Genomic DNA, 144,179 nt, shown 5'->3' on the forward strand with positions numbered 1-144,179 from the left:
TCAGGTCGGACTGTGGCCCCGCCCACCAACTCCAGTTATACACCACAGCACAGGGGAAGTGCCCTGCAGGTCCGCACCACTCCAGGGACTATCCAAAAATGACCAAACAGAAGAATTCCCCTCAAAAGAATCTCCAGGAAATATCAACAGCTAATGAACTGATCAAAAAGGATTTAAATACTATAACAGAAAGTGAATTTAGAATAATAGTCATAAAATTAATCGCTGGGCTGGAAAACAGTATAGAGGACAGCAGAGAATCTCTTGCTACAGAGATCAAGGGACTAAAGAACAGTCATGAGGAGCTGAAAAACGCTTTAAACGAAATGCAAAACAAAATGGAAGCGACGACAGCTCGGATTGAAGAGGCAGAGGAGAGAATAGGTAAACTAGAAGATAAAGTTATGGAAAAAGAGGAAGCTGAGAAAAAGAGATAAAAAAATCCAGGAGTATGAGGGGAAAATTAGAGAACTAAGCGATACACTAAAAAGAAATAATATACGCATAATTGGTATCCCAGAGGAGGAAGAGAGAGGGAAAGGTGCTGAAGTGGTACTTGAAGAAATAATAGCTGAGAACTTCCCTGAACTGGGGAAGGAAAAAAGGCACTGAAATCCAAGAGGCACAGAGAACTCCCTTCAGATGTCACTTGAATCGATCTTCTGCACGACATATCATAGTGAAACTGGCAAAATACAAGGATAAAGAGAAAATTCTGAAAGCAGCAAGGGATAAATGTGCCCTCACATATAAAGGGAGACCTATAAGACTCGTGACTGATCTCTCTTTTGAAACTTGGCAGGCCAGAAAGGATTGGCACGAGATCTTCAATGTATTGAAAAGAAAAAAATATGCAGCTGAGAATCCTTTATCCAGCAAGTCTGTCATTTAGAATAGAAGGAGAGATAAAGGTCTTCCCAAACAACAACAACAACAACAACAACAACAACAAAAAACTGAAGGAATTTGTCACCACTAAACAAGCCCTACAAGAGATCCTAAGGGGGATCCTGTGAGACAGAGTACCAGAGATATCACTACAAGCATGAAACCTACAGACATCACAATGACTCTAAATCCATATCTTTGTATAATAACACTGAATGTCAGTGGATTAAATGCGCCAACCAAAAGACATAGGGTATCAGAATGGATAAAAAAACAAGACCCATCTATTTGCTGTCTACAAGATACTCATTGTAGATCTGAGGACACCTTTAGATTGAGAGTGAGGGGATGGAGAACTATTTATCATGCTACTGGAAGCCAAAAGAAAGCTGGAGTAGCCATACTTATATCAGACAAACTAGACTTTAAATTAAAGGCTGTAACAAGAGACGAAGAAGGGAATTGTATAATAATTACAGGGTCTATCCATCAGGAAGAGCTAACAGGTATAAATGTCTATGCACTGAATACGGGAGCCCCCAAATATACAAAACAATTACTCATAAACATAAGCAACCTTATTGATAAGAATGTGGTAATTGCCGGACACTTTAACACTCCGCTTACAGAAATGGATAGATCATCTAGACACACGGTCAATAAAGAAACAAGGGCCCTGAATGATACATTGGATCAGATGGACTTGACAGATATACTTAGAACTCTGCATCCCAAAGCAACAGAATATACTTTCTTCTCGAGTGCACATGGAACATTCTCCAAGATAGATCATATACTGGGTCACAAAACAGCCCTTCATAAGTATACAAGAATTGAAATTATACCATGCATACTTTCAGACCACAGTGCTATGAAGCTTGAAATCAACCACAGGAAAAAGTCTGGAAAACCTCCAAAAGCATGGAGGTTAAAGAACACCCTACTAACGAATGAGTGGGTCAACCAGGCAATTAGAGAAGAAATTAAAAAATATATGGAATCAAACGAAAATGAAAATACAACAATCCAAACGCTTTGGGATGCAGCGAAGGCAGTCTTGAGAGGAAAATACGTTGCAATCCAGGCCTATCTCAAGAAACAAGAAAAATCCCAAATACAAAATCTAACAGCACACCTAAAGGGAATAGAAGCAGAACAGCAAAGGCAGCCTAAACCCAGCAGAAGAAGAGAAATAATAAAGATCAGAACAGAAATAAACAATATAGAATCTAAAAAAACTGTAGAGCAGATCAACGAAAGCAAGAGTTGGTTTTTTGAAAAAATAAACAAAATTGACAAACCTCTAGCCAGGCTTCTCAAAAAGAAAAGGGAGATGACCCAAATAGATAAAATCATGAAGGAAAATTGAATCATTACAACCAATCCCTCAGAGATACAAGCAATTATCAGGGAATACTATGAAAAATTATATGCCAACAAACTGGACAACCTGGAAGAAATGGACAAATTCCTAAACACACACACTCTTCCAAAACTCAATCAGGAGGAAATAGAAAGCTTGAACAGACCCAGAACCAGTGAAGAAATTGAATCGGTTATCAAAAATCTCCCAACAAAAAAAAGTCCAGGACCAGATGGCTTCCCAGGGGAGTTCTACCAGACGTTTAAAGCAGAGATAATACCTATCCTTCTCAAGCTATTCCAAGAAATAGAAAGGGAAGGAAAACTTCCAGACTCATTCTATGAAGCCAGTATTCCTTTGATTCCTAAACCAGACAGAGACCCACTAATGAAAAGAACTACAGGCCAATATCCCTGATGAATATGGATGCAAAAATTCTCAATAAGATACTAGCAAATCGAATTCAACGGCATATAAAAAGAATTATTCACCATGATCAAATGGGATTAATTCCTGGGATGCAGGGCTGGTTCAACATTCGCAAATCAATCAACGTGATACATCACATTAACAAAAAAAAAAAAAAGAGAAGAACCATATGATCCTGTCAATCGATGCAGAAAAGGCCTTTGACAAAATCCAGCACCCTTTCTTAATAAAAACCCTTGAGAAAGTCGGGATAGAAGGAACATACTTAAACATCATAAAAGCCATTTATGAAAAGCCCACAGCTAACATCATCCTCAATGGGGAAAAACTGAGAGCTTTTTCCCTGAGATCAGGAACACGACAGGGATGCCCACTCTCACCGCTGTTGTTTAACATACTGTTGGAAGTTTAGCATCAGCAATCGGACAACAAAAGGTTATCAAAAGCATCAAAATTGGCAAAGATGAAGTCCAGCTTTCACTTTTTGCAGATGACATGATACTATACATGGAAAATCCGATAGACTCCACCAGAAGTCTGCTAGAACTTATACATGAATTCAGCAAAGTTGCAGGATACAAAATCAATGTACAGAAATCAGTTGCATTCTTACACACTAATAATGAAGCAACAGAAAGACAAATAAAGAAACTGATACCATTCACAATTGCACCAGGACGCATAAAATACCTAGGAATAAATCTAACAAAAGATGTACAAGATCTGTACGCTGAAAACTATAGAAAGCTTATGAAGGAAATTGAAGAAGATATAAAGAAATGGAAAGACATTCCCTGCTCATGGATTGGAAGAATAAATATTGTCAAAATGTCAATACTACCCAAAGCTATCTACACATTCAATGCAATCCCAATCAAAATTGCACCAGCATTCTTCTCGAAACTAGGACAAACAATTCTAAAATTCATATGGAACCACAAAAGGCCCTGAATAGCCAAAGTAATATTGAAAAAGAAGACCAAAGCAGGAGGCATCACAATCCCAGACTTTAGCCTCTACTACAAAGCTGTCATCATCAAGACAGCATGATATTGGCACAAAAACAGACACATAGACCAATGGAATTGAATAGAAACCCCAGAACTAGACCCACAAACGTATGGCCAACTAATCTTTGACAAAGCAGGTAAGAACATCCAATGGAAAAAAGACAGTCTCTTTAACAAATGGTTTTGGGAGAACTGGACAGCAACATGCAGAAGGTTGAAACTAGACCACTTTCTCACACCATTTACAAAAATAAACTCAAAATGGATAAAGGACCTGAATGTGAGACAGGAAACCATCAAAACCCTAGAGGAGGAAGCAGAAAAAGACCACTCTGACTTCATCCACAGCAATCTCTTACTTGACACATCCCCAAGGGCAAGGGAATTAAAGCAAAAATGAATTACTGGGACCTTATGAAGATAAAAAGCTTCTGCACAGCAAAGGAAACAACCAACAAAACTAAAAGGCAACCAATGGAATGGGAAAAGATATTTGCAAATTACATATCGGACAAAGGGCTAGTATCCAAAATCTATAAAGAGATCACCAACTCCACACCTGAAAAACAAATAATCCAGTGAAGAAATGGGCAGAAAACATGAATAGACACTTCTCTAAAGAAGACATCCGGATGGCCAACAGGCACATGAAAAGATGCTCAATGTCGCTCCTCATCAGGGAAATATAAATCAAAACCACAGTCAGATATCACCTCATGGCAGTCAGAGTGGCCAAAATGAACAAATCAGGAGACTCTAGATGCTGGAGAGGATGTGGAGAAACGGGAACCCTCTTGCACTGTTGGTGGGAATGCAAATTGGTGCAGCCGCTCTGGAGAACAGTGTGGAGGTTCCTGAGAAAATTAAAAATAGACCTACCCTATGACCCAGCAATAGCCCTGCAAGGAATTTACCCAAGGGATACAGGAGTACTGATGCATAGGGGCACTTGTACCCCAATGTTTATAGCAGCACTCTCAACAATAGCCAAATTATGGAAAGAGCCTAAATGTCCATCAACTGATGAATGGATAAAGAGATTGTGGTTTATATACACAATGGAATACTACGTGGCAATGAGAAAGAATGAAATATGGCCTTTTGTAGCAACGTGGATTGAACTGGAGAGTGTTCTGCTAAGTGAAATAAGCCATACAGAGAAAGACAGATACCATATGGTTTCACTCTTATGTGGATCCTGAGAAACTTAACAGAAACCCATGGGGGAAGGGAAGGAAAAAAAAAGAGAGGTTAGATTGGGAGAAAGCCGAAGCATAAGAGACTCTTAAAATCTGAGAACAGACTGAGGGTTGATGGGGGGTGGGAGGGAGGGGAGGGTGGGTGATGAGTATTGAGGAGGGCACCTTTTGGGATGAGCACTGGGTGTTGTATGGGAACCAATTTGACAATAAATTTCATATATTGAAAAAAATAACAATAAGAAAAAGTCAAAAAAAAGAAAGAGTTTGGCAGGTTTTTTTTTTCCATTTGTATTTTTTTGGAACAGTTTCAAGAGAATAGGTGGTAACTCTTCCTTAAATGTTTGGTAGAATTCCCTTGGAAAGCCATCTGGCCCTGGACTCTTGTTTTTGGGAGGTTTTTGATTACTAATTCGATTTCCTTACTGCTTTTGGGTCTGTTCAAATTTTCTATTTCTTCCTGTTTCAGTTTTGGTAGTGTACATGTTTCTAGGAATTTGTTCATTTCTTCCAGATTCCCCGTTTTATTGGCGTATAATTGCTCATAGGATTCTCTTATTATTGTTTTTATTTCTGTTGTGTTGGTTGTGATCTCTCCTCTTTCGTTCTTGATTTTACTTATTTAGATCCTTTCCTTTTTCTTCTTGATCAAACTGGCTAGTGGTGTATCAATTTTGTTAATTCGTTCAAAGTGCCAGCTTCTGGTTTCATTGATCTCTTCTGTTTCTTTGTTTGTTTGTTTCGATAGCATTGATTTCTGTTCTAATCTTTATTATTTCCTGTCTTCTGCTGGTTTGGGGTTTTATTTGCTGTTCTTTTTCCAGCTCCTTAAGGCGTAAGGTTAGGTTGTGTATCTCAGATCTTTCTTCCTTCTTTAGGAAGGCCTGAATTGCTATATACTCTCCTCTTATGTCCGCCTTTGCTGCATCCCAGAGGTTTTGGGCTGTGGTGTTATCATTTTCATTAGCTTCCATGTACTTTTTAATTTCCTCTTTAACATTTTGGTTATCCTATTTGTTCTTTAGTAGGATGTTTTTAATCTCCAAATCTTTGTTACCTTTCCAAATTTTCTCACATGGGTGATTTCCACATTCATAGCATTGTGGTCTGAAAATATGCACAGTATGATCTCGATCTTTTTGTTCTTACTTAGGGCTGGTTTGTGTCCCCGTGTATGGTCTATTCTGGAGAACGTTCCATGTGCACTAGAGAAGAATGTATATTCTGTTACTTTAGGACGAAATGTTCTGAATATATCTGTTCAGTCCATCTGGTCCAATGTGGATATATATATATATATATATATATATATATATATATTCATCTTTTCTCCCCTCAGAAAGCCTCCCCCTTAAAATTTCTTGTAGGGCTGGTTTAGTGGTCACAAACTCCCTTAATTTTTTTTTTTTTTTTGGTCTGGAAAACTTTTTATCTCTCATTTTTTGAATGACAGCCTTTCTGTATAAAGAATTCTTGGCTGCATATTTTTCTGATTCAACTCATTGAATATATCCTGCCACTCCTTTCTGGCCTGCCAAGTTTCTGTGGATAGGTCTGCTGCAAACCTGATCTGTCTTCCCTTGAAAGTTAAGGACTTTTTTCCCCTTGCTGCTTTCATGATTCTCTCCTTGCCTGAGTATTTTGTGCATTGACTATGATATGCCTTGTTGATGGTCATTTTTTGTTGACTCTAATGGGGTTCCTCTGTGCTTCCTGGATTTGATGTCTGTCTTTCCCTAGATTAGGAAAGTTTTTTGCTATGATTTGTTCACATAACCCTTCTACCCCTCTTTCTCCCTCTTCCTCTTCTGGGACCCCTATGATTCTGATGGTGTTTCTTTTTCAATCAGTCACTGATTTCTCTCATTCTCCAATCTTGCTCTTTGTCTTAGTCCCCCTCTTTTTTCTGCTTCGTTATTCTCTATAAGTTTGTCCTCTATTTCACTGATTCTCTGTTCTGCCTTGTCTGTCCTTGCCACTGCTGCATCAATCCGTGATTTCAGCTCAGTTATAGCATTTCTAATTTCATTCTTGCTATTTTTTACTTCTTTTATCTCTGCAGAAAGTGATTCTAATCTATTTTTGACTCCACCTTCTCTTCTTATTATCGTGGTCCTAAATTCTGGTTCAGACATCTTGCTTGTATCTCTGTTGTTTAAATCCCTGTCTGTAGTTTCTTCATGTTCTTTCTTTTGGGGTGAATTACTTTGTTTTCTCATTTTGAAGGGAGAAAAGGAATTAATGAGGTAAATAAATTGAAATAAAAAAAATAAAATTAAATAAATATTAAAATTAAAAACACACACACAAAAATTGAATAGATATTGCTAGATCCTAGGTGTGTTTTGGTCTGGGTTTTGTAAGTGGTTTCACAGATAAGAGAAACAAAAAGAAAAAAGGGGGGGAGGAAATAAAAGGAGGTCATTTAAGAATTTGAAAAAATGAATACACTATAGTAGAATAAAATGTAATTATGTGTGTAAAATAGAATTTGAAAAAAATATGCACAAAAGTAGAGAATACAGTAGAAAAAATTAAATAAAAATATTTTCAATAAAAATTTAAAAGAAATATGATTTTTTTCTTTTTCTGTATTTAAGAAAATGAAAAGAAAAAGAAAAAGATAAAAAAGAACAAAAGAAAAGAAATAAAGAAATTGTTTGAAAATTTGAAAAAGTGAATACACTGTAGTAGACTACAATAAAATGATGGGAGTAACATAGAATTTGAAAAAAATTACATACAGGCAAAAATATAGTAATAAAATTAAATAAAATATTTTTAAAAGACATTGAATGTACAAATGAGGTTGTTCTCTTTCTTCATTCAAGAAAAAGAATGGAAATGAAAATGAGAAAAAAAGAAAAAAACTAAGAATAAAGGAAATTGTTTGAAAATTTGAAAAGGTGAGTACTCTGAAGTAAAGTGCACTAAAATAAAATGATGGAAGTAAAGTAGAATTTGAAAAAAAAATACACAAAAGTAAAAAATGTAGTAACAAAATTAAATACAGATATTTCTAGTAAAAATTGAAAATGAAAATGAGTTTTTTTCTCTTTCTGTATTCAAGAAAAGAAATTGTAGAAGAAAACAAGGAAAAAGAGAAAAAAATGGAAAAAAGGGGAAAAAATTGAATAGATGAACCTGCTAACAGATTGAAGTAGGACTGAAATTACATCGTTTCCCCTAGAGGTCAGTCCATGTATCTCTTTATAGTCCATAAATTAAGCTGGTGGTGAGGCTTGTGTTCCTGAAGAGCAAAGTTGGCCCATTTGGGTGGTGCTCAGTGTAACAGCTCCACTCTCCACTAGATAGCGCTGCTCGCCTACTGGGGTGGATTGTTGAGATGCATGTAGTTGTGCATGTGCATGTGCATGCACAGGAGCAGTGAAAATGGCGCCACCCAGCTACCCAGCCTGTTTTCCTGGATAAGCATTCACGCACTGGTCCTCCTACTTCAGCTCTCATCCACTCCCGGCTTTTTCACACTCTGTGACCAGGCCCCAGGCAGTACCTCTCTCCCAAGTTTTGTCTCAGATGTGGCTGTTTTCCCCAGCCCCTTACTTCTGAAGGACTGCGGCTTTGACCTGCTCCGCCCCTCCACATGCAGGACGGTATGACCAAGCAATGGCCGAATGAGCAATGGCCGAATGTCGGCTACACCCAGGAAGGCCAGATGGACCCTGCTGTTGCTGGTGCCCGAGACTGCAGCCGGGTGCCAGCCCGCCCCCCAAAAAGATTGTGAGACAGTGTAGCCTCAGCATTTCAGGGACCATGGAAAATTGCAACACACTTCTGGCACCAGGCTTCACCCTCAACAACATTTCCCCAGCATCAGTGAATGTGGCTGCCTTCTGGGGTCTGCTGCGACCAGGTGTATTCAACTGTCTCTACCAAATGTCCTTCCAGCAGTGGAACTGCTTTTCCCCATGTGGTCTGAGAATCTCCTGGGCCCCACTCTGTTTCTGGGGATTAATTTTTCCCTTCAGAGCACCACCAGGTATTGAGCTGCGGTGTTGCAGCCTTTGCGTTCCTCTGGTTTACAGTCTTAATGGAATTTAAACCCTCTCCTTTCTCCTTTCTCCCTTTTTAGTTTAGTCCCTGTGGCTGTTTCCAATTTTCCACTTTCTCTCCAGCTGTTTTTGGGGAGGGGTGCTTTTCCCATATGCTCCCCCCTCCCCAGTCTCTGTCCTCTCTCCTCCCACAAAAGGGGTTCCCGAACTTTCACGGCTTCTTGCTCCACAAGTTCAGCTCTTCATGTCAAGTGCCTGCTGAATTCTGTGGTTCACGTTGTGCAGATTGTTGTGTTAATCTTCCAATCAGTTTTCTAGGTGTGTAGGATGGTTTAGTGTTGGTCTGGCTGTATTTCATGGACGTGAGACACACCAAAAGCTTCCATGCTGTTCTGCCATCTTGGCTCCTCCTGAAAACTTTTTCAACCCATTCATTCTTTGGTAGGGTGTTCTTTAACCTCCATGCTTTTGATGGTTTTCCAGATTTTTCCTGTGATTGATTTCAAGTTCCATAGCATTGTTGTCTGAAAGTATGTATGGTATGATCTCAATTCTTGTATACTTATGAATGGCTGTTTGTGACCCAGTATGTGATCTATCTTGGAGAATGTTCCATGTGCACTCGAGAAGAAAGTATATTCTGTTGCTTTGGGATGCAGAGTTCTAAATAGATCTGTCAAGGCCATCTGATCCAATGTATCATTCAGGGCCCTAGTTTCATTATTGATCCTGTGTCTAGATGATCTATCCATTGTTGTAAGTGGAGTATTAAAGTCCCCTGTGATTACCACATTCTTATCAATAAGGTTACTTGTTTGTGATTAATTGTTTTATATATTTGGGGGCTTTCATATTCGGTGCATAGACATTTATAATTGTTAGCTCTTCCTGATGGATAGACCCTGTGATTATTATATAATGCCCTTCTTCATCTCTTGTTACAGCCTTTAATTTAAAGTCTAGTTTGTGTGATATAAGTATGGCTACTCCAGCTTTCTTTTGATTTCCAGTAGCATGATAAATAGTTCTGCATCCCCTCACTCTCAATTTGAAGGTGTTCTCAGGTCTAAAATGGGTCTCTTGTAGATAGCAAATAGATGGGTCTTGTTTTTTTTTTATCCATTCTGATTCCCTATGTCTTTTGGTTGGAGCATTTAGTCCATTTACATTCATTGTTATTATCGAAAGATATGTGTATAGAGTCATTTTGATGTCTGTAGGTTTCATGCTTGTAGTGATGTCTCTGGTACTTTGTGATCCTTGCAGCATTTCACTCACAGAATCCGCCTTAGGATCTCTTGTAGGGCTGGTTTAGTGGTGATGAATTCCTTCAGTTTCTGTTTGTTTGGGAAAACCTTTATCTCTCTTTATATTCTGAATGACAGACTTGCTGGATAAAGGTTTCTTGGCTGCATATATTTTCTGTTCATCACATTGAAGATTTCCTTCCATTCCTTTCTGGCCTGCCAAGTTTCAGTAGATACATCTGCCACTACTCTTATGTGTGTACCTTTGTAAGTTAGAACATGTTTATCTCCAGCTTCTTTCAGGATTTTCTCTTTATCCTTGTATTTTGGCAGTTTCAGTATGATATGTCATGCAGAAGATCGATTCAAGTTACATCTGAAGTGAGTTCTCTGTGCCTCTTGGATTTCAATGCCTTTTTCCTTCCCCAGATCAGGGTAGTTCTCAGCTATGACTTGTTCAAGCACACCTTCAGCACATTTCTCTCTCTCTTCTTATGAAATTCCTATGATATGGATGTTGTTCCATTTGATTGCATCACTTAGTTCTCTAATTCTCCCCTCATACTCCTGGATTTTTTTATCTCTCTTTTTCTCAGCTTCCTCTTTTTCCATAATTTTATCTTCTAATTCACCTATTCTCACCTCTGCCTTTTCAATCTGTGCTGTGGCCACTTCCATTTTATTTTGCACCTCATTTACAGCATTTTTTAACTCCTCATGACTATTTCTTAGTCCCTTGATCTCTGTATCAATAGATTCTCTGCTGTCCTCTATGCTTTCTTTCAAGTCCAGCGATTAATTTTATGACTATTATTCTAAATTCTTGTTCTGTTATATTGCTTAAATCATTTTTGATCAATTCGTTAGCTGTCACTACTTCCTGGAGTTTCTTTTGAGGAGAATTCTTCTGTTTCCTCATCTTAGGTAGTCCCTGTGGTGGCTCCAAACTGCAGGGCACTTCTCCTGTGCTGTCCGAAGTAACTTGTGTTGGTGTGCGCGGCTGCATTGAGACCCGATTTCTGTCCCCAGCTCACCACTGGGACACAGTCAGACTGGTGTGTATTTTATGCTCCCCTCTCCCAGGGACAGGACTCACTGTTAAGTGGTGTGGCCCCTGTCTGGGCTGCTTGCGTACTTATAGGCTTGAGGTGCTGCTTCAATGTGATCTGGCCAAGGGCATATTAGCGGGGGTGGATCCTCAAGGTGCACAGGGGCAGGAGGGGCAAGCTTAGCTACATTTTTCATTGGTGGTCACCTGCGGGAGGGGCCCTGCTGCACCAGAAAGGAGGCAGGCTCCTCGGAGGGATGGGTCCACAGAAGCACAGTGTTGGGCGTTTGCATGGTGCCATCAATTTCAGTGACGGGAACTGGTTTATTTGAAATTATGGCTGGGGGATGAGAGAGGGAAATGGTGCTTGCCAGTGCCTTTTCCCCCGCTGAGCTGAGCTCTGTCTTCCTGGGCTCAACAACTATCCCTCCTGGGGTCCTCTCACCCTTCCTGCTCTCTGAGAGCAGAGATATTGACTTTTAACATTTCAGATATTAAGTGCTGCTGGCTGTCAGAATTCATGGAATCCAGCCCCTCCGCTTTTGCAAGCTAGACTTCAGGGGCTCTGCCTTGCTGGGCGTGCTGCCCCTCCACTGCCCTGGCTCACTTCCACCAGTCCGTGTAGCATGCACCATCTCTCCGCCCTTCCTACCCTCTTCTGTGGGACTCTTGTCTAAGCTTGGCCCCAAGAGTCCGTTCTACTAGTCTTCTGGCAGTTTTCTTGGTTATTTAGGCAGATGTGGGTGGAATCTAAGTAATCAGCAGGAAGAGGTGAGCCCACTTCCTCCCACGCTGTCATCTTCTCCAGCTCCTCCAAGTTGTCATTGTTTTTCTTCCACAATCTTTTTATAGGCTTTCTCCTCTCAGCTAATTAGATTTCCTTCTCTAAAATATCCTTATATTTTTTCTGAGAGTAAACTTAGCACTCTCCTCTGGAGTGTGTGGTGAACTTAACACTGGTTCAACATTATCAGAGGGGTAAAAGGTCTCCTTTTAGCTGAGCCCTTAAGGGGGATATGTCCTCTGGGAAACTGCAAAGCAAGAAGAAAGTGGGTGAGGAGGGCAATTTTGTCCCCATTATATTTGAGGTATGCATGTTTTCAGCTACAGTTTTGTTGTTACATGAACAACAGTAATTTAAGAATTCAGACTTTTCTGATTATGTATTGTTTGACTTCCCTCTTTTCCTCAGACCACCTCTACCCTTAACTCTCCTCACTTTCTCCATACTTCTCTTTAGTTTCACCCTATTCTACCCCACATTCTTCTCAGCCCCAGCTTTCCAAACCTTCTGTTGTTGTTGTTGTTGTTTTACTAGGAGCAGTGAGGGTGGAGCCCTCTTACTGTGGCTTTTCCTCCCCTCTCTCTAGTCCTCAAACTGGGCTTCACCATAGTAGTTTGTCAGCTGGTTTTCAAAAAAAAGGAAGGAGAAGCAGAAGGATGAAGAGGAGGGGAAGAGGAAAAAGGAAGAATAGCATCTTGTGGGCCCTGATACACTAAGTATCTGCATATCTTTGAGCTATTGTTCTTTAGGTTCCATGCCTAATTTAACTCTTATACTCCTCAACTGTGTCTTTGGGTATAGAGGAAAGCATAGACTGTTACTTCAAGCAGGCCATCTCCCTAAGACTTAGGATGGGATGGAAGGAGCCGAAGATATTGCAAGTTGCTATTCAGTTTATGCTTTAAGCCAGCTTATACAAAAGAGAGCCTGTGGTTCTTCCTAGAAGGAGAGAGAAACTGATAACTACTTTTAGTTCTTTTAGTTCTTCATACATCCTCCTACACACCCTTTTTTATGACTTCTACAATGCCAGCCACATGATGATTATTGATGTGTCAAGAGGCAAATAATATAAAGGAAAAACTGTGCCTTTGCCCTTACCTATGGTCATGGGGTACACAGTTCCCTGTGAGCCACATTTGAGTCGTAATTTGAGACAGAAGCCAAGTCTATAAGACTAAAGGGAAATATGGACTAACGTGCTGTGTTTAATTAACTAAATTTTCCTTCACTGGAGCTTCTTGCAAATATGAATGTTATCATTTCTCCCCCTAACAGCATGGTTCTTGATATAGTGCAGTTCTTAACACATGACAGGGAAGAATATTGTGTTTATTTTCCAAGTTTCAATAATTTATTTATGTTTTGCAAAATTTGAATTTGCCATCTGAGGTTTTAGTTTTCCCCACAAATAAAGTTGAGGCAGTATTACTAAAAAGCAAAAAAATAAACAAAAAAAAAAACCCTAGGGTTTAAAATAAATTAAAGACTGTTAATAAGAATGTAAACGTTTAACTATCTGAAGATGGATATTGCTTCTTGAAAAGCTTTTACAGATTGGACAAGGGACTCATTATTACCTTGAAGTACACCTAGCCTACACAAGGAATTGTATTGGCTACTCTTTAAAATTTATTTCAGTTATATGCTGATTTTCATCTGCACATGACAAAAATGGTTTAATTCTTGCTATAGACAGTTCATTGTCCTTTCATGCACTTGAATCTAATAGAATATTTTCTAGTATTGTTGAAAATAGCATTTGTTGGAGTGATGGGAATCCTATGTTGTGTAGAACTCCCAAAATTTTATACACTGAGATTCTAAGTCTCCACGGGATAAAGTGATTCATTTTTAAAGAATGTGTGGAGAGTTGTACACTTGTTTATATGGATCCACGCCAATATATCTTACCTTGATAGCTAGGCAGATGGTGGAAAAACATGATATAGTAAGACAGGGAATTCTTTATAACCCCTTCTGCAAGGATATTCTTTCATTCAATAGGGATATGATTTCATTCAACAAATTCATATGCATGTTAACTTAATCTCTTTCCCTTAAATTTTATCATATGTAAAATGGGGGTAGTAACAATACCTACCCATAGGTTATTAGAAGGATTCAATAACTTTATGTGTGTATATAAAATATATAACATATGTACATAATATGTATATACACATATATGAATATAATTCAGTGACTTTAAGTGTATATAAAATATGTAATATGCTTATATATATATCAGATATATGTATATATAATAGAGAAAAAGAGGGAGAGAGAGAGATATGCTTAGAACAGAATTTGGCACATAGTTAACGCTCAATAACTGTTATTGTGAATAATAATACCGGATACCCAGGTTACAGAAATGATAATGCCTAGTGCCTAAACTCAGGGACTTTATAATGTAGTGGGGGGAGGCAATTCTGTCAACAAATATGGTAGAAAGAGCACAGAGGAAGCAATGGTCAGTTTGGTCAGAGGAAGCAATGGTCAATTTACATGAAGGAATTAAGGAGGGGAGGTGGATAGAGATCTTAGGCCATTTCAAATAAAGAAAGCAAGATTAGCCAAAGTATAGAGGATGGAAGAAGCCTGTCATTCTCAGGTATTTGTAATACAGGTAAGCAGCAAAAGCTCTGCTGCTTGAGAAGTAGTTAGAGTCCAGATCACAGCAGGTCAAAGATGATTCCCATCATCTTTGGGATGCTGGGAATCCCAAAGGTGTGCTGCCTTAGAGGCTGAGGTGCCTGGTGATGCCATTCAAGTAGTAAGCTGGTGAAATACAGCAGGAAGAACAGAGAGTTTGGGACAGAGTAATAGAAGATTATTAGAAGGCATTCAGGTAGAAATATTAAGCCAGTGTGCATATATGTGTTTGGAAGTACTGGGCTCTGAATCTCAAATTCCTTATTTGAAAAAAAAGGGGGTGGTCTTGGAGAGTATCATAGTATTTACTTTCCAGGGTTGTTATATAGCCTGGATAACAGGTTGTCATCTAGCCCAGTGACTTCCCCATATTAGGTACTGAATACACAGCAGCTATTATTATTTATTCTGCCCCTCTGCTCTATCTCTACCCCTGCTTTGTTTTTTCTCTTCTCTTTCCTCTTTTTTAAAATAATTGTGGTAGAGGGCACCTGGGTGGCTCAGTCTGTGAAGCATATGGTTTTGGTCATGATCTCATGGTTCATGAGTTTGAGCCTTGGATCAGGCTCTGTGCTGACAACTCAGAGCCTGTAGCCTGCTTCAGATTCTGAGTCTCCCTCTCCCTCTGCCCCTTGTTGGGTCACACTCTGTCTCTCTCTCTGTGTGCCTCAAAAATAAATAAACATTTAAAAAAATTTTTTTTAAGAATTGTGTTAGAGAAGAGGCACTGAAAAGAGCTTGTGGTTGCTTGTGACTTCCTGACCTCATTTTAAAGTGAGCTAGAGAGAGACTTCCAGGCAAGGGCAAAGAAATCCTGGAAATGTGGCTGTTACCCTATGGATTCAGCTCTACAGGAATCTTTACTGATGCGCGGCTGACAGGCAGTCCCAGGGGGTTGAGAACTCCATTCTTACAGGTCTGGTATCTGGGAGATTAAAAGCTTTCTGTATTCACAATTCCCTCAACTCTTTCTTTCCCACCCACTCTCAGTTCCTTTGTTGATCTCTTAGAAAATTCCACCAGCTCCATTCTCCTTTGCTCTTAGTCTCCTCCCTTAGAAGATACTGTGACCTCATGGAAGCCGAAGACAAAGGACGGGTGTGTGACTGCTGATTGGGAAGAAAAAAGTTCTGATACTAGAGACTGGGTAACAGTGTGATGCCATTTTCACCGCTCCCAAGCATGTGCATACGCACCTACAAGCGCCACAAAGATCCACCCCAGTAAGCTAAGCAGCGCCATCTAGTGGTGAACAGAGCTGGTAACCAACCCCTGCCCAACTGAGCCAACCTCACTCTTCAAGAACACAAGTCTCACCACCTGCTTAGTTTATGGACTATAAAATGTTTCATAGTTTGATTTATAGGGGAAAATGAAGTAATTCCAGTTGTATTTAAGTCTGTTAGCCGGTCCATCTATTCAATTTTCTTTCTTCTTTCTCCTTTTTGTTTCTTTTCTTTTTCTTGAATACAGAAAGAGAAAAAATAATTTTTTATTTTCAATTTTTATTAAAATATTTTCTTTAATTATTTTCTACTATATATTTTACTTTTGTGTAAATTTTTCAAATTCTATTTACATCTATTTTTACTAGTCTAATTCAGTGTATTCATTTCTTCAAATTTTCAAATGATTTCCTTGTCTTCCCCCTTTTCCATTGTTTTTCTCTAATCTGTCAAGGTACTTTCAACACAGAGACCAAATCACCTAGGATCTAGCATCATTTATTCAATTGTTATGTGTGTGTGTGTGTGTGTTTGTTTTCAATTTGTTAATTTTAATATTTTTTTAATTTTAATTTTTTTAATTTTAATATTTTATACCTCATTGATTCCTTTTATTACTTCAAAATGACAAAATGAGGGAATTAACCCCAAAAGAAAGATCATGAAGAAACGACAGCCAGAGACTTAACCAACACAGATACAAGCAAGATGTCTGAACCAGAATTTAAAATCACGATAAAAAGAATACTAGCTGGAGTTGAAAATAGATTAGAATTCCTTTCTACAGAGATAAAAGTAGTAGAAGCTAGTCAGGATGAAATAAAATGCTAAAAATGAGCTGCAATCTTGAATGGAGGCCATGGTGGCAAGGAAGGTCGAGGCAGAACAGAGAATCAGCGATATAGAGGACAAACATGGAGAATAATGAAGCAGAAAAAAAGAGGGAGATTAAGGCAAAAGAGCATGATTTAAGAATTAGAGAAATCAGTGACTCATTAAAAAGAAACCCCATCAGAATCATAGGGGTCCTAGAAGAGGAAGAGAGAGAAATAGGGGTAGAAGGGTTATGTGAGCAAATCATAGTGGAAAACTTTCCTAACCTGGGGAAAGACACAGACATCAAAATTCAGGAAGCACAGATGACTCCCATAAGATTCAACAAAAACTGACCATAAACAAGGCATATCATAGTCAAATGCACAAAATACTCAGGCAAGGAGAGAATCATGAAAGCAGCAAGGGGAAAAAAGTCCTTAACTTACAAGGGAAGACAGATCAGGTTTGCAGCAGACCTATCCACAGAAACTTGGCAGGCCAGAAAGGAGTGACAGGATATATTCAATGAGTTGAATCAGAAAAATATGCAGCCAAGAATTCTTTATCAATCAAGGCTGTCATTCAAAATATAACAAGAGATAAAAAGTTTCCCAGACAAAAAAAAAAAAAAAAAAAAAAAGGGAGTTTGTGACCACTAAACCAGCCCTGCAGGAAATTTTAAGGGGGACTCTCAGAGTGGAGAAAAGATTTAAAAAATGAATAAAAAAAAAACAAAGACCAAAGTCTAGAAAGGACCAGACATCACCACCAGAAACTCCAACTCTACAAGCAACATAGTGGCAATAAATTCATATCTTTCGGTACTCACTCTAAATGCCAATGGATTAAATGCTCTGATCAAAAGACATAGGGTAACATAATGGATAAGAAAACAAGATCCATCTATATGCTGTTTACAGGAGACCCACGTTAGACCTAAAGACACCTTCAGATTGAAAGTAAGGGAATGGAGAAACATCTATCATGCTAATGGTCAACAAAAGAAAGCCGGAGTAGCCATAGTTATATCAGACAATCGAGACTTTAAAATAAAGACTATATCAAGAGATAAAGAAGGGAATTATATAATATTAGGGGTCTATCCACCAAGAAGACCTAAGAATTGAAAATATTTATGCACCAAATGTGTAGGAACTTAAATACATAAATCAATTAATCACAAACATAAAGAAACTCATTGATAGTAATACCATAATAGTAGGGGACTTCAATACCCCACTCACAACAATGGACAAATCATCTAATCAAAACAGTCAAAAAGGAAACAATGGCTTTGAATGACACACTGGACCAGATGGACTTCACAGACATATGCAGAACATTTCATCCTAAAGCAGCAGAATATACATTCTTCTCCAGTGCACATGGAACGTTCTCCAGAATAGACCATACACTGGGACACAAATCAGCCCTAAGTAAGAACAAAAAGATCGAGGTCATACTGTGCATATTTTCAGACCACAATGCTATGAATGTGGAAATCACCCATGTGAGAAAATTTGGAAAGGTAACAAAGATTTGGAGATTAAAAACATCCTACTAAAGAACAAATAGGATAACCAAAATGTTAAAGAGGAAATTAAAAAGTACATGGAAGCCAATGAAAATGATAACACCACAGCCCAAAACCTCTGGGATGCAGCAAAGGCGGACATAAGAGGAGAGTATATAGCAATTCAGGCCTTCCTAAAGAAGGAAGAAAGATCTGAGATACACAACCTAACCTTATGCCTTAAGGAGCTGGAAAAAGAACAGCAAATAAAACCCCAAACCAGCAGAAGACAGGAAATAATAAAGATTAGAACAGAAATCAATGCTATCGAAACAAACAAACAAAAAAACAGTAGAAGAGATCAATGAAACCAGAAGCTGGCACTTTGAACGAATTAACAAAATTGATACACCACTAGCCAGTTTGATCAAGAAGAAAAAGAAAAGGATCCAAATAAGTAAAATCAAGAACGAAAGAGGAGAGATCACAACCAACACAACAGAAATAAAAACAATAATAAGAGAATCCTATGAGCAATTATATGCCAATAAAATGGGCAATCTGGAAGAAATGAACAAATTCCTAGAAACATATACACTACCAAAACTGAAACAGGAAGAAATAGAAAATTTGAACAGACCCAAAAGCAGTAAGGAAATCGAATTAGTAATCAAAAACCTCCCAAAAAACAAGAGTCCAGGGCCAGATGGCTTTCCAAGGGAATTCTACCAAACATTTAAGGAAGAGTTACCACCTATTCTCTTGAAACTGTTCCAAAAAAATAGAAATGGAAGAAAAACTGCCAAACTCTTTCTATGAAGCCAGCATTACCTTGATTCCAAAACCAGACAGAGAACCCACTAAAAAGGAGAACTATAGACCAATTTCCCTGATGAACATGGATGAAAAATCCTCAACAAGATATTAGCAACCAGCTCCAACAATACATTAAAAAATTATTCACCTCGACCAAGTGTGATTTATACCTGGGATGCAGGGCTAGTTCAATATCCACAAAAGAATTAACGAGATTCATCACATCAATAAAATAAAGGGCAAGAACCATATGATCCTCTCAATAGATGCAGAGAAAGCATTTGACAAAATACAGCATCCTTTCTTGATAAAAACTCTCAAGTAAGTAGGGATGGAAGGATCATACCTCGAGATCATAAAAGCCATATATGAATGGCCCAATGCTAATATCCTCAATGGGGAAAAACTGAGAGCTTTACCCCTAAGGTCAGGAACAAGACAGTGATGTCCACTCTCACCACTGTTATTCAACATAGTATTGGGAGTCTTAGCCCTGCAATCAGACAACACAAAGAAATAAAAGTCATCCAAATCAGTCAGGAGGAGGTCAAACTTTCACTCTTTGCGGATGCCATGATACTTTATATGGAAAACCCAAAAGATTCCACCAAAAAACTGCTAGAACTGATTCATGAATTCAGCAAAGTTGCAGGATGTGAAATCAATGCACAGAAATCGCTTGCATTCCTATACACCGACAATGAAGCGACAGAAAGAGAAATAAAAAAATCTATCCCATTTAGAGTTGAACCAAAAACCAGAAAATACCTAGGAATAAATCTAACCAAAGAGGTGAAAAATCTATACACTGAAAACTATAGAAAGCTTATGAAAGAAATTGTAGAAGACATGCAAAAAAATGGAAAAAGGTTCCATGCTCCTGGATAGGAAGAACAAATATTGTTAAAATGTCAATACTACCCAATGCAATCTACATATTTAATGCAATCCCTATCAAAATAACACCAGCATTTTTCACAGAGCTAGAAAAAATGATCCTAAAATTTGTATGGAACCAGAAAAGACCCCAAATAGCCAAAGCAATTTTGAAAAAGAAAACCAAAGCAGGAGGCATCACAATCCTGGACTTAAAGCTACACTACAAAGCTGTAATCCTCAAGACAGTATAGAACTGGCACAAGAACAGATACTCAGATCAATGGAACAAAATAGAGAACCCAGAAATGGACCCACAAACGTATGGCCAACTAAACTTTGACAAAGCTGGAAAGAATATCTAATGGAATGAAGACAGTCTGTTCAGCAAGTGGTGCTGGGAAAACTGGACAGTGACGTGCAGAACAATGAACCTGGACCACTTTCTTACACCATACACAAAAATAAACTCAAAATGCATGAAAGACCTAAATGTAAGACAGGAAGCCATCAAAATCCTCCAGGGAAAGCAGGCAGAAACCTCTTTGATCTTGGCTGCAGCAACTTCTTACTCAAGACGTCTCCAGAGGCAAGGGAAACAAAAGCAAGAATGAAATACTGAGACCTCATCAAAATAAAAAGCTGCTGCACAGCAAAGGAAACAATCAGCAAAACTGAAAGGCAACCAACAGAATGGATGAAGATATTAGCAAAGGACATATCAGATAAAGGGTTTGTTTCCAAAATCTCTAAAGAACTTATTAAACTCAGCACCCAAAAACCAAATAACCCAGTGAAGAAATGGGCAAAAGACATGAGTAGACACTTCTCCAAAGAAGACATCCCAATGGCCAACCAACACATGAAAAAATGCTCCACATCACTCATCATCAGGGAAATACAAATCAAAACCACAATGAGATACCACCTGACACCTGTCAGAATGGCTAACATGAACAACTCAGGCAACAACAGATGTTGGCGAGGATGTGGAGAAAGCGGATCTCTTTTGCATTGTTGGCGGGAATGCAAGCTGGTGCAGCCACTCTGGAAAACAGTATGGAGGTTCTTCAAGAAAATAAAAATAGAACTACCCTAGGACCCAGCAATTGCATTTCAAAGGGATACAGGTATGCTGTTTTGAAGGGGCACATGTACCCCAATGTTTATAGCATCACTGTTAACAATAGCTAATGTATGGAAAGAGCCCAAATGTCCATCGATGGATGGATGGATAAAGAACATGGATAAAGAGGATATAGACATATATATGTATATACACAGAATGGAGTATTACTCGGCAATCAAAAAGAATCAAATCCTGTTATTTGCAACTATGTGAATGGAACTAGAGAGTATTATGCTAAACGAAATTAGTCACAGAAAGACAAATATCATATGATTTCACTCATATTAGGACTTTAAGAGACAAAACAGATGAACACAAGGGAAGGGAAGCAAATTTAGTATAAAAACAGGGAGGGGGACAAAACATAAGAGACTCTTAAATATGGAGAACAGAGGGTTCATGGAAGGGTTGTGGGAGGGGCAATGGGCTAAATGGGTAAGCAGCATTAAGGAATATACTCCTGAAATCACTTTTGCACTTTTTGATAACTAATTAGGATGTAAATTTAAAAAATAAAATTAAAAACAAAAAGAACATACTGTGACCTCGCTCTCTTGGCTGGTGTCATACTGTTACCATGGAGAGCAAGGAGGTTAAGTAATGCTTCCAGTTGCTAGCTTTCTTGCTCTTCCCTTACCCCATTCCTCTCTTCTTAGGGAGCCCCCCAACGCCCCCCCCCCCCGCATCCCTTTCATCCTTCTATGGTGAGTTAATTTAACCAGAATGTGTAGATGATCAAGCAGTGTGATTGTAAGCCTCTTCCTGGGAAGGATAAAGAACTGTAATTGGAGTTATATCTGCTGCTGCTGGAGACTGAGAGGAGGCTCCCAAGGGCGAGGTCAGAGCTCCCTGCCCAGAGCCCTACCACACCCCCTCCCTTCTCCCTTCCTGTTCTCAGCCTCACACTTCTCCACCTCCTCTCTTTGTGGCTGCCTGTCCCATTTTAGGAACTCCACCTTTACCAAAGTTACACCTCTTTGGGTCTAGCCAGGCCAGAAACAGAGTCACCCCATCCATTAAAGTTACCCAGTGAACAATTGAGGTTCTGATCCACATGAGCACGAGGTCCCCAATGGGACAACTAGATGCCTTTAAGAAACCTTGCCCCACAGGGGAGCATGGGTGGCTCCGTGGGATAAGCATCTGACTCTTGATCTAGGCTCAGGTCATGATCTCATGGTTCATGAGTTCAGCCTGCACTGGGCTCTGCACTGATGGTGCAGAGCCTGCTTGAAATTCTGTCTCTCCTTCCCTCTGCCCCTCACCTGCTTGTGTGCTCTTCTCTCTCTCTCTCTCTCTCTCTCTCTCTCTCAAAATAAATAAACTTAAAAAAATGGAAGAAACTGCCCCCAGAGAACCAGCACCAGTAGGTGCCATTTTTTGCTGAAGCCTCTCCCCTGAGCTGAGGGTCTGGTGGTGTGCCTACATGTTTCTATGTTTCCACCAAATGTAGGCATGTTCTCCCTGCCCTGGCGTTTTTGTTTTTGTTTTTTTGGTGGGCACTGGGGTGTGCGTTGTCAACTTGCAGCAGTAAAGGGATCACTTTGTAGTATCGTATCGTGGGTTCCTTACCTTAGTCATTTTATTTTATTTATTTTTATATGAAATTTATTGTCAAATTGGCTTACATACAACACCCAGTGCTCATCCCAAAAGGTTCCCTTCTCAATACCCATCACCCACGCTCTCCTCCCTCCCACCCCCATCAACCCTCAGTTTGTTCTTAGTGGTGGGTTCCTTTCTGTCTTGAAGGATTCCTTCTCAACCTCAACGTTTTTTTCAAGTGGTATTTCAAGTAGTATTTTGAGATTTGGCTTGGGTTTTTTAGCTCCTACCCCAGTCCTCTTTTTAAGGGTGTATGGAGCTCAGAGATGGGTGGAAAGTGGGCTTGGCCAGAACTGAATTAGCAGAGGTGAAGGGAAACAGGAACCCCAGCCCTGGCCACTTACACCTTATTTTTAGCCAAGGAAAAGAGCTGCATTGGAAGCAGGGGGATGATACTTTTTAGGAAGTCTACTTTGCTAATCCACCATCCACCAGAGTTTGGGGTTTGATGCCTGAGAGCTTTGTTTACCTTTTTCCAAGAGTAGCACAGCTGAATTGATTCCCTTTGCTCTGGCCCTCCTCCTCATTTTCCAGCCAGGAGGAAAAGAGGAGTTGGGGGGTAGAGAAAGAGAATGCAAGAGCTAGTTGCTTAGTGCGCTGACAGGGGCAGGTGTGAGAGAAACAGCTGTTTAGCAATCAGCTCAGGAGTATGAGCCTCCCAGAGGACAGCATGAGCTTCAGATACTTCAGGAGTCACCAGCTAGAGACATGGGTGGTAAGTGATTCCTGGATTAGAACCCACTCACTCCTATCTCCTGGATCTCGATTCTATCCCCCACTCCCATTTCTCTTTAGGTTTTAGCAGTGGACAGGCAGGTGGTTGAGGAATGAAAGGTATGAACACTATATGGAATCAAATTAAACTCAAAGAAAAAATGACTTTGCTAAGGGTTGAGCAAAGAGGGGCTAGGAAAGGGAGAAGGACTTTGGGGGAGACTCGAGGGAGAAATGAGGGGGGAACATGGATGGATAGATATGTCTAATTTAGTCTGCCCAGGCTTGGCGTTCTCATTTCTCCTTAAGGAGAGGTTTGTCTTTGACTTAACCCTACACAGCCAAAGTTGCAGCCAGAAAGAACAGGGTTCAAAAGGCCAACGTTCCCAAGTAACCCCCTAAGCAGTAGCAGGTACCTAGAGATGCTTCAAAAGGGAAAGAAGACCAGGCAGAAGGTTAGGTTTCCAGCCCAAGCTAGTGGGCTCACTGAGCTGTGGGGCCCTGGAGGCCGCCTCTGGGTAGGAGATGCTTTGGGCATGTCGGCCCTTTAAGGAGGGGCTGGGCTTGGTTAGAGGAGGAACCTAGGTCCTAACCAGGCTCTTTAAGACATGGCCAAGGGAGTTGGCTTATCCGTGTAGGTAGAAGATTGGGCTAAATTGCTGAGGTTGCTGTAGTGAATTAACTTGTAATGGTGATTTGGAAGAATTGTCTTTTTGTGGGCTTTTTCTTTAATTCTAAGAATTTGAGGAAATATAAATAGAAAAATATGTAAAATTCACTCTTTGGAAAAAATAAATCCAAACAAATGGTAAGGGAATGATCACTTATTTCCTTTGGCATTGTCTTTATTGTAAAGAGAAAACATTTATTAAGCACCTGTATGATGTCACTCAGTGTGATAATAATCGTACAAAGAGAATAATCTCAAAGTTTGAATTAGATACTGATACAGACTGTGATGGTGTAGATTAACAGACAGATCTGATTTGAAACCCAAAGCAGATTTACTTACTGATTTACTTAGATGCATGAGCCTTGGGCTTTGCTTTTATCCTCTAGAGAATGTGGATTGATTATCTTATCTCAAAAGATATTTGAGTAGATTAAATACCATAGTGTATGTGACAGAGGCTGCATATGTATCTTAGTTTTACTTCATTTTCCTGTTCAGTTTGAGACTCTTTCTCTGCAGCACTACTGATATAATTAGTGTTTTGCTGTTTTGTAAAATTCCTTGCAGATGGGGTGAAAGGAGACCTCAGAAGAATGAATTAGCTTGCCCTATGGCTGAGGCTAGAATAATGGTTTTATTTGCTTGTGATTTAACATTGTTCCCACTGGACTTTAGCACCCCTGAGAGAAAGGGCTTCTGGCCTTTCACCCTTGTTCTTTGGGCAACTTAACCAGGATGATATAACCAACAGGACATTTGGACAACAGGAACTAGTGACTCACAAATGACCTCATCCCATTCTTCAGAATTTGTGAGGGGATCCCTTGTATATGAAGGTTGTTAATCTTTGGTGACTGTTGGGGACACAGAGAATGGGCTGGGAACAGTGTCTTCAGGTTATCTTTGAGGACACAGAGCAGAAAACAGGAAGGATAGAAATATAAATTCAAAAGTAAAAGTGACATGTACATCCTCAAGACCAAGCTGGTTAATGGCTCTACTTCCAGAGCTCTGGGGAGTAGTAGGTCCCTCTTGTTTAGGCTTTCAGGATACATTGGAAAGAAAATTGGGGAAAAAACATTCTTCTCTCCAGATTGTGTGTCTGAAGGTTAGAAAAATCTACCATTTATCCTTTGTCATTATTTCAGGGGTATCATTATTATTTGACACATTTATATATTCACCCTTGCCTTGAGTCAGTTGTAGTTTATTACTTCACTTAAATTGATGAGTAATGAGAAAGTTGCCTTTAGCTATATAATTCATTTAGCAACTGTGTATTGGCATACTATGTATCAGGAACTTAAACAATTGTTAAAAAGTCATTTTCTATTCCTTATTAAATGTCTTAAGTCTTAACTGTCTTCAGTGTCTTTTTCTTTGCCTGCCTCTCCCATCCATTTTAGTCCTTGACCCTCGCATCAAGCCTTCCTTATATCCTCAGCTATTCCTTAGACCTTGTACATTACTGTCTGTTCTGCTCAGTTGATACTTACCATAAATGAACTTAGAATGTACTTACATTCATTACTTTTTCCTTAAAACAATAGTTATATTATTCCTTCAGTTATTAACCCCAAATCAAATGCCATTTATATGAAACTTTCCCTGATCCTTGCATATAGAAATAAATTCTTTTGAGTTTCCATAGCATTTTGACCTGCATTATCTGAAATCTACACTATTGTCTTCCCTGTATTATGGTCACTTGTGTACATGTCTAAGCCCCTGCCCCCTTTTCAGACAGAAAAAGGACATGTACTATTATTGTATCTTCAAAGTACTGACCCAATTACCTTTCCCATGTAAACATTTGGTACATATTTTATAGATGATCTTCTAAGATTTAGATCCAAAAAGTCATGTTTTTGTTAGTGAAGGAAATCTTGATTGGGATTTTTGACCTAGATGATCATATAGTAGAATTGCCTTCTTAATACTAAGTAGAGTGTGAATGAGTAACTATCATATTGGGCTCACTAGTTTATGCAAAGAAAGTGTGAGAATTTGTTTGATTTACTTTCTGATGCTCATATAATAATCTTTTCAATTTGGATTTTTATACCTGAAGTTGGGTTTCGGATGCATGTATTATTCCCAACTCACCTTTGTCATCTAGCCTTAGCTTCCTCACCTCTAAAATAATATGGTAACTTGTGATTATAAATAGTGTAAGTAAAACATTGGACCCCCTATCTGACTTCTAATACATATTTCATAATTGGAGAGTGTCATCATTTTTGTTATTTTAAGTAATTTATTTTATTTAAGTGCTGCTTGTGTGTTTGGAGAAGAAGAAGGTAGAGTAGTGGGATAAGACTCTGGTTTTAAATGTCTGTAACATGCTAGATGCTTTATATAATAAACTAAAAGAGCTTAAATTGTACTTTGACCAAGTATGTAAGGTGGGCAAACTAAACTCTAAGATTATTAAACATTTTAAATTAGGAAGATATAACTTAACTCTATAGCCAAATCCAGGTATTTGATACCGATCCAGGTATGAAATCATTAGCATTTTGACTATTTTGTTGTGACCTTAAACATCATTTCTAAAATAGAATTTGTCACTACTTCTAGACTCTTTTCCCATCTCTCATTCCAAACTTCTCCTTTTCATCTCCCTGGTTGCACAACTTACCATCATCATAACTTTAACAGGGTTATTTAAACTCTGCACTTGACTCTTGTCATTCATGAATTGAGGTTACTAATACAAACTACCTCATAAGGTTGCAGTAGGGAATAAATATGTTATTTTTATACAGCACTTAGAATAAGTGACAGTGTGGTAAACAGTGGGGGAAATATGGTTGTTGTGGTTCCCATACTCCATTCTCAAAATGCTGGCATCAACTTTTCCCTTTTCTTCAGTTTGCTTATCTACTTAGTTGCCAAGGACTGTTATTTTTTTCCCCTTTGTATATAGCATCAGTTCCTTTCTTTTTATTCTAACTGCCATCACATTAATTTAGTCCAGAGGTACAAACAACTAGCCTACAGAGTAAAAACAGCTCACACAAGTTTTGCTTGCCCTAAATAGGTAAAAATTTCATTTTAAAATGTATTTAAATTGGTAATGCATTCTACATTGCTCAAAAATAAAAAAACACAAAAGGATATACAGTATTGAGTCTCCCTCTTAGTCCTGTCCCCTTGGCACTCATTTTACCTCCCTGGAGGCAACTCTAAATTTATCCATTTATTAGAAATCCTTCCACAAACATTTTATGCATATCAGAAAAGAGTAAATCTATATATTTTTTCTTCCCCTTACCTTTTATACACAGTTATGAAGACACTCTGCATATTGTTTTGTTTACTTGAAAATATACTTTGGAGATTTTCCATGTCTGGTGTAAAGAAATCCTTTTGTGTGACTGCATAGTTTTTCACTATAGTTGACGCTTGAACAACACAGATTTAAACTGTGGGTCCACTTATACATGGATCTTTTTGGATAAATACAGTACAGTACTATAAATGTATTTTCTTTTCCTTATGATTTTCTTAATACCATTTTTTTGTAGCTTTATTGTACGACTACAGTATATAATATATATAACATACAAAATATGTGTTAATCAACTGTCAAAAGTTATATATGGATTTTTGTCTATGCAGAGGTCAGTGCCCCTAACTTCCTTATCATTCAAGGGTAAACTGTATATGGATGAGCCATAATTTATTAAGTAGTCTTCTACTGAGTGGGATTTAATATATTCCCCAACTTTTGAAGTATTGTTTGTAAGAGCAATAATAAAAAAAAAAAACCTGTAAGTATGTGTATTAGTCTGCTAAGGGTACAGTAACAAGATACTATAGATTAAGTGGCTTAAACAAAAGGAACTTATTTTCTCACAATTTTGGAGACAATCAGGTTGCCAGCATGACCATGTTTTTTTTTTTTTTCTGGCTTGCAGAAGGCTGTCTATGCTTTGTATGCTCATATAACCTCTTCTTTGTGCTCCTGGAGAAAAAAAGTGAGTTTTCTGGTGTCTCTTCTTATAAGGACACTAATCCCACTGGATGAAGGCCTTACCCTTATAACATCATTTAACCTAATTAATTCCATAAAGGCCCTATCTTCAAATACAGTCACATTTCAGGTTAGGGCTTCCACATATGCATTTGGGAGTACAATTCAGTCTAGAGTATGTCAGTTTTCCAAGACCCATACTTTAAAAAATGAATGATTGCCAATATTTCAAAATCATATTTTAATTAAAACTGAGAATTCCAGCTTCTGTTGAATAATCGTAAGATACTGGACCAGTATTTCTTTTTGTCAACAATTACATGGAGTTGTTTTTCCTTCCCTCCCCATCTGGCCTAGTTGACCTTAACCTGCCTGGACCCTGTAGCTATTGAGTTTGTGACACCTATGTAAGCTCTTACCATGAAATAAATAGAATAATCCAGTAGCTTCTAGTTCTACCTTGATTCTTTCTGACTTCTACGTTCTGTAGACCGCTTCCAGGACAACTTCCTTAAAACACACTTCTTAAATTATGCCATTGTCCTTCACTTTGCAATCATTTCCTGGGTGGCTACAAAGTTCTAGGCATGATGCTAGAAATTGGGGTTAGAATGGTGAATAATTAGGATGGAACGCTGGCCTTCGTACAGTGTGTAGTCTACTTACTCTTCCTCTCACTGGGTTTCCTTTCTGTCTCTTCTGGACTGATTCTAGATCCTCAAGGCCCACCTCACCACAGGTCATTTCTTAGGAATTTTTTCTGACTTTTAGCTATCTCCTCTTCTAATTAGTGCTCATAGCCTCAAATCATAATCCAGCACTGCAGCATCTATTATCTTGTGATGTTTTGTTGTTATTGTTTTATTCTTAATTTTACCACCCACACAGACCTGGAATCTGAAATCTCTCTTTTTTATTTTCCAAAATAAGAACAGCATGCTCTATATAAAAGGAGCACCCATTGATCAGGTTTAGCTAATTTTTTCTCTCATGCTAGTGTAGACTCCATGCTGTAAGATCTCCCAACTTTTTCAGAAAAGCAAGAAATGGAATTTAAAAAAAATCTGCTTTTGATTTTAACTTTTAACATCATTGTGATAATAAGCCAACATCTACTGTGAGCTGCCAATTTTCTCTATCTGACATAGACTACAAATTCCCTGAGGGTAGAAAACAGGTAACGACCAGGTGGAAATCTGCCGTTATCTGCTTTTCCCTCTCATACATACACACAGTGTCTACTACAGTGTTGGATATTTAGTAAGTTCTCTGTAAAGACTTGATTATTATCAGTAAGTTCCTCTTTAAGTTGATTATAATCTCCAATAATAATATAACATTTCTGCTTTCTCTAAATTCCTAACATGTGCCTTTACAAACAATTATCAGGACAGCCTTCTTTTCTACTTCCTTTTTTCCCAAATGTAACCATGCAAATTCCTTGACCTAGCTCCATTTTTGTATTTTAAAAAGTGATTCTTTATTTTTCTAGAGAATCTTTATTTTATTTATTTATTTTTTGCATTTCTCTTCCATTTTACTTCCCTTGAATACAAATTCACAAACAAGGTGCAGTATTCTCAGAAAGATCTTCACAATGCTGAGGATGTATTTAACTTTTATTTATTTGGGACTGATTATCCTAGTTATTTTTTTTTCTGTGCTGCCAATAATCTTGTTGTTTAATGTTAAATTAGAATGGGAGTGTATGATATGAATCTATTTTTTCTTGTTTTTTTTTAAAACTAATTCTGATAAATATACACTATATAGTTATTTAGTTTTTTGTAGTTATATTCTAGAATCAATATGTAGCCTTAATAATAATAATAATAGAATCAATATGTAGCCTTGAAAAACAATAATCAATATGTAGCCTTGATGATTATTGGTTCCTTTATTAAGCTTACCTCTTGGGGGTCCTACAAATTGAGATGGCCCAAGACTCTTCTAGAATGCCTTGAGTTGGTACTTCTGAGCCCAGGCAGTGAGTGAAAATGCCATTGAACAGATAAAGTCTCTACCCTTAGGTGCCTGTTTTTCTAACCATGGACAAGGACCACTGTATTATTGTTTTGGTTGCTGCAGTGGCACCATGTTTAATTTGCTAGAAGAGACTGTTACATGAAATAATGGTATCGTTAAGTGAATTGCATGAGATTTTACATGTTATAGAGAAATGAGCTTATACTACTGTGGCTCTTTGTCCTTTTCCTAAACTGATGCCTCAGTGCCATGCTGAAGCTCCGTATTCTTACAGGTTTTGTCTGATGATTAACATCATGATTAAGGGTAATCCTTTGGGGCGCCTGGGTGGCGCAGTCGGTTAAGCGTCCGACTTCAGCCAGGTCACGATCTCGCGGTCCGTGAGTTCGAGCCCCGCGTCAGGCTCTGGGCTGATGGCTCGGAGCCTGGAGCCTGTTTCTGATTCTGTGTCTCCCTCTCTCTCTGCCCCTCCCCCGTTCATGCTCTGTCTCTCTCTGTCCCAAAAATAAATAAAAAACGTTGAAAAAAAAATTAAAAAAAAAAAAGGGTAATCCTTTAATACTCTTTGCAAATTTCCAATAGTAGACCTCACTGCTAATTTAACATCTGCTAACACCTCACTGCTAACACCTCAAATCACCTCCATTATCATGATATTCAAATCATCAAACTATTCCAAAGTAAAGGATAGTAGAAAGTACTTTAAGCAGTTAAAAAAAAAAGCTTTGGTATCAGACATCATCACTGGGTTCAAATCCCAGTAATTTACCAGCTTTGTGACCTTGGGGTTAATCTCCCTAGGCCTCTATTTCATCATGTGTATAATGGAATCAACAATAGTACCTACTTCACAGAAATTGTGAAGATTAAATATGTCCTATTAGAAATGCCATAAGAATGAAATAATATGATATTTGGGATTTGCCTAAAAATACCCATTGAGGTGGGGAGAGTGTGTTGGGGGTACAGATGAAACAAAAATTTCTATGAGCTGAAAATTATTGAAGCTGGTAATAGGCACATGGGGGATCATCTTTACTTTTGTATGCATTTGAAATGATACATAATAAACAAAAAGTTTTTTTTTAATGCTGTGGGAATGATACTCAAGTTTACCTAATAGTTTGTGGAGAACTTGTTTTTCTTGACTTCAATTTCACAGATTAAGAAGAAATTTGGAAAGATATTATACACCTTCTTTCCATGTCCCTATCATAGAATCATATGTCATACAATGTTATAACTGGAAAAAAAACTGAAAAGGGCTAAGTAGTTTACTCAAAATGACACTGCTAGATAACAGTGGAGCCTGGACTAGAACCCAGGTTTTCTAGCTCCTAGTTAAAAGATTTTCCCATTTTTTGACACTGTCTTATTTAATTATAGCACTTTTGTTGCGTATAAAAGTAGTTATTATTTAAAAAAAAAATTACCTTGGGGCGCCTGAGTGGCTCAGGCGGTTGAACATTCAGCTTTGGCTCAGGTCATGATCTCACAGTTTGTGGGTTTGAGCCCCACATCGGACCCTGTGCTGACAGCTCAGAACCTGGAGCTGATTCAGATTCTGCATTTCCCTTTCTCTCTGCCCCTCCCCTGTTCGTGCTCTCTCTCTTTCTCTGTCTCAAAAATAAACAAACATTAAAAAAAATTTAAAAATGAACTTATACCTTGTGGTGGGGGTACCAGACAAGGGGACTAGTTCTAATACTCAGAGGCTATATTCATATAATATACTTTCAAAGTCATAGTGAGCTACTTCCTGAGATGCCACATGTGAGGGTTCTTTGAGTTTGGGTTTTCCAATGGATCCCGTGGTGATAGGTGTGACCTTGTTTGGGGGACCTGAAGATCTTGCAATCTCCTTCTATTTTTTTAAATGTGTTTTTTTTTTTATTTTGAGAGAAAAAGAGAGCACAAGTGGGGGAGGGGCAGAGAGAAAGAATACCAAGTGGGTTTGGAGCCCAGTCTGGGGCTTGATTTCATGAATGCTGAGATCATGACCTGAGCCTAAATTAAGAGTGGGATGCTTAACCGACTGAGCCACCCCACAATCTCATTCTATCAGATACTTTTTCTTCAGCAGCCATTTACTCTCCATTATGTGATCTGCTTCAAGCACAAGCAGGGGGATTCCACTGACTCTCAGGTCAAAGAGTGTTATAGCTTCATTATAGCTCTAGACTGCTATGGTTCAAATCTCAGTTCTGCCATTTACTAGCTTGGTGATTTGGGGATAAGCTACTTTATTTCTCTGTGTTTCAGTTTCCTCATTTTAAAAATGAAGAAATAATGCGCCCAGTCAGAATTATGAAGATTAAGTGAATTAATACAAGTATTTTTTTTCTCTTAACAGAACAGTACTTGGTACATAGTAAGTACTCAGTGAATGTTGACAATTATTGTTCTTTTATCACCATTCTGTTTTAAATGTCATGCTGCAAAGTAGCCTGAAGGTTTTCCCAGAGGCCTATCCCAAAAGTACTTTCTATTCCCCTGCAAGATATGCAATTAAACTGTCTGAAAATATATGTGTATTCTAGGTGTTCTTTAATTATCTTTTTCTAATATTAAAGACACAGGTAATACTTTTAAAAAACTACTTATTATCTCAAAACTGTAAAATACTGATTTTCATTTTTCAATAGTTCCAGCATTTCTTATAGTTCAGAGGCTGAAGGTGAATGGCTTCTCCTCAAGATCTTCCAAAATTATTGGTTTGTTGTCCTTAAACTTGTTCTTCTTTTAGAAGTTTTTGTTTTGTTTGTTTTGTTCTGTTTTGTTTTGTTTTATAAAGGTGCTTACCAGATTTAGGATATTGGAAAGCAGTGAGGAACACTGCAATTTGAGTGAGAGGATAAGAATTCTAGCTCTGATTCCATTTCTTCTAAGCTATGTGACTTTGGGCCTCCAAATTCATTATCTGTTAAATGGGAATGATATATGAAATCTATTTCCTTACTGTAAAATCTATGTAGATTCACATGAGGAATTATTATTTGTGTTGTCCAAATTCTCTATCTTGTTGTTAAGATACTAGGTACCTTATTAAGTCTGTTTTAGGGCCTACAGTGCTTTGCTTGATTTTGAAGTTGTAGGCCCCAGTGACTATTCCTTGGTTTCCATCTTAAAGGTTTGACTGCTCTCTTTATCCCTAGATTTTTTTTCCCTCTCAGGACTGACCCAAGAATAAGATGTGGTCTATTAGCCAGCCACCAACTCCTGTACCTTAAAGGAATGTTCACTTTCATAAAACAAACAGATCACTATGGAAAATGCTACTTTGGTAAAAAAAAACAAACAAACATGGAAACATGACAAAAGTAATATAATCATATCCAGTTTCTATGGTCATAGTCCCTGGAATATGGTTTGTGATGTTCTGCATATATGAGATATTGATATGCTGTGGATGAGGCTCAATCCTCCCTATCTCCTCTTCTATTTCCTCTTCCAGTACTCCCTTCCTTAGGAGAAGGACCAAAAATTCCAGCTTCCAGACACAAATGCTTGAAGAGCCCAATCCAGGCAGAAAAATGGTTATTGTTTCAATTAGGTAATTTGCATTTCTGAAGCCCTCCTCCTGTTGTAAATGACATCTCAATGGCCCCAGACACTGTAAACCCCCTTGGGTATTTCCTCTCCACTTTCTTCCCAGCTTCTGTGCAGCTGTCCAGTCCCAGACAAGGAGCAGCAACTCCAGCTCTAGAGACAAGCAAAAGGCTTAAGAAGTCCTTTTTTTTTTTTTTTTTTTTTTTAGGAAAAACTGAACTTTCTTTAAGACCATTCTGTAGGCCCAAATTTCATTCAGTTTTAAATTTTGGCTGGCTAATTATTAAAACTTTTTTTGTTTGTTTGTTTGTTTAAAAAAAGCTTTCTGTTAGCTTTCTCTCTGTGCACTCCCACCAACATTTAGGATGTTATCCAGAGTTACCTAATGGCTATTCAAATTTTGCTGTTCTTTGAGAGGATACTAACAAGAAATGGCAGAGACATTCCTAATTGCCAGCTATCCCTTTTATGTCGTTTGACTAACATATTGGCATTAGGGATGGGGCAAGAAGTATTATCTAGACTCCTTGATTATTGCTGTTAAATAATATTGATATTATTTAACATTATAATATAATTGCTGTTAAATAACTTTTCTTATTTCCATGACCATTCATTGGGCATTAATCAGTACATTCTATGGAGGAGATATTCTGCTAAAAGATACAAGAGACAGTAGGCAATAGATACTAGTTAATTATTGAAGGGCTCAGTTGATGGTGAGGGAAACAGACAGACAATGCCTCTTTGTGCCAGGAACTGTTGTAAATACTTGAGCACATATTAACTTGATAAATATTTATTACAACTCTATAAACTGGTACTATTATTATTCTCATTTAACAGATGAGGAAACAGACACAGGGAGGTGGAAAAAACTTGTCCAAGGTCTTATTGTTGAGAAATTAAAAAGCCAGGATGTGACTCTAGGCACTCACTCTAGAGCCCACACCTCTTTACCATACTTAGGTAGCAATGTACAATATGGACTAGAAGGAAAAGTGACTAGGAGATGATGAAGGACTACATTTAAGAGATATTTCTGCTGTAAAATTTATTTCAACTGATAACCAGTTGGCTGGAGATAGGGAGAGAGAACTCAAAGGTGACTGATTCTTGGGTTTCTATACTGAGACTGGCTTGATGATGGTGCTGAAAATTGAGATTGTAAACACAAAATGAGGAGAGGTTTGTGAGCACATTGAGTATGAAAGACTTGTTTGATGCCTAAAGAGATAACCTTCTGCGCTAAAGCTAAGGATTCTGGCCTTCAACAATAATAATGGTGGTGATGATAATAATAGCTAATTATAAGAACTTTTATATGAAAAAAAGTTATAAATGAATTTCCATGTACTAATTCATGGGATCCTCATAGTAACCCTATTAAATCAGAACCACCACCACCACCACCACCCCACTCCTGGAAGGTAAAGAAATTTAGGCTCATAGGGACTAAATAGCTTGTCAAAGTCACTCTTCTTCCTCAGCCCTGCTGTCTTATGAGCCACAGGAATTGAAGAAGACCAATAGGAGATGACTCTTATAAGTTGGTCTAGCTAAAAATAATGAGGTCTAGTCAAAGGATATGTGAATGGAAAGGAAGAACCAAATTCACTCCACTCTCTCCTACAAATGTTTCTGGCAGCAACCAAGCAAACTCTCCTGGCTTCACGGTGCCCAACTGTGACTATATACAGTCATCTGACCTAACATTCTTTTTCTACCATTGTATTTCCTTTTCTCCCCCTCTTCCTTGAAATCAGAAAAGGCTGCCCTCTCTGGAAACTCACACTTATAGCTAATTACATCTCAAACATCTCTTACACATAACATCTCTAATTTTCTTTCATTCTTTCCCACTCTTGTCCAATTCTTGTACTTGAGAAAACACACTTCCTCATTCTCCTTTTCTGTCACTCATCAAAAACCTTCATAAATGTGTTGAACACCTACTATGTGCCAGGTACCATTCTAAGATCTTGAAATACATCACTAAGAAAAATATCAAAGATGAAAATCTCTGCCTGCAAAGAGCTTACAGTCTAAAGGAAATCATATTTTTTCTGTGTCTGACTTATGTGTTTACTCTTTGCACTTCTTCCTCCATTAACAGCGACTTCACCCCCCCTCCCAAGAGGCTTCATAGAAGCCTTAAGACTCTGCAGAAAATAGTTTGAAATATTTTAATTCTAGATAGAAAAGTTGGACCTTCCAAAAAAAAAAGTCCTTGATAAAGATTATGGGATGCAATTCCTGGGCATCTATCAGGTCAGTGATCTCTGCTACACTTGCTGACTCTATGTCTGGTTGATCCAGATCCCAACCTGATAACAATGTGCCTAGCATAACTTCTGATACATAGTAATTATGCAATAAATATTTAGTAAATTATTGATGTATATGTGAACAGTTCTACCCATATACTTGGATGAAAAGAAAAAAGAAAAGAAGGGAAGAGAAGGGAAAAGAAAATCTGTGTGTTTTGAGATAAAATTGAGGCTATTTTAATGTGTCAAAATTATCCAAACTCTTTGATAGTGGCACAAAAGTTTTCCTCATAATCTCAATAGAAGATTCTTTGTGTGTTACTTCCATCAAATTAGGAATGGTTTCCTCAATTCCTGACATTCAATAAATAAAGGATTATTTTTAGGTTATTTTTGCTTTTTTTGTGTGGCTATAATATAATTTTGTATCTTTGTTCATTGTATATTTCTTGTATTTTAACTGCATTAGGTATTAAATGGCTATTGTGAATTGACCTGTAACATGAACATTTTTATGGGTAAATATATTTGATATCAAAAACAATTAACTGATTTACGGACTACCTTTTGAAATACAATCAGGTCATAAATGAGGACACTAATTGTAATTGATTTGGAGACACTTAGCATGATCTAAAATCTGATCAATTAAGTTAAAAGCAAGCTATGGATTTATCTTCTTTGCCCTATGTTCTCCTCTTTAGTGAGATTAGACTGTAGATCGATCAAAGGAAATCTGGTTGAAGAAGTACTGGTAGATGCTTCTGGTGGGAATGATTGTGATTGTGTAGGGCAGCATAATGAGGCCACCAAGTCTTTCCTTTTTATAGAAAGACAAATGAACAAGGAAATAGAAGACTACTTATACTAACCTTACCTAGCTTGTGTGTTTAAGAGAGATAGACAGAAAAAAACTTATTTAGAGAGATTTCGTGCTAATGTGTTAACAAGCTCATTAGGATAAATATCCATACAAGTGTATGGAACTCCTTAGAAGGAGAACTAGACCAGGAAGGGGGAAATTATGTCACTATGCCAATATCCTCCTTATGGATAGGGCTGGTTGGAGATATTGGATTCTCATGTATATAGGATTTTGGGGGGCGGGGGGCAGCCAATTCCATTTTGATGAGTAGAATATACAAATTAGAATGTTGTCCAAACACTGACTTCTCAATATCTAGTAAGTCTGAAAAGTAATGTTCATAGAATACAAACAGGTATAACCAAGGGTAAATGGCATACGGTATGCATGTAGAGGATTAGATATTATTCTAAAATTGTTTCCCTTGTCTTTTTTTTTCCAGATATGGATCAACTCATAAACAACTTGGGGGTCCAACTTAATTCAGAAAGTGGCTCAATGCATGTCCTCAAACAGGTCAGTTATCAGGAAAATGAGATGCTAATAATATTGAACCATAATAGCGCTGAGTACCTGGCAATCATTATAGAGCTAATGCTCATTTTTTTCCTACATGTTTTTTGTAGCGTGTTGAGGACTGAAAAGGGGTGAAGGAAGGGATATTTCTAGGAAGTACCTGAAAGCTTGGGTTTCATGTCTGAATAAAGAATAGATCTGACCTAAGAGAAATATAGCCCCTGGGATCAAGACTATAGGGGCAAGTTAGACACTTGGTAGACAACACCAACCATTTACCTAACACTGTTCCATATTTCAGGCACTCTGAAGATTAAATAAATTGTCTTAATCTTCATAATAACTCTGTTGGATAGTGTATTAGTTAGGGTTCTCCAAAGAAACAAAACTAACAGAATATGTATGTCTCAATCTCTCCCTAGATGATAGATAGATAAATAGACAAATAGAGATATAGATTAGAGGTATAAGTTAAAATACATATCTATATACAACTTATATCTAGCTAGCTCGCTAGCTATTTAGAGAGAGAGAGAGAGATTTTAATGAATTGGTTCACATGACTGTAGAATTCCAATGAGTTCAAAATTTAATAGGGGGTAGGTTGATAGGTTGGAAAGCCAGGGAAGAGTTGCAGTTCCAATGACAGTCTGCTGGTAGAGTTCTTTCCTGCTTGAAGGGGCTTAATCTTTGTCTATTAAGGCCTTCAAGTGATTGAATGAGGCCAACCCATATTATGGAGGTGGGTTGCTTAACTCAAAGTCGAGTGATCTAAATGTTAATTTCACCCAAAGAATATCTTCACAAAAACATTCAGAATAATATATGATCAAATATATGATCACCGTGATCCAGCTAAATTGACACATAATTAACCATCATGGATAGGTTTTATCAATATTCCCATTTTACAGATAAGAAAATTGTGACCTTGGGCACTCCAAGGACAAGGATTGTTTTTCAACAGACAAGCATTCTGTTAGAATCGGAAGTCCCATTTTGCTCAGGGTTAAGTTGTAAAGTCACCCCATGAGTGAAACACAAATACAGTCAGAATTAACCTTGAAAAATCCCTTACATTGTCTCTAAAGTTGAGTGAGTATACAGTTTTGTATATCCAATAACTATCTGTTTCTTTATTTAAGTCACCAGATTAAGTATCTGGCTTACATTTAAGAGTCATATTTTACAAAAAAAAAGTTTTCTTTCATTTTTTAATTTATTATTATTTTTTTAATATGAAATTTATTGTCAAATTGGTTTCTGTACAACACCCAGTGCTCATCCCAACAGGTGCCCTCCTCAATGCCCATCACCCACTTTTTCCTCCCGCCCACCCCCCATCAACCCTCAGTGCATTCTAAGTTTTTAAGAGTCCCTTATGGTTTGGATACCTCCCCCTTTTTTTCCCCGTCCCCTCCCCTATGGTCTTCTGTTAAGTTTCTCAGGATCCACATAAGAGTGAAAACATATGATATCTGTCTTTCTCTGTATGACTTATTTCACTTATTTCACTTATAACACTCTCCAGTTCCATCCACGTTGCTACAAAAGGCCATATTTCATTCTTTCTCATTGCCAAGTAGTATTCCATTGTGTATATAAACCACAACTTCTTTATCCATTCATCAGTTGATGGACATTTAGGCTCTTTCCATAATGTGGCTATTGTTAAAAGTGCTGCTATAAACATTGGGTACAAGTGCCCCTATGCATCAGCACTCCTGTATCCCTTGGATAAATTCCTAGCAGTGCTATTCCTGGGTCATAGGGTAGTTCTATTTTTAATTTTTTGAAGAACCTCCACACTGTTTTCCAGCATGGCCGCACCAGTTTGCATTCCCACCAACAGTGCAAGAAGTTTCCCTTTTGTCCACATCCTCTCCTGCATCTAGAGTCTCCTGATTTGCTCATTTTAGCCACTCTGACCTGTGTGAGGTGGTATCTCAGTATAGTTTTGATTTGTATTTCCTTGATGAGGAGTGACGTTGAGCATCTTTTCATGTGCTTGTTGGCCATCTGGATGTCTTCTTTAGAAAACTGTTAGTAATGTCTTCTGCCCATTTCTTCACTGGATTATTTGTTTTTCGGGTGTGGAGTTTGGTGAGCTCTTTATAGATTTTAGATACTAGCCCTTGGTCCGATATGTCATTTGCAAATATCTTTTTCCATTCCTTCGGTTGCCTTTTAGTTATGTTGATTGTTTCCTTTGCAGTGCAAAAGCTTTTTATCTTCATGAGGTCCCAATAGTTTATTTTTGCTTTTAATTCCCTTTCCTTTGGAAATGTTTCAAGTAAGAAATTGCTGCGGCTGAGGGAAGAGAAGTTTTTTTCTGCTTTCTCCGCTAGGGTTTTGATGGTTTCCTGTCTCACATTCAGGTTCTTTATCCATTTTGAGTTTATTTTTGTGAATGGTGTAAGAAAGTGGTCTAGTTTCATCCTTCTGCATGTTGCTGTCCAGTTCTCCCAGCACCATTTGTTAAAGACACTGTCTTTTTTCCATTGGATATTCTTTCCTGCTTTGTCAAAGATGAGTTGGCCATACTTTTGTGGGTCTAATTCTGATGTCAATACTACCCAAAGCAATCTACACATTCAATGCAATCCCAATCAAAATTGCACCAGCATTCTTCTCAAAGCTAGAACAAGCAATCCTAAAATTTGTATGGAACCACAAAAGACCCCGAATAGCCAAAGTAATATTGGAGAAGAGGAACAAAGTGGGAGGCATCACAATCCCAGACTTTAGCCTGTACTACAAAGCTGTGATCATCAAGACAGCATGGTGTTGGCACAAAAACAGACACATAGAAGAATGGAATAGAATAGAGACTCCAGAATTGGACCCACAAAAAAAAGTTTTTAAACCATTAAATGGTTTTGCCTTTGGTGTACAATTGAATTTAAGTTACATGTGCATATGTGTGATACTCCTTTGTACTGTGTTAATACCAAACTTAATTTAAAATTTTGTTTACCTTTTAGCTGTTGCCATTTAGGGACTATTAGCACATCAACACTTGCTAATTGTTGGCAAAACATCTGCTGGTTGCTGGTGCTAAGTCATAATTAATACTAAAAGGAAGCTGAGTGTAAGTGTTAGATAAAAATCTATTGGGCATGTAATAAAAAGTATCCTCAGTGAAATGTTGTCAGGTATGCATAGCTATTTTATTATGAAATCTCAGCACACCTCAGTACAATTCCAAAAATATTTTCCATACATTGTTAAAGTATACTAATTTTCCAGAATTTGAAGGAACCTTGAAATTTGTTCAATGTATATAATATTCTGGATAGTAGATGATCTGAGAACTTTTTGTTTCTTGCCATTTCCAAGATATCTTGTTTTTAGTAAAGCTATGGTGCTTGTGGTTACATGACCACAGAACACTGGCCATATCCCAGGGAAAAAAGGGTCAGAACTTCTGTTCTATAAACTACAATGTTGGCAACATTTAGGTGGGCAGACACCTACTGGTTTGGCTCATTATATGATTTGTTTATGTCATGAGAGAGGATTAGTGGGTGGCTGTCTAGCTCAGTACATACATGCTGCTCTCCCTTCTTTGAATTCCTACATACCATACCATATAATGAATATATTTGGTTGTCACTATCCTTTGTTTATAGTTTCTGATTATTTCCTAGAAGTAGGATTTCTTGGACAAAGTATATGAGCAACTTTAGGGTTCATATTGTATCATACATGTCTCCATCATCCAATTTAATATTTATTAACATTTCACATGTATTCTCACATAATTGCATGCTCTCTCTCTTTCACTCACTCTCTCTCCATCCCTCTAACTCCCCGCGTCTTTCTCTCATTTCTTCCCTTTCAAAGTAATTTGCATCAAGAAACTTCGCCCATAAATAATTTAGCATGCATCACCTAAAATGACATTATCCTACATAACTACATCAACAATATTATACCCAAGTAATTAACAATATTTTAATAATATTATTTAATTGGGTCATATATTTCTAAAAGATCCTCAGTGACACCTTTTTCATACCTTTCTGCCTGGAATGTTCTTCAGTTAGCCTGTCTAATTAACCAAATTCCACACTTTTCTTAGGGCCCAAATTTCATTTCCATCTCTTCCATAAAGCTTTTACTGATAATTAATCTTACTAATCTCTAGTGCACTGGAATTCCTGGCATGCTAAATTATCTGTACCAGTTACTCATGTGGCTCTGTTCTCACCTAATTATCAACTGATTATATATCTTATTTTTATAGTGATATTTTTGTTTTCCAAAATTCAATTATGTATGTACCACTTATACAATTTCTGCCATATCCTTATTATGGATATTATTTACATACCTTTAGAAGATTAGTACAGCGACAAATAAATAAATACCTATACTGGTTCTGTCCTAAGCAATCTGGAGAATTCGGGTTTGATGTGGAGTATTGGTTTCCCAGGGTTGCTGCAAAAAATTGCCACCAGTTGGGTGGCTTAAAATAACATAAATGTATTTTCTCACAGTTCTAGAATCCAGAAGTCAAAAATTGTGTTATCACTAGGATCCTTTCCAAGGCTTTAGGGGATAATCTGTTTCTTGCCTCTTCCATCTTCTGGTGGATTCAGGTGTTCCTTGGCTTGCAGACTCAGCACTCCAGTGTCTACCTACATCTTCACATTGCTTTCTCCTGTGTGTCTCTCTGTGTGTCTTTGCTCTGTGTACCTATTTAAAGACAATTGTCATTGAATTTAGAGCTCACTCAAATAATCCGGGATAATCTCTTTTAAGATCCTTAGTTTAACTATATCTGCAAAGACTCTTTCCAAATAAGGTAATATTCATGGGTTCTAGGGATTAGGATGTAGACATATATTTGGGGGCAACATCATTCAGCCCACTACAGTGTATTATACATTTACATATATTTCTAATATATAGTAAGTAATGCAGTACACCAAACAATTGTAGAACTTTGAGAAAGAAAAAGTATTTCACCAAATTGTATTTTTAATTTTTTTTTAAATCTATTTACCTAAATTCAAGTTAGTTAACATACAGTGTAGTATTGGTTTCAGGAGTAGAATATAGTGATTCACCACTTACATATAACACCCAGTGCTCATCCCAACAAGTGCCCTACGTAATGCACAGCACGCATTTAGCCCAACCTCCCACCCATCTCCCCTCCAGCAACCCTCAGTTTGTTCTCTGTGTTTAAGAGTCTCTTATGGGTTGCCCCCTCTCTCTTTTTATCTTATTTTTCCTTCCATTCTTCTGTGTTCATCTGTTGTGTTTCTTAAATTCCACATGTGATAGCAAGCATATGATATTTGCCTCTCTCGAACTTATTTCATTTATCATAATATACTCTATTTCAATCCACGTTGTTGCAAATGGAAAGATTTCATTCCTTTTGATCACTGAGTAATATTCCATGATATATATATATATATATATATATATATATATATATATATATATCACCTCTTCTTTCTCCATTCATCAGTTGAGGCATGTTGGGGTACTTTCCATAATTTTGCTATTGTTGATAGTGCTGCTCTAAACATTGGGGTGCATGTACTCCTCTGAATCAGCATTTTTGTATCCTTTGGATAAATACATAGTAGTGCAATTGCTGGATTGAAGAATAGTACTTTTTTTTTTTTTTGAGGAACCTCCATACTGTTTTCCAGAGTGACTGAACCATTTCGCATTCCCACGAACAGTGCAAAAGGGTTCCCCTTTCTCTGTATCCTCACCAACATCTGTTGTTTCCTGAGTTGTTCATTTTAGCCATTCTGATAAGTGTGAAGTGGTATCTAATTGGGGTTTTGATTTGTATTTCTCTGATTATGAATGATGTTGAGCATCTTTTCATGTGTCTGCTAGCCATCTGGATGCCTTCTTTGAAAAGTGTCTGTTCATATCTATTCTGCCCATTGCTTCTCTGGATTATTTGCTATTTCGGTGTGAGTTTGATAAGTTCTTCATAGATTTTGGATACTGACCCTTTATTTTATATGTTATTTACAAATATCTCCTCCCATTCTATCAGTTGCCTTTTAGTTTTACTGATTGTTTCCTTCGCTGTGCAGTAGCCTTTTATCTTGATGAGGTCCCAATCATTAATTTTTGCTTTTATTTACCTTGCCTCTGGAGACATGTCTAGTAAGAAGCTGCTGCTGCCGAGATCAGAGAGGTTGCTGGCTGTGTTCTCCTATAGGATTTTAGTGGTTTCCTATCTCAAATTTAGGTCTTGCATCCATTTTGAATTTATTTTTGTGTATTGTGTAAGAAAGTGGTCCAGGTTTATTCTTCTGCATGTAGCTGTCCAGTTTTCCCATCACCATTTGCTGGAGATACTGTCTTTTACCCATGGGATACTCTTTCTTGTTTGTTGAAGATTAGACATTTGTGGGTCTATTTCTGAGTTTTCTATTCTGTTCCATTGATCTATGTGTCTGTTTTTGTGCTAGTACCATACTGTCTTGATGATTACAGCTTTGTGATACAGTTTCAAGTCCAGAATAGTGATGCCTCCAGCTTTGGTTTTCTTTTTCAACATTCAGGGTCTTTACTGATTCCATATAAGTTTGAGACTTGTTTGTTCTAGCTCTGTGAAGAACGTTGGTGTTATTTTGATAGGGATGGCATTGAATGTGTAGATTGCTTTGTGTAGTATTGACATTTTAACAATATTTGTTCTTCAAATCCATGTGTATGGAATGTTTTTCCATTGCTTTGTGTCTTCTTCAATTTCTTTCATAAGCTTCCTATAGTTTTCAGCATACTGATGTTTTACCTCTTTGGTTTGGTTTATTCCTAAGTATCTTATGGTTTTCGGTGCAATTGTAAATGGGATCAATTTTCTATAGTTTCATGCCAGGTAATAATTTTTCCATATTTTCAAGCTAGGTACTAATCAAATACCTAATGGATTAATATAGCCACACATATACATACATACATACATACATACATACAAGCAACATAAATATGTACATATCTAACCTTATTTTGCTTGGATGCAGCTACTCTGCTTGGTACTTTCTCTCAGTCCCTTAGGACTGCCTAGTTCATTAGTTTATACAAAATGAATAATTCTATTGTCTCATAGTGCTACATTTCCAGGTACTATTGAGATGGTGATGATGTAAAATTTGAAATCCCTCTAGGTTTAGGTTAGGTCTAACTGTTAATAATACCCAACTCCAACCACTTCTCCTTCCTCTAATACATATACACCTGAAATCCTTATTGGAGAAGGATTAAGGTTTCAGAAAGTTAAACTGACTCTTTGACTTAAACAGTGAATATGCACATATATTTCTGTATTTACATACTTGTGTACCCAGGCATGAAAATAATAAGTTTAAACATAGATTAAAGCTAGAAGGGACCTGTGTACATGAGCAGCTTTCCTCTTTCTGTTTAGGAGCCTGGGTTTTATCTTAACTACCATAAAAATACTCTTTCCTCTCTTTTCCATCTGTTGTGCTGTCTGGAGTATTTTATTTCATTTTATTTCTAGTCTTGCTTTCCCACTTTTAAGCTCTAAATCAGAGCTATTTTATTTATTTTTTATATTTAAATGTGTGAATTTGTGACAGTAAATTACACCTCAAGAAAACTGTTTCAAAATAGAAAAAGTATCATGCATCTACCCAGCATTTTTACTCCTAGGTATTCTGTTTTTGTTTTTTTTTTCACACAAAATGTCCATCGACTGATGGATGAATAAAGAACAAGTGGTAAATATATGTACACTGAAATATTACTCAGCCATAAAAAGAATGAAATCTTGCCATTTGCAATAATGTGGCTGGAGCTAGAGAGTATTATGCTAAGCGAAATGAGTCAGTCAGAGAAAGACACCATATGATTTCACTCATACGTGGAATGTAAGAAACAAAACAAATGATCATAGGGGGAAAAAAGAGAGGCAAACCAAGAAACAGACTCTTAATTACAAACCGATGGTTACCAGAGATGGGGGGGTGGTGGGTTAAATAGGTGATGGGGATTAAGGAGTGTACTTGTTGTGAGTGCACTGGGTATTGTATGGAAGTGTTGAATCACTAAATTCTATACCTGAAACTAATATTACACTGTATGTTAAAAAACTGGAATTTAATAAAAGCTTGGAATTTTTTATATTAAAAATAAATAACTTAGTAAATCAGAGCTGTTTGAAACATTTGATTCCCCTGACCCTCGACCTCCCAGGGCATTTCTACCTATCTTCATCAAATTCTAAAGAGTATAAATATTTGGAAATTAATTTTTTTCTGGATTTCTTTCTAGAATTGAGGGTGCCTTTATCCATCATCTTTGATGATATATCAATAAATAACTCTTTTTTTGTCAACTCAAATTGACTTCAAATCTGATTAAGATTATTCTGGACCTTTGAGAAGGACTGTGGAAATTAAACTTCTCTTTAAATTAACCCCATAAATGTCTGTGTTTTTTTTTCATACTCAACTTTCTTCATAGACTCAGAAATTTGAGAAAGCTGCAGTCTGAAATTTTAAAGTAGCAAATGGGTACAGTAGCTATTCTCTTTCTTTGAAAAATGATAGTGACTGATGACAGAACACTTAAAAACTGAAGCCATCACACAGTGTTGAATATGAAAAGAGGCTATTTAAAAAGAAAAATCTGATGGCACAGTTTTAAATTAATCCTCAGATGCACTATTAAAACTGTGATAATTATATTCATTTTTGTGGAATGGGGAGCCATCTTGAGACATGTCAGTGAGAATTTTTAAAAATCACCAAAACTCTAGGGCTGAAACTTCAGTTACTCCTTACACTATGTCTCTTTAGAAACTTTATGCTATGTCATACCAAGTATGGTATGGTATGTACAAGAAGAAGGTATGGCAATAGTGTTTGTTTTTTGTTTGTTTAACCATAGGTGTAGTTATATTAAAAATATAGAAGAAATTAGACTATATATTGGAATTATTATTAAAAGTGTTTGGCCATATAGAAAAGAGCATTCTCAGTCCACACAGAAATTATTCAATGTAGGAGTTTAGTCAATTGAGTGTCTGACTCTTGATTTCACCTCAGGTCGTGATCTTAGGGTTCATGGGTTCCAGCCCCATGTTGGGCTCTGTGCTGTCAGTACAGATTCTCTCTTTCCTTCTCTCACTCACATACGCTCTCTCTCCCTTTCAAAATATATAAATAAACTTAAAAAAAGAAATTATTCACTATAGAAATGTGTGGATATGAGATGCTTGTCCTATTATGCCTTCACATTACAAAGCAAGAAAAAGTAAGTTCAACCTTTAGACCTACTTTTGAGCATAGTTTTTCTTGAGGAAGCTTGCTTACAGAATAAAGCAATCACAAACTAGAAAATCCTTGCTACAGACTGGATTCACTTAGGCATGCCAGGTGCACTTGAAAATGATATATACAGAAGGAAATACATAATGATATGCTGTGAGGAAGTTACTGTTAAAACAGGAAAACCCAAACACCTGGACTTCCAACATTACATTTAGTCTTATAATGATGGCAGAGAGGGGTAATGATTGGAGTTTTATTGTGGAAATGATTTTTATTAAGAACTGAAGGTCACAGGGCAGGCTTAGCCTACAGAAGCACAACTCATGATGGGTGTTAAAAAAGGCCTTGCAATATCTTATCTCATCAGGACAAGAATAGTCTCTATGATATGAAAGCAACCTGAGTGTCCATTCATAAATGAAAGGGTGAGAAGATGTGGTACAGGGCCCCGCCCCACGCCTCCCACCATGGCGCCCCTCACGTCTCCACAGGGGGAAGTTACTTCCTGACTCTGAGCTCTCCCCCGGCTCGGGCAGCCAAGTGCAGTGATCATTCTCGATCCCAAAAGTGTCTCTACACCCCTTGGGGAGTGCGAAGAGTGCAGCGTCCTTGGAAGCCAGCTTTGAGCAAGGCACCTGACCTTCCAGGACCTCAGGAGGCACCTCAGAGAAACCCTGCCTCACCATCTGCTCATGTCTCAGACATCTGTCTACATGGAATCTACAGACCTTCTTTCAGAAGAGGAATCGTAGGAGAACTATTGACTGTCTTCAAGCACTATCATGGCTGGATTTGTGTTTTAGGATAATCTCCTTGGCTCCTGTGTGGGGTAGATTCAGAAGATCCCATCGAAGCAGTACCACAAGACTGGCAGTGTTCAAGTAGCCCAGAGGCCACACCACCATGAGTCCTGCCCCTGGGAGAGGGGAAGATAAGGTACACACCAGTCTGACTGTGGCCTCAGCAGTGGGCTGGGGGCAGACATCAGGTCTGACTGCAACCCGCCCACCAAAACAAGTTACTCCAGACAGCACAGAGGAAGAGCTGTGCAGTTCTCTGCACTCCAGGGACTATCCAAAATGACAAAATGGAGGAATTCTTTCAAAAGAAACTCCAGGAAGTAGCGAATTGATCAAAAACGAACTGATCAAAAACGATTTAAGCAATAGAGCAGAAAATGAATTGAAAATAATAGTCATAAAATTAATCGCTGGGCTTGAGAAAAGTATAGAGGACAGCAGAGAATCTATTACTACAGAGATCAAGGGACTAAGAAACAGTCAGGAGGAGCTAAAAAATGCTATAAATGAACTGCAAAATAAAATGGAGATGACCACATCTCGGATTGAAGAGGCAGAGGAGAGAATACGTGAATTAGAAGGTAAAATTATGGGAAAAGAAGAAGCTGAGAAAGAGGGAGATAAAAAAAATTCAGGAGTATGAGGGGAGACTTAGAGAACTAAGTGACCTAATTAAGCGAAATAATGTACGCATAATTGGCATTCCAGGGGAGGAAGACAGAGGGAAAGGTGCTGAAGGTGTACTTGAAGAAATCATAGCTGAGAACTTCCCTGAACTGGGGAAGGAAAAAGGCACTGGAATCAAAGAGGCACAGAGAACTCCCTTTAGATGTAACATGAATTGATCTTCTGTATGACATATCATAGTGAAACTGGCAAATACAAGGATAAAGAGAGAATTCTGAAAGCAGCTAGGGATAAACATGTTCTAACATATAAAGGGAGACCAATGAGACTCATGACAGATCTGTCTACTGAAACTTGGCAGGCCAGAAAGGAATGGCAGGAGATCTTCAATGTGATGAACAGAAAAAAAATGCAGCTGAAAATCCTTTATACAGCAAGTCTGTCATTTACAATAGAAGGAGAGGTAAAGGTCTTCCCAAACAAACACTGAAGGAATTCATCACCACTAAACCAGCCCTACAAGAGATCCTAAGGGGGAATCCTGTGAGACAAAGTAACAGAGACATCACTGCAAGCATGAAACCTACGGACATCACAATGACTCTAAACCCATATCTTTCAATAATAACACTGAATTAAATGGACTAAATGCTCCAACCAAAAGACCAAAAGACATAGGGTATCAGAATGGATAAAAAAAACAAGACCCATCTATTTGCTGTCTACAAGAGACTCATTTTAGACCTGAGGACACCTTCAGATTGAAAGTGAGGGGATGGAGAACTATCTATCATGCTACTGGAAGTTGAAAGAAAGTGGAGTACCCATACGTATATCAGACAAACTAGACTAAATTAAAGGCTGTAACAAGAGATGAAGAAGGGCATTATATAATCATTACAGGGTATATCCATCAGGAAGAGCTAAAAATTATAAATGTCTATGTGCTGAATATGGGAGGCCCCAAATATATAAAACAATTACTCACAAACATAAGCAACCTTATTGATAAGAATGTGGTAATTGCAGGGGACTTTAATACTCACAACATTGGATAGATCATCTAGACACAAGATCAATAAAGAAACAAGGGCCCTGAATGGTACACTGGATCAGATGGACTTGATAGATATATTTAGAACTCTGCATCCCAAAGCAACAGAAAATACGTTCTTCTCGAGTGTACATGGAACATTCTCCAAGATAGATCATGTACTGGGTCACAAAACAGCCCTTCATAAATATACAAGATTGAGATCATACCATGCATACTTTCAGACCACAAAATGATGAAGCTTGAAATCAACCACAAGAAAAAGTTTTGAAAACCTCCACAAGCATGGAGGTTAAAGAACACCCTACTAAAGAATGAATGGGTCAACCAGGCAATTAGAGAAGAAATTTAAAAAATATATGGAAACAAATGAAAATGAAAATACAACAATCCAAAGGCTTTCGGATGCAGCGAAGGCAGTCCTGAGAGGAAAACACATTGTAATCCAAGTCTATCTCAAAAAACAAGAAAAATCCCAAATACAAAATCTAACGGCACACCTAAAGGAAATAGAAGCAGAAGAGCAAAGACACCCCAAATCCAGCAAAAGAAGAGAAATAATAAAGATCAGAATAGAAATAAACAATATAGAATCTAAAAAAAAACTGTAGAGCAGATCAACGAAAGCAAGAGTTGGTTTTTTTGAAAAAATAAACAAAATTGACAAACCTCTAGCCAGGCTTCTCAAAAAGAAAAGGGAGAGGACCCAAATAGATAAAATCATGAAAATGGAATTATTACAGCCAATCCCTCAGAGATACAAACAATTATCAGGGAATACTATGAAAAATTATATGCCAACAAACTGGACAACCTGGAAGAAATGGACAAATTCTTAAACACCCACATTCTTCCAAAACTCAAACAGGAAGAAATAGAAAGCTTGAACAGAACCATAACCAGTGAAGAATTGAATCACTTATCAAAAATTTCCCACCAAGTAAGAGTCCAGGACCAGATGGCTTCCCAGGAGAGTTCTACCAGACGTTTAAAGCAGAGATAATACCTATCCTTCTCAAGCTATTCCAAAAAATAGAAAGGAAAGGAAAACTTCCAGACTCATTCTATGAGGCCAGGATTACTTTGATTCCTAAACCAGACAGACACCCGGTAAAAAAAGAGAACTACAGGCCAATATCCCTGATGAATACGGATGCAAAAATTCTCAATAAGATACTAGCAAATCGAATTCAACAGCATATAAAAAGAATTATTCACCATGATCAAGTGGGATTCATTCCTGGGATGCAGGGCTGGTTCAACATTCACAAATCAATCAATGTGGTACATCACATTAATAAAAGAAAAGATAAGAACCATATGATCCTATCAATTGATTCAGAAAAAGCAATTGCAAAATTCAGCATCCTTTCTTAATAAAAACCCTTGAGAAATTCGTGATAGAAGGAACATAGTTAAACATCATCAAAGCCATTTATGAGAAGACCACAGATAATATCATCCTCAATGGGGAAAAGCCGAGAGCTTTCCCCCTGAGATCAGGAACACGACAGGGATGTACACTCTCACCGCTGTTGTTTACATAGTGTTGGAATTCCTAGCATCAGCAATCAGACAACAAAAGGATATCAAAGGCATCAAAATTGGCAAAGATGAAGTCAAGCTTCCCCTTTTTGCAGATGACATGATATTATACATGGAAAATCCGATAGATTCCACCAAAAGTCTGCTAGAACTGATACATGAATTCATCAAAGTCTCAGGATACAAAATCAATGTACAGAAATCAGTTGCATTCTTATACACTAATAATGAAGCAACAGAAAGACAAATAAAGAAACTGATCCCATTCACAATTGCACCAAGAAGCATAAAATACCTAGGAATGAACCTGACCAAAGATGTAAAAGATCTGTATGCTGAAAACTATAGAAAGCTGATGAAGGAAATTGAAGAAAATATAAAGAAATGGAAAAATATTCCGTGCTCATGGATTGGAAGAATAAATATTGTCAAAATGTCAACACTACCCAAAGCTATCTACACATTCAATGCAATCCCAATCAAAATTGCACCAGCATTCTTCTCGAAGTTAGAACAAGCAAACCTAAAATTTGTATGGAACCAAAAAAGGTCCCGAATAGCCAAAGCAATTTTTAAGAAGACCAAAGCAAGAGGCATCACAATCCCAGACTTTAGCCTCTACTACAAAGCTGTAATCATCAAGACAGCATGGTATTGGCACAAAAACAGACACATAGACCAATGGAATAGAATAGAAACCCCAGAACTAGACCCACATAATTATGGCCAGGTAATCTTTGACAAAGCAGGAAGGAATATCCAATGGGAAAAAGACCGTCTCTTTAACAAATGGTGCTGGGAGAACTGGACAGCAACATGCAGAAGGATGAAACTAGACCACTTACTTACACCATTCACAAAAACAAACTCAAAATGGATAAAGGACCTGAATGTGAGACAGGAAACCATCAAAACCCTAGAGGAGAAAGCAGGGAAAAACTTCTCTTCCTTCAGCTGCAGCAATTTCTTATTTGACACATCCCCAAAGGGAAGGGAATTAAAAGCAAAAATGAACTGTTGGGACCTCATGAAGATAAAAAGATTCCGCACTGCAAAAGAAACAATCAACAAAACTAAAAGGTAACCAACAGAATGGGAAAAGATATTTACAAATGACATATTGGACAAAGGGCTAGTATACAAAATCTATAAAGAGCTCATCAAACTCCACACCCGAAAAACAAATAACCCAGTGAAGAAATGGGCAGAAAACATGAATAGACACTTCTCTAAAGAAGACATCCAGATGGCCAGCAGGCACACGAAAAGATGGTCAGCGTCCCTCCTCATCAGGGAAATACAAGTGAAAACCACACTCAGATATCACCTCATGCCAGTCAGAGTGGCTAAAATGAACATGTCAGGAGACTATAGATACTGGAGAGGATGTGTAGAAACAGGAACCCTCTTGCACTGTTGGTGGGAATGCAAACTGGTGCAGCCACTCTGGAAAACAGTGTGGAGGTTCCTCAAAAAATTAAAAATAGAGCTACCCTATGACCCAGTAGTAGCACTGCTAGGAATTTACCCAAAGGATACAGCCGTGCTGATGCATAGGGGCACTTGTACCCCAATGTTTATAGGAGCACTCTCAACAATAGCTACAGTATGGAAAGAGCCTAAATGTCCATCAACTGATGAATGGATAAAGAAATTTTGGTTTATATACACAATGGAATTTTACTTGGCAATGAGAAATATGGCCTTTTGTAGCAACATGGATGCAACTGGAGAGTGTTATGCTAAGTGAAAAAAGTCATACAGAGAAGAGCAGATTCCATATGTTTTCACTCCTATGTGGATCCTGAGAAACTTAACAGAAGACCATGGGGGAGGGGAAGCAAAAAAATGGTTAGATAGGCAGGGAGCTAAAACGTAAGAGACTCCTAAAAACTGAGAACAAACTGAGGGTTTATGGGGGGTGGGAGGGAGGGGTGGGTGGGTGATGGGTATTGAGGGCACCTGTTGGCATGAACACTTGGTTTTGTATGGAAACCAATTTGATAATAAATTTCATAATAAAAAAATAAAAAATAATAAAAAATATGAAGATGTGGTACACACACACAGACACACACACACAGAGGAATATTATGCATCCACAAAAAAAGGATGAAGTCTTGCCATTTGCAACAACATGGATGAACCTAGAGGGTGTGGTGCCAAGTGTAATAACTCAGAGTGAGAAAAACAAATATTGTATTTCACTCATATGTGGAATCAAAAATAAACCGAATAAAAAAATGAATAAAAAGCAGAATCAGACCTGTAAATACAGAGAGCAAACTGATGGATTCCAGAGGTGAGTGGGGTAAGGGATGGGCAAAATTGATGAAGGGGAGTGGGAGATACAGGCTTCTAATTATGAAATAAGTAATTCATAGGAATAAAAGGCACAAGATAAGGAATATAGTCAATGATATTGGGATAGTGTTGTATGGTGACAGGTCATAGGTATACTTGTGAGCATAGCACAAACTTGTTGAATCACTATGTTGTACACTTGAAACTAATGTAACATTGTATGGCGACTATGCTCAAAAACCTTTAAAAAAAGAATAGTCTATATGTTCTTTAGTTTCTTTACTCTTATTGGTCAGTTTCCATTTTGGATTTTCCTGAATAATGTATTTTTCAATAAAATGAATAACTGTGGATTGAGTAACAGCTATCCTACTGTTCCTTAGAGATTCCTGGGGTTCTGCCTTTTAATCTGGGAAGAGAGATTGTCAGGTTAAGTGACAAGTGGGAAATGTAGATAAAAATAGCTCAAGTAGATTTGAAAGTTTCAGAGAATAAGGAAGTTTTAAATTCAATACAGTCATTCTTTACAATTTCCATCCCTTATCTCCCCCCACCCCACCCCAGTAAGATTCTACTGCCCTCCTTATCTGGATGAAATGAATCCACCTATGAGGGATAGATCACATTACACAAGTATGTGGAACAATAAATACAGAAAACAAACTGATAGTTGCCAGAGGAGAGGAGTGGGAAAATGGGCAAAATGGATGAAAGGGAGTGGGAGATACAGGCTTTTCATCATGGGATTAAAATGTATAGCATAGGGAATGTTGTCAATGTTATTATAATAGTGTCTTAGTGACAGATGGTAGCTACACTTGCACTGAGCATAAGATAATTTGTAGAAATGTTTAATCATTATGTTATACACCTGAAACTAATGTAATATTGTGGGTCGACTATACTGAAATAAAAATAGATTTAAAAGTATGTTAAATGATGGGGGAAATCACAGAAGTTAGAACTTACAGGAGTAGTTGGAAACAATACTTGGACCACAGACAAGGCCTCAGTTGGGGTCTGGGCTTATAAATCAGGAAACCAAGAGTATCATAGCACAGTAGAGGGAAAACACAGATGGGAGGCTGGGTAGATTCTGTAGATAAAGTACGGATATCTCTTGATGCCTACACTCACTCCCAGCATGCTCTGGGGGTTTTTTGAATAAAGTCAAACTCAGAGAACACTTCCTGTACTTAGCCCTCTATTTTCTGAGTTCAGACCTTTATTAACTCTCACCTAAATTTTTAAAAATCATGACGGTGATGTTTTATCAAACCCCTTTTTAAAGATATGTGCTTTTATTTTTATTTATTTCTTTATTAATTTTTAACATACAGCGTTTTATTAGTTTTAGTACAATATACAATATAGTGATTCAACAATTCCTTACCAACACCCTGTGCTCATCATGACAAGTGCATTCCTTAATTCCCATCACCTATTTAACCCATCCCCCACACCATCCCTTCTTGTAACCATAAGTTTGTTCTCTATAATTAAGAGTCTGTTTCTTGATTTGTCTCGTTCTCTTTTTTTTTCTCTTTGTTTGTTGTGTTTCTTTAGTTCCACATATCAGTGAAATCATGTGGTATTTGTCTTTCTCTGACTGACTTATTTCACTTAGCATTAAACTTTCTAGCTCCTTCCATATTGATACAAATAAGAATATTTCATTCATTCTTTTTTATGGCTGAATTATATATATATATATATATATATATATATATATATATATATATATATGACACCTCTTCTTTATCCATTCATCCGTCAATGGATATTTGGGCTGCTTCCACAATTTGGCTATTGTAAATAATATTGCTATATTCATCAGGATGCATGCATCCCTTTAAATTAATGTCTTTGTATTCCTTGGGTAAATACCCAGTATTGTGATTGCTAGATTATAGGGTAGTTCTATTTTTAATTTTTTTAGTAACCTCCATAATGTTTTCCACAGTGGCTGCATCAGTTTGCATTCTTTTCAACAGTGCACAAGTGTTCCTTTTTTGTCACATCTTCACTGACAACTGTTGTTTCTTGTGTTGTTGATTTTAGCCATTCTGACAGGTGTGAGGTGATATCTCATTACAGTTTTAATTTCCATTTCCCTGATGGTAAGTGATGTTGAGCATATTTGCATGTGTCTGTTGGCCGTCTGGATGTCTTCTTTGGAGAAATGTCTGTTCATGCATTCTGCCCAGTTTTCATTTGGATTATTTGTTCTTTGGGTGTTGAGTTTTTATAAATTATTTCTAGATTTTGGATATTAACTCTTTATCGGATATGTCATCTGCAAATACGTTCTTCCATTCCATAGTTTGCCTTTTAGTTTGGTTGAATATTTTCCTTCCTGTTCAGAAGCTTTTTATTTTGATTTAGTTCTAAAGGCTTATTTTTCTTTTGCTTCCCTTTTCTCAGGAAATATATCTAGAAAGAAGATTCTATGGCCTATGTCAAAGAAGTTACTGCCTGTGTTCTTCTATAGGATTTTTATGGTTTAAGGTCTCACATGTATGTCTTTAATCCAGTTTATATTAATTCCTTGTATGGTATAAGAAAGTGGTCCACTTTCATTCTTTTGCATGCTGCTGTCCAGTTTTCCCAACACCCCTTTGTTAAAGAGACTGCTTTTTCCCATTGGATATGCTTTCCTGCTTTGTCCACATTAATTGACCATATAGTTGTGGGTTCATGTCTGGGTTTCTGTATTGTTCTATTGATCTATGTATCTATTTTTGTGTCATTACCATATTGTTTTGATGACTACAGCTTTGTAACATAACTTGAAGTCTGGAATTGTGATGTCTTCAGCCTTGCTTTTATTTTTCAAGGTTACTTTGGCTATTCGGGGTCGTTTGTGCTTCCATATAAATTTTAGGATTGTTTGCTTTAGCTGAGTGAAAAATGCTGGTGGTATTTTGGTAGGGATTCCATTAAATGTGTAGATAGATTTAGGTAGTAAAGACATTTTAACAATATTTGTTCTTCCAATCCATGAACATGGAATGTTTTTCCATTTCTTTGTGTCATCTTCAATTACTTTCATCAGTTTTTTTTTAATTATTATTTTCAGAGTACATGCCTTTTCCCTCTTTGGTTAGGTTTATTCCTAGGTATCTTTTTACTGTTAGCGCCATTGTATATGGCATTGTTTTCTTAATTTCTCTTTATGCTGCTTCAGTATTGGTGTATAAAATTGCAACAGATTTCTGTACATTTATTTTGTACCCTGTGAGTTTGCTGAATTTGTTTATCAGTTCTAGCAAAACTTTTGTTGGAGTCTTCAGGGTTTTCTGTGTATAGTATCATGTCATCTGCAAAAGTTTTACATCTTCCTTAATGATTTGGATGCCTTTTATTTCTTTTTGTCGTCTGATTGTTGTGGCTAGAACTTTCAATATTATGTTGAATAGAAGTGGTGGCAGTGGACATCCTTGTCTTGTTCCTGACCTTAGGGGACAATCTCTCAGTTTTTTTCCTATTGATGATGATGCTTGCTGTGGGTTCTTCATATATGGCCTTTATTATGTTGAGGTATGTTCCCTCTAAACCTACTTTGTTGAGGGTTTTTATCATGAATGTATATTGTACTTTGTAAGTGCTTTAATCCATCTATTGAAATGATCATATGGTTCTTATCCTTTCATTCATATATCACATTTATTGATCTGTAAATACCGAAACACACTTGCAACACAGAAATAAATTCCACTTGATTGTGGTTAATGACTTTTTTAATGCATTCTTGAATTCAGTTTGCTAGTATTTTGTTCAGGATTTTTGCATCTATTTTCATCAGGGATATTGGCATATAGTTCTCTTTTTTAGTGGTATATTTATCTGGTTTTGGTATCAGGGTAATGCTGACTTCATAGAATGAATTTGGAAGCTTTCCATCCTCTTCTATTTTTTTGGAATATTTTGAGAAGAATATGTATTAGCTCTTTAAATGTTTGGTAGAATTCACCTGTGAAGCCATTTGTTCCTGGACTTCTGTTTCTTGGGAGTTTTTTGAACACTAGTTGAATTTCTTTGCTGGTTATTGGTCTGTTCAAATTTCTGTTTCTTCCTGTTTCTGTCTTGGTAATTTATATGTTTCTAGGAATTTATACATTTCTCCAGGTTGTCCAATTTGTTGGCATACAATTTTTCATAATATTCTCTTACAATGGCTTATATTTCTGTGGTGTTATTTGTTATTTCTCCTCTATCAGTTTTGATTTTATTTATTTGAGTTTTCTATTTTTTCTTGATAAGTCTGGCTAGGGATTCAACTTTATTGATTTTTTTTCCAATAGCCATCTCCTGTTTCATTGAGCTGTTATGTTTTCCATGTCATTTATTTCTGCTTTAGTCTTTATTATTTCCTCCTTTATCCTGGTTTAGGTTTTTTTTTTTTTCATTTTTTCTAGTTTCTTTATGTGAAAGGTTAGGTTGTTGATTTGATATTTTTCTTATTTCTTCAGGCAAGCCTGTATTGCTATAAACTTCTCTCTTAGAACTGATTTGCTGTATCCCAAAGGCTTTGGACTGTTCTGTTTTTCATTTTCATGTACGTTTTCATTTTTTTCTTTGATTTCATGGTTGGCATATTTATTGTTTAGTGGCATGTTATTTGATCTCCATGTATTGGTGTACTTTCAGATTTTTTTGTAGTTTTCTTCTATTTTCATAGCATTGTGGTCAGAAAAGTTGCATGGTATGACTTCATTGATCCTTGGACTTGTTGAAACTTGTTTTGTGACCTAGAGTTCTATTATGGATAATATTCCATGTGCACTTGAAAATAATGTGTATTCTGATGTCTTAGGATGGAATGTTCTGAATATATCTATTAAGTCCTGTTCCAGTGTGTCATTCAAAGCCATTTTTTTCTTGTTGATTTTCTGTTTAGATCATCTGTCCATTGATGTAAGTGTGCTGTTAAAATCCCCTACCATCATTGTATTATTATCAATTAGTTCCTTTATGTTTATTATTGTTTTATGTACATGGTTGTTTCTATGGGTGCATAAATATTTACAATTATTTTATGTTCTTTTTGGATTATCTTCTTTATTATTAATATGTCCTTTTTTGTCTCTTGTTACAGTCTGTGTTTTAAAATCTAGTTTTTCTGGGGTGCCTGGGTGGCTAGGTTGGTTAAGTGTCTGACTTCGGGTCAGTTCATGATCGTGTGGCTCATGAGTTTGAGCCCTGCATTGGGCTCTGTGCTGACAGCTCAGCTTTGGATTTTGTGTCTCCTTCTCTCCTTACACCTCCCTTGCCAACATTCTGTCTCTCTCTTGAAAATAAACATTTAAAAAATATATAAAGTCTATTTTTCCTAATATAAGTATTGCTACTGCAGCCTTTTCTTGACATGTATTTTCATGATAGATATTTCTCAGTCTTCTCACTTTCAATCTGCAGGGGGTCTTTAGGTCTAAAATTAGTCTCTTGTAGGCAGCATATAGACATATTTTTTTAAATCCATTCCATCACCCTATGCTTATTTTTCATTGGAGTGTTTAGTCCATTTACATTCAGAGTAATCATTGATAGATATGTATTTATTGTCATTGTATTATTTGTTATGTGATTATTTCTGAAGATTTTCTTTGATCCTTTCTTTCATGCTTTGATGAATTTCTTTAATAATATATTTGAATTTATTTCTCTCTATTCTTTGTATATGTATTTGTGATTTTTGATGTGTGGGTACCATTATTTGTATATAACTACTTCTGCATATAGCAGTCTATATTAAGTCGATGGTCATTTATGTTTGAACCCATTCTTTACTCCTCTCCTCCCCATGTTCAAGGTAAAAGTTGTCATATTTTAGATGTTTTCTTTCATGAGTTCCTTGACTTCTTGTTTACAGAAATAGTCGTTTATACTGCTTTTGTGTTGCCTACCTTCAGATTGTCACTTACAATGCCCTGCCATGTAGTGTCCTGTTCCCCAGGGCCGGGCACTTCTGGGAGTATTCCCATTGTGTGCTGCATGTGCACTGTTGTTTTGCCCTGCCACTTTATCCTTCAGGCCATTAACTCCAGAGGCTCTCTTTGCTTGTTGTGGACAATATTTGGCCTCTGGAATGAATGTGACACATTTTAACTAGGTATGCTCTGGTCTGCTTGTGAAATGAGAACTGTCACCTCCACGAATGGAACTGAGACACTGCAAATCTCCTGAGTTGGGGCACTGGGTATAAGCCACGGTTTGGGCCTGTATTCTAAGGTAGGGGGCATACAGTGCTGGGACTGAGGCAGAAAATACTGGGAGGTGGTGTTTTCTGGAACACAAAGAGGGGGGCTTGGTGTAAACAAGTTAGTGAGCATTGGTGCTGGGCTTGTTCCTACTGGTAGCCCTGTGCTCATGCCGAGAAGCATGGGTGGGAAATGGCTCCACCCAATTTCTTTGTTGCAAGAATGTCTCTCCATAGATGCTGCCTCTGTGGGATGCACTCTGAAATGAGCAAATAACCTCCCCATTCTATAACTCAGGTGCTCTTCAAATCACTGTTTCCATGCTGTATGTTCTTGGGTTGTTTGCTTGCTTTCTCTCTAAGAGCAGTACATTGCCATCTGGGCTGCATCCCAGCCAAGCCAACTGACTTTAAAACTCCAGGCTTTAAGCTCCCCCTATGTTAGTCTGTCTCTTGCTCTCCTATGTGGCTGTGGCTCCCTCCCCACTGCAGCAGCCACAATCTGTTTCTGTCTTAAAACATGTCTCCACCCTTCCTCCCTTCTTCAATGTGGCCTCTTCTGTACCTTTAGTTGTGGAGTTTGTTCTGCCAGTCTTCAGGTCAATTTCTGGAATGTTTAGGATGATTTGATAATATTCTGGCTGTATTCATGGGATGAGGAGAGCCTAGGGTCCTCCTACTCCACTGTCATCTTCCAACAACCTATATCAAACCTATAAACATTAACAATAATTCTTTAATATCATCCAAAATCAAGCCAATATTCAAATTTTTACAATCATTTAATAAATGTCACCATTATTGTTCCTGTTGCTTTCTTTATGGTCCCTTTGAACGCAGTCTTATTCTTCCTTCAATCTATCCTTCATTGAGGAGCTAGTTAATTACCACCAAAATAGCTGTGCACTTGTAACTCCCCTCTTTGAAAGAATTATACTTTATCACCCAGCCTTTCTTTGAGTTCAACCTTCCATCAAATTCCAAATGTAAAAAAAAAAAGAAAGGATAGTTTTATTCTGTGCAAAGGATGCATTATTGAACATCTCCCATAATTCAAAACCCCTATAAACCAAATCCAATTGTGAGAGAGAATGAGGTCTTATTTTATTAGCTGGATAAAGTAGCACCACTATCTCCAAGGCCATCTTCAAGAACCAGGGTGTTGCTTAGCAATGGCATAACAGTTCAAAATATCATTGACATTTACATTAATAGAATTTTTAGGAGGTTTTAAATTAGATTGAGGTTTTATGGGTTTTTACAAATATGTATTACCTATAAAGTGACCATTTAATTCATATTTTTTTTAATGTAGAAGTTTCACATTTTGGCTTTGCATATAATACAATTGACAATACTGCTTCATTATTCCCTAAAAATATTGTCTCTTGTTATATCTCTATAAACTCAAAACATCTCTCTTACTCATTTTCTGCCTAAATAATTCTTATTAATTCTTTAAGATCCATATATCATAGCTCTTCCTCCTTGAAGCCTTTTCTCATCTTGCCTAGAATGAATTTTTCCCTTTACTTTTTCTTAAATGCCTTGAATGTATATCTGCTGCATCACTTATGGTATGACTTATAAGCTATTCACATTACTCTATCATTATAGTTAGTATGTTAGTATACACTTTGTGGCTAGACCCTTACTCACATTTGCTGTCACTGAGCTTAGCACAGTACTTATGGTTGATATTCAGAAAATGTTGACTTTAAGTAATCTTTCAGGGTTATTATGAAGATTAAATGAAATAATTTGTATCAATTGCTTGATACAGTGCCTGGTACTAGTGTTTAGTAAAGTTTCCCTTCCTTTTTCCTCATACTCCTGCCTCATTTCTCTCAACTCCCTATATATGTGTCCATGAGAAGAAAATATAGATTTCTTGATTTCATTCTTCACATGACTTTTCAGGGTAATGAATATTTTGCACCTTTCATTTATTTATTTATTTTAGGTCACTGGCTCTGTTCATATCAGAGATCCTCCTAAGACAGAAGATAGAGGGAATATGACATCTCCACCATTCCCAGATGCCAGTCCCATGGAGAACCCAGCATTATTTAGTGACATCAAGATTGAGCCCCCAGAAGAACTTCTGGCTAATGATTTCAACTTGCCCCAGGTGGAACCAGTTGACCTCTCTTTTCACAAGCCCAAGGCTCATCTCCAGCCTGCCAGCATGCTGCAACCCCCAATATTCACTCCCAAGCCAAAGCCTGCTCTCCAGACACTTGTAGTGTCCACTTCAACATCTGACACAGGCACTTCAGCAAATATCCCTACTGTTCTGACTCCAAGGTCTATCTTGGCATCCTCTCAAGGAACTGGTGGCCAGCAGATCTTTCATGTGATTCACAGCATCCCTTCAGTCAGACTACCAAATAAGTTGGGTGGCCTAAAGACCATCCCAGTAGTGGTACAGTCACTTCCCATGGTGTATACTACTTTGCCTGCTGATGGGGGCCCTGCAGCCATTACAGTCCCACTCATTGGAGGAGATGGCAAAAATGCTGGATCAGGTAAGCATCAGTGTCCCCCTTTCTTGGGCCTCACCTTCCTCCATTTATTCTTTTAGAATTATTCTATCTTTTATTTAATTTCATCCCCTCCAATTATTCTTGCACACAGCTTCAAGAATAATTATTTGTAAACACTGTTTTTATCATGTCTCTTTAGTGCTTAATATAGTACAAATACTCTCTTGTTTCGTCCATGATTCTAAAATTGGGGTATGCATATATATTTTTTAATTTTTATTTATTATTTTTGAGAGAGTGGGGGAGGGGCAGAGAGAGGGGGACAGAAGATCTGAAGGGGGCTCCACACTCACAACAATGACCCTGATGTGGGGCTTGGACTCTCAAACTGTGAGATCATGACCTAAGCCCAAGTTGGATGCTCAACCAACTGAGCCACCCAGGCACTCCTGGGGTATGCATATTTTTGAGGAAAATACTATGTATCTTTCTGTATTCTGTATGTTATTTGATAACAAGTAATTTAATCACATTTCATATTTTAAAAATATTATTTTATTAAAGAGAAAATGTACAAGTTTAATGACCTTTTATAATAAGACACAAATGTCAAAAATAGTTTTAACCTTATTAAGGAACACACTCAGATTTTCTAGCAAAATGCATTTATTTGTCTATGCCATTAAGAATGCTTTTGTGGAAAAGTTAAGAACATTTCTAGTGCTACATTTCTAGCCAGGCTTAGCACCTGTCTCTCCCAATACCATAACCATTCTCTTCCCTAACAGGAAAATAGTCTTCTTTGAAACATTAACATCTTCCCTGGGCTCTCCTTCATTTGGCATCTATCATCCTCCATTTTACTTTCTCATTTGCCTGTGTCACAAGCGTATTGGCATTCTTCTCAACTAAATTGCAAATTCCTGGAGAAGGAAACTATATTATTTCCTTTTGTGCATCTCTAGAGAACCCAACCTGGTGGTAGATAGTAGTTGTCTTGCAACAAATACTTTGATGAACAAACTTGAAAACCTGTATAGAAGAGAGTTCACATGCTGCAATCTTCCCTTTTTATTTAATTTAAAAAATAAGTTCAGAATTCAGAAAGGAGTAAATTAAGTCCTTCTTTCACCACTATTTCCCAGCCAATTCTCATCTCTGTAGATGTATCTATTTTAGTTTGTAATTGGAAGTGATCAAAGAAAATTATAGCCCCTGAGTGGTTCAAAATATTTAGCTTCACCACAGCTCTAGAATTATAATCAGTTTTCAATATTGTGCCTTAGGAAGGACATTGGGAAGTTGGAGTATAATCAGAAGAGAGAGTTAGGATGGTGAGAGATTTCAAACACATGTCAAAGGAGGAGTTGATAAATGTTTAGCATGAATTAAAAAACCAAAAGCAAGATATGTGGGTGGAAATTACTAAAAAACAGATCTTAGATCATTATAGGAAAAAACTTTCTAAGGGTTTTCTATCTTTGAAATTCAATGCCTTGTAATCATTCCATCACCAAATGTAGGAGACTGGAAAACAACATACTAAGCATCAAGTTGCTGAGACTCTGTAGTTGTGTTTTTTCTGATTTAAAATGCCATCACTACTTACAGTGGCTAATTGTTGTAATGGTAAGTGTTTATAACAGTCTTGTTTTTGAGATTCCTCTGAGGGGATTAATTAAAATTTTGGTATCAGTTCTCCTATAAGGAAAGAGATACAAACAAAAGGGGAAATGAGAAAATAAAATCCCTAGTGAGAATTTGCTGAAATCAAGGCAGTGGTAGCACCAAGCAATCATATGATGGGTCTTTCAATTGCACCCATAATATCCATGAGTCCATCAGAGCCACTCTAAATAAGCAAAATAGGTTTTAAAAGTTTCAATGTAATTTTAAGCTAAAACCATTAGCCTAGTAGTCTCCAAAATGGTATTCTTACACCTTGGTTTGGAGGTGGGGGGAGTGAGGAATGTAAACAAAACAATTGGAACACAAGAATAAAGTATCAACATTTCTATTTCTATTTTCTCACTCTTTACATTTTAGTTTGATTTTTCATAATGTATACAGAATTTTAGTCTGCTACTACATTTATTACATATGTGCGCACACACATGCAAAGACACACATACATACTGAGATGTATGATTAAAACTTTTTAGTGAATGATACACAATTAGTGTATAGAGGCAACTGCACTAGCCAAAATTCCACCCCACCAACTTTATTGTCACCCTTAAGTTTCTTCTATATAGAAATTTTGAAACTTTGACTAGATCTAGGAGACTGCTGACCATTTGAATGAGTTTTGTTAGGTATCAGAAATATCAGTGGTTGATAATAAGAGATACTCGAGGGCTTCTCCTGACAAAGGTGGAAGGGAAGGATGCCAACATGTATCAAGCTAAGTACTAGTTATGCATTTCATCTTATTGACTTGTTTCCATTTAGGGGCACAAAACCCAAAGGAGTTCTTATCTCTGAGGTGAACCTAGGCATTTACCTTAGGACAGCCAGATAACTATTCAGAAAGTTCAACAACCATACATTAATCCTGACTTTTCAGGAGACATTTTGTCCTGGGGGCTGGAGATAGAAAGTTAAATCATACCCAGACCCTATTCCATTAACTTACTATCCTAGAGAAGCTCATTCCAGTGGTACTAGAATGCTCCTTATTACCTTTCCCTCAAAGGAATTTTAGCTATGCTAGAATTTTTTTAAGTTCTTCTGTTCCTTCCATATACATACACTTCTTTCATCTTTATTTTTCTTTACTTCTCTATCTTGTTGATACTTCTCATTGTGGGCTAAAGTGGGAATCCTGAAAATGATATCAGAGGCACATATATTTGTAGCCCGCACTGGTCTTTTTCTTTGCTTTTAGTGAAAGTTGACCCCACCTCCATGTCTTCACTGGAGAGCCCAAGTGACAGTGAGGAGAGTGAGATTAAGAGTGGATCCTCAGCTTTACAGGGTATTCAGGGACTACAGCAAGAGTGAGTACTTTTGTCTTTACTTCAGGCCTGTCTATATATGTGTGTGTTTGTGGTAGAAGTGGAACAAATTCTCATACACAATGGCAAACATTTAATGATAACAAAATATAGGTAAATTGCCTTTCCAGCAAAGGTGTTAGTTTGTGTGCACACATGTGCATAGACATGCATGTTATGGAAGGGTTGTGTCCTAATTGTCTAGATCATCAATTTTGTCCTTGAAAAATTTTCAAATTTCCTCTAAAGTACAGTTGAATAATGTTTCTCTCTTTAAGATTAAAGCACTCTTGTCTTCCAATGTTAGAACTAATAAGGCATTGTTTTGTGTTTTAACAACCATGTTGTATGAAAAAATACATTTATGTAAACACAAACATGAGACTTGTTAGAGTGAAATGCTCACAACTGGAACAGAAAACACCCAAGGAAACATTACCACCTCTCAGGACCTGCACTTACTGCAAAGAATGGCCTAGTTGAGGGAATTGCTTGAACTATTTCAATTATTTCTTCTCTTGAAAACTTACTGTTAAATTTACATAAATTAAATGCATGTATGAGGTGATCCCACTCTATGTAAGTCCATTTATTTAGCTTCCACGTTAAAATCATTCTTTGGTCCTATCTCTCTTTCTTTGCTCAGACCATCAGCAATGACCCAAATGCAGGGAGAAGAGTCTCTTGATTTGAAGAGAAGACGGATTCACCAATGTGACTTTGCAGGATGCAACAAAGTGTACACCAAAAGCTCCCACCTGAAAGCCCACCGCAGAATCCATACAGGTCTGCCCACCTCCACTCCATCCCCAACACACACACACACACACACACACACACACACACACACACAAAGTCTGAGAGATCGGAAGAAAGTCTTGAAACAAAGACTGATCCATTTATACACATGGGCCCAAGCATCATTAGTGGATTTTACTCTTATGTCTTGTTCTTACTCACATGTGGCTTTTATAAAGCCAAACTAGGAAAACACTAAGTCTGGTGTCTTCTGAATAGGCATTACCCCACTGAGAACCTGTGGCTCTTTCTAACTGGTAAATAATAACATTTATGTTAAAATTAAGCAGCTGAGACACCACTCCTTCCCTTATTACCACAGCACCACAGGTTTTGTTGAGTATTGAAAAACAGAAAGGCAGGGGCGCCTGGGTGGTGCAGTTGGTTAAGCGTCCGACTTCAGCTCAGGTCACGATCTCGCGGTCCGTGAGTTCGAGCCCCGCGTCGGGCTCTGGGCTGATGCCTCAGAGCCTGGAGCCTGCTTCCGATTCTGTGTCTCCTTCTCTCTCTGCCCCTCCCCCGTTCATGCTCTGTCTCTCTCTGTCTCAAAAATAAATAAACGTTAAAAAAAAAGAAAAGAAAAACAGAAAGGCAGTTTAAATCTAGTGAAATTAAAGCACGCTTTTGGAGCTAAGCACAATACACCAACCTATAACATGCTCTTGTTCACTAGAAAAAAGGGTGCACATTAAAAAAATAGTAAGTAAAGCAGACCGGGTAGGGATGTGTCAAACCGGAGGGCACCTGCCCCCTCTGAAACAGAATTGTCACTCAACTCCAACTAATTATTACCAAATTTACCAAATTTTAAAGAAAATCAGAAAATTAATACTTTTATGTGAAACATGCTAGAATTTGGATGTTGGCCTATAATGTAAAAAGTTTTATAGCACCATGGAATCAAAGTAGCTTGCCTATGGGCCAGATGTAGATCGTCAATCATTAGTTTACACCCTCTGCTTTGCAGACTCCTTCTCCCCAGTCATCTCTAGCTCAGAATTGAGGCTTGGACACCATGGATAAGAAAGGGGCCTTTCTTTCTTGTAAACATGCATTGTGTTAACACTTGCTTTGTTAGGATTTGTATGGAGGAAACCAGAATCCTAGTTGCTGTGCCCTGAAGCTCTGAACAGGTGACAAATTTCCAGGTTGCATTGTCCCAACATCCCTGTGGCACTCTTCTTATTCGTTGATGTTTTGTTTGCCTCTCCTTCATGTAGAGTACAGGCTTATTCCACACACGCGTGTGTGAGTGTGTATATATGTGTGTATATATATGTATTTTTGTGTATAAACATAAATATATATTAAGTATTTAAGCTTAAAATTTCAACATGTAAAAGTAGAATAGTTTACTGGACTTTCAAGTACCCTTCACCCAACTTTAACAATTATATCAGTATATGCCCAATTTTGCTTTTTCCACATCCCTACTGACTCCCCCATTCTGTAGTGTATTATTTTGGACAATATTACAGACATCATATCATCTTAGTCATAAATACTTCAACATGTTTTTTTAAAAGATAAAGATTTTTAAAAATAGGCACAATATTACTATCACATACAAATTCCTTAATATCGATTTTCTTAATATTGATATCACATTTCATAATATCAAATTTCCCCAACTGTCTAATAAATGTTTTTTTAATATTTGTTCAAATTAAGATTTAAACAAAGCTCATATATTAAATAATTTAACCAATATGAGAAGGAGCCAGCTATGACAAAAGTTTGAGGAAATAATGTTCTTTGCTAGGCAGAATACAAAAGCTGCTGTGATATGGGAGTAAGCTTGCCTTCTTTTAATAACTGACAGAATATCAGCATAACTAGGGTGTATTGAATACAGTGGTTGGTGGGAGAAACCTTCATGTGCAAGAGTGAAAGGGGGAAGACCACTTAAGAGGCTACTGTAATGATCCAGGCAAAAAAAAATTATAAAAGTCTGACTAGTAAGTTGGGAGTGGATGTGGAGAAAAATGAATGTATTGAGATGGAAAGGACACTTACAACTGTCAGATTTCTGTTTGGGGGGCTGTGTGGACAGAGGTGTCATTTACAGAGATAGGGAGTTTGCCAATGATGAACACCATAGTGGGAAAATTCCTGTGGAATCAAATCTTGGTATTCAACCAAGGTATACTTTTCTCTATTCCTGGTATTCCACAGGTTCTTTAGAACTGAGGTAGCTGCAGAAATGCCTGCTCCATTGATGTCCAAAGATTAGAGTTCATTGCAAGGGGCCCAGAGAATAATATCCCTGTCTCTGGTAGATATTCTCTCAGCAGAAAACCATGAGGTCCATGTTTATTTGGATACCACCGGTAGCATACAGCACAGCTGTTCATCTCCACTGAGCTTACAATTATACAAAGCAAGAGTTGCAGATACAACAATTCCTACTAAGCAACTTTCAAGTTCTACTGTTTAAGAATGGGACCACCCAATCACCCTGGCTCAAAATTGATCATTGATTTTTAACATTCTTTTATGATCTCAGTTATTTGTTTCTGAAGTTCTATTATTTCTTTCTTCAAATAGTTCTTTTATTGAGGATGTAGACAATGTATGCCAAGAGCATATATTGTGGAGCTACATTGTCCAGATTTGACATCCCAGTCTACTATCATTAGCTGAAAGTTACTCCACCATTTTCAGCCATTTTGGTTTTCTTATCTACTATCTGCATATTAAGTGAAAAACACTTATAATAATATCTGACATATAGTAAACACTCAGCAAATATTAGCTATTATTAAGGTTCTCTCAGTTCCAATCTCACTGCCACACCCCTTAGCCTTTTTGTCTTGATTAATTCTTTTGCCTCTAACTTTGATAAACTCTAGTTGACAATTAAAATTGTATATATTTGAAGTAGATGACAATGGTAATGGAGTAGGAGGACCCTAGGTCACTTTGTCCCATGAACACAACCACATAACTATCAAATCAACCTAAATATTCCAGAAATATACCTGAAGACATACAGAACAAATTACACAACTAAAAAGACAGGGGTCACATCAAAGAAGGTAGGAAGTGTGATCACGTGATTTAGGAAAGAAACATTGCTGTTGCTGCAGAGGGAAGGGATCCATGGTTTCTTCAACAGAGAAAGTTGAGAGAGGACCACACAGGGAAATATTTACCCAAAGTCATTGGCTTGGAAAAAGAAAGGTGCTAAATTTCCTGAGTTCATGCAATCAGCAGGGCTTAGAGCTTGGACTTTTAAAGGTCAGCAAGCTAGGCTGGGATATGGCAGAAGGGCACTGCTCTGCTCCTAGAGAGAAAGAAGGCAAGACACCAAAGGGTAGACAGCATGGAAACAGTGAACTGAAGAGTGCCTGGGGCATTGAGCAGAGATATTATTTGCTTTCTTCAGAACAAGTCCCTGAGAGGTAGCACTCATGGAGATACATTTCCAGGAACAAAGGAGGTGGCAGGTGTCACTTCCTTTACCCACCCCTCAGCATAAACACAAAGCCACCTGCAGGAAGCAGCACAGTGCAGACATTGGCTGCCTAACTTTCATACACAAAGCCCCATTGTCCCATACACAGGTGGGTCTGCCCTTTACAGTCAAACTTGCCTCAGTCCCTGCACAGCAGGCCCCTCCCCCAGAAGACTAGCACAAACACATGCCCACACCACATCTGACCAGAGAGTACTGTAGGGCCTCAGTACCAGTAAAGATGGTGACAGATATCATTTCACAAGCAGACCAAGCACAACTAGTTGAAACTTGCCACATTCAAGCCAGGAACCAAACATTACAAACAGTAGGCAAGGAGAGCCTCAGCAGATGACAGACCTGAAAGATAGAGCAGACAAAATACAAGAACAGTACACATGCAAAACACACCAGAGATACTCGGTGAAGTGCCAAGCCCTCACATTATGTGACCTCTTCATAAGGCCATTACTTTCCTGAGCAGGAAACATAACTGGCTTTTCTAACATACAGAAGAAGGCAGAGACATAGACAAAACTCAAACACAAAGGAATTTATCCCAAAATAAAGAAATAGATAAGGTTAAACCCAGAGATCTAAGTGAAACAGATATAAGTAAAATGCCTGATTTAAAGCAACAATGATAAGGATACACACTGGGCTTGAGAAAAGTATACAAACCATCAGTGAGACACTTATGACAGAGACAAAGAGTTAAAAAAAGAATCAATTAGAGATGAAAAGTGCAATAAATGAGATTAAAAACATGCTTGATGCAATGAACAGCAGGATGGAAGAAGCAGAGGAATGAATTAGTGACCTAGATGACAAAGTAATGGAAAGTAATGAAGCTGAACAAAAGAGAAGAAGAATTATACAACATGTGAATAGACTTAAGGAACTCAGTGACTATGTCAAATGTAATAATATTTGTACTATAGGAGTCCCAGAAGAAGCAAAGAGAGACATGGAAGTAGAAAATTTATTTGAAGAAATAATAGCTGAAAACATCTCTAATCTGGGGACAGAAACAGATATCCAGGTCCAGGAGGCACAGAGAATTCCCACCAGAATCAACAAGAACAGGCTAACCCCAAGACATATTGTAATTAAATTTGCAAAATATAGTGACAAAGAAAAAATATTAAAAGCAGCAAGACAAAAGAGGTCCTTAACCTACAAGGAAAACCCATAAGAATAGCCAGGGATTTCTCAACAGAAACCTGGCAAGCCAGATGGGAATGGAATGGTATATACAAAGTACTAAATGGGAAAAATCTGAAGCCAAGAATACTCCATCCAGGAATACTATCATAATAGGAGTGGTAAAAGTTTCTGATATAAAAACTGAATAGCTCCATGCAAAGAATGAAATTTGAACACTTTCTTGCACCATACAAAAAAGTAAGTCAAAATGGATTAAAGACATAAATGTAAGACAGGAAATCATTAAAATCCTAGAGGAGAACACAGGTAATAACATCTTTGACATTGGCAATACCAACTTTTTACTAGATATGCCTCATGAGACAAGGGAAACAAAAACAAAAATAAATTACTGCCACTTCATCAAAATGAAAAGCATCTCACAGTAAAGGAAACAAACAAGCAAAATAACCTAAAAGGCCACCTATGGAATGGGATAAAATTTTTGCAAATAACATGTCTGGTACAGGGTTACTGTCCAAAATATATAAAGAACTTAAAATAGTCAACATAAAACACACAAGTAATCCAGATAAAATATAGCCAGAAGACATGAATAGATATTTTTCCAAAGAACACAGAAGATGGCCAGTGGAAATATGAAAATATGCTCAACATCACTGATCATCAAGGAAATACAAATCAAAACTACAATGAGATATCACCTCACACATTTCATAATGGCTAAAATTAACAACACAGCAAATAATAGGTGTTGGTGAGGATGTGGAAAAAGGGAAATCCTCTTGCACTGTTGGTGGGAATGCAAACTGGTGCAGCCACTCTGGAAAACAGTGTGGAGCTTCCTCAGAGTGTTAAAGATAGAACTACCCAATGATCCAGCAATGCACAACTAAGCATTTATGTAAAGAATACACAAATACTTATTTGAAGGGATACATGCATCCTAATGTTTATAGCAGCATTATCAACAATAGCCAAATTATGGAAAGAGCCCAAATGTCCTTTGACTGATGAATGGATAAAGAAGATGTGGTATGTATAATATAATATCCAATATTACTCAGCCATCAAAAAGAATGAAATCTTGCCTTTTTCAGTAATGTGGATGAAGCTAAAGAGTATTATGAAAAGTGAAATATGACATATTTCACTCATATATTTCCACATATATATTTACTCATATGTGGGATTTAAAAATCAAAACAAATAATCATAGGAGAAAAGAATAGAAAAAGCAAACCAAGAAAACAACTTTTAACCATAGAGAGCAAACTGATGTTTACCAGAGGGCAGGTGGGTGGGAATATGGGTTAAACTGGTGATGGGGATTAAGGAGTGCACTTGTTGTGATGAGCACTTGGCATTGTTTGGAAGTGTTGAATAACTGAATTATGCACCTGAAACTAATATTATACTGTATGTTAACTAACTGGAATTTAAATTTAAAAAAGAAGCCTATGGGAATAGCTGCATGCTTAGCACATGGAAAACCCACTGTGTATAAACTTTCTGTCGAGTAATATCTGATTTCATTAAGATATAAGTTATGTGTAGAAAGATATGATAGTATCAGTATGCTTAACTAGTTGGAATTATCATGTGTATAATGCATCCTTCAACTAATGTCTTCTTTGAGTAAGATACAGGTGTTTGTAAATGTATGTGTAGAAGCATATGGGAATAGCTGCATGCTTAACACTCTGAAACCATGCTATGTGAATCTGTCTTTCAAGTATCATCTTATTTCATTAAAAGTTTCTACACATACCTGTAAAGGCATATGGGAATAGTCATATGCTTAACTCATTGAAACTACTTTGTATATAAATCATCATTCAAGTAACTTCTTTCATTGATATAGATGTGTTTATAAATGTATGTGTAGAAGCATGTGGGAATAGACCTATTCTTTCTTGAATGAAACTAGGTGGCATATAATGTATATTTCAAGTAACACCTTCTTTCATTAAGATATACGTGTTTGTAAACATATGTTAGAAGCATATAGGAAGATCCCTGTCCTTATCTAACTGAAACTACACTGTGTATAATCCCTCATTCAAATAACATCTTATTTCATTAACATATGTGTGTTTATAAATGGATGAAATAGAAGTACAAGGGAAGAGCCTGGTGCTTCACACATTGAAATTCCAATGTATATATACAAATGGAATACTATGTGGCAATGAGAAAGAATGAAATATGGCCTTTTGTAGCAACGTGGATGGAACTGGAGAGTGTTATACTAAGTGAAAATAAGTCATACATAGAAAGATACCATATGTTTTCACATTTAATGTGGGTCCTGAAAAACTTAACAGAAGTCCATGGGGGAGGGAAAGAAAAAGAAAAGAGGTTAGAGAGGGAGAGAGCCAAAGCATAAGAGACTCTTAAAAACTAAGAAAAAACAGAGGGTTGATGGGGTTGGGAGGGAGGGGAGGGTGGTTGATGGGTATTGAGGAGGGCACCTTTTGGGATGAGCACTGGGTGTTGTATGGAAACCAATTTGACAACAAATTTCATATTAAAAAAAGAAAAAAAAAGAAATTACAATGTATAAACTGTCATCGAAGTAACATCTTCTTTCAGTAATATAAACCCACTAATAACTGACCCCATAACCCTAGCTATAAACCTTAACACTAACCTTAACTCCTAATAACTAAACCTAAACCTAAATCCTAACCTCTATCCCTAACCTTAAACTTAACCCTAAATATAACCCTCTGGTTTTAGAGGGTTATAGTTTTGTAAACTATAGGATACCAGGAACATACACTTACCCTGACCCTAAACCTAACCCTAACCCTAACCCTGGCCATAAAACCTAACCCTAACCCTATATCTGAGAAGAAAAAAAAATGGAATGTATATGTGTATACACACACACACACACACACACACACATTGGAATATTACTCAGTGATTTAAAAAAAAAAGAATGAAATCTTGTCATTAGCAATGACATGGATGGAGATAGAGAAGTGTATGCTAACTGAAATGACACAGTCACAGAAAGAAAAATAGCATGTGATTTAGAATTTAAGAAACAAAACAAATGAGAAAAGGGGGGAAAAGAATGAGAAGCAAACCCAGAAACAGACCCTTAACCATAGATAAAAAACTAATGGTTACCAGAAGTGAGGTGGGTAGGGATATGTTTTATTTATTTATTTTTTTAATATATGAAATTTATTGTCAAATTGGTTTCCATACAAAACCCAGTGCTCATCCCAAAAGGTGCCCTCCTCAATACCCATCCCCCACCCTCCCCTCCCTCCCACCCCCCATCAACCCTCAGTTTGTTCTCAGTTTTTAACAGTCTCTTATGCTTTGGCTCTCTCCCACTCTAACCTCTTTTTTTTTTTCCTTCCCCTCCCCCATGGGTTTCTGTTACGTTTCTCAGGATCCACGTAAGAGTGAAACCATATGGTATCTGTCTTTCTCTGTATGGCTTATTTCACTTAGCAGAACACTCTCCAGTTCCATCCACGTTGCTACAAAAGGCCATATTTCATTTTTTCTCATTGCCACGTAGTATTCCATTGTGTATATAAACCACAATTTCTTTATCCATTCATCAGTTGATGGACATTTAAGCTCTTTCCATAATTTGGCTATTGTTGAGAGTGCTGCTATAAACATTGGTGTACAAGTACCCCTATGCATCAGTACTCCTGTATCCCTTGGGTAAATTCCTAGCAGTGCTATTGCTGGGTCATAGGGTAGGTCTATTTTTAATTTTGTGAGGAACCTCCACACTGCTTTCCAGAGCGGCTGCACCAATTTGCATTCCCACCAACAGTGCAAGAGGGTTCCCGTTTCTCCACATCCTCTCCAGCATCTATAGTCTCCTGATTTGTTCATTTTGGCCACTCTGACTGGTGTGAGGTGATATCTGAGGGATATGTTTTAAATAGGTGATAAGGATTAAGGAGTACACTTGTTATGATGAACACCAGGTGTTCTATGTAAGCGCTGAATCACTATTTTATACACCTGAAAAAAAAATATTACAAATATGGTAACTAACTGGAATTTAAATAAAAACACTAAAAAGAATTTCCCAGGCAAACAAAAATTAAAGCAGTTCAGGACAACTAAAACAGGCATGCAGGAAATATTAAGGGAACTTGTTGAGTGCAAAGGAGAGGCCAAAAGTGACAGAGACAAGAAAGAATTAGAGAAAATCTCTAGAAACAATGACAAAATAAGTAAAATGGCACTAAATACACTCCTATCAATAATTATTTTGAATTTAAATGGACTAAACACTCCAAGAAAATACAAAGAGTGTCAGAATGGATTTAAAAAAACACAAGACCCATCTATTTGTTGCCAACAAGAGACTCATTTTAGACCTAAAGTAAAGACACCTTAAGACTGAAAATGAGGGCATGAAGAAAATTTATTGTGCAAATGGGTGTCAAAAGAAAGCCAAAGTATCAATACTTATATTAGACTAACTACATGTACAACAAAGACTGCAACAAGGAACAAAAAAGGGGAATATATAAAGATAAAAAGAGGACAATACAACAAGAAGATATAATCATTGTAAATATTTATGCACAGAACATGAGAGCACCCGGATATATAAAATAATTAATAACAAATATAAAAAACTTATTTATAATAATACAATAACAGTAGGGAACTTTATTTATTTATTTTATTTTTTAATATGAAATTTATTGTCAAATTGGTTTCCATACAACACCCAGTGCTCATCCCAACAGGTGCCCTCCTCCATGCCCATCAACCACTTTCCCTTTCCTCCCACCCCCCATGAACTCTCAGTTTGTTCTCAGTTTTTAAGAGTCTCTTATGGTTTGCTTCCTTCCCTCTCTGTAACTTTTTTCCCTTCCCCTCCCCCATGGTCTTCTGTTAAGTTTCTCAGGATTCACATAAGAGTGAAAACATACGTTACCTGTCTTTCTCTGTATGACTTATTTCACTTAGCATAATACTCTCCAGTTCTCTCCACGTTGCTACAAAAGGCCAGATTTCATTCTTTCTCATTGCGAAGTAGTATTCTATTGTATATTTAAACCACAACTTCTTTATCCGTTCATCAATTGATGGACATTTAGACTCATCAGGGAAATACAAATCAAAACCACACTGAGACATCACCTCACACCAGTCAGAGAGGCTAAAATGAACAAATCAGGAGACTATAGATGCTGGAGAGGATGTGGAGAAACGGGAACCCTCTTGCACTGCTGGTGGGAATGCAAATTGGTGCAGCCGCTCTGGAAAGCAGTGTGGAGGTTCCTCACAAAATTAAAAATAGACCTACCCTATGACCCAGGAATAGCACTGCTAGAAATTTACGCAAGGGATACAGGAGTGCTGATGCATAGGGGCACTTGTACCCTAATGTTTATGGCAGCACTTTCAACAATAGCCAAATTATGGGAATAGTAGGGAACTTTAACTCCCCACTTACATAAATGGACAGAAGAACTAAACAGAAAATCAACAAACAATGGCTTTTAATGACAAACTGTACCAGATGGACTACCAGATATATTCAGAACATTCCATCCTAGAACAACAGAATACACATTCTTTTCAAGTGCATTTGGAACATTCTCCAGAATAGATCAATATTAGAACACCAAACAGACCTCAACAAATAAAAAAAAAATGTAAACCATACCATACAACTTTTCTGATGACAATGGTATGAAACTAGAAATCAACCATAAAAAAAAACTATAGAGAGAACACAAATACATGGAGGTGAAACAACATGCTACTTAGCAATAAGTGGGCCAACCAGACAATGAAAGAATAAACTTAAAAGTACATAGAAACAAATGAAAGTGAAAACACAATGGTCCCAAAGCCTTAAGGTGCAGCAAAAGCAGTGTTAAAAGGAAAGTATATAGCAATACAGGCCTATATCAGAAGCAAGAAAAATTTCAAACAATCCAACCTTACACCTAAAGGAGCTACTAAAAGAACAACAACAATAAAACAAAAACAAAACAAACAAAAACAAAAACAAAGCCTAAGCTACCATAAGGAAGGAAATAGTAAGATTAGAGAAGAAATAAATGATATAGAAGCTAAAAATAAAGAAAAACAGTAGAAAAGATCAATGAAATAAAGACTTGGTTCTTTTACAAGTTAATGAAAAAGATAAGCCTCTAGCCAGACTCATTAAAAAGAGAAAGGACCCAATTAAATAAAATCACAAATGAGAGAGAAGAAATAACAACCAACACTACAGAAATACAAACCATTATAAAATAATTTTATGAAAAATGATATGCTAAAAAAACTGGACAACCTGGAAGAAATGGATGATTTCCTAAAAACATATAAACTGCCAAAACTGAAACAGTAAGAAATAGACAACTTGAACAGACAAATAACCAGAAAAATAGTTGAATCAGTAATCAAAGACTGCCAACAAACAAAACTCCAGGACCAGGTGGCTACACAGGAAAATTATACCAAACATTTAAGAAGAGCTAATACCTATTTTCCATAAACTATTCCAAAATTAATAGAAAAGGATAGAAAACTTCCAAATTCATTTTATGAGGAAAGCATTACCCTGTTACCCAAACCAGAAAAAGACACCAATTATAAAAAGGGAACTATAGGAGAATACCTTAATGAACACAGATGCAAAAATTCTTAGTAAAATACTAGCAAGACAAATCCAACAATACATTAAAAATTATTCACCACAATCACGTGGGATTTATTCCTGGGTTACAATGCTGGCTTGATATTTGCAAATCAACCAATGTGATACACCACATTAATAAAACAAATTATAAGAACCATACCACCATTTCAATAGATGCAGAAAAAAACATTTGACAAACTACAACATCCATTCATGATAAAAACCCTCAGCAAGGTAGGATAAGAGAGAGCATATCTCAACATAATGAAGGACATCTATGAAAGACCCACAACTAATATTATCCTCAATATGGAAAAATCAGAGCTTTTCCTCTACAATCAGGAAAAAGACACTGCTGTCAACTAACACCACTGTTATTTAACATAATACTGGAAGTCCCAGCCACAGGAATCAGGCAACAAAAAGAAATAAAATGCATTGAAATCAGCACGGAGGAAGTAAAACTTACACTCTTTGCAGATGTTATGGTAGTCTATATAGAAAACCTGAAAGTCTCCACCAAAAATTGCTAGAACTGATAATTGAATTGTGCAAAGTTGTAGGATACAAAATCAATATACACAAATCTGTCGCATTTTTATCCAACAATAATGAATCAACAGAAAGAGAAATTAACAAAATGGTACATTTACAACTGCACCAAAATCAATAAGAAACATAGGAATAAATGTAACCAAAGAGATTAAAGAATCATATTCAGAAAAGTATAAATACTCATGAAAGAAATAGAAAATGACACAAATAAATGAAAATAAATTCCATGCTCATAGATTGAAAGAACAAATATTGTTAAAAATTACACTACACAAAGAAATCTACACATCTCATAAAATTTATGTCAAAATTAAAACAGCATTTTTTCAGAGTTAGAACAAAGATTCCTAAAATTTGTATGGAACCACACAAGACCCCAAATAGCCAAAGCACCCTTGAAAAAGAAAAGTTGGATGCATCACAATTCTGAACTTCAAGTTATATTAAAAAGCTTTAGTAATCAAAAAAGTATGGTACTGGCACAAAAATGGACACTTAGATGTAACAGAACAAAAGACCCAGAAATGAACGCACAACTCTATGGCCAACTGATCCTCAAAGAGGTAGGAAAGAATATTAAATGGGATCAAGAATGTGTCTTCAACAAATGGTGTTTGGAAAACTGGACAGCAACATGCAAAATAATAAAAGTGGACCACTTTCTTACACCATACAAACAATAAATTTAAAATGGATTAAAGGCCTAAATGTGAGAACTGAAACCATAAAAATCCTAGAGAAGAACACAGGCAGTGACTTCTTTGATATTGGCCAATGAAATTTATTTCTAGATATCTCTCCTAACACAAGGAAACAAAAGCAAAAAATACACTGTTAGGACTATATCAAAATAAAAAGCTTCTGCACAACTAAAAAAATCAATAAAAAAAGAAGGTAACCTATAGAATGGGAGGAGATATTTGCAAATGATATATCTGATAAAGGGTTAGTATCCAACATTCATAAAGAACTTATACAATTAATCACCTAAGCAAGGAATAATCCAATTAAAAAATGAGCAGAATACATGAATAAATATTTTTTCCAAAGAATACATACAGATGGCCACCAGACACATGAAAAGATACTCAACATCACTTATAATCAGGGAAATACAAATCAAAACCATGATGAGACATATCACCTTACACCAAACAGAATGGCTAAAATCAACAATACAAGAAACAACATGTGTTGGTGAGGATGTGGAGAAAAAGGACACTTGTGTACTGTTGGTGGGAATGCACACTGGTGCAGCCACTTTGGAACACAGTATGGAGATTCTTCAAAAATTAAAAACAGAATTACCCTATGGCCCAGCAATTGCACTACTAGGTATCTACACAATGAATACAAAAATACTAACTGAAATTAATGCATGCACCCTGATCTTATAGCAGCATTATCTACAAGAGCCACATTATGGAAACAACCCAAGTGTCCACTGACTACTGAATGGATAAATAATATGTAGTGTGTGTGTGTGTGTGTGTGTGTATTCACACACATATACAATGTAATATTACTGAGTCTTAGAATGAAATCTTGCCATTTGTAATGATGTGGATGGAGCTAGAAAGTATTATGCTAAGCAAAGTAAGTCAGTCAGAGAAAGGCAAATACCATAGGATTTCACTCATATGTGGAATTTAAGAAACAAAACAATCCAGCATAGGGAAAAAATGAAGAAACATACTCTTAACTGTAGAGAACAAAGTGATTGTTACAAGAAGGGAGGTGGGTGAGGGGATGTTAAATAGGTGATGGGAATTAAGGAGTGCACTTGTGATGAGCAATAGTTGTATGGAAGTGCTGAATCACTGTATTGTATACCTGGAACTAACATTACAACTGTGTGTCAAGTAACTTGAATTTAAATAAAAACTTGAAAAACATAAAATTGTATATATTTAATATATGCAATTTTGTGATATGATATATGTATACATTGTGAAATACACACCACAATCACGTTAATTAACATATTCCTTACCTCACAGTTACTTTCTTGGTGATGGAAACACCTAAGTTCTACACTCAGCAAACTTCAAGTATACAGTACAACATTGTTAACTATAGTCAAATGGTTTTCCATTAGATCTCCAGGACTTATATATCCTTCAAAACTAATACTTTGTACCACTTATCAACATCTCACCATACACCCCACCAGCCACTAGCAATCACCATACTGTTTTAAATATATATTTTATTTTATTTTAAATTGCAGTATAGTTAATATTCCATGTTATATTGGTTTCAAGTGTACAAAATAGTGATTCAACAGCAATATACAACACACAAGCCTAATCACAACAGGTGCACTCCATAATTCCCATTACACCTTTTACTCACACAAACCCACCTCCCCTCTGGTAACCATCAGTTTGTTCTCTGTAGTTAAGAGTTTGTTTCTTGGCTTGCCTCTCTCTTTCTCCTTTTGCCCTTTCTTAAATTCCACATATGAATGAAATCATATAGTATGTGTCTTTCTCTGGCTTATTTCACAACAAATGTATATGTTGTTATATATTTATTGCTGGTTATTGGGGTGCTCAAGTGTTATATTTCTTCCTGTTTTAGTTTTGGTAGTTTATATGTTTCCAGAAGTTTATTCATCCCTTCCAAGTTGTCCAATTTGTTGGCATGTAGTTTTTCATAATATTGTCTTATAATGGTTTGTATTTCTGTGGCGTTGGTTATTATTTCTCTTCTCTCATTTGTGATTTTATTTATATGTGTCCTTTCCATTTTCTTCTTGATAACTCTGTCTAGGAGTTTGTCAATTTTATTAATTTTTTCAAAGAACCACATCCTCATTTTATTTATCTCTTTTTTTCTATATGGTTTATTTCTGCTCTAATTTTTATTATTTCATTCCTTCTACTGGCTTTGGGCTTTGTTCTTTTTCTAACTTTTTTTTAGGTATAAGGTTAGATTGTTTACTTGAGATTTTTCTTCTTGGAGTAACCCTGTATTGCTATATATTTCCCTCTTGGGACCACTTTTGCTGCATCTCAGTATTTGGAGCATTGTGTTGTCATTTTCATGTGTTTCCCTGTGTTTTTTTTATTCTTCTTTTATTTTCTGGCTGACCCATTCATTGTATAGTAGTATGTTGTGTAACCTTTTGTATTTTTTATCTTTCCAGATTTTGTTGTAATTTACTTCTAGTTTCATAAGAGTAGTAGTCAAAAAAATGGTCCATGGTATTATTTCAATCTTTCTGTATTTGTTGAGGCCTATTGTGTGACCTAATGTATAATCTGTTCTGCATAATGTTCCCTGTGCACTTGAAAAGATTGTGTATTCTACTGTTTTAAGAAGGAATGTTCTGAATATATCTGTTAAGTCCATCTGGTCCAGTGTGTCATTCAAAACCATTGATTCTTTGTCGATTTTCTGTTTATTTGATCTGTCCATTGATGTAAGTGGGGTGTTAAAAATTATTATATTATTGTCAATAAGTTCATTTATGTTTATCATTAATTATTTTATATATTTGGGTGATCCCATATCAAGTGCATAAATATTTCCAATTGTATATCTTCTTGCTTGATTTCCCCTTTATGATTATATAGTGCCATTATTTGTCTCATGTTAGTATTTATTTTAAATTCTAGTTTGTCTGATGTAAGTATTACTACTCTTTCTTTTGACACCCATTTGTATGAAAAATGCCTCTCCTTCCCCTCACTTTCAATCTTTAGGTGTCTTAAGGTCTACAATGAATCTCTTGTAGGAAGCATAGAGATGGGTCTTTTTAACATTTATTCTGACATCCTATGTCTTTTGATCAAGCATTTATTCCATTTACATTCAAATCAATTACTGATAGATATGGATTTAGTACTATTTTGTTACATCTTTTGATATTGTTTCTGAAGATTTTCTTTTTCTAATCCTTTCTGGTCTTTGTCACTTTTGGTCTCTCCTTTTCACTCAAAGAGTTCCCTTTAATATTTCCTGCATGGATGGTTTTGTGGTCATGAACTCCTTTAGTTTTTATTTTTCGGGGAAACTATTTATCTCTCCTCCTATTCTGAATGATAACCTTGCTAAATCAGGCATTCAGCTCCAGATTTTTTCCCATTCAGCACTTTGAGTACACCATGCCATTCACTTCTACCTTGCTCCTATTTTTGTTGAGAAATCTCCAGATAGCCTTATGTGTCTTTCTTTTATGTTAAGGAATTATTTTGTCTTCCTACTTTTAAGATTTTTCTTTATCACATTTTGCAAATTTAATTACAAAATGTCTTGTTAATGACCTGCTTTTGTTGATTTTGATGGGAGTTATCTGCCTCCTGTATCTGGTTGTCTGTTTCCTTCCCCAGAGTAGGGAAGTTTTCGGGTATTAATTCCTTCAAATAAATTTTGTGCCCCCCCTTTTTTTTCTGTGCTTCATCTTGGACTTTTATAATAGGGATGTTATTATGTGCGATGGAGCCTCTGAATTCCCTAAATCTTTTCCGATGTTTCATAATTCTTCCTTCTCTCTTTTGGTCAGCTTAATTGCTTTCCATTACTTTGTCTTCTAGGTCTCTAATTCACTCCTCTGCTTCTTCCAGCCTGCTCTCCCTTGCATCATGGGTATTTCTAATCCTGTTTATTGCACTTTTCATCTGTGATTGATTCTTTTTTAAGTCTTTTATCTTTATAGTAATGGTCTCACTGATGTCTTGTATACTTTTCGCAAGCTCAGTGTGTATCCTTATGATTGGTGCTGTTAATTCTCCATCGGGCATGTTACTTATATCTGTTTCCCTTATATCTTTACCCATGGCCTCTTCTTGTTCCTTCATTTGGGATAAATTCCTCCATCTTTGCATTTTGTTTAAGTCTCTGCCTTATTCTTTGTATTAGAAAAGCCACTTATGTCTCCTGTTTCTGAAAATAATGGTCTTAGTAAGAGGTCATGTAGTGCTCAGGGACTGGTACTTCAAGGAGTGTCTCTGGTGTTTGCTGCATGCACTCTGCTATTGTGTTTTGGCTGCTTTATCCTTCAGGCCAGTTGTCTTCACAGACTTTTCTGGCCTACTGTGGGAAGTGTTTGGTCCTTGGCCTGAATGTGGTGAGTTTTAACTTGTTATGCTCTGGTGTGCTTATGAAATGAGACCTGTCACCATCTCCTCAGAAATGGGGCCATGCAGACCTCTCTGGTCGGAAATGTATTGTGGGCAGATGTTTGTGCTAGTCTTAGGGAGAAGTCTGCTGCACTGGGTTCAGGTAAGCATGACTGAGAAGGGCTGTCCCACTAGAGTGCAGGGGTGTGGGGCCTGGTGTATGCAAATTAGGCAGCCAGTGTCAGCACTGAACTGTTTCCAGCAGGTGGCTCTGTTTATGCTGAGGGGGAATAGGAGGGAAATGGCACCAACCAGCTCCCTTTTTCCCAGAGAGATGTCTCTGGGAAAGGTGCCACTCAGGGACACACTCTGAGAAGAGTGAATTATCTTCACTTCGTGTGCCTGAGACACTCTTCAGATTGCTGTTTCCATACTGTCTCCCACTGGGTTATTGTTTGCCTGCTTACTCTCTTGGAGCTGTGAAGTGCCTTCTGGGCTCTATCCCATCCAAGCTTGCTATCCTTTAAAACTACAAGTTTTAAGCTCCATTGATTGCAAGAACTCAGGAATTTCAGCCCCCCCTCCCCCCGCTTTACCAAGACAGTGGCTTTGGGAAGGACTCATTCTTGTGCATTCCCTTGTGAGCTCCTCTGGTTGTGTTCATGGGACAAGGTGAGCTTAGGGTCCTCCTACTCCATCGTCATCTTTTCCCCAACTTATTAGTGGTTTTGGTATATAGTCACCATTAGGTTTGTGTATAGCCCCTTCTGCATATAGTGGTCTATATTAAGTTGATTGTCATTTAAATTTGAACCCATTTTTCATTCCTCTCCTCCCCATGTTTTGGGTAAATGTTTTTATATTTTACATCCTTTTATTTTGTGAGTTTGTTGACCCATTTTTTACAAAAATATTCATTTTTATTGTTTTTGTGTTTCCTACCTTCAGACTGTTACTTTTGATCTTTTTTTTCCACTCAAAGAATCCCCTTTAATATTTATTGCAGGGCTGGTTTAGTGCTCAGGAACTTCTTTAGTATTTGTTTGCCTGAAAAACTCTTTATCTCTCCTTCTATTCTGAATGATAGCTTTGCTGGATAGAGTGTTCTTGGCTGCGTATTTTTTTCCATTCACCAGTTTGAATATATCATGCCACTCCCTTCTGACTTGCAAAGTTTCTGTTAAAAAATCTTCTGCCTTATAGGTTCCCCTTGTCACTTATTGTCTTCTTTTGTCTTGCTGCCTTAAAAATGTTTCTTTATAACTTATTTTTGCCAACCTAATTACTACATGTCTTGGTTTGGGTCTGCCTTTGTTGATTTTGATGGCAGTTCTCTGTGCTTCCCTGATCTGGATACCTGTTTCTTTCCCCAGATTAGTGAAATTTTCAACTATTATTTCCTCAAATAAATTTTCTGTCCATTTTCTCTCTCTCTTATTTTTTTGGGACTCCTATTATATGAATGTTATTATGTCTGATGTAGTTACTGATTTCCCTAACTCTCATTTTGCATAATTCTTTTTTCTTTCTTCTGTTCATCTTGATTAGAGTAATGGTACTCTATATTCTAGTTCACTAATATGTTCCTTTCCTTTTTCCAGCTTGCTGTTAATTCAATCAAGTGTGTTTGTCATTTTGTGTATTGACCCCTTTATCTCTGTTATGGTATTCCTCATTTCAATGTTAAGGGTCTCACTCATGTCTTCCACTCTTTTCTCAAACCCAGTGGGTATCCTTATGATCATTACTTTAGATGATCTTTCAGGCATGTTACTTATATTGGTTTTGCTTAGGTCTCTGGCTGTGTCCTCATCCTTTTCTTTCATTTGGAATAAATTTATCTTTCTTCTCATTTTGTCTAAGTGTCTGTTTCCGTGTGTTAAGAAAGTTATGTCACCTGTTCTTGAGGGTAATGGCTTTATGAAGAAGTCCTGTAATGCCCTGTTCTGTAGTGTCTCCGGTTCCCCAGTTGCTCACACTTCCCAAAGTGTCTCCATTGTGTGCTGTTTGTGTTCTGCTGTTTTGTCCTGAAGACTTTATCCCTCAGGCCAGTCATCTGTAGAGGCTATCTTGTCTACTGTGGTGTTATGGGAAGTGTTTGGTCCATGACCTAAATGTGGTGCTTTTTAACTAGTTGTGCTTTGGTCTGTTTGTGAAATGAGACCTTTTGCCACTGCTGCTGAAACTGAATCTCTACAAAACTCCCAAGTTGGGAGACACAATTTGAGCAGAGTTTTGATGCAGTCTTCTGGGGGAGGGCAGCCACTGTTCTGGGACTGAGGCAAGCTAGACTTGGAGTAGTGGTTCCACCAGAGCATGGGGTGGGGGGACTTGGTACAAGCAGGTGAGGTAGAGAGTACAGACAATGTGCTGGTTTCCACAGGTTGCCCTGTGCTTATGCTAAATGACAAGGGAGGGAAATTACACCAGCCAGTTCCTCTGTTCCTAGAAGGGTTCTTCATAAACACTGCCTGTCTTGGATATGCTCTGAGATGAGTAAATAACCTCCCCACTCTGTGCCCCTGGCATTCCTCTGTTAGAAGTTTCCATGCTGTATGTCCATTGTTGTGTGTGTGTGTGTGTGTGTGTGTGTGTGTGTGTGTATGTGTGTGTTTCTTTATTTGCCTGCCTTCTCTCCAGAAGCCACTATGCCCTCCAGGCTCTAACCCATCCAAGCCCACTGACCTTTAAAACTCTAGGCTTTAAGCCCTGTTCATTGTGAGAACTCATGAAATTCAGTACCTTTTTCTTTCTAAGCAATTGATATAGGGATTTTTTTTCCCCTGTGTGCTCCACTTTCTGTTAGTCTGACTCTTGCCCTTCTCCATAACTGTGGCTCCCTCTCCACCACAGCGGCCACAATATGTTTCTCTCCCAAACTCTCTTTTCACTTCCTACCTTCTTCAATGTGGCCTCTTCTCTATCTTTAGATGTGATTTTGTTCTGCCAGTCTTCAGGCCGATTTCTCAGGTATTTAGGATGATTTGGTAGTTATCCAGTTGCATTCATGGGACAAGGTGGGCCTAGGGTCCTCCTACTGTATCACCATCTTCCAACCACCAATCTCCCTGTGCCTATATAAAAAATTTTTATTATAAGGTACATCATGATTTTAAAAACATTCAAACAATACAGAAATATGGGGAAAAAAGGAAAAGTCACTTTTCTACTATTATCATCCTTATTTTCTCACTGTTAATCATTTCTCACTCACTCACAGTTAATCATTTCTCATAATTTACACTTAAGTGCATTGGTACTGCCTTTATTCTGAGTATATACATATGTGGTGTGTGATCCATACACCATAATGGGGGTCATACGGTGTTAATGTTTTTTATATTACTTTTTAAATTATTTAAGTTTATTTATTTGGAGAGAGACAGAGAGAGTAGGGGAGGGGAAAAGAGAAAGGTGGAGAGAGAATTCCAAGCAGTCTCTGTGCTGTCAGCACAGAATCTGTGCTGAACTCATGAACCTGAGGTCAAACTCACAAACTGTGAGATGATGATCTGAGCCAAAACCAAGAATCGGATACTTCACCTACTGAGCCACCTTGTTGCCCCTTTCATTTAGCTTTCTATATGGAGCATACATATCCCATATACAATCCAGATGCAACATAAGGATACTAAGCATGGAGCTATTTCAAAAAGTTTGATGAGCTTCTTCCAACGCCATTCCATGCCCTTGAGTTTCTGACCTTACACAGAAGGCCTGTAGCCTTAGCTGAAGGCCTATTCTAGTGAATCACATTCTGTCTGTGTATATGGCTTTATTTATGAGTATTTATTAGGATATATTAGAAGAGAGGATATAGTTACTATAATGTGGTATGGTAGAAAGCGTCAGAGACCTGGGTTTGCATCCACTTTTTATTGTTCACTGTGATAAAAAAAAAAAAAAGATGTCTCAAACATCCCATGAGGTATTTTTATCCCCCTTTAAAGCTCAAGTAACAGAGATTGAACCAGGGAGAAGTGACTTATTTAAAGTCACACATCTAATACATAGTAGAGCCAGAATTCAAGCAAAGGCCTGTTTCAGGCAGAACCTGTGTGGTTTCTACTCTACCATTTTTGGCTCTTCTTTAGTACATCTGTAAGGATAGAGAAAATTTCTTCAAAGTGATTGTCACAACTTTTGACCAAAGCCTTGATAAAAGATTAAGTACTCTGTTCTCTTTCCAGTATCCAAATATCTCTTCTCTGACTCCCTTTGTTTTGTCATATCCCCCTTTTAGGAGAGAAGCCTTATAAATGCACCTGGGATGGCTGCTCCTGGAAATTTGCTCGTTCAGATGAGCTCACCCGCCATTTTCGCAAGCACACAGGCATCAAGCCCTTCCAGTGCACAGACTGCAACCGTAGCTTCTCTCGCTCTGACCACCTATCCCTGCACCGCAGGCGCCATGACACAATGTGAGCAGCATAGACTGCACCAGAAGAGCTGTGCTGGTCTTGTGTGTGTGTGTGTGTGTGTGTGTGTGTGTGTGTGTATGCATGCACACCGAGATCATAACCATCTTTTCCTCTTTGACTTCAGCTTGCCTCAGGGATGGGGTAGGCGCAGCTCACTGAGCCAGGTTGATGAGACTGTAGGAAAAAATAGATGGTCTCCCATGGGGGCTCCTCATATTCTACTTTCACTTATCCACTGTCCAGTCTCCAATTTTTTCAGCCTCGCATGGATTGAATTCCAGTGTGGCACCCATGGCTGCCCCCCATTCCTCCACCATACCCTTGCTTTGACATAAGACATTTCCCTACAAAAACAAAACAGGAAATCAAACTCAAGGCTGTGAACAAATATGCACTGCTTTTTATTCCAATTTGTCTCTTATTTTCTAGAATTCTTATCCTTTATTTTTTTTGGAATCAGCATTTAAGAGTGGTTGGTAGTGTCTTAAAATGACATTTTGTAAATTTCCTAAACATAAAAAGGCATAATAATTTAGTTGATTGTTAAGATTTACAGGGATTTGGGTCCTGAGTATAGGGCACATCCTCAGTGAATAAGATGAGTCCCTTGCCAAACTGAAAGATTTTGTAAATCCAATCCTATATGTTATTACAGTTTGGTTTTCAGAAAGTGCTGATGCTTCTTCACAAGTCTATCAGAAGGAATGAAATGATCTTCTCCTACTTGTCCTCTTTTTCTTCGTCCTTCTTCAGGATAAAGATTTGTCTGCACAGTTATTTTCTCCGTTAGGTTAAATTTGAAAAAGCTTTCAAAGCACACACTGACATGGCAGTAGGGAGAAAAGTGTTCCAGGAAAATATGTTGGGCAGCGACAGGAACAAACAAAACCAGGATCATTCTGAAAACATAGAGGGGGACTTTCATTTGGATAAGATTTCAGAAGCTCTGTAATCACAAACCTCATTCAAATGGCAGCCTGTTGAGGCAGTGTCTTGAGGGGCTGTTTATTCATTTGTTTATGTAAAGCAACTGTTATGAGCATATTGCATGGTGAGAAATCACACACTGGGGTCATTTTATACAGAAGTGAGGGGTTGGAAGAAAAAAATGTGTTCATTCTGTGGCATTATTAGCATGAATTCTTATATTCCAAATGGAATTTAAAAGGATTTTAGAGAAAACTGACACAAACCATTTGATGTTCTGCAACTGCTATAAACCGCTAGCCATTTCTTTAGCCATTAAGGCAGGTTACATATTATACGCATCTGATTACCCAATTGGACTTTTAAGTAATAGTCTCTGGGACATCAAACCCTCTGTTCTAGGCTGTGGACTTCAGATCTACCTCCAAATGGCATATTTTCTCTACCTGGGGGCAGGGAGGGCTTTGCATCACTTAGTTTTAAATTCAGCCTCTCTTCTAAAGGTTATCTTCATATTGAACCCCTTTTCCTTGGCAGATATTCAATCAGTCCCTGTGTGAATACTTTAGGTTACTACTTCCAAAGACCATCCATTCCATCTAAATCAAGAAATTCTAGTACCAAGAATGGATCTTATTAACCACTTAGTACTATCCATCATTTATATCTTAAAGATGAAACAAATATGGGCCAGATTTTTTCCCCAGATTTTTTATTGAAGTGTTATAGATCTGTGCACCCATTCTCCCAGGGATCACATTCTAAAACGAAAATAAAGAAAAATTTTACATAATTTGTTGCAGTATTTCTCCAATTTTATATGCTATGCTTCAGAAAACTAGACCACTCACAGTATTATTTACAGTTGATTAAATACTAAGTAAAATGTGTTTGTGGTCATTGGTATATAACATTAGACACACAATTTTTCTATTCAAACACTGTCTATAATATTTCAGATTTGATTTACCTCATTTTCACTTACAGTGTCTTTCCAAACTATAAACTGTCATAAATTCAAAGACTGTATATTTCTCAAAATGACATATGAATTTTTAATATTATTGTTATTTTGATATAGGCTTTCCCCTGACTTTGGGTTTTCAAGTTACACACTGTAAACTAATTGATGAAGCATTAGGAGATATCTAGGGCCAGTCTGTTAAAGGGAAATTCTATGTAGCTATAAGACAGATGGTTAGAGGTGAATTACCATCACACATGAGTTTAGGCATTTAATTGGGTAGTTGATGTGGCATTTCATAGTAAAGAGCCTAGCCATTTTCTCCAAAACTTTGATCCTGAGTCTCCTTTTCTAGAGTACATACATAAATGACTTGTGCCCCTTGGACCTCAGGATCTTTTGCACTGAGTATATAATCTTATAAATAAAGGCTATCAATCATACTGGTGTACTATGATGATCAAATTAAGTTTCTAAATACTGGTATCTCTGACATCCTTAAGTCTAACCCTTTACTCATTTTTTTCCCTTCAAAGTAATGTGGGACTTTGTTAATGCTTTATTGTTACAAAACATTTCAAACCCTATTCTCATTGCCCTGTCCCCTCCAAATAATGGTTAAAAAAATCCTTCCAATTATTTACATATATTGTAATAAATATGTCTAAATGCATTTAGAGTGTTTTATAGAGATCCAAATACAGTACACTACAGTACTACACCAAAACTACATATAATTTTGCTAAATAAACAGTGAGATGGAAAGGAACTATTTTAGCTGACATTTGGAATTAATTGAATTTACTGTGCTCATGCCAGCAAAGCACCATTAAGTGGACATTTCCCATGACATGAAAAATGGCCTTGTTTGATAAGGATGGATAATATTCTGGGATTCGTTGCCATGGAATTCTTCCATCTGTAGATGATTGGCAGTTGAACATAGGTATCAATAATTATGATTGGAGAATTCATGGAAAACTATGAGGAATTGAACTGGTTGGGTAGGTTAGGTGGATTGAATTATGGTAACACAAAATGTTTCTGAGAGTAAGATCTTTTTTTTAAGAGTAAGATATTTTTAAATAAACTTTTTTAAATTTAATTTTTTAATATTTATTTTTGAGAGAGAACACGAGTGGGGGTGGGCAGATAGAGAAGGAGACACAGAATCTTAAACTGGCTGCAGGCTCTGAGCTGTCCACACAGAGCCCAACATGGGGCTCCAACTCACAAACTATGAGATCATAACCTGAGCCAAAGTCAGACGCTTAACCAACTGAGGCATGCAGGGACCCCCTTTTTACTTTAGAACTGTTTTAGATTTACAGAAAATTGTGAAGATAGTACAGAGAGTTTACCTATAAACAGTATCCAGTTTTCACTTTTATTAATATCTTTTATTAATTAATTAGTAAGGTATATTTGTTATAGCTAATGAAGTAATATGATACATTATTATTAACTAAAGTTCAAACTTTATTCAGATTTCCTCAGTTACCTAATATTCTTTTTTTAAGCATCCTATTCAGGATACCACATTACATTTAATAGTTATGCCTCCTTATGCTTCTCTTGGTTGTGACAATTTCTCAGACTTTCCTTGTTTCCTATGACATTGACAGTTTTGAGGAGTATGTCTCAAATTGTCTGATGTTTTCTTCATGATGAAACTGAGGTTATGGTTTGAAGAAGGAAGATCATAGAGGTGAACTACCATTTGTATCACATTATATTAACATGGCTTATACTCTGGATGTTAACCTTGATCATCTGGCTGAGCTTGTGTTTGTTAGATTTCTCCTCTGTACCCTTCCTCTCCCTGTCTCCACGCTGTACTTTCTGGAAGGAAGTCACTATGTGAAGCCCACACTTAAGCAGTAGTAAATTATGCACCACATCCTAGAGGGTCTCTAGATAAATTATTTTAATTATTTGCATGAGAGATTTGTCTTTTCTCTCTCATTTATTTATTTATTAAATAATTTACTTGTATCAGTAGGGGTTCATGGATATTTATTTTGTACTTTGAGTTATAATCCAATACAACTTTATTTTGTTTCTCAAATTGCTCCAGCTTTGGCCACTGGGCACTCTTGGGTTGACTTCCAAGTACTTTTGACATGTCCTCATCACATTTTTATTAGCACATTATTATTTTCTGGTACTACAAAATGCTCTAGTCTAATATATATATATTTTTTGCCCTCTCTTACAATCAACCATTTATTTAAAGTGTACTGGTTCCTTTTACTGGAGAATTATCTTAGAAACCAAGACCTGGATATTTGATATGCTTGTTGCTACTGGGCATTGTTGATTCTAGGTGATCTCAGCTGACAGAGCAGGAAATATGTGTGTGTACACTAACCCATGTATATACATAACTAGAAATATGTCTATATGTAATCATCCATATCCTTATTAAGCTGAATGTGAGTTTATACTGATGTCTGCAATTCATTACCACATGGTTCATTGTAAACCTTTACCTTTGTTTATATATAACCTCCCATTCCAATAGTGAGAATCCTACTCCTACACTCTGTCATCTATTTACTTAATTGTTCAATCACAATATACACGTATAGTGGCATCTCAATTGTTAACCTGTACACCTGTGAGAAACAACTAGAGCACAGTGCTTAGGTATATAATAGTAATATATTTAGAACCCCAACAGCTCTTTGAAACAAAGTGATCTGCAAAATTCAGGAATTAGGGATTTCTGTGATCTGAGTTCCAGGAATATGGGCTCTATCTCTTCCAAAAAAAACTTTTCTCAAGGACCAAAACATTGGGAATTGACCTAACCTTGAATAAGTCAAGATAAATTATTGACTCTTCAGTATGTTAATACTTATATAGAGAGGTGGACACAGAATAAAGTAGGTGAGCCCAATTGAATTATTGAGCATTATTCTTCTCACTGGTAAATATGTCTCTCTGAAAATAGGGGTGCTACCCTAAATTACCTCTCTTCATATTTTCCTGTCCCTCACTTGGTAAAAGTTAGGCAAGTCACAACAACTCTCTGTGACTCAGTCAACCCATCTACAAAGTGGAGATCCAAAAATCTACCTCACAGAAATGTTGTGAGAATTCTCATTAAGAGATGTTGGCAAAAATAATAAGAGATATTTAAATTAACAACAAAGTATTATGATCATCACTATGATAATAACTATCGTACCCAAAATTTACCCTAGAAAAGGGAGAGACTTAGATTGCCTGGGTCATAAAGAACTAAATTTGAATCAATAAGAAGGATAATTGAAGAGCGGTCGCTGGAAGTAATATTATTTCTTCTCTTTCTTCCCCCTACATTCACTTTATTACTACCTGTAGGATTCTCATCTGTTTCCGGACTTGAAGAACATAAGGACCCAAATGAATAAGTAGGCAAAATCCATTGCTTCAAAAGCTGAATTCTTCCCTTATTCTCACTTTGGACCACATTATATGTAACCCTGTTAGAAGCACAAAGGTAATTTCCCAGAGCCTTTCAGACTTTGGCCAGTTCAACTTCACCAGTTACATTTTTCTTTTTCCCTACTTACTGTCCTCTAAATAGTATAGATAAGGAAGGATGTGAGGTGAGGTGGTTGGGGAGAGAGTGGGATGGAATAGGATACAATTTATGCCAGTGACAGAATATTTCTTTGATTCCCACACACTGGTTTTACTATCAATTTCCTTTTTTTCTGGTGGTGGGTCAGGGGCAGAGGGAAAGAGGCTATTTTGTTAACTGTTAAGAAATTCTCCTTCCCTTCCAGTAGATATTTCCCAGGATCAGTACAAGTAGCTGTGTTGGCCATTACCTTATAACTATGTTGTATAGAGTGCCGTTTTAATTGTATTGTTGAATAAGAAGAGGAATAAAATTCTTAATAAGTGTCCATTCTTGTTTTTTGACATGAGGTCACAGCAGGAAAGCAATTTCAGAAACTGAGTCCTTTTTTGTGAGTTGGGAAAAGGAGCCTGCAGTGAAGGGATTGCTTAAATTTTATGTCATCATTTAAAGAGATTATAAAACAGTATATTAAGCTTTAGCCTCTATTACTCTTATGTTTGTGCCTCCTTCTTTTACTGTTTTAGACCAATACTTGGTTTTTCCTCTATTTTATGTTAGTTCTTGCTCCAGAGATATGGTTTCAAGGCTACGATCATGAGGAATCTCTCACATACAACTCCGTTATGCACCTGGGGATACTCAAAAATTGCTTAAGTTATCATAGCCACTCAGAGTATTCTCTTCCTAGCCCAATGGGGCTCTCATTCTGTTGCAGCCAGGCAGGGTGTATGCTTGGGTACTAAGCAATCTTGTTTGAGTGTTGTACTTTTTTATTAATAAAAATATATTAAACTCCAGAAACCATGGTTAATATCTTGACTTTTTCTGCATTTTATGTTTCCTCAACATGGCATGGCATGAGTAGATTATTATTTTTCCATTAGCTGGGTAAAGTTGTGGGTAAGATACGTTACAGTAACATGGTGCAGGAAAGGAAGCTGGGCTATATAAATACAAGAATTTCTCTGTTTCCCCATGTTGGGGAGCATATTCACCTATGTCTCTGAATAAGGTTCCATGAAGGCTGCATGTTCCTTTTATATATTTCCTATAGTGAAACTCACAAGACTTTATGAGATACTCAGTAGGCTAAGTTTTCCTGCTCATCCGTGTTGTCCTCAAAATTTTGTTTTATCCTATGAATACTGGAGAAGAAGGTATTGGGACATCGTTAGCTACCTTAGTACACATACCAGTCCTGGGTGGGGATGTAGGAAACTGCTGTGACTAAAGACTGTGCTTTTACACAACCTAAAACAGCAGAACACACATCCTTTTCAAGTGTACACAAAGGATTCTCCAGAGTAGATCACAAACAGAATTAGAATAGAAGTCATACCATGCATCTTTTCTGACCACAATGCTATAAAACTAGAGTCAACCACAAGAAAAAAATCTGGAAAGAGCACAAATAAATGGAGGTTTAACAACATTCTGCTAAACAGTGAAGGGGTAACCAAGAAATAAAAGAAGAAACTAAAAACACATGGAAACAAATGAAAATGAAAACACAACTGTCCAAGAACACTGGGATGCAGCAAAAGTGATTCTAAGACACAAGTATATAGCAATACAGGCCTACATCAAAAGCAAGAAAAATCACAAATAAACAATCTAACTGTACACCTAAATAAGTTAGAAAAAGAACAACAAACAAAACATAAAGCCAGCAGAAGGAAGGAAATAATAAAAGGGCAGAAATTAATGACAAAGAAACTAAAAGATAGAATAGATCAATTAAACCAGGAGTTGGTTCTTTGAAAAACTCAATATAATTAATAAGCCTCTAGCCAAACTTATCAAGAAAATAGGAGAGAGGACTCATAAATAAAATCACAAAAGGGAGGAGAAATAAACACCACCACAGAAATACAAGCAATCATAGGAGAATTTTATGAAAAATCATATGACAACAAATTGGATAACCTAGAAGAAATGTATAAATTCCTAGGAACATATAAACTACCAAAACAAGCAGGATGAAAGAGAAAATTTGAATATACTGATAACCAGCAAAGATATTGAATTGGTAATCAAAAAATTCACAAGAAACAAAAATCTAGAACCAAATGGACTCACTGGCAAATTCTACCAAACATTTAAAGAACAGATGGATAATACCTATTTTTTCTCAAATTATTCCAATAAATAGAAAAGCAAATTTCCAAATTGATCCTATGAGGCCAGCATTACCCTGATACCAAATCCAGATATAGACACCACCAAAAATGAACTAGAGGTCAATATCTCTGATGAACATAGATGCAAAAATCCTCAACAAAATAATGCAAACCAAACCCAACATTCTTTTTAAATTTATTCACCTTTATTCTTGAGTTTCAAGTGTGGTTCAATATTCACAAATCAATCAATCGAAATAATACATGACATCAATAAGAAAAGGGATATGAACCATATGATCTGTTAAATAGATGCAGAAAAAATCCTTTCACAAAGTACAACATAGAATTATGAAGAAAACGCTCAACAAAGGTGGTTTAGAAGAAGCATACCTCAACATACTAAAGACCATCCAAAAAACACCCAAATTTAACATCATCATTAATGGAGAAAAACCGGAGATTTCCCCTAAGGCCAGGACCAAGACAAGGATGTCAATTCTCACCAATTTTATTCAAAATAGTACTGGAAGTCCTAGCCACAATAATCAGGCAACACGAAATAAAAAGCATCCAGATCGGTAAGGAAGAAGTAAATCTCAGTATTCGTGAATGATTTTTTTCTTCCAAATTTTAACTTAAATTACAGGTAGTTAACATATAGTGTAATGTTGGTTTCCAGAGTAAATCTAGTGATTCTTCACTTACAGATAACACCCTGTGCTCATCACAACAAGTGTCCTCCTTAGTACTCATTGCCTATTTAGCTCACCCTCCTGCCCACCTATCCTGCAACAACCCTCAGTTCTCTATTGTTAAGCATCTCTTATGGTTTATTTCCTTCTTTCTGTCTTTTTTCCCCTTCCCATTTGTTCATGTTTTGTTTCCTAAATTCCACATATGAGTGAAATCATAAGGTATTTGTCTTTCTCTGCCTGACTTATTTCCCTTAGCATAATACACTCTAATTCCATCCACATCATTGTAAATAGTGAGATTTCATTCTTTTTGATGGTTAATATTCCATTGTATATATGTATCACTTCTTTTTATTTTATTTCATTTTATTATTTTATTTCATTATTTATTTACTTTTATTTTACTTATTACTTCACTTTATTTCATTTTAGAAAGAGAGAGCCCAGGCTCAATCCCACGAACCTAGGATAACCTAGGTTGTGGTTATGGATCATGGATATGGATCATGACTTGAGCCAATTTCAAGAGTTGGACATTCAACTAACTGAGTCACTCAGGCACCCCAATATAACACATCTTTTTATCCACTCATCAGTCAAAGGACATTTGGGCTTTTTCCATAATTTGGCTATTGTTGATATTGCTGCTATAAACATTAGGGTGAATGTGACACTATGAATCAGTATTTTTATATCCTTTGGAGAAATAACTAGTAGTACAACTGCTGGGTAATAGGATAGTTCTATCTTTAACATTCTGAGGAATCTCCACACTGTTTTCCAGAGTTGCTGCATCACTTTGCATTTCCACCAACAGTGTAAGAGGGGTCCCCTTTCTCCACATGTTCAACAACATCTATTGTTTCCTAAGCTGTTAATTTCAGCGATTCTGGCATGTGTGAGGTATCCTTCTGACAGGATTTTTGTGTATTTGATTTGTATTATCCTGATCATGAGTGATGATAAGCATTTTTTCATCATCAGTGTCTGTTAGCCATTTGTATTTCTTCTTTGGAGAAGTGTCTATTCATGTCTTTTACCCATTTCCTAATTAGATTATTTGTTTTTTGGTGTTGAGCTTGATAAGTTCTTTATAGATTTTGTATACTGTTTATCTGATATGCCATTGGCAAATATCTTCTCCCATTCCATAGGTTGCCTTTTAGTTTTGTTGATTGTTTCCTTTGCTGTGTACAAGCTTTTTATCTTGATGAAGTCCCAATGGTTCATTTTTGCTTTCATTTTCATTGCCTCCAGAGACATGTCTAGTAAGAAGTTACTATGACCTACATCAAAGAAGTTGCTGCCTATGTTCTAGGATTTTGATGGTTTCCTGTCTCACATTTAGCTCTTTCATCCATTTTGAATTTATTTTTATGTATAGTGTAGCCACTATGGAAAACAGCATGGAAGTTCCTCAAAAAGTTAAAAATAGAACTACCCTATGATCCAGCAATTGCACTACTAGGTATTTACCCAAAGGATACTTATTGAAAGGGATGCATGCACCCCAATGTTTGTAGCAGCATTGTCTACAATAACCACATTATGGAAATAGCCAAGTGTACACTGAAAGATTAATGGATGAAGAAGATACAGTACATATGTACAATGGAATATTACTCAACCATAAAAAAGAACAAAATCTTGCCATTTTCATGGATGTAGATGGAGCTAGGGAGTATTAAATAAAATAAGTTAGAGAAAGACAAATGCCATATGATTTTCCTAACACGTGGAGTTTAAGAAGCAAAACAAATGTACATAGCTGAAAGAAAAAGAAAATAAAATCAAGAAATAGGCTCATACCTATAGAGAACAAACTGATGGTTACAGAAGGGGTGGTAGGTGGGGGGGATGTGTTAAATAGGTGATGGATAATTAGGAGAGCAGTTGTTGTGATGAACACCAGGTGTTGTATGTAAGTGGTAAATCACTAAATTCCACACCTGAAATTAATATTACAAAGTATGTTAATTAACCAGAATTTAAATACTAACTTGGAGAAAATTTTTAAAAGCTTATGGGGAAAAATATTGTACATATGAAAGAAAGCATATATTATTTTTCTTGTTCTGACAGACTTATTTTACTTAGCATAATACTCTCTAGCTACATCAATGTCATTGCAAATGGTAAGATTTCATTATTTTTCATGGCTGAGTAATATTCCATTGTGTATATACTACTTCTTTATCCATTTATCAATTGATGGACTTTGGGGATCTTTCCATAATTTTACTATGGATGAAAATGCTGCTAAACATATCAGGGTGTATGTGCCCCTTCACATCAGTATTTTTATATCCTTTGGGTAAATACATAGTTGTGCAATTGCTGAGTCATAGGTAGTTTTATTTTTAACTCTTTGAGGAAACTCCATACTATTTTACAGAGTGACTGCACCACTTTACGTTCCCACCAACAGTATAAGAGGGTTCACTTTTCTCCACATCCTCACCAACATCTGTTGTTTCCTATGTTGTTAATTTTAGCAATTCTGACAGATGTGAGGTGTTATCTCTTTATGGATTTTATTTGTATTTCCCTAAGGATGAGTGATGCTGATAATCTTTTCCTGTGTCTGTTAGCCATCTATATGACTTCTTTGGATACATGCCTTTTAATTTCTTTTGTTGTCTGATTGCTGAGGGTAGATCTTCCAGTAATATGCTAAATAACAATGGTGAGAGTGGACATCCCTGTCTTGTTCCTGACTGTGGAGGAAACGATCTCTATTGTTCCCCATTGAGGATGATATTAGCTGTGGGTCTTTTGTGTATGGCCTTCATTATGTTGAGATATGTTCCCTATATCCCTACTTTGTTGAGGGTTTATATCAAGAAATGATGCTGACTTTGACAAATGCTTTTTCTGCATCTTTTGAGAGGATCATATGGTTCTTATCCTTTCTTTTATTAATGTGGTATAACACAATGATTGATTTACAAATACCAAACCTCCCTTGCAGCACAAGAATCAATCCCACTAGATCGTGGTGAATAAATCTTTTATTTTCTGTGTAGAAAGCAACTTTATTTTGTTTTTTAACTTTTATTTAAATTTTAGTTAATTAACATAAAATGAAATATTGGTATCTGGAGTAGAATTCAGTGATTCATCACTTACATACAACACCCAGAGCTCATCATAGCAATTGCCCTCTTTTATACCCATCACCCATCTAGCTCACCTCCCACCCACCTCTCTCCATCATCCTTAGTTTGTTCTCTATTGCTCACAGACTCTTGTGATTTGCTTCCCTCTCTCCTCATTCCCCTTATCATATGTTCATCTTTTTTTTTCTTAAATTCCACATATGAGTGAAATCATACAGTATTTGTTTTTCTCTGATTGACTTATTTCTCTTGACATAATACATTCTACCTCCACCCACATTGTTGCAAATGGCAGGTTTAATTCTTTTGATGGCTGAGTAATATTCCATTTTATATTTACATATATAGATAGATTATAGATAGATAGATAGATAGATAGATAGATACATCTTCCTTATCCATTCATTAGGTGATAAACATTTGAGTTCTCCCCATCGTTTGCTACTATTGGTAATGCTTGTATAAACATTGAGATATATGTACACCTTCAAATCTGTATTTGTGTAATATTTTTGTAAATACCTAGTACTGCAATTGCTGGATCATAGGGTAGTTACACTTTTAGTTTTGGAGAAACCTCCATCATGTTCTCCAGAGTGGCTGTATCTGTTTGCATTCCCACAAACACTGCAAGAGGGTTGCCCTTTTCCGAAACATTGTCAATACCTGTTGTGTCTTGTGTTGTTAATTTTACCCATTCTGACAGGTGTATAGTGGTATCTCATCGTGGTTTTGATTTGTATTTCGTGGATGATCAGTGATGTGGGACATCATTTCGTGTGTCTCTTAGGCACATGAATGTCTTATTTGGAAGCATGTCTATGTTTTCTGCCCATTTTTTAACTGGGTTATTTGTTTTGTGTGTGTGTGTGTCTTGAGTTTGATAAGTTCTTTATAGATTTTGGATACTAACTGATTATTAAATATGTTGTTTGAAAATCTCTTCTCCCATTCTGTAAGTTGCCTTTCAGTTTTGTTTACTGTCTCTGTCACTGTGTAGAAGCTTTTTATCTTGATGAGGTCCCAATACTTCATGTTTCCTTTTGTTTCCATTCCGTGATAATGTGTCTAGTAAGAAGTTGGTATGGCTGGTGTCAAAGAGGTTGCTGCCTGTGCTCTACTCCAGAATTTTGATGGTTTCCTGTCTCACATTAGGTATTTCACCCCCTTTTAAATTTGTTATTGTGTATGGTGTAAGAAAGTGGTCCAGTTTCCTTCTTTTGCATTTTGTTGTTCAGTGTTTTCAACACATTTTTTGAAGAGACTTTTTCCATTGGATATTCTTTCCTGCTTTGTTGAAGATTTGGTGACCATATACTTGTCAATCCATTTCTGGGTTTTATATTCTGTTCCATTGATCTATGTGTCTGTTTTTGCACCAGTACCATACTGTCTTCATTACTACACCTTTGTAGTAGAGCTTGAAATCGATAATTGTGATGCCTCAAGTTTTGTTTTTCATATATGTATATAATTTTTTTGAAAAATTGGTTTCCATACAACACCCAGTGCTCATCCCAACAGGTGTCCTCCCCAGTGCCCATCACCCACTTTCTCCTCTCCCCCATCCCCCATCAACCCTCAGTGTGTTCTCAGTATTTAAGAGTCTCTTATGGTTTGCCTCCTTCCTTCTCTGTAAATTTCCCCCCTTCCCCTCCCCCACCCTGGTCTTCTGTTAAGTTTCGCAGGATCCACATAAGAGTGAAAACATATGGCATCTGTCTTTCTCTGTATGACTTTTTTCACTTAGCAAAACACAATCCAGATCCATCCATGTTGCTACAAATGGCCATATTTCATTCTTTCTCATTGCCAAGTAGTATTCCATTGCATTTATAAACCACAATTTCTTTATCCATTCGTCACTTGATGGACATTTAGGCTCTTTCCATAATTGGCTATTGTTGAAAGTGTTGCTATAAACATTGGGGTACAAGTGCCCCTATGCATCAGCACGCCTGTATCCCTTGGGTAAATTCCTAGTAGTGCTATTCCTGGGTCATAGGGTAGTTCTATTTTTAATTTTTTGAGGAACCTCCACACTGTTTTCCAGAGTGGCTGCACCAATTTGCATTCCCACCAGCAGTGCAAGAGGGTTCCCGATTCTCCACATCCTCGCCAGCACCTATAGTCTCCTGACATGTTCATTTTAGCCACTTTGAATGGCGTGACGTGATATCTCAGTGTGGTTTCGATTTGTATTTCCCTGATGAGGAGTGATGTTGTGCATCTTTTCATGTGCCTGTTGGCCATCTGGATGTCTTCTTTAGAGAAGTCTCTATTCATGTCTTATGCCCATTAATTCACTGGATTATTTGTTTTTCGGGTGTGGAGTTTGGGGAGTTCTTTATATATTTTGTATACTAGCCCGTTGTCCGATATGTCATTTGCAAATATCTTTTCCCATTCCATTGGTTGCTTTTAGTTTTGCTGATTGTTTCCTTTGCAGTGCAGAAGCTTTTTATCTTGATGAGGTCCCAATAGTTCATTGTTGCTTTTAATTCCCTTGCCTTTGGGGATGTGTCGAGTAGGAAATTGTGGCTGAGGTCAGAGAGTTGTTTTCCTGCATTCTTTTCTAGGATTTTGATGGTTTCCTGCCTCACATTCAGGTCCTTCATCCATTTTGAGTTTATTTTTGTGAGGGGTGTAAAAAAGTGGTCTAGTTTCATTCTTCTGCATGCTGCTGTCCAGTTCTCCCAGCACCACTTGTTAAAGAGACTGTCTTTTTTTCCATTGGATATTCTTTCCTGCTTTGTCAAAGATTAGTTGGCCATATTTTTGTGGGTCCAAATCTGGAGTCTTTATTCTATTCCATTGTTCTGTGTGTCTGTTTTTGTGCCAATACCATAGTGTCTTGATGATTACAGCTTTGTAGTAGAGGCTAAAGTCTGGGATTATGATGCCTCCAGCTTTGGTATTCTTCTTCAGTATTACTTTAGCTATTCGGGGTCTTTTGTGGTTCCATACAAATTTTAGGATTGCTTGTTCTAACTTTGAGAAGAAGGCTGGTGCAATTTTGATTGGGATTGCATTGAATGTGTAGATAGCTTTGGGTAGTGTTGACATTTTGACAATATTTATTCTTCCAATCCATGAACATGGAATATATTTCCATTTCTTTGTATCTTCTTCAATTTCCTTCATAAGCTTTCTATAGTTTTCAGCATACAGATCTTTTACATCTTTGGTTAGGTTTATTCCTAGGTATTTTATGCTTCTTGTTGCAATTGTGAATGGGATCAGCTTCTTTATTTGTCTTTTTGTTGCTTCTTTATTGCTGTATAAAAATGCAACTGATTTCTGTCCATTAATTTTGTATCTTGAGACTTTGCTGAATTCATGTATCAGTTCTAGCAGACTTTGGGTGGAGTCTATCGCGTGTTCCATGTATAGTATCATGTCGTCTGCAAAAAGTGAAAGCTTGACTTCATCTTTGCCAATTTTGATGCCTTTGATTTCATTTTGTTGTCTGATGGCTGATGCTACAACTTCCAGCACTATGTTAAACAGCAGTGGTGAGAGTGTAAATCCCTGTCGTCTTCCTGGTCTCAGGGGGAAAGCTCTCAGTTTTTCTCCATTGAGGATGATGTTAGCTGTGGGCTTTTCATAAATGGCTTTTATGATGTTTACGTATGTTCCTTCTATCCCGACTTTCTCGAGGGATTTTATTAAGAAAGGATGCTGAATTTTGACAAATGTTTTTTCTGCATTGATTGACAGGAACATATGGTTCTCATCTTTTTTTTTTATTAATGTGATGTATCACATTGATTGATTTGTGAATGTTGAACCAGCCATGCAGCACAGGAACGAATCCCACCTGATCATGGTGAATAATTCTTTTTATATGCTGTTGAATTCGATTTGCTAGTATCTTGTTGAGAATTTTTGCACCCATATTCATCTGGGATATTGGCCTGTAGTTCTCTCTCTCTCTCTCTCTCTCTCTCTCTTTCTCTTTTTCTGGGTCACTGTAAACTTTGGGAATCAAAGAAAAGCTGGCTTCAAGGAATGAGTCTGGAAGTTTTCCTTCCCTTTCTATTTTTTGGAATAGCTTGAGAAGGATAGGTATTATCTCTGCCTTAAATATCTGGTAGAATTCCCCAGGGAAGCCTTCTGGTTCTGGACTGTTATTTGTCGGGAGATTTTTGATAACTGATTCAATTTCTTAACTAGTTATAGGTCTGTTCTAATTTTCTATTTCTTCCCGTTTGAGTTTTGGAAGTGTGTGGGTGTTTAGGAATTTGTCCATTTCTTCCAGGTTGTCCATTTTGTTGGCATATTATTTTTCATAGTATTCCCTGATAATTGCTTGTGTTTCTGAGGGATTGGTTGTAATAATTCCATTTTCATGCATTATTTATCTATTTGGGTCCTCTCCCTTTTCTTTTTGAGAAGTTGGCTAGAGGTTTATCAATTCTGTTTATTTTTTCAAAACAATAACTCTTAGTTTCATTGATCTTCTCTACTGTTTTATTTTTAGATTCTATATTGTTTATTTCTGCTCTGATCTTTATTATTTCTCTTCTTCTGCTGGGTTTGGGGTGTCTTTGCTGTTCTGCGTCTAGTTCCTTTATGTCTGTTGTTAGATTTTGTATTTGGGATTTTTCTTGTTTCTTGAGATAGACTGGATTGCAATGTATTTTCCTTTTCAGAATTGCTTTGGATATTCACGTTTTCTGTTTTTCCATACAAATTTTAGCATTGTTTTTTACATCTATGAAAAAATTTCTGGTACTATTTTGATAGGTATTGCATTAAATGTGTAGATTCATTTGTGTAGTATAGACATTTTAAGAACGTTTGTTCTTCTAATACATGAACATGGAATACTTTTCCTTTTCTTTGTATGTTTCTCTATATATTTCATAAGTGTTCTATAGTTTTCAGAGTACAGATCTTTTACTTCTTTATTTAGGTTTAATCCTATGTATTTGTTGGGTTTTGGTGCAATTGCAAATAGGATTAATTCCCTGATTTCTCTATTTACTGCTTCATTATCAGTGTATAGAAATTAAACACATTTGTACACATTGATTTTATATCCTGTGACTTTTCTGAATTAATGTATAAGTTCAAGCAGTTTGTGCTGGATTCTTTTAGTATTTCTACATAGAGTATCATGTCTTTTGCAAATCATGAAAGTTTGATTTCTTTACTGATTTGGATGCCTGTTATTTCTTTTTTGTTGTCTGGTTACTGAAGTTAAAATTTCCAGTACTATGTAAATAATGTTGAGAGTGGACATATTTGTCTTATTCCTGATCATAGGGGAAGACTCTCAGTTTTGACCATTAAGGATGATGTTAGCTGTGGGACTTTTGATGTGGCCTTTATGATGTTGAGGTATGCTCCTTCTATCTCCAATTTGTTGAGGGCGTTTATCAACAATGGATACTGTATTTTGTCAAATTATTTCTCTGCAACTATTGATAGGATCATATGGTTCTTATCCTTTCTTCTATTAATATGGTATATCACATTTGATTTATTTGTGAGTACTGAACCAATCTGGAGCCCAGAAATAAATCCTACTTGATCATAATGAGTAATTCTCTTGATGTACTGTTGAATTCAATTTGCTAGTACATTATTGAGAATTTTTGTATCCATGTTCATCAAGGATATTGGCTTGTAATTCTCCTTTATAGTGGAGCCTTTGTCAAGTTTTGAAGTCAATATAATGCTGGCTTTGTAGAATGAGTTTTGGAGCTTTCCTTCCATTTCTATCTTATCGAACAGTTTGAGAAGAATAAGTATTAACTTTTCTTTAAATGTCAAGTAGAATTCCCCTTGGAAGACATCTGGCCCAGGACTTTGTTGGATGATTTTGACTACTGATTCAATTTCTTTTCTGGTTACTGGTATGTTCAAATTTTCTATTTCTTCCTGTTTCAGCTTTGGTAGTTTATAAGTCTCTAGGAATTTGTCTACTTCTTTCAGATTGTCCAATTTGTCGGCATATATTTTTTCATAGTATTCTGTTATAATTGTTTGTATTTTTGTCTTGTTTGTTGTGATCTCTCCTCTTTCATCTGTGATTTTATCTATTTGGTACTTTCTCTTTCCTTTCTGATAAGTCTGGCTAAAGGTTTAACCATTTAGGTTATTAAATTGTTTCAAAGAACCAGCTACTAATTTTATGGTTCTGTTCTACTGTTTGTTTGCTTCTTTATTTTTATATTATTTATTTCTGCTCTAATCTTTTTATTTCCCTTCTGCTCTTATTAAGCTTCATTTGCTGTTAGTTTTCTAGCTCCCTTACATGTAAGGTTAGGTTGTGTTTTTGAGACCATTTTTGCTTCTTGAATAGGCCTGTATGCAATATATTTCCCTCTTAGTACTGCCTTTGCTGAATCCCAAACGTTTTGGAGTTTCATGTTTTCATTTTCATTTGCTTCTATGTATTTTTTAAATTTCTTTTCTAATTTCCTGGATAACCCATTTATTTTTTAGTAGAATGTTCTTTAACCTCCATGTATTTGAGGGAATTCCAATTTTTCTTGTGCTAGACGTCAATTTTCATAGCATTGTGGTTTGAAAATATGGATGGTATTATCTCAGTCTTTTTGTACTTGTTGAAAGCTGATTTGTGACCCAGTATATGAAATATTTTGGAGAATGTTCCATGTGCACTAAAGAAGAATGTGTATTCTGCTGTTTATGATGGAATATTCTGAATGTATCTGTTAATTCCTCTGGTCTAGTGTGTCTTTCAAAGCCATTGTTTCCTAAAGCTTTTTTGTGTAAGTGATCTGTCCAGTGCTATATGTAAGTCAGGTGTTAAATTCCCCTAGCATTATAATATTATAGTATTGTAATCAATGAGTTTATTTTTTAAATTTTTCTACTGTTTATTTATTTTGAGAGAGAATGAGAGAGACAGAGAGAGATGGAGAGAGAGACAGAAAGAGAGGGAGACACAGAATCTGAATCAGGCCCCAGGCTCTGAGCTATCAGCACAGAGCCTGATGTGGGACTTAAACTCATGAGCTGTGAGATCATGACATGAGCTGAAGCTGGATTTAACTTAACTGACTCAGCCACCCAAGTGTCCCTCAATGAGTTTCTTTATTTTTGTGATTAACTGATTTATATCTGTGAGTGTTCCAAATGGGGGGCATAAATATTTACAGTTGTTACATTTTTCTTTTTAGATAGAACCCTTGTGATATAATGCTCTTCTTCAACTCTTGTTACTATCTTTGGTCTAAAATCTAGTTTGTCTGATATAAGTATGGCTACACTCGCTTTTGTTTGTGGTCCATTAGCATAATACAGTGTTCTCTATCCCCTCACTTTCAATCTGCAGGTGTATTTAGGTCTAAAATGAGTCTTTTGTAAGTATCATGTAGATAGTTCTTGTTTTTTTTTTTTTAATCCATTCTTGTGCCCTATGTCTTCTGTTTGGATCATGTAGTCCAATTACATTCAGAGTGATTATTAAAAGATATTAATTTTGCCATTGTTTTACCTGTGCAGTTATTTCTTCTGGTGATGTTCTCTAGTCCTTTCTAGTCTTTGATGCTTTTGCTCCCCCCCCCCCACCACCAAAGGGTCCCCTTTAAAATTTCTTTCAGGGCTGATTTAGTGGTCACCAACTCCTTTAGTTTTTATTTGTCTGGGAAACCTTTATCTCTCCTTCTATTCTGAATACAGCCTTGTTGGATAAAGTATTATTGGCTGCATATGTTTCCCATTCAACACATTGAACGTATCATGCCACTCCCTTCTGGCCTGCCAAGTTTCTCTGGATAAGACTGCTGCTAACCTGCTTTGTCTTTCCTTTTAAGTTCAGGATTTCTTTCCCCTTGCTGCTTTTAGGTTTTTTTTTTTTTCCTTATCTGTTTATTTTGCAAGCTTTACTAAGATATATTTTGGTGTTGGCCTGCTTTGTTGACTTTGATGAAAGTTCCCTGTGAGTACTGGATTTGGACATCTATTTCTTTCCCCAGATTAGGGAAGTTTTCAGCTATAATTTCCTCAAATAAACCTCTGTCCCCCTTCTACTCTTTTCTTTTTCTGGAAATCCTATGATACAAATGTTATTTTATGGAGTTGATAGACATCTTAAGTGTATATTCATGAACAAATATTTTTCTTTCCCTCCTCTTTTTACCTTCACTCTTCCATAATTTTATCTTTTAATGCACTTATTACTTTGTCTGCTTCTTCTATCCTTGTGGTCATTACATCCAGTTGGTTTTGCACATTGGTTATAGCAATTTTTGTTTTGGCTTGACTAGTTTTTAGGTATTTTATCTCTGTGATAAGGGACTCTCTGTGGTCTTCTATATTTTCTTCAAGCCTAGTTGAAATCCTTATGATTGCTATTATAAATGTTAGATCCATACTATTACTTACATCTTTTTTATTATATCCCTGGCTTGTTCTTGATCTTCTTGTTCTTTCTTTTCGCGTGAATTACTCTGCCTTTACACTTTGTCTATATCTTCCGTGTTTCACGGAAGTCTATTATGTTTCCTGATCTTGAGAGTAATGGCTATATTAAGAAGATGTCATATACTGTCCAGGGTCTGGAGCTTCAGGAAATATCTCCGGTGTAGCTGTGTGCTATAGTGTTTTGGCTGCTGCTTCTCTCTGGACAGTCCTGTACAGAGCTTCTCCTTGCCTACAGTGTGAAGTGTTTGGACCTTGTCCGGAACGTTGTGAGTTTTAACTAGGTGTGTGTTTTGGTATGCTTGTTAAAAGAGGCTATATCTTATTTCTGCTACAGCTGAAGCTTTACAGCACTCTAAGGTATGTAGACTTGGTGCATGAGGGGAGGGGTTTGGCTGGACTTCTAATTTTTTACATTTATTTATTATTTTTGAGAGACACAGTGTGAGAAGAGGAGGGGAAGAGAAAGAGGGAAACACAGAATCAGAATCAGGCTCCAGTCTTCTAGCTGTCAGCACAGAGGCTGACGTGGGGCTTGAACCCACGAACCGTGAGATCATGACCTGAGCCGAGGTTGGACGTTTAACCAATTGAGCCACCCAGGAACCCCTGGTTGGTCTTCTAGAGGAGGGGCTCACTGATACTCTCACTCTAAAGTGCACTTGCACTAGTAAAAAGGGCACCTGTAGAGCACAGGATTGTGCAAGCATCCACTGTGGGCACTGTGCTGCTCGGTGAGATCTATCTTCGCTGATCAGTGGGATGGATAATTGCATCAACTTGCTCTTTTGTGCCCAAAGTGGATTTTGTACCCTCAACTCTTCAGGAAGCCCCCACAGAAGAGTGAACAATCTCCCCTCATGCATCCCAGGAATTCCTCAGATCCCTGCCTTTACCCTGTCTGTGACTGAACCATCTGTCCATCAAGTGTTGCACTGCTCCTGTGTTTTATTTCAAGCGCACTGGCTGGGTTTCAAAACTCCAAATTTTGGGGGCTTGGCATGAAATGGACCGGCTCTGATCCTCTGGGGGAGGGTCTCACTGCACTGTGACTGATGCTGATTTGTCTCAGAAGAGCAGTTGCACGAACACATAAAGACTTGGAGTTTATGGCTATGTGCAGGAAAAAGTTGATTTCTGGACTTGCTGCCCTCATCAGATGCCTCTGCTCCTATGCTAATGAATGGGGCAGTTCAATGGTGCCCACTGACTCTTTTGTCCCCTGAAAACCAGTACCATCTCTTCCAAAGGCACTCCAAAGAGGGGAATTACCTCTCCCAGGGTGACCCAGGGTAACCTCAGACCATGTTATCCCCCTTAGGCCTTTGCCCTCCTTGTCCACAGGAGCACCATTATGCCCACCAGGCTCAACTCTGGTGATGACACAGAGTTCTAAAACTTCAGACTCTGAGCTCCACTGCTTGTAAAACCTTGCAATAATCATCCCCTCTCATTTTCCCAATCATATTGGGGAAACACTTCTTGTGCAATGCCCTGCTTGCTACTCTCTCTCTCTCTCTCTCTCTCTGTCCACTCTCTGTAATCAGGCTTCCTCCCCTGAACAACATCATGATTCTTTTCTCCCCAAATTACATCTCACCACCTCCTTCCATGATGTGGCCTCATTTCTCCTTCTAGTTTTCAGTGTGTTTTCTCAATACTCAGATCAATTTCTTAGGTGTTCAGAATGATTTTATATTTATCTACCTGTGTTCAAGGGATGAGGGAAGTATAGGGTCCCCCCTCCTACTCTGCCATTTTAACTTTTACTTTGATATCTTATTATTTTTATGTGAATGTGAGTGGGATTGTTTTCTTGATTACTCTTTCTGCTACTTCATTAAAACTATATTGAATGCAACAGATTTCTGTACATTGATTTTCTATCCCACAACTTTGCTGAATTCATTTATCATTTCAAGTAGTTTTTTTTAAATAATGTTTATTTATTTTTGAGAGAGAGGGAGAGGAGGGAGAAAGGCAGAGAGACAGAGAGAAGGAGACACAAAATCCAAAGTGGGATCCAGGCTCTGAGCTGTCAGAACGGAGCCCAATGTGGGGCTCAAATTCATGAATGGTGAGATCATGACCTGAGCCTACGTCAGACACTTAACCAACTGAGCCACCCAGGCAACCCTCAAGTAGCTTTTTGATTCAGTCTTTAAGGTTTTCTATGCATAGTACATGTCATATGCAAGACTTTTCTATGCATAGTACATGTCATATGCAAATAGTGAAGGATTTACTTCTTTACTAACTTGGATGCCTTTTATATCTTTTTGTTGTCTGATTGGCTTGGCTAGGACTTCCACTACTGTGTTGAATAAGGGTAGATATCCTTGTCTTCTTCCTGAACTTAGCGGAAAAGCTCTCAGACTTTCACCATTAAGGATGATGTCACTGTGGATTTTTCATACACAGTCTTAATTTGGTTGTGGAATTTACCTTCTAAACCTACATTGTTGAAAACTCTTAACAGAAATGGACTTTGCACTCTCCAGATGTCTATTTCTTCCTGCTTCACTACTGGTAGATTTTTGTTTCTAGGAATTTATCCAATTCTTCTTGGTTGTCTAATTTGTTGGAATATAGTTTTCATAATATTCTCTTACAATTATTTGGATATCTGTATTCTTGGTTGTTTTATCTCCTTAAGTTGTGATTTTGTTTAGGGAGTACATTGTTTTTTGATTAGTTTGGCTAGAAGTTTACCAACTTTATTGATATTTTCAAATAACTCACTCTTTGTTTCATTAATATCTTCTATTTTTAAAATTTCTATATTATTTATTTCTATTCTAATATTTATTATTTCCTGCCTCCTGTTGGTTTTGTCGCTTTTTGTTATTTTTATTTTACTACTTTTAGATGTAAGCTTTCTTCCTTCTTGATGTAGGCCTGTATTGCTATTGCTATAAACATCCCTCTTAGAAATGCTTTTGCTGTATCCCAAAGATTTTGACCCATTGTGTTTTCAGCTCATTTTGTTTCCATGTGCTTTTTTTTACTTCTTCTTTGACTTCTTGGTTGCCTAATTCATTGCTATATATTACGTTCTTTACCCTCCACGTATTTGCAATTTTCCAGATTTTTTTCTTCTGCTTGATTTCTAGTTTCATAGCATTTCCATCAGAAAATATTCATGGTATAATTTGATCTCCTTGAATATCTTGAGACTTGTTTTCTGCCTTAATATGTGGTACATTGTGGAGAACATTCTATACGCACTTGGAAAAATATGTATTTTGCTGTCTTAAAATGGAATATTCTGAATATATCTGTAAAATCCATCTAGTCCAATATGTAATCCAAAGCCACTCTTTCCTTGTTGGTTTTCTGTTTTGATCTGTCCACCTATTGTTAAAGATCTATACTATTTTTCATTGCCATCTATTAGTTCCTTTAGTTTTTTTATTAACTGCTTTACATATTTTGGTGTTATCTGTTGGGTACATAATTATTTATAATCATCATATCTTCTTGTTGGATTGTCCCCTTTATTATTATGTAGTGTACTTTGTCTTATTCTATGGTCTTATTTTATAATATATTTTGGAAAACTGGTCAGCTACATACAAAGGAATGAAACTAGACCTCCTTCTTACAATATACAAAGAAATAAACTCAATGTGGTTTAAAGATCAAAATGTGAAACCTAAACCATAAAAACTCTAGAAGACAACACAGGCAGTAATGTCTCTGGCATCTACCATAGCAACATTTTACACCTCCTGAGCAAGGGAAATAAAAACAAAAATAAACTATTTTACATCAAAACAAAAAACTTCCACACAGCAAAGGAAATGATCAACAAAACTAAAAGGCAAACTACAGAAGTATAATAAACAGTATGATAGGAAGAATATTATTTCAGATAGCGATAACTGTTGGAAAGAAAGAAAGAAAACATGTTGAATTGATTTAAATGTTATGAGGTGATACTTTAAGTAGTGATTGCAGATGGTCCATATGAGGAGATGAGATTTAAGGAGAACCTTGAAAGCGAGCTATGAGGAATTCTGAAGGAAAAGCATTCGAGAGGAGTAAGTGTAAATGAAAAAGCTTTGAGAGAGAAATGAGTTTTGGGTATTTTAAAGACACCCAAAAAAATGGTAGTAACAGACACTGTACATATCCAGTTGAAGGTTATTATATTTATTTGGTATCCCAGTCCAAAGTTAATGCACTAAACATTCAGTTCTCTCGACATCTACTCAATTGAACCTCTCCCTACACTTATAAGTCCAGAAGTCCATTCCATCCCTGTGCTGCACAGGAAATTCTGGCTATCAGTTTTCCAAACATTTTTGATAAATCAAATACTGAGTCATAATGATGTTCAGGATTTAAAAGTTATAGGGTTTACATTACAGTTTTCCAGAAATCACTCATTGCATTACATTGTTGATCATCTAAGAAAACACTATCCAGACCATACTGCTTGCTCTCAGTAATTCACGCTGCTTCTTCACTGGAGCACCACCAGACACTGAGCTCTGAAACATCAGACTTCACACTTCACTATTTATAAAATACCAGTGGTGTTGAAACCTTTTTCTCCATCTATTTTGGGGAACATATTTCTTGTCCAATCTCCTGCGAGTGTTTTCAGTCTTTCTCTTCAGCTATTTCAAAGGGAGTGCTTTTCTTGAGCAATCCCAACCCACTGCACTTTCTCCCCATTTCTTTCTCTCTAGTTTTCTATTGGCAAAAAAGACTCCCAGACTTTTGCAGCACTATGGCTTTTCTCTCTCCCATTCCACCTCTCCTCACTGTGTACCTGCCAAGATATCTCACTCAAATTATGCATATTTTGCATTAATCCTCAGATCAATTTCTTAGGTGTTCAAAATTGTTCGATGATGATAAAGCTGTGTTTCAAGGATGAGACAAACGCAGGGTCTCCATACTACTCCACCATTTGCAAAAGATACAAAAATGCTGATTTGAAGGGGCACATGTACTACAATGTTTACAGCAGTGCTATCGACAACAGCTGAATTATGGAAAGAGACCAAACGTCCAGAGACTGATGAATGAATAAAGAATATTTGGTGTGTATATATATATATATATATATATATATGTAATGGAATATTATTCAGTGATCAAAAAGAATGAGATCTTGGGGGTGGGCTAACATGACGAAGAACTAGGGGAGCCCATAATTCCCTCGTCTCTCAAAGAAGTGTTAAAGCCAAAGGACTTTGAACCCCAAGAGTCTGGGAGGAAAAGACTTAGTCTACCAGGGAGAAACCAGAACAATCTGACGGGCCATAGGTGGGTGATTACTAACTGGGAGAGGTAAAACGGGCTGTGTAGGCATGGAGGGGAGGGATCCCCTTCTGCAGAGAGACAAAAGGAAGAGAAAGAGCAAATGGGGAAGCATAGGACTGTATCTGGAAAAGAAAAAAAATCTCAGACAGGGACGGAGAGAGATCTCATCTCTAACTGCAGGGCTTTCTTCAGAATGGGGCCAGCTAACCCTTAGGGAAGACACATAAACCAATGGAATAGAATAGAGACTCCAGAATTAGACCCACAAAAGTATGGCCAACTAATCTTTGACAAAGCAAGAAAGAATATCCAATGGAAAAGACAGTCACTTTAACAAATGGTGCTGGGAGAACTGGACAGCAACATGCAGAAGAATGAAACTAGACCACTTTCTTACACTATTAACAATAATAAACTCAAAATGGATGAAGAACCTGAATGTGAGACAGGAAACCATCAAAACCCTAGAGGAGAAAGCAGGAAAAAGCCTCATTGACCTCAGCCACAGCAATTTCCTACTCGACACATCTCCAAAGGCAAGGGAATTAAAAGCAACAATGAACTATTGGGACCTCATCAGGATAAAAAGCTTCTGCATTGCAAAGGAAATAATCAACAAAACTAAAATGCAACCGATGGAATGGGAAAAGATATTTGCAAATTACATTTTGGACAAAGGGCTAGTATCCAAAATGTATAAAGAACTCACCAAACTCCACACCCGAAAACAAATAATCCAGTGAAGAAATGGGCAGAAAACATGAATAGACACTTCTCTAAAGAAGACATCCAGATGGCCAACAAACACATGAAAAGATCCTCAACATCACTCCTCATCAAGGAAATACAAATCAAAACCACAGTGAGATACCACCTCACACAGGTCAGAGTGACTAAAATTAACAAACCAGGAGACTCTAGATGCAGGAGAGGATGTGGACAAAAGGGAACCCTCTTGCACTGTTGGTGGGAATGCAAACTGGTGTGGCCATTATGGAAAACAGTGTGGAGGTTCTTCAAAAAATTAAAAATAGAACTACCCTATGACCCAGCAATAACACTGCTAGGAATTTACACAAGGGATACAGGAGTGCTGATGCATAGGGGCACTTGTACCCCAATGTTTATAGCAGCACTTTCAACAATAGCCAATTTATGGAAAGAGCCTAAATGTCCCTCAACTGATGAATGGATAAAGAAGTTGTGGTTTATATACACAATGGAATACTACTTGGCAATGAGAAAGAATGAAATCTGTTCATTTGTAGCAACGGGGGTGGAACTGGAGAGTGTTATGCTAAGTGAAATAAGTCAGGCAGAGAAAGACAGATACAATATGTTTCACTTATATGTGGATCCTGAGAAACTCAACAGAAGACCATGGAGGATGGGAAGGGGGAAAAATTACAGAGAGGGAAGGAGGCAAACCATAAGAGGCTGTTAATTACTGAGAACAAACTGAGGGTTGATGGAGGGTGGGGGAGAGGGGAAAGTGGGTGATGGGCATCTGTTGGGATGAGCACTGGGTGTTGTATGGAAACAAATTTGACAATAAATTACATTAAAAAGTGATACAGCATAGAACAAAGCTGAAAGTATCAGACTATCAGGTGTCAAAATATACTACAAGTCTGTAGTAATCAAAAAAGGATGGTTCAGGCACAAAAATAGATACATAGATCAATGACACAAAATAGGGACCCCAGAAATAATTCCACAATTACATGGTCAATTAATTTATGACAAAAGAGGCAAGAATATTAAATGGGGAAAAGACAGTGACTTTAATAAGTGGGTTGACAAAACTGGACAGCTACATGCAAAAGAATAAAATGCCCACTTTCTAACATCATACGGAAACAAAAACAAACAAAAACCCTCAAAATGGATTAAAGAACTAAGTACCAGACCTGAAACCATAAAAACATCTTATAAGAGAGCACAGGCAGTAATTTCTCTTACAGTTATACACCGCAACATTTTTTTTAGATATGTCTTCTGAGGCAAGGGAAACAAAAGCAAAAATAAATTACTAGGACTACATTAAAATAAAAATATTTTCAACAGAAAAGTAAACCATCAACAAGACAAAAAGAAAACTTACTGGATGATATTATATTTTTGCAAATGATATATGCAATAAAAGGTTAATATCCAAAATATATATATATATATATATATATATATATATATATATAACTTATACAACTCAACACCACAAAACTAAGAGATCCAATTTAAAAATGACAGAGAAAATGAATAGACATTTTTCTAAAGAAAACATACAGATGGCCAACAGACACATGAAAAGCTCAACATCACTAATCATCAGGGAAATGTAAATCAAAACCACAATGAGAATACCACTTCATCCAGTTAGAATAGCTAAAATCAAAAAGACAATAACAAGTGTTGATGAAGATATGAAGAAAAAGGAACCTGCATGATATGTTGGTGGGAATATAAATTGTTGCAGCCTCTATGGGAAACAGTATAGAGGTTTCTTAAAAAATTAAAAATAGAAATACCATGCAATCTAATAATTCTACTATTGTGTATTTAACCAAATACAATGAAAACACTAATTCAAAAAGATATATGTACCCCTAGATTTACTGCAGCATTATTTACAATATTCAAGATATGGGAGCTACTCAAGTGCCCATCAATAGACAAATGAGTAAAGAATATGTGGTATAGATATACAGTGGAACATTACACAGACATATAAAGATGAGATTGTGTCATTTGAGACAGCATGGGTATACCTGGAAGGTATTAAGTAAGTGAAACATATCACGCTGAGAAAGAACAAATACCATATGATTCCATTCATAATTAAAATATAAAAATAATGAATAAAAAAACAAAAAGTAGAAACAGACTTACAAATAGAGGTAATAAACGGATGGTTGCCAGACACGAGGGGGTGCAGTGTTGGGCAAAATGGGTTAAGAGATGAGGGAGATAAAAGATTCCAGTCATGGGAATAAGAGACAAAGCATAAAGTGATGCAAGCATCATAGAAATGTAAGGAGACAGATGGTAGCTACACTTGTGGTGAACTAGCATATCATATAAAGCTGTAAAATCACTAAGTTGTAAACATGGAACATTGTCAACTATACTTACATTTAGAAAGGTGGTGTTACATGGGATGCCTGGGTGGCTCAGTTGGTTAAGCGTCCAACTTCAGCTCAGTTCATGATCTCACAATTTGTGAGTTTGAGCCCTGTGTCGGGCTCTCCACTGACAGCTCAGAGACTGGGGCCTGTTTCGGATTCTGAGTCTCCCTCTCTCCCTGCCCTTCCTCTGCTCACAATCTGTCTCTCTCTCTCTCAAAAATAAATAAAACATTTTTAATTTTTTTTAAAAAGGTGGTATTACATTGCAAAAAAAATCTTATTTATAAGACCTTTGCCTTCAAAATCAGTAGAAGTAGCTGACTTTCTTAATACATAGAAAAAAAAAGAGTGTTAGACAAAATGAAGAGACAAAACAATATGTCCCAAATGAAAGAAGAGGACAAAAATCTAGCAAAAGAGCTAAATGAAATGAAGATTAGTAATACACCTAATAAATAATTCAAAGTAACAGTCAAAAAGATACTCATTAGATTTGAAAAAGAGTGGAAGATATCACTGAGACCTTCAACAAAGAGATAGAAAATATTTAAGAAAGAACCGATCAGAATTGAACTCAATAACTGAAATAAAATATACTCCACAAGGAATCATAGCAGATTAGAGGAAGCAGAAGAATGGATCAGCAATCTAGAAGACAGAGTAATGAAAAGCAATCAAGCTGAACAGCAAAAGAAAATAAATAAGTAAATAAATGAGAATGGGTTATGGGAACTGAGTAACATCATCAAGCATAATAACATTCATATTAAAGGAATCTCAGAGGGGGAAGAGAAAAAGAAAGTGGCAGAAAATTCAGCATAAAATTTGCAGGTAATAACAGAGTGACATAATATATTAAAAGTACTGAAAGGAAAAAAACCTGGAATCAAGAATATTCTATACGCTGTTTTATCTCTCCCAATTCGCAATCACACACCTATAGCTGGCCAAGAAGGACAGATATCATATGTTTTCACTCATATGTGGAATTTGAGAAACTTAACAGAAGACCATGGGGGAAGGGAAGGTGAAAAATTAGTTTCAAATAGAGAGGGAGGCAAACCATAAGAGACTCTTAAATACAGAGAACAAACTGAGGGTTGATTGGGGGAGGAAGCTGGGAAAAGGGGGAAATGAATGATGGGCATTGAGGAGGGACCCTGTTGGGATGAGAACTGGGTGTTGTATGTAAGCAATGAATCATGGGATTCTACTCCCAAAGCCAAGAACACACTGTGTACACGGTATGTTAGCTAACTTGACAATAAAATATATTAAAAAAAAAAAAAGAATATCTGTCATAGACTCTAAGTCTAAAGTTCTCTTTTGGCCAGCAAAAGAGCAGATGCAGGATTAAAGCAGAGATGGCTAATGTCTGGGAAAAAGACAAGAACCCCGAATAAGTGTCCTTGCCCTGTATTTATTCAGATCAGAAGGCTTACTAACGTGATGGGTGTGCACAAAGAGACCAAGAAACTATGAACATTAACTTGGGGACGTGTAGGGGAGAAGGGGTTTTGAAGATATACAGTGTTTGGAGTTTGGGTCAATATAAAACAAAATCCGGGTGCCAGGAAGATGGGTAGATGGTTGTTAGCAGCAGACAGGAGGTGCTGTGCCTGTTTATCTTTGCTAGCCTAGGGGATGAGACAGATAAGGGAAATAACCTCAGGGTTAATAAGGCACCTTTTCTTTTGTTAACCATCTCCGATCTGGCCCTGGGCTGCTTCACCTGCAGCACAGTGGTCCATAGTCCAATTCACCAATTTCCCTAACCTGGCCCTATTCTGTGAAAGCAGCTTTTCTGCTATAGTACTAAATTGGGGTGCTTCCACTGTAAGCATCTAATCTTGTTTATTTCATATACATATGTATTGGACACCTTTGTCCAATTTCTATTTCAGACCTTTGCCTCTCCCTCTCTATTTTGGGGGCTCTGTACCCCTTCTCTATGTTGGGCATCTTTGTGTCTCCCTATTCTTGGGGTGTCTTTGCTACCCCCTATTCTTGGAGTGCCAATCTGGTTTACCCAAACTCAAGTGTGAGCATTTTATGACTTTGTATTTCTTTATGCCTTGTTAATCCATGGGTGTAAACCCGGGGGATTCCTAAGCTTACCCCCTACATTATCCTACACTGCAAGACTGTCATTCAGAATAAAAGGAAAGAAAAAGAATTGACAAGACAAAAGTTTAAAAAGTTCAACACCACCAAACCAGCCTTACGGGCAACATTAAAGAGAATTCTTTGAGTGGAAAACAAAGGCCATAACTAGAAGTAAGAAAATTATAAAAGGAAGAAAATCACCAGTAAATGCAACATATAATAAAAGCAGTAGATTAATCACTTGCAAAACCAGTATGATTTTAAAGCACACAACTTTAAAATTTAAAATTAATTATATCTATAAAAGTCATTCAAGGTATTCACAAAATGAAAGGATATAAAATATGAAATGATATGCATAAAATGTGGGGTGGGGGAGGGAGCAAGAATTTGGTGGTTTTAGAATGCATTCAAATTTAGGCAACACTTAATATGGACAGCAATACACAGATGTTATATATTAACCAATGGTAACCACAAATCAAAACCTTGTAATAGGTACACACAAAAAAAGGGAAAGAAATCCAAGCATAAGAATAAAGAAAGTCACATAATCACAAGAGAATAGTGCAAGAGATGAAGAAACAGAAAACAAATATAAAAACAGATGTAAAACCAATAAAAATAGCAATAAGTGCACACCATTCAAAATTACTTTATGTGTAAGTGGACTAAATACTCCAATCAAAAGACATAGCATGACTGAATGAATAAAAAAGCAAAACACATCTATATACTGCCTTTAGAAATCTTACTTCAATGTGGTATAAATATGCAATGGAATATTACTTATCCATAAATAAGAATGAAATCTTGTCAATTGCAATGACATGGATGGAGCAAGAAGCATGCTAAGCCAAATAAGTCAGTCAGAAAAATACAAATACCATATGATTTCACTCATATGTAGAATTTAAGAAACAAAACAAAGGAACTTGATGAAAAACAGAGGCAAACCAAGATACAGACTATAGAGAACAAACTGATGGTTACCAGTGGGGAGATGGGTGGGGATATGGGTTAAATAGGTGGTCTGTATTAAGGAGAGCACTTTGTAATGGGGTGTTGTATGTAAGTGATGAATCACTAAATTATACACCTGAAATTAATATTACACTGTATGCTAACTAACTGGAATTTAGATAAAAACTTGGGGGAAAAAAAGAAGACTTATTTCGGAGTCATTTATCAACAGATAAATGCCTATTGAAAGTAAAGAGATGGAAAAATATTTACAATACAAAGGGAAGTGAAAAGAACCCTGGGGTAGCAATACTTGTATTTGAAAAAATAAACTTCAGAACAAAGATTGTAGCAAGAGACAAAGAAGGGCACTACATTATGATAAAGAGAATTAATGCAACTGTAGAATATAACAACTATAAATATGTACCCAGCATGGAATCATCTAAATACATAAAGCAACTATTAACAGACAAAAAGAGTAAAATTAATGGTAATACAATAATAGATAAAACTAATGCCCAACTTACATCTCATGGATAGATCATCCAGAGAGAAAAGCAAAAAGTGAAGAAAAAGTCTTTAAGTGACACATGTGACCAGATGGACATTACAGATATATACAGAGCATTCCATCCTTAAACAGCAAAATGCACATCCTTATCAAGTGTCCATGGAACACTCTCCAGAATAGATCATATGTTAGGCCACAAAACGAGTTTCAATAAATTGAAGAAGTTTGAAATTATATCATGTATGTTTTCCAACCACAATGATATAAAACTAGAAATCAATTACAAGAAAAATCTGAAAAGAACACAAACACATGGAGACTAAATAACATGTTACTAAACAATGAATGGATCCATCAAGAAATCAAAGGGAAAAGCAAAAAATGGAGTCAAATAGGAACAAAAACACAATATTTCAATATTTTGATTCAGCAAAAGCAGTTCTACGATGCATATTTATTGCAATACAGGTCTTCCTTGAGAAACAAGTAAAATCACATTTCCATCAGTAGTCCAATTTGTTGGTATATAGTTTTTCATAATATTCTCTTATAATTGTTTGTATGTCTGTGATGTTGGTTGTTTCTATCTTCTCATTTGTGATTTTATTTCTTTGGGTTCTTTCTCTTTTATTTTTCATAGGCCTGGTTAGGAGTTTATCAATTTTATTAATTTTTTCAAAGAGTGAGCTCCTGATTTCATTGATCTTTTCTATTGTTATTGTTTTTAGTTTCTATATCATTTATTTCTGCTCTAATAATTATTATTTCCCTTCTGCTATGTTTAGGCTTTGTTGTTCTTTTCATAGCTTCTCTAGGTGTAAGGTTAAGTTGTTTATATGAGATTTTTCTTGCTGCTAGAGACAAGTCTGTATAGGTATAAACTTCTCTCATGACCCCATTTATTGCATAAGAATGAAAACTTGTCAATTGCAATGGATTATTTGGATTATTATTATTTAATATTATTTGGATTATTGTGCTTTCATTTTCATTTGTTTCCATGTAATTGGTTTTCATCTTTGACTTCCTGGTTGTTTAGTACCATGTTGTTTAGCCTCCATGTATTTTTGGTCTTTTGAAATTTTTCTTTAGTTGAATTTCTAGTTTCATAGTGTTGTGGTCAGAAAAGGTAAATGGTATGACTTCCAGGTTTTTGTATTTTTTTTGTGTATTTGACTATGATATGCCTTGGTGATGGTCGGTTTTTGTTTAATCTAATGGGAGTTCTCTTTACTTCTTGGATTTTGATGTCTGTGTCCTTTCCCCGATTACAGAAGTTTTCAGCTATAATTTGCTCATATAAACCTTCTACCTCCTTTTCACCTCATTCATCTTCTGGTATCTCTATGATACAAATGTTATTCCTCTTTAATAAGTCCCTGAGTTCTCTAAGTCTTGTATCTTTGGCCTTTGTATCCCTCTTCTTTCATCTTTATTATTTTCCATAATTTTATCTTCTATATCACAGATTTGCTGTTCTGCTTCATCCATCCTCACAGTCATGACATCCATTTGGGACGGCATCTCAATTATAGCATTTTTAATTATAGTCTTACTAGATTTTAGTTCTTTTATCTCTGCAAATAGGGATTCTCTGGCGTCTGCTATTCTATGCTTTTTTCAGCTCCAACTAGTATTCTTATAATCATGGTCTTAAATTCTACTTTAGACATCTTACTTATATCAGTGTTGATTAAATCCCTGACCATGAGTTCTACTGCCTTTCTTTGTTTTGGGGTGGGTTTCTCCATCTTTCACTTTGTCCAGAAAAAGAAAAAGCAAATAAAGAAAAGAATAGAGAAGAGAAGAGAATAAAAGAAAAGAAAAGAGAAAGAAAAGAAACACACACAAAGAAATAAAAAAAAAAAGCAAGACAAAACAAAAAGCAAAACTAATTCCTGGGATTGTTTTGGTCTGTTTGTTAAAAGAATCTAGATTCTAGGGGTGCCTGGGTGGCTCAGTTGGTTAAGCATCCGACTTTGGCTCAGGCCATGATCTTGCAGTTTGTGGGTTCAAGCCCCATGTCGGGCTCTGTGCTGACAGCTTAGAGCCTGGAGCCTGCTTTGCATTCTGTCTTCCCCTCTCTCCGCCCCTCTCCTGCTCATGCTCTGTTTCTCTCTGTCTCTTGTTAATAAATAAATGTTAAAAATGTTTTAAAAAATAAAAAAAGAATCCAGATTCTAAACTAAACTAAAATAATCAAATCAAATCAAATAGATATATATACAAAAATGTATATAGAAACATTAAAAAATAAGAGTTAAAGGTAATTACAAGAATTAAAAAATAAAATAAATGAAAAAATGTAATAATAAAAAAAGGAATAAAAGTAAAATGGAATTTAGATCCTATTTCCCCTAGAGCTGGAACTTTGCAGTACTATGATAGTAGACTTGGCACAAAGGAGTTGTTTGTGTTTGTTTTTCTGGAGGGAGGAGCCTGCTGTGCTGATTCCCAGGCTAACTTTTGTCAGTGGAAATGAACCTCTGGGGTGCCTGGGGGCAGGACTTGGTGTAAATGGCTCAGGCCTTCACCAGGTGGTGCTGTTTTGCTCCCTGAAGGCTTTCAACTCTGAAGGGTGGAGTGAAGATGGCCATGCCCTGCTTGATAGCAGTGGAGTTGAATGTTCATGCCTCCCCCACTCTTCAGGTACACCTCACAGAAGAGCAATTAATTACCCCTCTTGTTTCCCTGGTTTCCATCAAAACCCTGAGTTCACCCAGCCTGTGTCCAAGCTTTTTTATTTCAGGTACGTGACTGAGTTTCAAAACTCCAAATTTTAGAGGTTTCCATGGGGGGCCTCCTGCTTCTTTCTGGGACAGGGTCTCGCCTACCTTTTGTCTGCCCATGTGAAAAAGCAGTTGTTCAGAATTTATTTGAAAACAGAGAAGAAAGCAGGCACCCCTGCTTGCAGCCTTAGCTGGAGCGAGTCCCCTCTCCTGTGCCTGGAAACAGCACAGTACATTGGCACAACTCCTCTTTCTTGTGACCCAAGGGATCCTCAGACCATGCTGTCACTCCTGGAATTGTACCCCACTTCACCACTTAAGCAGCTTTAAGCCAGGCACTTCCCCACAGTAGGGGACTGTTAAAAGTTTATACTACTTTGTCTTCTTGAACCAGCTCCCTCCCCCCAGGCCAGACCCAGAGCAGTATCTCTTCTGGTAAATTCTCCACACCTCCTACCTTCCAAATGGTGGTCCCTTTTCTACATGTAGTCTTGCAGATTTTGTTAATTGAGACCTCTGATTGATTTCTTTGCTTTTCAGAATGATTTGATAACTATCTAGCTGTGTTCAAGGGACAAGATATGCTTAGAGTCATCCTACTCCTACTCCTCCATCATTTTAACTCCATTCCCATCTCATCACTTATAATCTGTGTGTGTTTTAGGTCTAAAATGAGTCTCTTGTATGCAGCATGTAGGGGGGTCTTGTTTTTTATCCATTCTGACATATTATGTCTTTTGATTGGAATGTTTACTCTATTTGCATTCAAAGTAATTATTGACAAATATGTATTTAGTGTCATTTCATTACTAGTTTTATCATTCTTTTGGTGATTTCTCTGATCCTTTCTTATCTTTGTGACTTTTGGTCTTGAAAGGGCGGGCCTACGCCGGCCGACTCCATCTTGTTCTGTGTCCTTCACCTTGACCACACCTCCTCCCCTTGAGTAACCCCCCCCCCACCTGCCTAACAGGACTCGGACCCTTCCCCAGGACCCTTCCCCAGCCAATCCGCTGAGGCTATAGCCATTACCTCACCAACTGCCCCTAGGCCCCAATAAAACCTTTGTCCTTTTGAAACTCGCTCTCTCTCCCTGGTATCTCACCGCTGCGTCGGTGCAGGTAGGGGACTGAGCTCGAGCTAGCTCGAATAAAGGCTCTTTGCTTTTGCATCGGATTCAGCTCCCTAGTGGTCTTAGGGGATCACGAATTCTGGGCATAACATTTGGGGGCTCGTCCGGGATCCCCAAGACCCCCGAGGGACCCCCGACCTGGAGAGCCTGACTGGCCACGGTTAGTGTCTGTCTGTTTGTTCTGTCTTTTCTGTGTGAGCTCATTTCTGGAATTCTGGTAGTGCCTGACGCGGTCTAAGTGGACGCACTGGAGGACCACGGGCCGGGAGTTTCAGAAGACGTTCCGATTCTCCCTTCTGGAGGGACGTGGAATCCCCTCAAAGGTCTGAGACGAGGCGGGTCGCTCCCGCTGGTCGGCGTGAGGCCGTCGTCTTTGGAGGGACGTGGAATCCCCTCATCGGTTTTGGAGGGACGTGGAATCCCCTCAAATGTCTAAGCTAGCTTTCAGTTTTGCTTCCATGGAGTTGGAAGACTTTCTAGGGGCCCTCTGTTTGTCTGTTTTTGCGCTTCTCTGGTTTGTTCTGTGGACTTACTGGACGGACGTTATGGGACAGACTCAGACTACTCCTCTAAGTATTATGATTGATCACTTTAAGGATGTGACGGGAAGAGCTAACAACCTCAGTGTGGAAGTCCAAAAGGGTCGGTTGCAGTTTTTTTGTTCTAGCGAGTGGCCAACTTTCAATGTCGGATGGCCACCAGAGGGGACCTTCGACCTCCCTACCATCCACCCAGTCAGGAGTATCATCTCTCAGCCTAAGACGGGCCATCTTGATCAGCTCCCTTACATTATCACTTGGCAGGACCTTGTAGAAGACCCACCCTCTTGGCTTAAGCCCTTCCTAACCCTGCTCCCTCCGGAGCCAAAACCCATTCTTGCTTTGCAGGAGACAGAGAAGAGGAAAAGTCTTACCCAGCCTTCAGCACCCCTCTACCCTGTCCTACAGGGGGGTACTGAAGAAGAATTAATTTTTCCTCCCCCGTATAACCCCTCTAGGATACCGGAAGAACACCATCCTCCCCCTCTGGGGGAGGCAGACGCTGTTCCGAGAGCTGGAGGTGGAAACGCTCCAGGGGCAAGCCCGCCCTTTACCAGACAAAGGGCTCAGAGGGAGCAATCCGCCTCCGCTGCTGACTCCACTATTCTGCCCCTGCGAGCCACTGGACCCCCAGACACGGAGGGGAATCAGCCCCATCACTATTGGCCTTTCGCCACTAGTGACCTCTACAATTGGAAAGCTCAGAATCCTAAGTTTTCTGAGAAACCAGCAGGGCTTATTGATTTATTAGACTCTGTTCTTTTTACCCATCAGCCCATGTGGGATGATTGCCAGCAGCTTTTGCAGGTCCTGTTCATGACTGAAGAAAGAGAAAGAATCCTCAGTGGGGCCCGAAAACTAGTTCCGGGCGCAGACGGGAATCCCACCGCCAACCAGGCTCAGATAGATACCTCCTTCCCCTTAACTCGGCCCCAGTGGGATTTCAACACGGCAGAAGGTAAGGAGAGACTCTGGGTCTACCGCCAGACTCTAATGGGGGGTCTCCGAATGGCTGCTAGAAAGCCAACCAATTTGGCCAAGGTAGGAAATGTACAACAGGGAAAAGATGAATCTCCGGCTCCCTTTTTAGAGCAGATCATGGAGGCATTCCGTACCTATACCCCCATGGATCCAGAGGCTCCGGAAAGCAAGGCAGCTGTTATCATGGCCTTTGTAAACCAATCGGCCAAAGACATTAGGAGAAAATTACAGAAAATAGATAGACTAGGAGAAAAAAGTCTGCAGGACTTACTGGTGGTAGCTGAAAAGGTATATAATAACCGGGAGCCTCCTGAGGACAAGCGGGCTCGCGCCATGGCAGCTGCCAGCAGTAAGCAGACTTGAGACCTGGCCAGAATACTACTAGCTACCACTGCTGACTCCCCTGAAGAACAAGACTGCTGTCTCCGGCAGCTGGCAGACGATGCAAGGAAAGGTAAAGGAACCACCAAGGGGGGGAAGCAGAGGCTGCAGAAAGATCAGTGTGCATACTGCAAGGAGATAGGGCATTGGGCCCGAGATTGTCCAAAAAGGGCCGGCGGGAAGGGAAGCAAGACTGATCGAGTAAAAGTCCTAGAGCTAAATGAACTAAGTGATTAGGGGAGTCGGGGTTCGGACCCTCTCCCCGAACCCAGGGTAACTCTTAAAGTGGAGGGGACCCCTATAGACTTCCTTGTCGACACCGGAGCACAACATTTGGTCCTCCGCACCCCACAAGGAAAACTAGCCAAAAAGAAGTCCTGGGTACAAGGGGCAACTGGTATGAGCCAGTATTCATGGACTACCCGAAGAACAGTAGATTTGGGAATGGGCCGGGTATCCCACTCCTTTATGGTAATACCAGAATGCCCCTACCCGCTGTTAGGACAGGACTTACTGACCAAGATTGGAGCTCAGATAACTTTCAGACAAGGGGGGCCTCAGGTCACCGATGGCAAGGACCACCCCATCCAGGTCCTGACCATGAAACTGGAGGATGAATACCTCCTCCACCAGGAGGCGCTCCCGAGAGAGGATAATATAGACAGATGGCTACAAGAATTCCCCTCGGTTTGGGCAGAGACAAGGGGGATGGGACTAGTCACTCATAGGACCCTAGTCCTGGTAGAGCTCAAGCCAGGAGAGAGTCCGGTAAGGATCAAACAATACCCCATGTCTCAGGAGGCCCGGAAGGGGATCCAGCCACACATCCGGAGACTATGAAGCCTAGGGGTACTAGTTCCTTGCCAGTCTGCCTGGAACACCCCCTTACTGCCGGTCAAAAAGCCTCACACAAATGACTACCGACCGGTACAAGACCTCCTGGAAGTAAATAAGAGGGTCGCGGACATACACCCAACTGTTCCCAACCCATATACTCTCTTGAGCTCCTTGGCGCCCTCCAGGGTCTGGTATACTGTACTAGGTTTAAAGGACGCCTTCTTCAGTCTGCTGTTGGCACCCCAGAGCCAACCCTTGTTCGCCTTTGAGTGGCACGATCTGGAGGAGGGCTACAGTGGGCAACTCACCTGGACACGGCTACCTCAGGGATTCAAAAATTCACCCACCATCTTCGACGAGGCACTACACGAGGACCTGGTATTTACAGACACCTTCTCTGGCTGGGTGGAGGCATACCCAACCAAGCATGAAACGGCTCAGACGGTGGCTAAGAAGCTACTAGAAGACATCTTACCCAGGTATGGTTTTCCTGCCATGGTAGGATCAGACAATGGACCAGCTTTTATCTCGCAGGTAACACAGGCAGTAGCCAAGGCGGTGGGAGCAAACTGGAAATTACATTGTGCTTATAGGCCCCAGAGCTCAGGACAGGTAGAAAGAATGAATAGAACCCTAAAAGAGACCCTTACCAAATTAACCATGGAGACTGGCGGGGACTGGGTGACTCTCCTACCGTACGCCCTTTACCGGGTTAGAAACACTCCTTACACTCTGGGTTTTACTCCCTATGAGATCATGTTTGGCAGGTCACCCCCTGTTATTCCCAGCCTTCGAGCTGAATTTATTGCTGAATTTAAAGATCAAGAACTTTTCCTTTCCTTGAGCGGGCTCCAGAGGGCGCACGAGGACATTTGGCCGCGCCTCCATGCCATCTACGAGGCTGGCCCGATCCCGACACCTCATCAGTACAGGCCGGGAGACTGGGTCTATGTCAAGAGGCACCACCGAGAGACTCTCGAGCCGCGCTGGAAGGGACCCTACATCGTGGTGTTGACAACCCCCACCGCTCTCAAGGTAGACGGCATCGCGACCTGGGTCCATCACACCCACGCTCAGCCAGCGGACCCCTCCTTGATCCAGAAGGACGTTGGCACGCGATGGGCCATCAGTCGGGACCAACACAACCTGCTCAAGCTCAAGCTACAGCGCATTCGACCTAATATTGGTAACTCTGTTAACTCTGCTTGTCATTGCTTATGCTGCCGGGAGTCCCCACGCCCCCCAAAACATCACCTGGCAGATCATAGACACCAGCTCGGGGACAATACTTAATCAGACGTCCCAGAGCCACCCCAGGGACACTTGGTTCCCAGAACTTTGCGTAAACCTCCAAACTCTGTTCCCCTTGTCACCATAAATGCAGCCGGTCCCATGATTGGGTCCCTAAGGTACATGACAAGGGGGGAATGAAAGGGCGGGCCTACGCCGGCTGACTCCATCTTGTTCTGTGTCCTTCACCTTGACCACACCTCCTCCCCTTGAGTAACCCCCCCCCTCACCTGCCTAACAGGACTCGGACCCTTCCCCAGGACCCTTCCCCAGCCAATCGGCTGAGGCCATAGCCATTACCTCACCAACTGCCCCTAGGCCCCAATAAAACCTTTGTCCTTTTGAAACTCGCTCTCTCTCCCTGGTATCTCACCGCTGCATCGGTGCAGGTAGGGGATTGAGCTCGAGCTAGCTCGAATAAAGGCTCTTTGCTTTTGCATCGGACTCGGCTCCCTAGTGGTCTTAGGGGATCGCGAATTCTGGGCATAACAGTCTCTCTTGTGCACTCAACGAATCCCCTTTGATATTTCTTCTAGGGTTGGTTTAGCAGTCAGGAGTTCCTTTAATTTTTGTTTGCCTGAGAAACACTTTATCTCTGGTATTTTGACATAACTTTACTGGATACAGCATGCTGGCTGCAGATTTTTCCCATTCAGCACCTGAATATATATCATCCCACTCATTTTTGGTTTGCCAAATTTCTGTTTAGAAATCTCCAGCTAGCCTTATGGGTCTTCCCTTTTAAGTTAAGGACTCCTTTAATCTTGCTGATTTTTTTAAAAAAAATTTATACATTTATTTATTTTTGATAGAGACAGAGCACAAGTGGGGGAGGGGCAGAGAGAGAAGGAGACACAGAATCAGAAGCAGGCTCTTGGCTCCAAGCTGTCAGCACAGAGCCTGACGTGGGGCTCAAACTTACAAACTGCAAGATAATGACCTGAACTGAAGTCGGACGCTTAACCAACTGAGCCACCCAGGTGCCCCTCATCTTGCTGATTTTAAGATTTTTTTTCGTTATGACTGTAATTTACAAGTTTATTTACAATATATCTTTGTGTTGGCCTGTTTTTGTTGATTTGATGGGAGTACTCTGTGCATCCTAGATCTGGATGTCTCTTTCCTTTCCCATATTAAGAAAGTTTTTAGCCATTATTTCCTCAAATAAATTTTCTGTCCACTTTTCTCTCCTTTCTTCTCTTGGAATTCCTGCAATACAAATTTTATTATGTTTGATGGAGTCACTGTGTTCCCAAGTCTATTCTTGTGTTGCATAATTATTTTCTCTTCCTTTTTTTCAGCTACATTTCATACCAATATTTTGTACTCTAGTTCACTAATTCATTCTGCTTCTTTTATCTTGCTTTTCATTGCATCAAGTCTGTGTCCAATCTTATTTATTGCATTCTTCATCTCTGATTGAATCTTTTTTAAACTTTTTATCTCTGATATAAGGGTCTCACCAATGTCTTCTATTCTTTTCTCAAGCTCAGTGAGTATCCTTATGATTGTTGTTTTAAATTATCCATCAGTTGTGTAATTTATATCTTTTTCACTTAAATCGCTGGCCATAGTCCTATCTTGTTCTTACATTAGAGATAAATTCCCCCATCTCTGCATTTTATATGTCCTTGTATTTTATTCTGTGTTATAAAACCCAGTTGTGTCTCCTACTCCTGAAAGGAATAGGCCTTGTGAAGAAGAGGTCATGTAGTGCCTAGTGTCTGGCACTTCAAGGAGTGTCTTTGGGCTCTGATGCATACACTCTGCTCTTGTGTCTGGCTGCTCTGTCTTTCAGACCAGTTGTCTGCACAGGCTCCCCTTTCCTCCTGTGGGCATTTTGTGGTCTCTGGTTTGAATGTGGTGATTTTTAATTGTGTGGTCTGGTTTGCTTCTGAAATGAGATCTGACACCACTTCCAGCAGAACTGAGGCCCTGCAGAACTCTCTGATCAGGAATTATGGTGTGGACAGGGATTTGTACTGGTCTTCTGAGGGAGGGGCCTGCCACGCTGTGGCTGAGAAAAGCAGTCCCACCAGAACACAGAGGTCTGGGTCTTGGTGTAAACAACTTAGACAGCCAGTGTGGGCACTGAGCTGTTTATCTCAGATGGCTCTGTCTTTAAGTTTAGAGATGGGGGAGGAAAATAGCACCAGACATCTCCATTGTTTACAAAGTTGTCTTCGTAAATGCTGGCTCTCAGCTACTCCCTCCAAGAAACTTGAATAATCTCCCAAATGTGTACTCCAGGGTTTCTTCTGATTGCTGTTTCCATGCTGTCTGCTCCCAGGTTGTTTGTTTTCTCTCCAGAAGCAACACAGTGCCCTCTGGGCTCTATCACAGCCAACTCCACTGACCTTTAAAACCCAAGGCTTTAAGCCCCACTGGTTGCAAGAACCCACAAAATTCAGGCCCTCTTGTTTTCAAAGCCGTTGGCTTTGGGGAAATGTTATCATAATTCACTCCCCTATGTGGTCCTCTCTCTTTCCCTTCTCCAGGACCATGCCCCCTCTCACCTACAAAACACCTGTGAACCATTTTTCTCCTTAACCCCATCTCCACACTTCATTCCTTCTTTGATGTGGCGTTTTCTTCCCTTTAGTTGTATAGTTTGTTCTGCAAGTCTTAAAATCTATTTCTGGAGTATTTAAGATATTTTGATAGTTATCTAGATGTGTTGGTAGGATGAGAGGAGCTTAGAGTACTCCTACTATGCTGCCATAGTCCTCTTCATTTAGTCTACCACTTTTATTCAACATAGTACTAGAAGTCTTATCCGCAACAACAGAGAAAAAAGGGAATAAACTAAAAGGCTTACAAATTAGTAAGGAAAATATAAATCTGTCACTAGTTATAGATGACATTGTAGTATATATAGAAAGCCTTAATTATAAATGAATTCAGAAAAGTCGCAGTATACATAATCAATATACATAAACATGTTGCATTTCTATACACCATTTATGAGTTAATATAAAAAGAAAGAAAACAATCTCATATACAGTTGCACCTAAATCAATAAAATATGTTAGAACAAACTTAACCTATGAGGCGAAAGAACTGTATTCTAAAAATTATAACACATTGATGAAAGAAACTGAAGACAACAGAAACAAATGCAAAAATATTCCATGATAATGAATTAAGATAACCTATGTTGTTAAAGTGTCCACACTACCCAAAGCAATCTGTACATCGAATGCCATTTATATCAAAATACCAACACTTTTTTTTTATATAATTAGAAAAAGTAATCGTAAAGTTTGGAAGTACAAAAGAGCCTGGATAGCCAAAAATATTTTAGAAAAACAAACATGGAGGTGTTAAAATTCCAGTTTTTAAAACATACTACAAAGCTAGAGTAATTAAAACAGTGTAGTACTGGCACAAAAATAGACACATTCTGTGTCTCATTCTCTTTCTGCCCCTCCCTCACTTGTGCTGTCTCTCTCTGTCTCTCAAAAATAAACAAACATAAAAAAATTTTTTTTAAAGAAATACTGATGGCCAACAAACATATGAAAAGATGCCTCAAATCACAAATATTCAGGGAAATGCAAATCCAAACCACAATGAAATATTACAGCAGTCAGAATGGCTAAAGTCTAAAAGACAATCAATAGCAAGTGTTGATGAGAATGTGGAGTGAAAGGGAACCTTCATGAACTGTTGGTGGGCATGTAACTTGATGTAACCACTGTGGAAAACAGTATACAGGTTTCTTAAAAAAAAAAAAGAAGAAGTATTATATGATCCAGTAAATACACTATTGGTTATTTATTCAAAGAAAACAGAAACACTAATTTGAAAGCTTATATGCACTCCTATGTTTATTGAAGCATTATTTATAATAGCCAAAATATGGAGAAAAAAACAAAGAGTAGATGGATGGATAAAGATATGGTATATATGTATATAACACACACAGTGGAATATTAGTCATAAAAATGATATCTTGACATTTGCAACAACATTAATGGATCTAGAGGGTATAATTCTACATGAAATAATTCAGACTAAGAAAGACAAATACCATATTACTTAATTCATATGAAATTTATGAAACAGAAAAAAAGAAAGTAAAAGATGAGGAACAAAAAACTAACTCTTAAATACAGAGAGGAATCAATACAGATTCTGGCAATACAGCCAGAGGGGAAGTGGATGGGGTGGGGGGAGATGAGAGAAATGAATAATAATCATTAAGTAGTACCAATTTTTCATTATAAATTAAGTAAGTTGCAGAAATGAAATGTATAGCATAAAGAATACAGACAAAAAGATTGTAATAACCTTGTTTGGTGACAGATGGTAAATACACTTATCATCACAATGAATTATGTATAAAATTGCTGAAGTATTATGTTGTACTCCTGAAACTAATATCACTGTATGTTAATTATACTTAAAATAAAAATAAAATGAATAAAATAAAACAAAGTTCCAACAAAGCAAAGTAAAAAAGGCCTATGTGATCAATGTCATTTTTGCTGCATTTATGTAAATAATCTGGCCAAATCTAATGAGACAAGACTAATTTTGTAAACAATAATTTAAAAATGACAAGTATAGAAAGAATTTTGTACATTTCAATAGAAAACTATGGCACCCTTGTGGGTTCTCTATTCTACTTTACCCAATTCTATCTGGCTGCAAATATTCTAGCTAGTATTTCCAATTCCCACCACCACGTTTGACTTAGCATCATTGAATACTAAAAATGGCCTTTTCCAAATCTTGGAAGCTTAAATTGGAAAACTTGATATAATCTTCAAAGTTATCACCACAACAAATCATATGACCAACCTTTGTGCCTTCTGCTCTATGGGCCACTCAAGGAAAGTTCACTGGAGCACATGATTCCATCCTCAAAGACATTCAAGCTGCAATAGAAGAAATTCATCAGATTGCCACTGCTATCCCTACTCCGTCTTCTAAAGATGCTTCTAGTACAACATCTAAAAATCTTCTCAACTGGCTATTCTCTGAAGTCAGAACTTGAATTACAACTATTACTTTTTGTTTTTATTTTATAAAATAAAAGTTTTTTATAGAATCTCCTTTAATTACATTTCTGACTGCTCTTGCCATTCAGCAAATGTCCTCTATTATCAAAAGATGGTTCAGCTGATCCTTAATGAACAAAAGCTGGCTAAATGAGAAAATTGACTTATATTGTTTAATTAAAATACAAATGTATCTTCTTTTCTTGAATAAAGGAGAATTGACAAACATTCTATAATTGATCAAACCTATTTAGGCTCCCTTGAAGTATTTTTCAACTGGCTCTTATTTATGGACCTCCGTGTCCATCTCCGCATTGTCCAATTTTAGCAATAGCCCTGATTAATTCGTTTAACTATAACCTCCACACTTGATATCTGATCACTCTCAATATCTTGTTGATTTCATCATTCTTCACCCCACCCAGGTGATATCTGATCACCTTGGCCTGCATTCAGCAAGAATCCTATTAATTCAGTTTAGCCAAGAGCCTTCCTTACCCTTGATGTTTCCTCTTAGTAAGTTTTAATCCACACACCCCATCCTGCTTCTTGGCTATAAATTCCCAGTTGTTTATGCTGTATTAAAAGTTGAGTCCAGGGGCGCCTGGGTGGCTCAGTCAGTTAAGTGGCTGACTTTGGCTCAGGTCATGATCTCGCGGTCCGTGAGTTCGAGCCCCGCGTTGGGCTCTGTGCTGACAGCTCAGAGCCTGGAGCCTGTTTCGGATTCTGTGTCTCCCTCTCTCTCTGACCCTCCCCCGTTCATGCTCTGTCTCTCTCTCTCTCTGAAATAAATAAACGTTAAAAAAAAATAAAAAAAAAAAGTTGAGTCCAATCTCTGTCCCCAGCTGCAAGACCATATTGCAGTGGTGCCTACTTCTATTGCCACGGTCTCCCTTGAATAAAGTCTACTTTGCCATCTTCTATGTATGTCATTATTTTTAACAGTCCCCATTTCCAACTGTCCCCTTGGAGAATAGTATCACCACTGGTGGATAATCACTGCAAGCATGGTGGATCTGCCTGGATTTTAATGCCAGTTTTAACACTCACTAGCTATGTAATTTAAGTGAAATGTTAATATTAATCTAAGACTTGTTTCTTGTTTTGTAAAAAGTAGTAATGATGTTTGCACCAGTGGGTCATGACAATAATTGAATGGGATGATGCAAATAAAACACATGGCATTAGTTTGGCAAATTAAAAATGTTTTTAAAAAGTCAGATCAACAATTTATATACCTGCATGGAAAATCATGGATTCAAGGATAAAAACAGGCTGGAAAGAATTTATGTAAGGTAAAAGGTGAGAGAAAGAGAAGTACTATCGCGTATTGCAGTGAGAGTTTAATACTGACCACGTGGTTGATGGACAGAATGAATAATGTCAAATATGAAAGTTAATTTAAAAAAATAAGAGTAGAGGAAAGAAAACTATAAAATACCTTGACCCCAACATTCTCCCCTCCATTAATTTTCCCTGTGAAGTTTGAGTCTAGACCTGGATTCTCAGATTAAATATAAGTAATTTTTTTTTGTATGTGGGTTAGGGATTTGAGTTATTAAATAACTCAAAATGTGTACATGATTAAGATTTCAAACATTTCTGGAAATTACTAGTAAACTGATTGTATATGATCCAGCAGAAATATATTTTTGGAACAGAACTGACAAACAGTTGAGTATGAGAATCTGGAAGAAACCTTCTCCTAGGAGACAAAAAAAAAATCCAAGAGATGAAGACGGACACAGCATACTTGAAGGTTACAACAGACTTGACCCTATAACTGTCTTTAAAGAAGACCTTTGCTTCTCAATATAGCAGATATCCCTCAAATCTCCCTCGTGTAGATCTGGGGAAAAAATAAGACTGTGTATAAGAACTGAAAAAGCTATTTCATTAAATCACTATCAGTTTATCATGAAGTGGTCTAATTTGGGTACCATAAAGGTTGAGAACATGGTGATAGTACAGAAATGAGGATTTATTGTGACTCTGAGAGTCTCTTGCCCAAGATTATGTCAGTGATCACAGTGGGCAGCTTCAGTCACATTCAGACATAACAAATTCATGTAATTCACATGGAAAGAATCACATCTTGAAGTTTGGTGAGGCTTTCCTGAAAAGGATATACTACTCAATGGTCTTGAGTAAATTATCATCAAAAGAGTTCACTGAACAGCCCATCCCAAATGAACAGAACATAGCAAGAAAACTCAGATAAAGAATTCCTTTGTGTAAATGTTGAATCTATCATCCTTTTGTGGTATCCAAACCTGTTGCAACCTGAATTATGATCTAGTATGATAGACTTCTGGTCTTTATTGTTTCTTTTCCCACAAGATACTGCAGGTATAGGTATTTGCATTGCATTCCCAAGCCTTTCCTGAACAAGATCCCAACATAGCCAAACAGATTTAGGATACCTATATATACAATTAAAGCACAAAACATTTGGTGAATACAGTAGTTAATATTTTCCCTAAGAACATTGTTTCAAAATTGTTTGATATAATAATGGTAATAATAATAATATAGGGACACCTGGGTGGCTCAGTCAGTTAAGCATCCAACTCTTGGTTTCAGCTTAAGTCATGATCTCACGGTTTTATGTGTTCAAGCCCTGCATAGGGCTCCACGATGACAATGTGGAGCCTTCTTGGGATTCTCTGCCTCCCTCTCTCTCTGCCCCTCCTTCACTCGTGCTGTCTCTGTCTCTCTCAAAATAAATAAATAAACTTAAAAAATAATGGTAATAATAATAATATACTATTACTATGGAAAATACCTATGTATGTAATTGTATATACAATATCTCATTCAATATCTACAACAACTCAGTGCAATAGATTTCATTACTCAAGTGCAATAGATTCAATTAAATGTGTGAAAACAGATTCTCAGATAAGTTAAATATGACACTCAAAATAATATAGCTGGTAAACAACAAAGTCAGAAATATGATTACTTTTGCCAGAGGCTGTGAAGAAAGCAGAGTAGGAGAACACTAAGCTTGCCTGGTCCTAGGGATAAAACTAGAAAATACATCAGTACAGATAACCCAAAAAAATGACCCAAAGACTGGTAGAACAAACTTTATAATGAAAGATAGAGAAGAAGTTGCATCAAAGAATGGAGGATGGACAGAAATGACCTTTGGAAGGGAAATAGGCCATGGCCCTTTCTGGTAAGGAGGGAGCTACAGAGAAGGGCATGAAACAGACTGTCACAGTGGGAAGCCTAAATGAAGAAGATGAAACCCAGTAATATTTGGCTTTGAAACAGAGGAGCTGAATTTCTTGAGTTCCTACAACCAGTGGGTCTTTAAAAAGTCTGTAATTTCAAAAATTGTGTTCTCAGTTCTGGGAGAGCCTTGAGGGTGTTAGGAAGCTGAGTCCATGTCCTTAAAGTGACAACATGGCAAACAGCTCCCGGAGATATAGCAGAGAAGCACTTTGAAAAAAAAAAAAAGTCTGGGGCATACAAAAAGGAGAGTTATTTATTCATCACAGAGTAAGTCCTGGAGAAGTTGGGAGTATAGGGAGACTATTCCAGAAAGAAAGAAGTTTAAAGTCTCCATTTCCCACCACAACACTCCAGCATAAACACACAGTCAGCTGCAGGAAGTAGCGAAGCACCCACATTCACTAGCTAACTTGCTTAAACAAGCTTCATTCTCACATACTTCAGCAAATCTGCCTTCACAGTCACACTTGCCTCAGTCCCCACAATATGGGCTTCCCTCTGCAGAAGACTGGAACAAACCCTACCAACACCACATCTTCAACCTTCATGTTTTGTGGGTCCTCGGCTTTGGTGCTGGCAGTAGCAGGTCTCATTTACTAAGCAGACCAACGTGCAACCTGATAAAACACACCCCACCCTGACTGGGACCAAACACTGCCCACAACAGGCAAAGCGGGATCCAGCAGACAACTGAACTAAAGGAAAAAGTGGCCAGGACATAAGCAACACACATAAAAGACACTCTGAAGCTCCAAGTCCTGGGGAACAGGGGAAGCTGCACTGCAGGTAACTCCAGAATCTCTTCTTCATAAGGCCATTATCCTCAAAACCAGGAGATGTATCTGGATTTCTCAAAACATAGAAACAGAGAATTAGACAAAATGAGAATACAGAGGAATATATCCCAAATAAAAGAAGGGAGCAAAATCATAGAAAGCGACCTAAGGGAAATGGATATAAGTAATATGCCTGATAGAGAATATAAAGTTATAATTGTAAAGATACTCATTGGACTTGATAAGAGTTGAGAACATCAGTGAGACCCTTAGCAAAGATATTAATAAAAGGACCAATCAGAGATGAGGAACATAATAAATAAAATGAAAATACACTTAATGGAACAAATGGCAGTCTAAAGGAAGCAAGGAATGATCTAGTTACCTGGAAGACAGTGTAAGAGAAAATAACCAAACTGAAAAATGAGAGAAAAAATATGCAGCAGAAGAATAGAATTAGGGAACTCAGTGATTCCATCAAGCATAATAACATTTGCATTATAGGGATCCCAGAAAAAGGAGAAAGAGAAAAAGGGGATGAAAATTTATTTGAAGAAATAATAAAAGAAAACTTCCCTCATCTGAAGAATAAAACAGATATACAGACCCAGGAGGTACAGAGATATCCTTAAAAATTCAACCCAAGGATGTTCACACCAAGACACATAGGAATTAAAATCTTAAAAAGTAGCAATAAAGAGAAGATGGCAGAGAAGTAGGGGGACTGGGATTTTCCTCATCCTTCAAACACAGCTGTATTGAGGACAGATCACTTGGAACATAGAGGAAATTAATCTGCAGAGTTGCAGAAGGATCTCCACAGTTGGAGGGAGACAGCTGGGTAGGATCAAGGTGCATGTATGTGAATTGGGGAGATAAAGCAACATAGCCATGGAAGGGAGGGAACCCATTCTGTGGAGAGACAAAAAGGAGAGAATGAGAGATGGGTGGTGGGTGTGCACCATAGAGTTAGTATAAGAGGGAAACCTCTCTGGACCACAGACTGGAGAACAAGAAATACCAACAGTGCCAGTTTCTCTTTTGCAAACAGCCTTAGGAGCCGAAACTTGGAGGTTTGGGAAAGCGCATGACTTTCTCCGAAGTGAAGCTGGGAGCCATGGCTTGCACTTCTGGGAAAGAGGGAGATGACCCTGGTGTGCATAGTGTGGTGTAGCAATCTGAGGAGTGCACTGAGAAACAACAGTCCCTTTCCTGGAGTAATTTGGAAAGATAGTTTATTGCCTCCTCAATGAAAAATGACCCTGCAGGTGAAAGCCAAAAGCCTTTTGGGTGGAGTGACTCTACTTTGGAACAGGGAAGAGGAGCTGCATAGAGCTGGGTCCTTTGAATCCCAGCTAAGCTCCTAGAAGGCACAGGAGAACTGTGGAGCAGGGCAGAATGATAGTTCCCACTATTCTGTGAGGGCTGCCTGAACAGCTTGGGTTGAGATATTGGGTCTGGAGAGGAAAATTGGGGTGTCGCCATTTCCCCCAAAAAACCAACATGCTGGACATTAGAGAGCAGAACAGCACAGTGGCCCCCAGTGAAGACAAGATACAATCAAATAAATCAAATCCCGCCCCTCTGTGCCTGTCAACTGCTTATTTACTGGAGCAAGCCTGATGGACCCAACACAGCCGGCATTTCACACAGACCAGCATAGCCACAGATCCTAGGCACCAACAAGCAACTGTTTCTTATTTTATTATTTGATTTGATTTTTCACTTCTCCCTCTTCTTTTCTCTTTTGGAATTAAGCCTATGGTTTCTGATTTGTTCTTGGACAATATAGATAGATAGATAGATAGATAGATAGACATATAGATAGATTTTTTTCCTATTATTTTTTCACCTTTCCTATTTCTTCCTCTTCTTCATTTTCCTTTCTCTTTCTCTGGATTTAGCCTCATAGCTTTTTTGATGCTTTGGTTTTCTTTTCTCTCATTTTATTTTCCTCTTTTTATGGGATCAGGCTTCCCCCTCACCACTTTCTCCCACCCCCAAGGTTATTTCAACAAAGAAATAAAAGCACACATGGTTGAAGGTCCAAACACCACTACTACAAGCAAGAGTAAGGAGGAACTCGCAGAATACTGATCAGTGGGATATAGCAGCCAAAACACAACAACAGAGTGCACACAACATACACCAAAAACACTTCCTGGAGTGCTAAGCCTTGGACCGTGTGTGACACCTTTGTAATATACTACCACTCTCAGGTGCAGGACACATAACAAACTTTCAAAACAAGCAAAACAAGCAAGAAATGTAGCCAAATGACAAGATGGAGGAATTCTCCCCAAAAGAAAATTCAGGAAGAAATCACAGTCCAAGAATTGATCAAAAACAGTTGTAAACAATATATCTGAAAAAGAATGTAGAATAAGAGTCCTGAGACTAATAACTTGGCTTGAGAAAAGTATAAAAGACACCAGAAAAACTCTTGCTGCAGAGATCAAAGACCTAAGAATTAGCCAGTATGAATTTTAAAAATGCTATAACTGAGATGCAAAATAAACTAGATGCAGTGATGGCAAGGATAAAATAAGCAGAGAAGAGAATAGGTGAAATAGAAGATAAAATTATGGAAAATAATGAAGTTAAAAAAAAGGAAAAGAATTTACTAGATCAAAGGGAGAATTAGAGAAATAAGTGATTCCATGAAACAAAACAATGTCTCTATCATAGGAGTGCAAAAAAAGAAAAGTGAGAGAAAGGGGCAGAAGGTTTATTTGAACAAATTTTACCTGAGAACATCCCTAATCTATAGAAAGAAACAGGAATCAAAGTTCAAGAGTCACAGAGAACCTTCTTTAAAATCAACAAAAACAGGTCAACACCATGAGATATCATAAACTGGCAAAATACAAAGGTAAAGAGAGATTTCTGAAAACACCTAGAGACAAAAGGTCCTTAACCTACAAGGGTAGACACACAAGGTTAGTATCAGATCTGTCCCCAGAAACTTGGCAGGCCAGAAGTGAGTGGAAAGAAATATTCAATGTGCTGACTAAGAAAATATGCAGTCAAGAATCCTTTATCCAGCAAGGCTGTCATTCAGAATAGAAGGAGAGATAAAGACTTTCCCAACAAACAAAAACTGAAGGAGTTCATGACCAATAAACCAGATATGCAAGAGATCCTGACGGGGACTCTGAGTGGAAAGCAGAAGAAACTACAAAGGACTAGAGAACATCACCAAAACCATGAAATCTACAGATAACACAATGGCATTAAATTCATATCTTTCAACAATCACTCTGAATGTAAATAGACTAAATGCCCCCATCAAAAGACATAGGGTATCAAAATGTATAAAAACCCACAAGATACATCTATATTCTGCCTACAAGAGATTCATTTTGGACCTGAGAACACCTGCAAACTAAAAGTGAGGGTATGGAAAACATCTATCATTCTAATGGTTGTCAAAATAAAGCTTGAATTATGAACCAAGATAAAGTTTATCTGAGTGACCCGTCTGTGAGGTAGGACAAGCCTCTAGTTATCAAATATGTACTCTTATAACCCTGTAAAATGCATTCCTTTCCTAGGAAGCTCCAGGTGCCTACCCGTTTCTCCTTAGTTCCAGATCACATATGTACCTCATCTTGCCTGACAGTCTTTGGAATTTCCACCTCTATGTGGATTCCCTGTATATACACCTATTAAATTTGATCGTCTCCTGTTAAAAAAAAAAGAAGAAAGAAAGCTGGAGTAGCCATACTTTTATTAGACCAACTAGATTTTAAAACGAAGACTGTAACAAGAGATAAAGGGCATTATATCATAATTAAGGGGCCTATCCATCAATAAAAGCTAAAAATTCTATATATTTATGCCCCTAATGTGATAACACCAAAATATGTAAATCAACTAATTACAAACATAAGCAAAGTAATAGATAAAAATACTGTAATAATAGGAGACTTTAGTACTTTGCTTACAACGATGGACAGATCATATAGGCAGAAAATCAATAAGGAAATAATAGCTCTGAATGACACATTGGACCAGATGGTCCTAATAGATATATTCAGTACATTTCATCTTAATGCAGCAGAATACACATCCTTCTCCAATGTACATGGAACAGTCTCCAAAATAGATCATATATTGTGTCCCAAAACAGCCCTCAACAGGTCCAAAAAGATTGAGATTATACCATGTGTATTTTTAGATTTCAACATTATGAAACTTGCAATCAAACACAAGGAAAAAAAAATATTGGAGAGCCCTCAAATACATGAAGGTTAACGACATCTTATTAAAGAATGAATAGGTTATACAGTATATTAAAGAAGAAATTAAAAATACATGGAAGTAAATGAAAATGAAAACACAACAGTCCAAACCTTTTGGGATACAGCAAAGGCAGCCCTAAGAGGAAAATACACTGTAATTCAAGCCTATCTCAAAAAGTAAGAAATGTCCCAAATACACAACCTAACATTACACCTAAAGGAACTAGAAAGGTAGCAGCAAATAAAACCCAAAACCAGCAGAAGAAGGGAAATAGTAAAGATTAGAACAGAAAAAATGATATAGAATAAAAACAAAGTAGAACAGATTAATTAAATGAAGAGATGGTTTTATGAAAGACAAACAAAATGTATAAACTCCTAGCCAGACTCCTCAAAAAGAAAAGAGAGGAAGATGGCGGCGTAGGAGGATGCTGGGCTCATCACGCGTCCTGCTGATCACTTAGATTCCACCTACACCTGCCTAAATAACCCAGAAAACCGCCAGAGGATTAGCAGAATGGAGTCTCGGGAGCCAAGCGCAGACGAGAGGCCCACGGAAGAGGGTAGAAAGGGTGGCGAGGCGGTGCGCGCTCCACGGACTGGCGGGAGGGAGCCGGGGTGGAGGGGCAGCCTGCCGGCCAAGCAGAGCCCCCGAGTCTGGCTGGCAAAAGCGGAGGGGCAGACGGAGTGTGTTCCAACAGCAAGTGTGACTTAGCGTCTGGGAGGTCATAAGTTAACAGCTCTGCTCAGAAAGCGGGAAGGCTGGAGGACGAAGGGAGGGAGAGCTGCTGAGCCCCCAGATGACAGAGCTCAGTTTGGTGGGGAACAAAGGTGCTCACCAGCGCCATCTCCCTCGCCCATCCCCCAGCCAAAATCCCAAAGGGAACCAGTTCCTGCCAGGGAACTTGCTCCCTCCACCCAAACACCCAACTCTGTGCTTCTGTGGAGCCAAACCTCCAGCAGCTGATCTGACTCCCGCTCCCACAGGGCCCCTCCTGAAGTGGATCACCTAAAGAGAAGCGAGCTAAGCCTGCCCCTCCTGCCCCTGTGCACCTTGCCTACCCACCCCAGCTAATACACCAGATCCCCAGCACCACAAGCCTGGCAGTGTGCAAGTAGCCCAGACGGGCCACGCCACCCCACAGTGAATACCGCCCCTAGGAGAGGGGAAGAGAAGGCACACACCAGTCTGACTGTGGCCCCAGCGGTGGGCTGGGGGCAGACATCGGGTCTGACTGCGGCCCCGCCCACCAACTCCAGTTATACACCACAGCACAGGGGAAGTGCCCTGCAGGTCCGAACCACTCCAGGGACTATCCAAAATGACCAAACGGAAGAATTCCCCTCAAAAGAATCTCCAGGAAATAACAACAGCTAATGAACTGATCAAAAAGGATTTAAATAATATAACAGAAAGTGAATTTAGAATAATAGTCATAAAATTAATCGCTGTGCCTGAAAACAGTATAGAGGACAGCAGAGAATCTCTTGCTACAGAGATCAAGGGACTAAGGAACAGTCACGAGGAGCTGAAAAGCGCTTTAAACGAAATGCAAAACCAAATGGAAACGATGACAGCTCGGATTGAAGAGGCAGAGGAGAGAATAGGTGAACTAGAAGATAAAGTTATGGACAAAGAGGAAGCTGAGAGAAAGAGAGATAAAAAAATCCAGGAGTATGAGGGGAAAATTAGAGAACTAAGTGATACACTAAAAAGAAACAATATATGCATAATTGGTATCCCAGAGGAGGAAGAGAGAGGGAAAGGTGCTGAAGGGGTACTTGAAGAAATAATAGCTGAGAACTTCCCTGAACTGGGGAAGGAAAAAGGCATTGAAATCCAAGAGGCACAGAGAACTCCCTTCAGAGGTAACTTGAATCGATCTTCTGCATGACATATCATAGTGAAACTGGCAAAATACAAGGATAAAGAGAAAATTCTGAAAGCAGCAAGGGATAAACGTGTCCTCACATATAAAGGGAGAGCTTTAAGACTCGTGACAGATCTCTCTTTTGAAACTTGGCAGGCCAGAAAGGATTGGCAGGAGATCTTCAGTGTGCTAAACAGAAAAAAATATGCAGCCGAGAATCCTTTATCCAGCAAGTCTGTCATTTAGAATAGAAGGAGAGATAAAGGTCTTCCCAAACAAAAACTGAAGGAATTCGTCACCACTAAACCAGCCCTACAAGAGATCCTAAGGGGGATCCTGTGAGACAAACTACCACGGACATCACTACAAGCATAAAACGTACAGACATCACAATGACTCTAAACCTGTATCTTTCTATAATAACACTGAATGTAAATGGATTAAATGCACCAACCAAAAGACATAGGGTATCAGAATGGATAAAAAAAACAAGACCCATCTATTTGCTGTCCAGGACTAGATGGCTTGCCAGGGGAGTTCTACCAGACGTTTAAAGCAGAGATAATACCTATCCTTCTTAAGCTATTCCAAGAAATAGAAAGGGAAGGAAAACTTCCAGACTCATTCTATGAAGCCAGTATTCCTTTGATTCCTAAACCAGACAGAGACCCAGTAAAAAAAGAGAACTACAGGCCAATATCCCTGATGAATATGGATGCAAAAATTCTCAATAAGATACTAGCAAATCGAATTCAACAGCATATAAAAAGAATTATTCACCATGATCAAGTGGGATTCATTCCTGGGATGCAGGGCTGGTTCAACATTCGCAAATCAATCAACGTGATACATCACATTAATAAAAAAAAAAAGAGAAGAACCATATGATCCCGTCAATCGATGCAGAAAAGGCCTTTGATAAAATCCAGCACCCTTTCTTAATAAAAACCCTTGAGAAAGTCGTGACAGAAGGAACATACTTACACATCATAAAAGCCATTTATGAAAAGCCCACAGCTAACATCATCCTCAACGGGGAAAAACTGAGAGCTTTTTCCCTGAGATCAGGAACACGACAGGGATGGCCGCTCTCACTGCTGTTGTTTAACATAGTGCTGGAAGTTCTAGCATCAGCAATCGGACAACAAAAGGAAATCAAAGGCATCAAAATTGACAAAGATGAAGTCAAGCTTTCGCTTTTTGCAGATGACATGATATTATACATGGAAAATCCGATAGACTCCACCAAAAGTCTGCTAGAACTGATACATGAATTCAGCAAAGTTGCAGGATACAAAATCAATGTACAGAAATCAGTTGCATTCTTATACACTAACAATGAAGCATCAGAAAGACAAATAAAGAAACTGATCCCATTCACAATTGCACCAAGAAGCATAAAATACCTAGGGATAAATCTAACCAAAGATGTAAAAGATCTGTATGCTGAAAACTATAGAAAGCTTATGAAGGTAATTGAAGAAGATATAAAGAAATGGAAAGACATTACCTGCTCATGGTTTGGAAGAATAAATATTGTCAAAATGTCAATACTACCCAAAGCTATCTACACATTCAATGCAATCCAATCAAAATTGCACCAGTATTCTTCTCGAAGCTAGAACAAGCCATCCTAAAATTCATATGGAACCACAAAAGGCCCCGAATAGCCAAAGCAATTTTGAAGAAGAAGACCAAAGCAGGAGGCATCACAATCCCAGGCTTTAGCTTCTTCTACAAAGCTGTCATCATCAAGACAGCATGGTATTGGCACAAAAACAGACACATAGACCAATGGAATAGAATAGAAACCCCAGAACTAGACCCACAAACGTATGGCCAACTCATCTTTGACAAAGCAGGAAAGAACATCCGATGGAAAAAAGACATTCTCTTTAACAAATGGTGCTGGGAGAACTGGACAGCAACACGCAGAAGGTTGAAACTAGACCACTTTCTCACACCATTCACAAAAATAAACTCAAAATGGATAAAGGACCTGAATGTGAGACAGGAAACCTTCAAAACCCTAGGGGAGAAAGCAGGAAAAGACCTCTCTGACCTCAGCCATAGCAGTCTCTTACTCGACACATCCCCAAAGGCAAGGGAATTAAAAGCAAAAGTGAATTACTGGGACCTTATGAAGATAAAAAGCTTCTGCACAGCAAAGGAAACAACCAACAAAACTAAAAGGCAACCAACGGAATGGGAAAAGATATTTGCAAATGACATATCGGACAAAGGGCTAGTATCCAAAATCTAGAAAGAGCTCACCAAACTCCACACCCGAAAAACAAATAACCCAGTGAAGAAATGGGCAGAAAACATGAATAAACACTTCTCTAAAGAAGACATCCGGATGGCCAACAGGCACATGAAAAGATGTTCAACGTCGCTCCTTATCAGGGAAATACAAATCAAAACCACACTCAGATATCACCTCACGCCAGTCAGAGTGGCCAAAATGAAGAAATCAGGAGACTATAGATGCTGGAGAGGATGTGGAGGAACGGGAACCGTCTTGCACTGTTGGTGGGAATGCAAATTGGTGCAGCCGCTCTGGAAAGCAGTGTGGAGGTTCCTCACAAAATTAAAAATAGACCTACCCTATGACCCAGCAATAGCACTGCTAGGAATTTATCCAAGGGATACAGGAGTACTGATGCATAGGGGCACTTGTACCCCAATGTTTATAGCAGCACTCTCAACAATTGCCAATTTATGGAAAGAGCCTAAATGTCCATCAACTGATGAATGGATAAAGAAATTGTGGTTTA

At 37.7% G+C, this 144,179-nt stretch overlaps 1 protein-coding gene across 1 annotated transcript; it reads left to right on the top strand.

The window, feature by feature from the left end:
* The first annotated feature begins 8,044 nt into the window (after positions 1-8,044).
* KLF8 (Kruppel like factor 8) lies at positions 8,045-86,590 on the top strand. Its single transcript, XM_042975000.1, has 6 exons — positions 8,045-8,081; positions 37,099-37,172; positions 60,949-61,513; positions 64,359-64,470; positions 65,114-65,253; positions 86,409-86,590. The coding sequence occupies exons 2-6, from the start codon at positions 37,101-37,103 to the stop codon at positions 86,588-86,590; spliced, it is 1,071 nt and encodes a 356-aa protein (XP_042830934.1). The 5' UTR covers positions 8,045-8,081; positions 37,099-37,100.
* Positions 86,591-144,179: the final 57,589 nt, after the last annotated feature.

The sequence above is a fragment of the Panthera tigris genome, chromosome X, assembly GCF_018350195.1.
Source record: "Panthera tigris isolate Pti1 chromosome X, P.tigris_Pti1_mat1.1, whole genome shotgun sequence".
NCBI lineage: Eukaryota > Metazoa > Chordata > Mammalia > Carnivora > Felidae > Panthera > Panthera tigris.

What these genes read in the sequence shown, in the direction of transcription:
- KLF8 (XM_042975000.1), top strand. Translation starts at nt 37,101, where the DNA reads ATGGATCAACTCATAAACAACTTGGGGGTCCAACTTAATTCAGAAAGT. An exon ending in CAATGCATGTCCTCAAACAG is followed by an intron (nt 37,173 to 60,948) that starts GTCAGTTATCAG and finishes TATTTATTTTAG; the next exon opens with GTCACTGGCTCTGTTCATAT. An exon ending in TGGCAAAAATGCTGGATCAG is followed by an intron (nt 61,514 to 64,358) that starts GTAAGCATCAGT and finishes CTTTGCTTTTAG; the next exon opens with TGAAAGTTGACCCCACCTCC.